Source organism: Chiloscyllium punctatum, chromosome 14 (assembly GCF_047496795.1).
Source record: "Chiloscyllium punctatum isolate Juve2018m chromosome 14, sChiPun1.3, whole genome shotgun sequence".
NCBI classification, from domain to species: domain Eukaryota; kingdom Metazoa; phylum Chordata; class Chondrichthyes; order Orectolobiformes; family Hemiscylliidae; genus Chiloscyllium; species Chiloscyllium punctatum.
The window spans coordinates 76,152,690-76,296,868 of NC_092752.1; positions in this window are offsets into that span (position 1 = coordinate 76,152,690).

Genomic DNA, 144,179 nt, shown 5'->3' on the forward strand with positions numbered 1-144,179 from the left:
ATATTCATTTAGGGTCGCTCCCATCTCCTGTGGTTCCACATATGAATGGCCTCACTGATCTTTGAGTGGCCCTATTGTCTCTCCATTTGTTGTTTTTGTCCTTGTATGCTATAGAAAACTCTTTGCATTCTCCTTAACCTTATCTGCCAAAGCTATCTCATTACCCCATGTTGCTTTCCAGCTTATCCAGATTCTCGGATTCTGTCAAACTCTCCAGCATCAGTAACATCTTCGTCAATCTTTGCTCCAATTACAATTTCAGATAATGCTTCCTAAATCAGGCTGATCAGAATTCTATGTAATACTCCAAAGCTGTTCTGACTATCCCCAATTAATCCTTGCTTTGCAAATGCATGTAACTCCTGTTCGGCAGAATCACTTCCAACAACCTAATCACCACTGATATCAAGCTAATTGGTGTTTCTTTCCCTGGCTTTCCCCTGCAGACTTTCCTAAAGTGGCACAACATTAGCCACACTCCAGGCTTCCAGCTCATCACCGGTGGCTGTCAGTGATAGACAAAGTTCTTTATAGGACCCCACAATTTCTTCCTGAGCTTCTCACAATATCCAGGGATATACTTGATTATTTCCCAGGGATTTGTCTACCTTTTATGCATTTTAAAACCTCCAGTACCTCCTGTTCTGTAATGTGGACTCTTTTGAAGACATCATTGTTTATTTCCCTGACTTTGCCAGTCTGTCTCCACAGTACATTGAAACGTGAAATTTTCATTTCGGATCTCAGCCATCTCTTCTGGTTCCACACTTGATTGGCCCCATTGATCAAAAAGGAACCATATTCCATCCGTATTTAATCTTCTGTTGTTAATATACTTATATTTTCCTCAGTTTGATCTGCGAGAGCTTTCTGTGGTTCTCTTTGGGCCCTCCTGATTTCCCACTTAAGTGTATTACTCCACCGCAATGTTCTTCAATGGATTCCCTTAATCCAGCTCGTTATATGTGACACGTGCTCCATTTCTCTTGATCAGAGCCTCAATATCTCCACTCATTCAGTGTTTCTCACTTGTATCAGCATTATCCTTCACACTAACAGGAATATGCTGGCCTGAACTCTCTCATTTTATCTCAATTTTGAAAGCTTCCCATCTGCCTGACTTCCTTTAATAGCAAATAGCCTCCACAATCAATTGTTAAATGCTCTTGACTAGTACCTTCTGGACTCAGGCAAGGCCAGTTTTGATCATTAACTTGTGAACCAGGCATGTTCTTTTCCATTGCTATTTTCAAACTAATATGATTGTTGTGACTTGCCAAAGTGTTTCCCCACGAACACCACAGTCCCTTTCCCTACCATGTTTCCCAAGCGAAGGTCAGGTTATACCCCTTCCTGCAGTCAGACCATTGACATTCTGACAGGGACAGTTTTGTTGAACATGCCTAACAAATCCCTCCCATCCAAGCTCTGAACACTCTGGCAGCCCTAGTCTAAGTTTGGAAAGTTAAAATCCCCGACCATTACAACCCTATCATTCTTGCAGATATCTGAGATCTCCTGACATATTTGCTGCTCAATTTTCCCACTGACTATTGAGGGCCTGTAGTGCAGTCATATCAAAGCGAGGACCAATTCTTAATTTCTCATTTCCACCATTACAGCATCACTGGGCGATCCCCAGGAATATCCTCTCTAAGTGCTGCAGTGATGCTTCACTGATCAAAAACTCCACTCCCCCTCTGCTCTCAACTCATGTTCTTTCCATCCTGCAGAATCTGTACCCTGGAACATAGAGCTGTCAGTCCTGTCCCTCCCTCAGCTGTCTGTCTGTAATATCTATGGTGTCTCAGTCCCATGTACCCGTCCATGCACCAAGTTCATCTGCCTTTCCTGTTCGGCCTGTTATGTTGAAGTAAAGTTGTTTAATTAATCAGTTTTCTCTCATTGCCTGCTGTGCTCTTGCCTGCCATGTCTATTTAAATGTCTCTTTTGGAATTCTGTCCCTGCCTCAACCTTCAGATTGTAGCCTGAAACCATCCCCTTCACTGTGGGCAACATACTCACCTTTCATGTCATCTGCAAACCTGATAATGATACCTTCTGCTTTCACATCCAAGGTATTCATGTACATACAAACAGCAATGGCTCCTGCACAGATCCCTGTGGTATACCCACTGATGAAAGAATTTCAAACACAAAACCAACACTCCACCAATTGTGGATCCAATTTACCAACTTGCCTTGGATCCCATCGGTCTGTTGGACCAGCCTTCCAGGTGGGAACTTGTCAAAGGCCATAGTGAACTCCAAGGAATCCACATCATCTGCACAGCCCTCATCAATATTTTTATTCGTGATTTCAAAGAAAACTCAGCTGAATTTATCAGACAGGATCTTCCTTTACCAAATCCGTGCTGACAATCCCTAATTGTTTCCTGCCTTTCCAATTATTGATTCATTCTGTCCCTCAGAATTGTTTCCAATAATATCCCTCCCCCTGCTTCAGACTATCTGCTCTGTAATTACCTGGCCTATCCCTCCTGCCCTTCTTGAACAAAGGAACCACATTAGCGATCCTCCAGTCATTCAGCACTTCACCTGTGGCCAGCAAAGTGTTAAATATATCCGCCAGGACCCCAGCGATCTCCTCCCTTACCTCCCATAGCCGCCTGGGATACATTTCATTGGGCTCTGGGGATTTCTCCACCTTTATGCCTGAGAAAACATTTAATACCTTCTTCTTATTGATCTTAAACATATTCTCGAACCTCACCATATCAACAGAAATCCCCGCCTACAATGCCTTCTCCTGTGTGAACACAGACGGGAAGTATTCATTTAAGGACATCACCTACTTCCGTTGGCTCCATGCACAGAATGTCCCGTTGGTTTCCAGCAGGATGCAGTCTTTATCTGGGAATCCTCTGTCTATAGTCACAAAATATCCTGTAGCTTTTCCTTAATACTGTCTACCAAGGATATTTCATGGCCATTGCTTGCCCCTTATTTTTTAAGGACCCCTTGAACTCTATACTTGTGAATGGCTTCACCTGATTTTATTGCACTGTATGTTCTTTATCAAACTCACGATATCACTTGATCAGTATTCACTGGACTTGCTGCCATTTTATTCCCATTTTATTAGCACACTGGCCATGGATTTTCACTGTTACACTTTAACATATTCCACTTTCCACATAAAGCCGTAACTGCAAACAGTTCAAGCCAGTCTCTGTTTTCCACATTCTGTCTCATTATCGGAGACTCAGTTGTAAGGGGGACAGACAGGAGACTGTGTGGCTGCAGAAGAGACCCCAGGGCGGTGTGCTGCCTCCTGGGTACCAAGGTCAAGGATGTCTCTGAGCGGTCACTGAACATTCTGAAGGGGGAGGGTGAACAGCCAGAGGTCATTGTGCACATCGGTCCACATGACAGAGGTAGACAAAGTGATGGGGTCCTGTGCAATGCGTATCTGGTGTTAGGTAAGAAGTTGAAAAGCAGGACCTCAAGGGTAGCGATATCCAGATTACTCCCAGTGCCACGTGCCAGTGAGAATAGACATAGAAAGATAGGACGGATGGATGTGTGGCTGAGGAACAGATGTTGGGGGCAGGGTTTTCAGTTCTTGGATCATTGGGATCTCTTCTGGGGTAGAGGTGATCTGTCAAAGGGGGGGCGTTGGTTGGACTTGAACCAGAGGGAAATCAGTATCCCTTGATTGGGGGTGGGGGGAAGGTTGGCTGACTGGCAACACACAAGACCTTACTGGTAAGGCAGATGAGCTCAGAGCATGTATTGGCTCTGTGGACTGGGATATTCCAGCGTAACAGAAACATGGCTGACAGATATACGACATAGATACGATGCTGGGCAAGGAACAGCTACATTCAAGGCTTCAATCCCACCATCTTGTGAGGGTCCTGCTTTTCCCTCTGCTGTACGGTCCTCACTGAGACAGCACAGGAGGACCCAGGCATTAATCCTAGTCCATGCTGCATTCGTGATCTCTGTAATATCCTCCAGTCCCGATAATCCTTCCTCTGTTTGGAATCACCTCTAGTCCATACACTGCTCTCTGTCTCTGTCAGGTTCTCTAACCCCTAACACCCTAATCCCTAACCTTCTCCAGTAGATACTAAATTCCTTCATCCCTGTAAACCCTGACAGTCCTGCCTATCCCTGTAAGCTCCTCCTACTAATACCACCCTCCATGTCAATACATTTGCCTTTAACCTCTCCATCCGTCCCTATCTGGGTAAACTTCGCCAGCTCCTCCAACCCTTCCTTACCTGTGAAAAATTACTCAGTCCATTGAGCTGTCCAGAACTGTGTAATCCCTTCCAGACCAGAAATACCTCCCTGTCTTTATAACTCTGTCAGGGTCCTACCTGAGAATCTCACTATATGTGAAATCCCCCAAGGAATCCTGACCTTAGGAACCTCCTCCACCTGTTAATATCCTCCATGGCTGTGGATACGATCCAGTTCTACCGTCCCTATCATGAAATTTAGTCTCTACAATCTTAATGATGCCAATAAGCTCTTCCTCTCTCAACCAGACTCAGTCTCTCTAAACTCTAGTAGTCCGTACTCCCCTTGCTGTGCATGTAATCTCCTTCAGACATTACAAATCTTTATGCCTTTAATGTTCTGCCCTTATCACTACACTAGTTATTTCTGTTTCCTTCGTGAGCTGCTGTAATTGCCACTGTGACTCTCACCATGTTCCATCCCTACATCCTTCCGTTTCTCTGAAAAGTCCTCCTTATTCTTAAAACCCTCCGTCTCTATGTCACCTGTTCAAGTCTCCACAACCCTCCCTATCTCTGGAGAAACTATATAGTTAAAGCTGCTGCAATAACCTCAAATCCTCCTGATCTTTCGAACTCCCTTTAGTTGTGAAACTCTCCCCATCTCTCTAACATACTATCCTACAGGGTTGAAAGCCCTCCCTATCTTTGCTCCTCCAATCCCTAGAACTGTCCCAGTCTTTGTAACTTTGTCCTGCACCTTGAAACCTCTTGGTTGCTGAACCCTCTTCAGGCACTGCACTTTGTCTATATCTGTTACTTTCCCCTGCTCTTAGAAATCCACCCTGTCTGTATCTGCAATTCTCCCTATCTCTAACCACCAACTGCTTCCACAAGTATCCCTACATTTTTTACACTTCCGGTTCCTTCAGCACCTTCTGTAGTTGCAAACTCACCATTTTCCAAGGCTACTCCACTTCGAACAATGGCTGTCATAATCTGAAGCCCACACTCTCTCTAACCTGGAACTCTCTCTATAATCCGTTAACATCTGCAGCCACCACTGCAGTCTGTACCTTTCTTCGCTCCTCCAGACCTAGTAAGCTTCCCATTATTGCATTAACTAAAACCTGTGTATCTTAGTACTGTCCTAAAAGTTTTCATGTCACTGCAAACTGCTTCAGCCCCGCGACTATCTCCATAAACATCTACAGCACTTAAAGCCCTCCCTTTCTGTGTAACCTCTTCCAGTCCTGACAACACCCCAAACTATGCAGCCCCTTTAATCTTCACTTGTTGGGTAATCCCTTGGAATCCCTGACAATTTCCCTATCTTAGCACAAACCCCAATCTTTGTGACTCTACAGTTCCCATGAGACTCACTTTCAATGTCAGCTCACCCAATCCATGCATCTGTAACCTCCTTATCCTTCTCTAATTCTTTGATCTTTCTCTATTTAAACCTCCCCTTCCCCCCCACCCCTCAACCCTCCTGACCACAGGAACCTCTTTCAGTTTCTGCAATCTTCCCCATTTGTGTAACTGTCTCCAACCCAGTAACCTTGCATTCTCCATTGCCTTCCTATCTGTGTAGCCTTCAGAACCTGGAAGCTGCCTTATAACTGTAAATGTCTTCCGTCACTACAACATTCTATATCTCTGATAGTATATACAATACACTTCTCCCTGAAACACCCACTGTCTCTGCCTTTCCGACTGCCTGCCTTTCCCTACATCCATCCCTATCTCTCCAGAATCTAATCCAGCTCCCTCTATCTCTGTAAATTCCTCCAATCCCCAAACCCCTTTGTCCCACTGACCTTCTTGACCAGTTGTAACTTAACTCTGTTTAACTCTAACAGCCTCGAGTCCCTGTAAGCCTCTCTATCTCTGTAACCTCTACCCATCTGTTCAACCCCCTCCCACTACTGAGGAATGACTCCCTGTATTCGCCATAAGGCAGAAGGAATGACAGGGAACAGATATGATGGAACTGTCATTCCGGAGATGTAGCTGCAGAATGACCTTCAGAGGGAAGTGAATATTGAAGTGTTGTGGGGTTGAGTCTTACAGTCAATGAGATGTACAGCATGGAAACAGATCCTTCAGTCCAACCCATCCATGCCGACCAGATATCCCCATCCAATCTAGTCCCAAGAGGCAGACTAGGCAAAACATCAACAAGTTGTGAAGAAAGGGTGAGGTTAATGCATTAATGAGACAGTTACGTGGATCTGAAGATCAAAAGTTGGAGTCAAGTTGAGTGGAGCTGAGAATAAGCAAGCTGCAGCAATCATTAGCAGGAATTCTTTTATATGCACCAACCAGTGATGGTTATGTCAATGTGATTACAGTCAGGACACTGAATGTCCTTGTAGCAAAGGCAGTACAGTGACTGTGTGTGACAGTGGTGTCTATCCCAATTGGTAACTAATGAGTATCAGGGCTGCAATGGATAGATTCCTGAATTGTATACGAGATGGTTTTCTATAACATAATATCAAGGAATCATCAACAAAATTGTCTTGTGTAGATCAAATGCTGTGTAATAATGAATATCCAATAATGCCATTATAAAGGAGTTTTGTGAGCAGAGAAACCATAATGTTATGCAAGACATACTGAGTTTGAGTTCAGACCACGAGATGTGGGAACAGAATTAGGCCATTTGGCCCATTGCGTATGCTCTGCCCTTCAGTCAGATCATGGTTGATCTGATGATCTTCTACTCTATTTACCTGCCTTTTCTACAAAACTCTTGTTTCTCTGTTTAATTAAAATCTGACCATCTCTGCTGTAAATATTCTTAAGGATGCAGCCTCAGCAGCCCCCTGCAGTCACGAATTCCCACAGAGTCACTATCCTTTGAGTGAAGACTTTCCTCCTCATCTCCAAATTAAATGGGTGAGCCCTTGCTGGGATTTTCTGCCCTTCTGGTTACAGATTCTCACACAATTGAAATGAAAGGTAGTGACAAATATAATTATTGCAGGTGAAATGAATATTGGTGGAGTTAGGATTAATAAGGTGATCCAAGGTTGCAGGGGGTTACAGATCAGTTGGAAAGACGTGCAGAGAAATGACAAATTGCGTTTAATCTGGACAAGTGTGAGATGATGTCAAAGTCAAGATGAAAGTTAGCATCCTGAGGGACATTGATATACAGAAGGATCTTGGTGCAAGTCAGTAACTCCCTGACAATGGCAACAGAAGTGTTTTAGATGGGAAAGAAAGCAAAGGGAACACTGGCCTTCATCGGTCACAACGTTGGGTATAGTGGTTTGCATCTGATGTTGTAATTGCACAAAACTTCTGTTTGGCCACATTTGGAGTACTGTGTGCAGTTCTCATCTCCACACAATAGGAAGGATGTGGAGGCTTTGGAGAGAGTACAAAAGGGGTTTATCAGCTTGTTACCTGTGCTATATCTTTAAGGGTGTGTTAGGTGTTAAGAGGAAATTAAACAAAGTTGGATTGCTTTGTGAGAGTACCAGAGGCTGACAGGTGACCAGGTACAGGAATATAACGTTAGGACAAGGACAGATAATGTGGATAGTCAGAATCTCTTTTCCAATGTGTAAGTTTCAAATACTAGAGTGCAGAGGTTTAAGGTGAGAAAGAGAAAGTTTAAATGAGGTGCATGAGGCAAGTTTTTTTTCTTTACAGAGAGTGGAAGTTTTTGAGGAGAAAGTGAGGACTTAGATGCTGGAGATCAGAGCTGAAAATGTGTTGCTGGAAAGATGCAGCAGGTCAGGCAGTATCCAAGGAACAGGAGAATCGACGTTTCGGGAATGAGCCCTTCTTCAGGAATGAAGAAAGTGTGTCCAGCAGGCTAAGGTAAAATGTAGGGAGGAGGGACTTGGGGGAGGGGCGTTGGAAATGCGACAGGTGGAGGGAGGTCAAGGTGAGCATGATAGGCCGGAGTGGGGGTGGGGCGGAGAGGTCAGGAAGGAGATTGCGGGTTAGGAAGGCGGTGCTGAGTTTGAGGGATTTGACTGAGACAAGGTGGAGGGAGGGGAAATGAGGAAACTGGAGAAATTTGAGTTCATCCCTTGTGGTTGGAAGGTTCCTAGGCCGAGGTGATGGGAGGTGGGGTCATGGTCAAGGGGGCAGTAGAAGGAGGTGTCTGCAAGCTGGCATTTAGCCTCAGCGGTGTAAAGGTCGGTGCGCCAAACTACTACTGCGCCTCCCTTGTCTGCCGGTTTGATACTGAGTTTGGAGTTGGAAGAGAGTGGAAGTTACCAAGCGCGGTCATAGAAACAGAAATGTGAGTAAAGTTTTGAAGTGACATTTAGACAGAAACATGACTGGGCAGAGAATAGAGGGACATGGACCATGTACATACAGATGGGATGAGTTGAGAATGATATCAAAGTGGGCCGAAGGGCCTATTGCTGCACTGTTCTATTTTCTCACTTCCCAGCATTTAACCAGTCAAAGCACTTCAGAATCTTGCATGTTTCATTCAGTTCAGTTTCTCTCTAATTTTTCGCAACTTCAATGGGTTCATTCTCAATCTACTCCACCTCTTATTATATAATCTCTCCATTTCCAACATCAGCCGAGTGAACCTTCTCTGGCCTGCCTCTGATACAAGAATATCTTCCCTTCAGGCACACACACGGTTCATAATATTCTAGGTGTAGTCTGGCTTGTACCTTACATCGTTTTAGTAAGACCTCCCGATATTTAGACTCCGGTCCCTTTGTAATAAATGGCAGCATTTGATTTGCCTTCTCTATTACTTGATGACCCTGTAAGCTACATTTTTTTCAGATTGATAAACAAGAACTCCCACAACCCTTTATGTTTCCAGTCTAAAAACAAATACTGTTCGCCTGACAGTAAGTCAGGAGCATTGAGAAATGAGTAAGAAACGACATATCAATAAAAAATAACTGGACCCTTAGAAGCACATTTTATCCAAGAGAATTTGTTTTTGAACCTGTTGGATTTATTTGTTGTGTGAATATAAATGGCAGAATAGATAAGGATGTTGGTCGAAGTGTTGGTACGGACAACATGGTGTACTTGATTTTCAGAAGCCTTTGTGCAAGTTTCAATAAGGGCTAAAGAGTAACTTGGTAGAGAATAGGGCCCCTTAATTATCAATAAGGTCGCCTATGTGTGGCACCAGAGGAGATGGGTGAGATATTAAACAAAAAAAAGTCTTGTCAGTATTTACTCTGGAGAAAGACATGGAAGCTCGGGAACGTTGGGAAATAAATTGTGATATCTTGGAAAGGATCCTCAACAGAGAAGAGAAAGTGCTGCAATATTAAAACAAGTAAAGGTAGATCTATTCTTAGTAGCTCATTAGGTCGATCTGAGAATATTGTGGGAAGCTAGGGAAGAGATTGCAGTGTCCCTAACAGAAATATTTTAATTTATATTATCAACAGACGCAGTGATGTGCCAAAAGACTGGAGGTCGGCTAATGCTGTTCCATCACTAAAGGATTGCAGGAAATTACAGCCCCGTGAGCCCAATGATGGGGAAGTTGTTCGAGGAGATTCTGAAAGAAAGGAGCTCCTTATATTTACAAAGACAAGGGCTGATTAGAGATAATCAGCATGGCTTTGTGAGTGGGAAACCGTGTTTCACAAACCGGATTGACTCTTTGAGGAGGAGACCAAGAGATAGATGAAGGCAGAGCAGTGAACATTGTCCACATGGACTTTAGCGAAGCATTTAACAAGGTTCAAAGGGATGTAGAACATCTAGTCAAGAGGAAGAAGGAAGCTTACTTAAGGTTGAGGACGCTAGGATCGTTAGACCTCTATAGGGTTATATGAGGGCAGCACGATGACTCAGTGGTTAGCATGGTTGCCTTATAGCACCAGGAACCTGAATTCGATTCCAGTCCTGGGCGACTGTCTGTGTGGAGTTTTCACGTTCTCCCCATGTCTGCTTAGGGTTCCTCCAAGTGCTCCAGTTTCCAACCAACGATGTGCAGATTAGGTGAATCAGCCATGGTAAATTACCCATAGTGTTCAGGGATGTGCAGGATTGACACATTAGTTAGGTTAAATGGAGAGTAATAGGGTGGGGGAATGGTTTTGGGCAGGATGTTCTTCAGAGGGTCCGTATGGAGTTTTTGGGCCAAATGGCCTGTTTCCACAATCTGGGGACTCACTGAAGGTAGCCAGGAAGGAACTGAAGAATGGACTTAGGACAGCCAGAATGGGACATGAAAAATCTTTTTTGGGAAGGATTAAGGAAAACCGTAAGGCATTTTCCTCTTATGTGAGGAACAAGAGGATGGTCAGCGTGAGGGTAGGGCCGGTCAGGCATAGTGGAGGGTACATGTGCCTGTCGTCACAGGAGGTAGGGGAGGACCTTAATGAATACTTTGTTTCAGTATTCACTTCTAAGAGGGACTTTGTCATTTGTGAGGACAGCGTGTAAAGGACTGATATATGTGAATAGGTTGATGTTGAGAAGGAGGATGTGCTAAGGATTGTGTAAAACATACAGATAGATAAGTCTATTGGACCAGACCAGATATGCCCAAAGTTACTGCAAGAGAAGGGATTTCCTATGGCGATGACCTTTGGACCCACACTAGGAGAAAGGGCTTGAAGAAGAGCTTATGCCCGAAACGTCGATTCTCCAGCTCCTTGGATGCTGGCTGGCCTGCTGTGTTTTTCCAGCACCACACTTTTCAACTTTGCACCCACACTGTCCACCAGAGTCATACCAGATGATTGGAGGGCGGCACATGTTGCTCCCTTGTTCAAGAAAGGGAATATGGCTAATCCTGGGAATTACAGACCTCCACTTTCTTATGTCTGTGGTATGCAACTTATTGGAGTGGACTCTGAGAGAACGGCTTTATGACTCCGTAGAAAACCATAGTTTGATTAGAGACAGTCAGCATGGCTATGTTAGGGACAGGTCATGCGTCACAAATCTTATTGAATCCTTCGAGAATGTGACAAAACGCATTTATGGCTCATTCAGAAAGTACAGAGGCATGGGATACAGGAAACCTGTCTGTCTGGATATGGAATTCCTGCCTCATAGAAGACAGAGGGTGATGATAGATGGGAAGCATTCAGCATTGAGCTCGCTGACCAGTGGTGTTCTGCAGGGATCAGTTGCAGGAACTCTGCTCTTTGTGATTCTTTTTTATAAACTACTTGAATGTGGTTGTGGAAGAATGGGTTAGTAATTTTGCCAATGACATGAAGGTTGGTGGAGTGGTGGATAGTGTGGAGGGCTGTTGTAGGTTACTGCAGGATATTGACAGAATGCGGAGCTGGGCTGAGAAATGGCAGATGGAGTTTTATCTGGAAAAGTGTGAAATGATTCATTTTGGAAAGTGAAACTTGAATGCAGAATACAGGGTTAAAGGCAGAATACTTGGTAGTGTTGTGGAACAGAGAGATCTTAGGTTCCACATCCATCTATCCCTCAAAGTTGCCATCCAAGATGATAGGGTTGTTGAGAAGGAATATGTTGTGTTGCCTTTCAATTGCTGGGGGATTGGGTTTTCAAGCTGTGAGGTTATGCTGCAGCTCTATAGAGCCATGGTTAGACCCCACTTCGAATATTGTGTTCAGTTCTGATCCCCTCATTACAGGAAGGCAGTGGAGGCTTTATGGAGGGTAAATTGGAGGTTTACCAGAATGCTGCCTGTACTGGAGAGCATGTCTTACGAAGAAAGGTTCAGGGAGGATAGCATTTTGTCATTGAAGTGAAGAAGGGTGAGGGGCGACTTGGTAGAGTGAATAGTGAGAGACTTCTTTATACCATGGCATAAATGGCTATTGTCAGTGGGCATAAATAATTTTAAGGTGATTTTGGATTGGTAAAGAGAAATTTCAGAGAAAGGTTCTTTAAACAAAGAGGGTTGCGTGGTTGGAATGCAGTGCCAGCGGTGGTAGGAGAGTCAGATACATGAGGGACATTTAATAGACTCTTGTATAGGCACACGGATGGCAGGAAAATGAAGGGTATGTAGGTTAGTTTGATTTTACAGACGGATAAAAGGTTAGCATGGCATCATGGCCGAAGGGTTTTGTACTGTTCTGTTCTGTGTTCTACGTTCCGTGTGGTAAACTGGATAAGAAGCCTAGACCATTGTAAAAGGATACAGCATTCAGGAGGAACGAGGAAACTGGATACAAAATTGGGCTTGATGGCAAGAGACAGAGGGCGATGGGAGACATGTTGTTTTTCTGACTGGAGGGATGTGACCAGCGGTGTAGTGGGTCCCCCTGTTGTTTGTCATTTGGATAAATGGTTTGGATGGGAATATTGATTTCCCGGTAAGTAATTGTTTTGGGTGTCACTGAAATTGATGGGAAAGTGGACAGTGAAGAAGGTTATCTATGATACAACAGGATGGACAGTACTGCTGGGATAGTGGGCTGAAGAATAGCAGATGGAGTTTAATTAGATAAAGGTGAGGTGTTCCTTTTTGGTGAAACAAACCAGGGCGGGACTTATACAGTTATTGTTTGGGCCCTGGGTAGCGTTATCAGTCAGAGACCCAGGGATGCAGGTACACAGTTCCTTGAGATTGGCAATGCAGGTAGACAGGCTGGTGAAGCAGGCGTTTGGGATGGTTACCTTCATAGGGCAAAGCATTGAGAGTAAGAGTTGGGACGTCATGTTGTGGCTGTAAAAGACATTGGTGGGGCCACCATAAAAGCATTGTTGATCAGTAGGAAGAACTCATCTGGTTCACTTAGCTTCTTTTAGGGAAGGACATCAGACATTCCAACCTGGTCTGGCTGACATGTGACTCCAGACCCACAGCAATATGGCTGACTCTGAGCTACCCTCTGGGTAATTATCAGTGGGGCAAAGAATGCTGGTCCAATCACCCTCATCCCATGAATGAATAAATAAAAATATATACGTTCCTCCCTACCTTTGCAAACCCCTCCAGCTGCAGTTGGCTTTGTCACACTGTTCAGGCCCGGACCACTCTCTCACCACCTCCAGCATCTTCACCTCTCCCTGTTCCTATTGTGTCATTAAACCCTGACAATGATTCCCCTTTCCATTGCCGTCCTCCCTGCTAGCAGACCCTTGGCAATCCCTTTAAAACTTACTGCTTAAACTCTCTCTCATTTCAGGATTTTAAGTACATTGTGGTAATCGTCTAAGCCTCATAATCTGATATGATCCATTTTGTCCTGAGTGAGTGATGGGTGGGAATTTCTTGCTGAGGATTTTCTATTCAATGGAACGTCCTTTTGTTGAGTGTTTTCCACTGTTCCTTCAAATGTTTTCCACTGTTCATTGACAGACACATGTTTCAGTCTGTTTAGCCTGTTTATCTTGGTCAGTTCTCCTCTCAAACTCATGTAATTGGCTGTTTTTGTTTCCAGATGTAGCTTGTCCTTTCTGTGATTCACTTTAAAACTTTGTATTTCTTTAAACTGCACTTTCCACAATTTCCCAGAGGATCTCCCCCGGTGACATTACTCACTAAGTTTCATGACACAACAGTCGCACTGAGATAGTGACATTCCTAGCCAGTTGCATAATGTGTTATTCAAAGGAACACTGAAACAAAATTCCACAATCTCTTCTTCGAATATCACTCTTGCCAGTATGATTGCCAAGATTATATGAATATTCAAGTTTCACTAAATTATCACAATGCCTTTAGTAACAATTCCAATGAGTTCCTCTTCAATGCAAATGATGAGCAATGAAATGTTGTTAAGTCGCCAAAAACTGTTCTGCCGCTTGTGTCCTTGGCAAGTAGTAGCCAGAATTTACATTCAGACTGACTCTACTTCATGATCTGATGCAAAATGCTTCCTCTGTAATACCTTTGTTATCCATTATTGTTAGCGTTACCCATTTTGCCTGAGTTTCTGCAAGTTTGTGAGCCATTGTATATTTATGTTCCAACTGTTGTTCGTCCTGTAACCATGTCTCCCTGGTGTCTGAATCTCTTTTATCTCTTTGTCACAAATCAGTCTCCCTTGCTGCAGAGACTTCGTCCATTCATAAAAAAGACAATTTACTCTTTCCCACAATTTCCTGTCACAAATCGATTCACTGATATACAGTTTTAGTTAAAATTTGTCCCTTCCTGTTCCTTTCTGCATGTCTTCGGCCACATCCCCGTGCTGTTCACATCCGTCACTTTTCTATTTGGATTTGGAAAGCTCCTTTCACTTGAACCCTCCAGGTTTACCTGTCCACAAACCTACCGACATGATTGGCCAGGACACTGGTCCCAGCTCAGTTCCAGTGGGACCCCATCCTAATGCATTATTTATTAAATCAGGTATGGGATGTGGGTGTCCCTGGCTGACCAGCCTTTCTTGCCCAGCCCTAGCTGCCCTTGAGCTGAGTAGCTTGCTCGGCCATTTCAGAGGGTAATTGGGAGGCAAACACTTTGCTGTGGCCATGTTGTGCAGACCACGTGAGGATGGGAAGATGTCCTTCTCTGAATGATAAGTGTTTAGATTTATTGTACATCAGTAATGGTATTTATAGATGGTCAATTACTATTTTAAAAATAATTTTATTCAAACTCCACCATTTCAGATGATGTGGTTCAAACCTGCCTCTCCTGAACATTAGCTGCGGTTTGGGATACATGCTCTAGCAACAATATCAACAGGCCATTACTTTGTCTGCTCACAGGCTATTTATCCCTGAACACCGATACCAGTGTATCATGGAGCTAGACCTGTTTTCCTTCATGATTGTTTGTTCCTGATACCTTCCTGCGCTCTGGTGATATCGCTCAGTCTCTCTCCATGTGGTATCCCTCACTGTGTGGGTCTAATTGCGGCCTCTGTCAGTGTCTCTCACTCTTACAACTACTCCAGATTCTGAGCCAGCAGAATTCTGCACAGGCCAGGGGTGGAGACTGGGATTTTCCAGATCTCCATGGGACACAGTACTATTCTCCATGTGTAACCCTCACTGCATCAGTCTAATTTCCCATTCTGTCTATTTCTCTGTCTCCTGTAGGTACTCAGGAAGTTCCCGACTCAATAGATTTCCCAGCTACTGGGTGTCCCATTCATCAGCACGTTGAAAGTGGTTGGTCAGGCAGAGAGACAAAGGGCAGGAAGATCTGGAGCCTTCAGTAAACCCTGCACTGAGGTAAGATCACTCACCGTGCAGAGAGCAGGGAGAGGGCTCCAAACATCAGCTAACCGTGCTGGAGGGGGAGCAGTGTACAGATACACCCCAGGATCAATCGCCACGTCTACTGTAAGTTTTGTTGTTCTGAGACAGTATCAGGAGTGTCACAGTTATCAATCCATGCCTGTGATGTCTTAGTGAGCACCAGGACAACAGAGGGGAAAGCAGGCTTCCCATGAGTGGGTGGGAAAGCTGCCTGGGATCTTTCTGTTCTGTGTTCCTCCTCCAACACTGTACATATTCCTTGTCTCGTGGACCAGTGTCTTCAATAATTTGTAACTCCTACAACAGTGCCTGTCCCTGTAACGTCCACCTTCCCTATTGTCCCTCCCCATATTTGAAATGTACTGCATTTATTATCCTTCCATCCAACTAGTCCATGCTGACTACTGTTCATGAACAAGTCGCATTTGCATGTGTTTGCTCCATTTCCCTTCAAACCTTCTCTTCTCCATATATCTGCCCAAATGTCTTTTCCATGTTGTAACTTTACTTTTCTCTACCCCTTCCCCAGACGCTTATTCCACACATGCACCATTCTCTATGTGGAAATGTTCTCCTCTGGTCACTTTTAAGTATTTCTTCTCTCATCTCATATTTCTGCCCTCTAGTAATGGATTCCCCTACCCTGGGATAGAAACCTTTACTATTCACATTAAATATACCCCTCGTGGTTTTATAAACCTTTATAAGGTCACCCCTCAACCACTTCCGCCAAGGGAAATACGAAGGGTAATGATACAAATATCTCTGCCATGGTCCCCGCTGCGACTTTGCCACAATGTTGTGGCATACACTTGTTCAGGACCTCGGGCGTTGTCTACCTTTGTGTTCTAAGATCTCCAGCACCACCTCTTCGGTAATGGAGACTCTTTTTAAGACGTCATTGTTTCTCTCCCTTTGTTTCCTGTTCTTTGTCCACAGTATGTACTGACGTGAAATATTCATTTCAGGTCACACTCATCTCCTGTGTTTCCAGGCACGGATGGCCTTCTTGATCTTTGAGGGGCTATATTGTCTCTCAAGTTGTTTTTTGTACTTGTGTGCTGTAGAATCTCTTTGGATTCTCCTTAACTTTATCTTCCAAAGCTATCTCATCGCCCTGTTTTGCTTTCCAGCTTCTCCAGCCTCTTTGTTTCTCCACGTGTGAAGCTACATCCAAGGAACAATGTAACTGCACCCCTTGGTCTCTCGCCGTTAGACAACACTGAACAGAGCACTGCCATTAACTGTGTTAGTCCTCCCTGGTTTGTCTTAACAAAATCCAACACCTGATATCAACTCCACATTTCATTTCTTGACCCATGGCTCAGTTGGTTAAGATCACCTTTGATAACTATATTCATTGCCCACTATAACACCTATTTTACTATCCACAAACATGCTAACACTAATTCATATATTCATATATTCTCGTTTATGTCAACAGTGCACATGTGTGGACCCTGCACCGATCCTTATGGCACACCGCTGGTCAGAGGCCCCCAGTCTGCACAACAACCCTCTCCCACCACCCTCTGTCTCCTACTGTCAAGCCCATTTTGTGTTTGTTTGTCTTGCTCTCCCTGATCCCATGTGATCTAACCTTACTAACCAGTGCATCAGGCTAAACCCTGTCTAAGGCCTTGCTAAAGTCAGGATAGACAACGTCTACTGCTCTGTCTTCATCCATCTCCTTGGTCACCTCTTCAACAAACTCTATCAAGTTTGAGAGACACCCCTTTGTACGCACAAAACTATGCTGACTATCCCTAATCAATCATTGCCTTTCCAAATGCATGTGACTCTTGTCCCGCACCACTGACATCAAGCTAATTGGTGTTTATGTCCCTGGCTTTCCCTCGCAGCCTTTCCGAAATGCTGGCAAACATTAGCCACCCTCCAGGCTCCCAGCTCACCACCCGTGGCTGTCAGCGATAGAAATATCTTTGCAAGTTTCTTTCCTAACTTACTCCAATGTCCTGGGGTGTACTTGATGAGTTCCCAGGAGTTGTCTAATTTTAATGCGTTTTTAAACCTTCAGCACCTCCTGTTCTCCAATGTGGACTCTTTTGAATACATCACTGTTTATTTCCCTGCTTCCCCAGTGTATTTTCCACAGTAAGTTCTGACTTTAATTTTTTGTTTCGGATCTCGCCCATTTCCTGTTGGTTCACGCACAGATGGCTTCATTGGTCTTTCAGGGGTCACATTTTGTCTCGAGTTAATCTTCTGTTGTTAATATACTTGTAGAATCTCTTTGGATTTTCCTGAACCTTCTCTGCCAAAGTTCTGTCAGTTCCCCTTTCGGCCCTCATGGTTTCCCTCTGAAGAATATTACTACACCCATAATGTTCATCAAGGGATTGACTTAATTCAGCTGGCTATATAGGACATGTGCCCCCTTTTGTCTGGACCAGAACCTCAATATCCCAAGTTATCCAGTGTTTCCCATTGTACTTCATACAAACAGGAATATTCTGCCCCTGAAATCTTAATTTATCTCGCTTTTGAAAGAATTCCACTTGCCCGAAGTCTCTTTAGATTCAAATAGCCTCCACGAATCAACTTTTGAACAGTCTTGCCTAATACCTTCTGGACTGGGACAAGGCCAGTTTTGATCTTTAACTTGTGGACCAGGCCTGTCCTTTTCCATCACTATTTCTAAACTAATAGAATTATGGTGACTTTGCCAAAGTGCTCCCCTACAAACACTTCAGCCCCTTTCTCGAACGGAGGTCAGGGTTCATGCCTTTCTCCAGTCGGACCAGTTACAGACTGACTGAGACAGTTTTCTTGAACACACTGAACAAGTTTCTTCTATCCAAGCTGTCAACATTCTGGCAATACCAGTCAGTTTAGAAAGTTAAAATCCCCGACCATTACAGCCCTACCATTATTACAGATATCTGAGATCCCCAACATATTTGCTGCTCACTTTCTCACTGACTGTAGTACCGTCATATCAAACTGGTCATCCAGTGTCATTTCTCAGTTCCACGAACACAGCTTCGCTGGACGATCCCCAGTAATATCCTCTCTCAGTGCTGCAGTGATGTTTTCACTGATCAAAACACACCAATTCCCCTCCTCTCTTGCCTCCCCTTCTATCATTCCTGTAGCATCTGTCCCTGGAACATTGAGTTGGCTGTCCTGCCCCTCCTTCAGCTGTATTTCCGTAATTCCTGTGATATCCCTGCCCCATGCTCCCATCCATGCAGAGCGTTCATATGTATAACCTGTTAGATCTTTACATCAAAGTAAATGCAGCTTAATTGATGTGTTTTCCCTCATTGCCTGCTGTGCTCATGCCTGCCTTGTCAATTGAAATGACTCTCTTGAAAATCTGTCCCAGCCTCAACCTTCAGACTGCAGCCTGAGACCATCCCCTCACTGTGAACAACACCCTCACCGTTCATGTCATCTACAAACCTACTAATGATACCTTCTGCTTTTACATCCAAGTGACTAATGCCCATAATGAACAGCAATGGTTCCTGCACAGATCCCTGTGGTACACCCACTGGGCAAAGGCTTTCAATCAGAAAACCAACCCTCCAACAATTTTGGATCCAATTTGCCAACTTGCCTTGGATCCCATGGGCTCTTCCCTTCTGGACCAGCCTTCCATGAGTGACCTTGTAAAAGGCCTTCATGAATTCCATGTAAACCACAACATCTGCACTGCCCTCATCAATCTCTTCAATCGTAATTTCAAAGAAATGTCAGCTGATTTCATCAGACATTAACTTTCTCTTCCAAATCCGTGCTGACTATCATTAATCAATACCTGCCTTCCCAGTTATTGATTCATCCTGTCCCTCAGAATTGTTCCCAATTTCCCTCCCCCTGCTGTCAGACTCCCTGTTCTGTAATTACCTGGCTTATCCCTGTTGCCCTTCTTGAACAAAGGAACCACATTCGCCATCCTCCAGTCATGCTACAATTCACCTGTGGCCAGCAAAGTATTAAATATATCCACTAGGGCCCCAGCAATCTCCTCCCTTACCTCCCATAGCAGCCTGGGATACATTGCATTGGGCAATGGGGAGTTTTCCATCTTTTATGTCTGTGAAAACATTTAATTTCACCTCCGTATTGATCTTAATATGTTCTCGAACATTATCCTCCCAAGTGATATCTTTGGATACAATATCTTTCTCCTGTGTGAATACAGATGGGAAGTATTCATTGAAGACCTCACCTACTTCCTCTGGCTCCATGCACAGATTATCCCATTGGTTTTTAACAGGCCTCACTCTTTCCTCAGTTACCCTCTTATTCTAACTATACTGATAAAGTACCTTGTGACTTTTCATTAATAGTATCTGACAAGCATATTTCATGGCCATTGTGTGTCCCTCATTTCTATGGATCCCCTTGCACTCTCTATCCCTGTGAATGGCTTCACCTGAGTTTATTGCACTGTATTTTCTTTATCAAACTCACGAAAGCACTTGATCAGTATTTGATGGACTTGCTGGCTTTACTATTCCCACGTCAGGAACTCACTGGCCCTGAATTCTCACTATATCACTTTAACATACTCCCACTTTCCAAATACAGACCCAACTGCAGATAGTCCTCCCAGTATATGTTTGCCAGATCCTCTCTAATGATCGTGATACTGATCGGAGACTCATTTTCGAGGAGGACAGACTGGAGATCCTTTGGCTGCAGAAGAGATCTCAGGATGGTGTGCTGCCTCCCAGTGCCAGGGTCAAGGATGTCTCTGAGCGGTTACTGAACATTCTGAAGGGGGAGGGTGAACAGCCAGAGGTCATTGTCCACATCGGTCCACATGACATAGGTAGACAAAGCGATGGGGTCCTGTGAAATGAGTATCGGGCGTTAGGTAGGAAGTTAAAAAGTAGGACCTCCCAGTGCCAGTCATAATGGACACAGAATAGGCCAGTGGATGTGTGTCTGACCAGCTGATGGAGGGTGCAGGGTTTTCAGTTCTTTGATTTTTGGGATCGTTCCTGGGGTAGAGGTGACCTGTACAAGGGGCTGGGTTAGACTTGAACCAGAGGGGCACCAGTATCACTGGGGGGATAATTGCTAGCGTTACCCTGGAAGGCCTAAACTAGTTTGGCAGGAGGTTGGAACTCTGAATAAGAAAGGGACCATCAAAACGTTAGGGGAAAATATTTCGGCCATCAAGAGCAAGTTTACTCTGCAGGATATCCAGGGGCACAGTCAAGGGAGGGAAAAGACTTTTGGTTTAAAGTTCATTTATTTCAACACACGAGGCCTGACTGGGAAGGCAGACAAGCTCAGAGCATGGATTGGCTGTGGGGACTGGGATATTATAACCATAACATAAACATGGCTGAGAGAAGGGCAGGATTGGCAGCTCACTGTTCCAGGATACAGAAGCTACAGGAGTGACAGAAGGACAAGTAAGTGAGGAGCGGGAGTTGTCCTTTTGATTAGGGAGGATGTAACAACAGTGCTTAGACAGGATATGCTGAAGAGGTCATAAAATGAGACCACATGTTTAGAAGTTAGAAGCATTTCCGAACTCACACCCAGACTACTGCGACCACTCGGACTCATAACAGCACACAAACCAACAACCACTCTCAGACAACAATTCACCAGAATGAAGGACCCTTTACCCAATATGAGCAAAACCAATGTAGTGTACAAAATCCCATGCAAGGACTGCACAAAACACTACATAGGACAAACAGGAAGACAGCTAACGATCCGCATCTATGAACACCAACTAGCCACGAAACGACATGACCAGCTATCCTTAGTAGCCACACACGCAGATAACTAGCAACATGAATTCGACTGGGACAACACTACCATTATAGGGCAAGCCAAACAGAGAACAGCCAGGGAATTCCTAGAGGCATGGCACGCAAACACATCGACGTGGAGCCAATATACCGGCCAATACAGCGGACCACTGGAACTGACAACCGGAAGCGGCAGAGACAGGCCACTATAAATGCCGGAGGAAACAGCACAGAAGCGCTTCACAGGAGGTTCCCAAGCACTGAGCATGTCACCTAGACAGGGGACGAAACGTTTGCAAGACAAATTCCCAGCTCGGCGAACAGAACCACAATAACGAGCACCCGAGCTACAAATCTTCTTCCAAACTTTGAACTGTCTTATTCATCCTGTGAGGCAAGCTTCAAGAAATCTATACCTGAACCCAGAGGTCCCTCTGCTCTAAAACATCAACCAAGGTCCTAACATTAATTGTAAAAGCTCTACCCTTTACTGTTTTACCAAATGCATTACCTCGAATTTATTCATATTGAATTCCATCTACAGTTTTTCAGCCCATTCACCCATATCATCTAGATCCTTTTGTCATCTCAAAAAATCTCCTTCACTGTCCATGATTCCAACCTCCAGCCTTCCAGCCAATCACACATGGTTGTCAATGGTACAAATACCTTTGCTCGGGGCTCCACAGTTTCTTCCCTAGCATTCCACAATGTCCTATGATACACTTAATCAGGTCCTAGGGCATTCCGTACCTTTGTGTTTTAAAACCTACAGCACTACCTCTTCTATAACATCCAGTCTTTTCACGTCATAGAGATGTACAGCATAGAAACAGATCCTTTGGTCTCCAATTCGTCCAGGCTGACCAGAAGATCTAAGTAAATCTATTCCCATTTCCAGCATTTGGCCTATATACTGCTACACCCTTTTAGTCATATACCCATCCATCTACCTTTTAAACGTTGTAATTGTATCAGTCTCCATTACTTTCGCTCTCAGCTCATTCCATACACGCATCACCATGTGCATGAAAAAGCTGTCCCTTCGGGCCATTTTTAAACCTTGCCCCTCTAACCTTAAACCTATGCCCTCTAGATTTGGACTCCCCAAACCCTGGGGAAAGACCTTGAATGTTTACAATATCCATGCCCATCATGTTGAGATAAATCTCTGTAAGGTCAGCCCTCAGTCTCCGACTCTCCAGTGACAGTAACCCCAGCCTATTCAGCAACAACCCGGGCAATATCTTGTTAATCTTTTCTGAGCCCTTTCAAGTCTCACAACATCATTCCTATAGTAGGAAAGCTGGAATTGCAGAGTTCTCCAGTTGTGGTCTAACGTATTACTCTTTTTCCCTGAGTCCACAGTAAGTTCTGGAGAGAGAAATTTGTTTAGGGTCTTAGCCATGTCCTGCAGTTCCACATATCGATGGCCTCATTGATCTTTAGTGGGCCCTATTTTGTCCTGACTTACTCGTTTACTCTTAATATATTTTTACAATCACTTTTGGATTCCCCTTAATCTTCTCTGACGAGTCTATTTCATGTATCCTTTCTGCATTCCTGATATCTACCCAAAGTATATTCCTACAGCCCCTATGCTCCTCAGGGATTCCCTTGATCCACGTAGCTATACCTGACATGTGCCCCCTTTTCTTGACCGGAGCTTGAACAGTCAACTTGTATTTCTAAATGCTGACTGCATTGACCTGCACACAAACAGGAATATGCTGGCACTGAACACTCAATTTATCTCATTTCTAAAATATTCTCACTTGCCAGACTTCCCTTTCTCTGCAAAGAGACTCTCCAATCACCTTTTGAAAGTTCCTGGCTAATACTATTAAGATTGATGTGGCCCATTTTATAATTTGAACTTCTGGACCAGGCTTGTCCTTTTCCATCGCTATTTTCAAACTAATAGAATTGTAGTCACTTTGGCAAAATGATTTCCCACTAACACCTCAGTTCCTTTCCCTAACTTGTTTCCCAAGGGGAGGTTAGATTTTGCATCTTTCTCGAGTTGGGCCACTTACATACTGTTTGGGCGTTTTCTGGAACACAATTACCAAATTACTCCCTCCCTAACGTCGAATAGTGGCAGTGCCAATCTAGGATTAGACAGTTTAAACCCCCCTACATTACAGCCTTATTATTATTGAAATTTGAGATCTCTCGACATATTTGTCCCTCAGTCTGCCACTGGCTATCCAGGGTCAGTACACTCGTAACAAAGTGATGATTCGTATTCTTATTTCAGATTTCCACCAAAACAGTGGGCGATCCCACATGTATATCCTCTCTAAGTATTGCTGTGATGTTTCATGTAAGCAAAACCCACACCCACGCGTCTTTCCTTCTCTTGCCTCCCCTTCGATACCTCCTCTGCTCTCTGTACCTTGAAACATTGAGCCGACAATCCTGTCCCTCTCTCAATGGTATTTCTGTAATAACTATAATCTCCCAGCCTCATATTCCCATCCATCCCCTGAGTTCATCTTTTTTTAGTTTAACAATCAGTTTTTTTTTTACCTATTCCCTGCTATGTTCTTGCCTGTCTTGTCTGTTGAAATTTCTCACTTGGACTTGTGTACCAACCTCAACTTCTATCTGGCTTTATGACAGTTTAAGGTCCAACACCCTGCTAGATTAGTTTATATCCTCTCAAGCCGCTCCAGCAATTTGCCCCACCATGATGTCGGTCCCCATCCTACTCACAGGTCCATTTCCCACCCTGTGCTGACACCTTCAGGGATCGTTGGACTTATCCACCAAGTTCCCTGTGCATCTCAGTACTCTACAAGGACCTACCATTCATTATGTCTGTCCTTCGCTTATCATTCCTCCCACAGGGTATTACCTCATTTCGATCACTCCTAAATCCTCCTCAGATTATCAGCTGATCGATATCGGACTGTAGATTGAGACCATCCCCCTCACTGTGACCAACACCCTCACCTTTCATGTCATCTGCAAACCGATTAATAAATCCTTCTGCTTTCACATCCGAGTTGCTAATGCACAGTATAACAAGCAGTGGATCCTGCACAGATCCCTGTGGTAAACCCACTGGTGAAAGAATTTCAAACACGAAGAAGTCTATCCACCAATTGTGTATCCAATTTGCCAACTTGCCTTGGGAACCCAATGGCTCTTTACTTTTGGACCAGCCTACCATCTGGGATATTCTCAAATGCCTTATTCAACTCCATGTAAACTACGTCATCTGCACTGCCCTCCTTAATAGACACCTTTTCAAAAAGTCCACTGAATTTCTCAGACAGTATCTTCCTGTACCAAATCCCTGATGATTGAGCCGAGATGATCCTTACTTTGCAAGTGTTGATTTAAACTCAGAATTGTTCCAATAATTTTCACCACCCCCTGCTGTCAGACTATCTGCTCTGTAATTACCTGGCCTATCCCTGCTGCCCTTCTTGAATAAAGGAACCACATTAGCGATCCTACAGTCATTCAGCATTTCACCTGTGTCCAGCAAAGTATTATATATATCCACCACGGCCCCAGCAATCTCCTCCCTCACCTCCCATAGCAGCCTGGGATACATTTCATTGAGCACTTGGGATTTCTCCACCTTTATGCCTGTGAAAATATTCAATACCTCCTTATTGATCTTAACATCTTCGAGGACTTCACAATTCCAATTGAAATCCCTGGCTACAATGTCTTTCCCCTGTGTAAATGCAGATGGGAAGTATTCATTGAAGACCTCACCTACTTCATCTAGTTCCATGCATAGTTTGTCCCTTTGGTTTCTAACAGGTCTCACTCTTTCCTCAGTTAACCTCTTATTCGAAATATACTGATAAAGTACCTTGTGACTTTTCCTTAATAGTATTTGACAAGGATATTTTATGTCCATTGTTTGTCCCTCATTTCTAAGGACTCCCTTGCACTCCCTATACTTGTGAATGGCTTCATCTGTTTTTTTTTGCACTGCATTTTCTTTATCAAACTCAAGATATCATTTGATTAGTATTCGCTGGACTTTCTGCCTTTACTATTCCTTCAACACACTGGCCCTGAATTCTCACTATATCACTTTAACATACTCCCACTTTCCAAATTTAGACCCAACTGCAAATAGTCCTCTCAGCCTATGTTTGCCAGATCCTTTCTAATGATAGTGATACTGATAGGAGACTCAGCTGTGAGGGGGACAGACTGGAGTTTCTTTGGCTGCAGAAGAGATCCCAGGATGGTGTGCTGCCTTCCGGGTGCTAGGGTCAAGGATTTCTCTAAGCAGTTATTGAACATTCTGAAGGGGAAGGTGAGTAGCCAGAGATCATTGTGCACATCGGTCCACATGATAGTGGAAGACAATGGGATGGGGCCCTGTGAAATGAATGTCAGGAGTTAGGTAAGAAGTTTAAAAGAAGGACCTCAACGGAAGTGATCTTCAGATTATTCCCAGCCAGGGAACCAGAAGATGGGCACAGCCATTCTGGAGAGTTATGCAGGTATTAAGAGTATTGCTGTGGCAAATAGAGGTTTCAGTAATTTTGAGGGAAGATACTAATAAAGGAGGTTACAGAGGTAAGGAGGATTGTCGGGACTTGAAGAGTCCCAGTTTATGAGTGTTGGAGGGACTGGAACAAGTTACCAAGATAGGGAGGTTTTAAGATTGAAGGATTCCGCAGAAAGCCTTTACATGGAGAAAGACAGGATTCTTGACAGTGTGGAGGAACAGAAGAATGTTGGGGTCCACATCTATTGATCCCTCAAAGCTGCTACTCAAGTTGATAACCTTGTTCAGAAGGCATGTGGTTTGTTGGCTTTCATCAGCAGGGGGATTGAGTTTAAGAGCTACGAGGTTATGCTGCAGCTTTATCGAGCCCTGGTTGGGCAAAAGTTGGTATGTTGCGTTCAATTCTGATTGCCTCATTATCAGAAAGATGTGGAAGCTTTAGAGAGAGTGCAGAGGAGATTTATCAGGATGCTGCCTGGACTGGAGGGCAGGCCTTATGAAGAAAGTCTGAGGGAGTTAGGGCTTTTCTCATTGGAATGAAAAAGGATGAGATGTGACTTGATCGAGGTGAACAAGATGATTTGAGACTTAGATAGACACGATAACCAGATACCTTTCCCATTGCAAAAATGGAAACAATGAGGTGGCATAAATTGATGGTGATTGGAGGAAGGTTTATAGGCGATGTCAGAGGTGGGTTCTTTACACATCGTGTAGCGGGTGCGTGGAATGCACTGCCAACAGTAGTAACAGAGTCCAATACATTAGGGACATTTAAGCAATTCTTAGATAGGCAAATTGGTGATAGTAAAATGTAGGGTCTGTAGGATAAAAGGTCAGCAGAACATTAAGGCCGAAGGGCCTGGGCTGTGCTGCACTGTTCCACGTTCTAAATAGGGAGGGTTACAATGGCACAAAGAGGTTTCCGAAAGCTGGAGAGATGGGATCTGAATGAAGAGGCACAAATAGGAAGGTGTGCTCACATTGCAGTTGTTGCAGTTGTATAAGACTCTGGTGCGGCCTTATCTGGAGTATTGTGTACAGTTTTGGTCACCATACTATAGGAAGGATGTGGAGGCACTGGAACGGGTGCAGAGGAGGTTTACCAGGATGTTGCCTGGCATGGTAGGAAGATTGTATGAGGAAAGGCTGAGGTACTTGGGGCTGTTCTCATTGGAGAAAAGAAGGTTTGGGGAGATTTGATAGAGGTGTACAAGATGATTAGGGGTTTAGATAGGATTGACAGTGAGAACCTTTTTCCCCGTATGGAGTCAGCTGTTACTAGGGGACACAGCTTTAAATTAAGGGGAGGTTGGTAGATTCTTTACTCAGCGGGTTGTGGGTTCATGGAATGCCCTGCCAGTATCAGTGGTGGACTCTCCTTCTATATGGTCATTCAAGCGGGCATTGGATAAGCATATGGAGGTTATTGGGCTAGTGTAGGTTAGGTAGGCTTCAGTCGGCGCAACATGGAGGGCCGAAAGGCCTGTACTACGCTGTATTTTTCTATGTTCTATATTCTCTGTCAGGAGGTAACAAAGACAGCAATGGTCTGATCTGGAGCAGACGTCCCAGACTGGGAGGAGTGTGGGGACTGGAGGTAGTTTCACAGGGAGGGAGGTCCATAGAGCCACAGGGTGTTACAGAAATGTGGAGAGCTGTAGGGTCTACAGGAGTTCATGGAGATGGGGAGATTTGGAGGGATGAAGCAGTTTACAGGCACAAGGATGTAGGTAGACAGGCCTACAAGGAGCAAAGCCACTTTAGATTTAGTACTGGGTAACGAGCCTGGTCAGGTGTTTGATTTGGAAGTAGATGAGCACAATGGAGATAGTGATCACAATTCTGTCAGGTTTACTTTTGTGATGGAAAGGATAGGTGTCCTCCACCGAGAATGAGTTACAGCTTGGGGAAGGGAAATTACAATGGAATTAGGAAAGATTTCGGAAGCATAGAATGGGGAAGGAAACTGCAGGGGATGAGCACATTAAAAAGTTGGAGCTTATTCAAGGAAAAGCTCCTGTGTGTCCTATATAAGTTGTACCTGTCAGGCAGGGAGGAAGATATAGAACACGTGAGCCGTGGTTTACTAAGAAAGTGGAATACCTGGTCAAGACGAAGAAGAAGGCTTATATTAGGACAAAATGTGAAAACTCAGGACTCTTGAGGGTTCCAAGGAAGTCAAGAAAGACCTAAAAAGAGAGCTCAGATGAGCCAGGAGGAGACATGAGAATTTGTTGGTGGATAGGATCAGGGTTAACCCTAAGGCTTTCCACAGGCATGTCAGGAATAAAAGAATGACGAGAGTTAAATTAGGGTCAATCAAGGATAATAGTGGATAGTTGTGTGTGGAATCAGAGGAGATAGGGGAAGCACTAAATAAATATTTTTCGACATTGTTCACTATAGAAAATTAAAAAGTTGGCGAGGAAGATACAGAAATACTTGCAGCTAGACTCGAAGAGATTGAGGTTCACAAGGAAGAGGTATTAGAAATACTTCAGAGTGTGAAAATAGACAAGTTCCCTGGGCCAGATGGGATCAATCCTAGGATCCTCTGGGAAGCAAGGGAAGAGATTGCCGAGCCTTTGGCATTGATCTCCAAATCATCATTATCTACAGGAATAGTGCTTGAGGACTGAAGGATAGCAAATGTGGTTCCCTTGTTCAAAAAAGGTAGTAGAGACAACCCTGGTAATTACAGACCACTGAGTCTCAATTCAGTTGTTGATAAAGTGTTGGCAGAGGTTATAAGAGATAGGATTTATAACCATCTAGAGAAGAATAATCTGATCAGGGACAGTCAGCACGGTTTTGTGAAGGGTAGGTCGTGCCTAACGAATCTTATTGACTTTTTTGACAAAGTGACCAAACAGGTAGGTGAGAGTGAACCGGTTGATGTGGTGGAACTGGATTTCAGCAAGGCATTCGATCAGGTTCCCACCGTAGTCTATTATACAAAATGTGGAAGCGTGGGATTGTGGGACTCATAGTCGTTATTGGTTAGCTGAAAGAAAACAGAGGGTTGTAGTTGATGGGGCATGTTCATCTTGGTGTCCAGTTACTAGCGGCGTAGCGCAAGGGTCGGTGTTGGGTCGACTGCTGTTCATCATTTTTATAAATGACCTGGATGAGAGCTTAGAAGGGAGGGTTAGTAAATTTGCGGACGACAATAAGGTCGGTGAAGTTGTGGATAGTGACGAAGGATGTAGTATGTTGCAGAGAGACATAGATAGGATGCAGAGTTGGGCTAAGAGGTGGCAAATGGAGTTTAATGTGGAGAAGTGTGAGGTGATACACTTTGGACGGAGTAATCAGAATGCAAAGTTCTGGGCTAATGGTAAGATTCTCGGGAGTGCAGCTGAGCAGAATGATCTCGCTGTCCATGTACACAGATCCCTGTAAGTTGCCACCCAGATTGACAGGGTTGTTAAGAAGGTATACAGTGTTTTGGCCTTTATTAATAGAGGGATTAAGTTCCGGAACCAGGAGGTTATGCTACAGCTGTACAGCTCTGGTACAGCCACACTTGGAGTATTTTGTACAGTTCTGGTCACCGCATTATAAGAAGGATGTGGAAGCTTTGGAAAGTGTGCAGAGGAGATTTAATAGGATGTTGCCTGGTATGGAAGGAATGTCTTACGAGGAAAATCTGAGGGCCTTGACGCTTTTCTCATTAGCCAGAAGAAGGTTGAGAGGTGACTCAATAGAGACATACAAGATAATCAGAGGGTTAGATCGGGTGGACAGGAAGAGCCTTCTTCCAAGTATGGGAACGGCAAACACAAGGGGACTTTAAAGTGAGGGGAGATAGGTATAAGACAGATGTCAGAGGTAGTTTCTTTACTCAGAGTAGTAAGGGTATGGAATGCTTTGCCTGCAAAGATTGTAGTTTCGCCAAGTTTATGTGCATTTAAGTCGTCATTGGACAGGCATATGGACATACATGGAATAGTGCAGGTGAGATGGGCTTCAGATTAGTATGACAGTGCCGAAGGGCCTGTACTGCGCTATAATGTTCTATGTTCTATGTAGGGAAATACATGGTGTCAACTTGCAAAATGTCCATATTACAGAGGACGAGATGCTGGATGTCTTGAAACGCAGAGGAGTGAATAAATCCACAGGAACTTATCAAGTCTGAGAATCATAGAGATGTACAGCATGGAAAAAGATCATTTAGTCCAACCCGTCTATGCCGACCAGATATCTCAATTGAATCTAGTCTCACCTGCCAGCACCTGGCCCATATTCATCCAAACCCTTCCTATCCATATGTGCATTCAAATGCCTCTTAAATGTTGCACTTGTACCAGCCTCCACTACATCCTCTGGCAGTTCATTACATACATGTACCACACTCTGTGTGAAAAAGTTGCCCCTTAAGTCTCTTTTATATCTTTCCCCTCTTACCCTAAACCTATGCTCTCTAGTTCTTGATTCCCCCACCCGAGGGAAAAGACTTTGTCTATCCTGTCCATGCCCCTCACAATTTTCTAAACCTATATAAGGCCACCCCTCAGTCTCCGACACTCCAGGGAAAACAGCTCCAGCCTGTTCAGTCTCTCCCTATCGCTCAAGTTCTCCAACCCTGGCAACATCCTTGTAAATCTTTTCTGAACTCTTTCAAGTTTCGCAACATCTTTCTGATAGGAAGGAGACCAGAATTAAATGCAATATTCCAACAGTTCCCTAACCAATATCCAGTTCAGCCGCAACATGCCCTCCCATCTCCTGCACTCAGTACTCTGACCAATAAAGGAAAGCATACCAAACGCATACTTCACGATCCTATCTACCTGTGGCTCCACTTTCAAGGAGCTATGAACCTGCATTCCAAGGTCTCCTGGTTTAGCAACACTCCCTAAGGCCTTACCAGGACCTGATCAGGTGTACCCTAGGCCTCTGTCAGAAGCTAGAGAAGTGATTGCTGTGCCCCATGCTGAAATATTTGTATCATCGATAGTCACAGGTGAGGTGCCAGAAGACTGGAGGTTGGCTAACGTGGTGCCACTGTTTAAGCAAGATGGTAAGGAAAAACCAAGGAACTATCGACCAGTTCGCCTGATGTCAGTGGTGGGCACGTTGAAGGAGGGAATCATGAGGGACAGAATTTGCATCCATTTGAAAAGGGAATTTCTAATTTGGGATAGTCAGCATTGCTTTGTGCGTGGGAAATCATGTCCCAAGAAATTGATTCCGGTGTTTGAAGAAGTAATAAAAATGGTATGATTAGGGCAGAGCTGTTGATGTGAGTGATACAACTTCAATAATGTGTTTGAAACGTTTCCACATGGGAGTTTGGTGAGCAAGGTTAAATTTCATGGGATGCAGGGAAAACCATCCATTTGGATACAGAACTGGCTCAAATGTAGAAGACCGAGGGTGGTGGTGGAGGGTTGTTTTTCAGACTGGAGGCCTGTGACGAGTGGAGTGCCACAAGGATCGGTGGTGGATCCACTATTTTTGTTATTTATATAAATGTTTTGGATGTGAACATAGGAGGTGTAGTTAGTAAGTTTGCAGATGACATCAAAATTGGAGGTGTTGTGGAATGAGAAGAATGTTACCTCAGATTACAATGGGATCTGGATCAGATGGGCCAATGATCTGAGGTGTGGCAGATGGAGCTTCATTTAGATAACTGTGAGGTGCGGCATTTTGGGAAAGCAAATCTTAGCAGGACTTACGTGCTCAATGGCATTTTCCTGGTGAGTGTTGCTCAACAAAGAAACTTTGGAATGCAGGTTCAGAGCTCCTTGTAAGTGGAGTCACAGGGAGATAGGATAATGAAGAGGGTGTTTGGTATGGTTGCGTTTACTGATCAGAGCATTAAGTAGAGGAGTTGGGAGGTCATGTTCTGGCTGTACAGGACATTGGATGAGCCACTTGTGGAATATTGCATGCAGTTCCTGTCTCCTCCTGATCAGAATGATGTTGTGTAAATTGAAAGGTTTCAGAAAAGATTTACAGGGATGTTGCCAGGATTGGAGGATTTAAGCTACAGGGAAAGGTTAAAATGTTTGGGGATATTTGAGGCTGAGGGGAGACCATATAGAGGTTTATAAGAGAGGTATGGATAAGTTTAACAGACACGGTCTTTTTCCTGAGATAGTGGAGTCCAGAACCGGGCAACCTAGGTTCATGGTGAGAAGGGAAAGATATGAAAGAACCTAGGGGACAACTGTTACAGGCAGAGGGTGATGTTGTATGGAATGAACTGCTAGAGGAAGTGCTGGAGGTTGGTGCAATTACTGCATTTAGAATGCATCTGGATGGGTATGCAAAGAGGAAGAATTGAGAGAGATTTGGGCCAAGTGCTGGCAAATAAGACGAGATTATGTTAGGATATGTGGGTGGCATGGATGAGTTGGACCGAAGGCCCTGTTTCTGTGCTGTACATCTCTATGACTGTAAATGTTTTCCACTGTCCATTTCCAGCCATTCACTTCACTGTTTCCCCTGTTTACCTTGGTCAGTTCTCCTCTCAAACACATGTCAATGGTTTTGGTTGTGGTTGTAGGGTGTGCTTTATGGTCACTTTAAAAATCCATCATCTCGCTGAATTCCACTATACTACAATTTCCCAGAGGATATCTCAGTGTAATAATACTCCTTCACTCAGCGTCATCACCCAACGGTCGATCTGAGATAGTCATGTCCCTGGCCATTTGCACAATATGTTATTCAAAGAAACACTGACAAAAACATTCCAAAGATTGAAATTTCCCAAAATTATCACGGTGCCTTTGCATTACACAGGAATTCATTCGAACTTGTAACAGTGTTGAGCAATGAAATGCTGCTAGGCATCCTAAAAAACATTCTCCTGCTTGTGTTTTTGACACGTGTTGCCCAGAATTTGCATTCAGGCCGATTTAGCTGCATAATCTGAGACCACATACTTTCTCTGTAATCCCTTTGTTACCCATTATTGTCAGGGTTACCCATCCTGCACACTCATTCTGCCTGAGACCCTCAAGGATGTGTGGAATTGAATATTTAGGTTCCACCTTTTGTTTCTCCAAATATTTGGTGACCAAATCTTATTTAACTCTGTGTCACAAGTCCATCTACCTTACTGAAGATACTTTGTCCATTCCAAAGAAAGAACATTGTTCTTGACTTTTTCCCAGAATTTCCTGTCACAGCCTCATTCACTGATGTACAATTTTAGTTAAACTCTGCCCTATCCTGTTCCTTTCTGGTTGGCTTCAGCTACATTCCATGCTGTTGCGATGCTTCACCCATTTCTATTTGGATTTGGAAAGTTCCTTCCACCTGAACCCTATCCCTGCATCCTTCATGTCAGTTTAAAGCCCTGTCCATAAACCTACCGACATGACAGGCCAGGACACTGCTCCCAGCAGTGTTGTTTTTTTTTTAATTCACTCGGGGGAATATTGCTGTCTCTGGCTGGCCAGCGTGTATTTCCCACCCCGAGCTGCCCTTGAGCTGAGTGGCTTGCTGGATCATTTCAGGGGGCAGTTCAGAGTCAACCTCCTTGCTCTGCGTCTGGAGTCACATGCAGGCCAGACCTGCTGGCGATAACAGATTTCCTTCCTTAAAGGATATTGAGCAGTTAGATGGTTATAGCTAACACCGGTATTAAATTCTGGATGAACAATCTAGTGAGAATAACACAAGGCCATCACCTCTCCCACTCGTAACTCAACCGTCACTGAGTACTGATCCTACTGCCACCATGAATCAAAAACCTTTCATCATGCCCATTGCTTGATCCTGAAATCATTCCTGCACACTGGTGATATTGCTCAGTATCTCCCCATTTGGTATCCCTCACTCTGTGGGTCTAATTGCTGCCTCTGTCAATGTCTCTCACTCTTGCAGCTACTCCAGATCCTGAGCCAACAGAATTTTCCACTCCAGAGAGACGCAGCAGCACAGGCCAGGGTGGAGACTGGGATTTTCCAGATCACTGTGGCACTCAGTACTATTCTCCCTGTGTAACCCTCATTGCATCAGTCTAATTACCCATTCTCTCTATTTCTCTGTCTCATCTAGGTAATCACGAGGTAAGATCATTCACAGGGAACTGAGCAGAGAGCATTTAAATAGCTCGAAACATCAGCCCTCAAGACATGACGTAGATACAGTTCTGAAGGGTGAACACAGAGCATGAAGCTCCCAAGCTCAATCCCCACCCTTTGTGAGAGGATTACTTTCAGCTCTGCTGTACTGAGCCTGTCTGAGACAGCATCTGGAGTGTCACAGTTATCAATCCAGGCCTATGCTGTCATAGTGAGCATCAGGACAATGGAGGGGAAAGCAGGCCGACCACGAGAAGGTGCTATTGAAGCCTGGGATCTTTTTGTTCTCCTTTCCACTCCAACATTCTCTATTGTCGCACCATAGAGTCATATGGCAAGGAAACAGACCCTTCAGTAAAACTCATCTGAGCTAGTGCCTTGAATGCTTCTAACTCTGAGAACAGTTCCTATCTCTGTAACCTTACCACCCCCCCCCCCCCCCCCCCCCCCACCTACAGTCCCTCTGCAAATTTAAAACCTACTTCAATGCTGACTATCTCCCGGTGACTGTAAAATGCTCCAGCCCACCCTGTCCCACCCAACACTACCATCAATCACTGGAATTTTCTCAGACCGTGGAATACTCCCCAACTGTCCAATCTCTTCGAGCCTCTCCAACCCTCCAAATCTGATTTCTCCTGCAGTCCGATAACCACGCCTATCTTTGTAACTTCCGTTAGCCGCTGGAACACTCCCTATCTCTGGAACATCATTTCCTACAGCATCCCTCCGTTTGTGTTCTCCAATCACTATGGCGGCGCCTGCTTCTGTGACATTAGCCTACACACTGAATCCACTTCAAACACTGAAACCTTCACTGTCTCTGTTACCTCCTCATGCACCTACAGACCTCCCTGTACGTATGAACTTCTGACATTCATCAGTCCACCCTGTCTCTACAATCTACACAAGCATCCAGAGCCCTCCTTACATCTGTCACCTGCTCCAGCAGCTATACCACTCCCTATCTGTCAGGCCATCTGTGTAACTGCTCCAGTAGTTATTTCATTCCCCATCTCTCAGAGCTACTCTGTAGCTGCTCCTGCAGCTGTATCACTCACCATCTGTCAACCCTTCTCAGTATCTGCTTCAGCTGCTGTATTACTCCCCATCTGTCAAGCCTATTCTGTATCTTCTCCAGCAGCTATGTCACTCCCCCTCTGTCAGGTTTACGATGTAACTGCTCCAACAGCTCTATCAGTCCCTATGTGCCAAGGCTACTCTGTAACTGCTCCAACAGCTCTATCACTCCTCGTCTCCCCAACTTTGTAACTGCACCAGTGATATTACTCCCCCTCTAGCAAGCCCACTCTGTAACTGCTCCAGCAGCTATATCACTGCCTATCTGTCAGACCTGGTCTGTAACTGCTCTGGCAGCTATAACACTCCCCATCTATCAGGCCTACCGTGTAACTGCTCCAGTATTTATAACACTCCCCAACTGTCAGGCGTAGTCCATTCCTCACAGACTGTGGAGGCCATTGTCTCAATAACCTGCTCGAGGCCTTGAAAGTCTCTCTGTACTCAGGGTACTTCTCCAGCTACAGCAACGATCAACATCTCTGTTTGCTCCTCCTCTCCCTCCTGAACCTCAAACACTCTCTCTTTGTCTGACTTGGCAACTCTCCCTTTGCGTACCGTTTGTCTGTCCCAAACATCTCCCTGTATCTGTAACTCTTTGTGATATACAACATCCTGTCCTCCAGTATCTCCATCCATCTACTCAGCTCCATCACGTTCTCCAGTTCTTACGCCTCCGTCTGTGTAAATATCACCCTCCCCTACAACCCTCCCTACCACAGGAACCTCCTTCAGTTTGTGCAATGCTCTCTATCTGTGTAAGTGTCACGAGGCCTTATTGCTGTTCCTGTGTCTGTAAGCTCTGCCACACTCTCCAGCCTTCCCATTGATGTAACCTCCAGAACCTCAGCATCTGATATCATCCACTGCAGCCTTCCATATCTCTGTTAGTGCCTCAATTCTATACAAATCACTTAGTCTCTTTAAATAGCACCATTCCATAAAATACTCCCTGTCTACGTAAACTGCCCCAATCCTACACTGAGAAGCCTCATTGTCCTTTTGATAATCTATAGTCCCTTCAGATCTCCCTGTATCTTCCCTGACTCTATTGCCTACATCTCATCTCATGTTATAACTGCTATGTTACTCCCCATCTCTGTGAGCTTCTTCAATCCCTGCAATTCTCGTTCTCTTTCTTCAGACCTTCCAACCTCCCTGATCGATATAAGGTTATTGATCCCTTGCAGCATATTTAATACCTGATGCAGTTTCCAAGCCATCAACGCATCCTACCCCCGTAACCTCCTCAAATACTACAGCTTTGTAACTCTCTTTGTAATATCTTCCAACATCTACAACCCTCTCGATTTCTGTAACCTCCTCCATAACAGCATTCCACATCTCTGTGTAATGGATGTAAATGCTGTAAACCTGTTTTCATAGCCCTCACTAACTCTCTGAACTCCTGCAGCCTGATAATCCTTAGTATCTGTGGCTCCTCCAATCCTTACAATTTTCCTTGGCTTTGAACTGATCCAGCCCCTTCGAACCTTCCTAACTCTGTAAACGCCTGCACAACCAATGAACATCCTTATCAGTGTATTGCCGAGGCCCTCCAACCCTCCCTACAGCTCCAAATGTCACCCCCCATCTTTGTAACTCCTTCAGGACTGTACCTCTCTGTGACATTTTTCATCCCGACAACCTGTCTGTTCTCTAACCACCAACAGTGACCTAAAACCACCCCAAATCTGTGATATCTTCCAGTCTCTACAACCCTGCTTTTCTCTGTACGCTTCCCGAGTGCCTACCTTCGCCTTTATCTCCGGTTACAGATCCTTGCTCAGGGAAGCAATGTCTCAGTACAGATCCTGTAAGAAGACCAAAGAATCTTCGACGTATCAGTAAATTTGCCTCATTTTCTCAATTCACATGAGTTCAATTTCAACCTTCTCCACCTTTTCTCATCAGCATTCCTCCATTTTTAAGGGACAGTCTGTTGAACCTTCTCTGCCTCCAATGCAAGAACATTTCCCTCTAGATAGGGAACCAAACCTGTTCACAGTATTTTCATTCTGAGCTGACTGGAACCCTCTATAGTTATTACAAGCCTTCGCTATTGTTATTCTCCATTCACTTTGGAGTCAGTCCGAGCATTCCATTTGCCCTTTCTATGACCTGCTGACCCTGTATACCACCGTCCTGAGATTTATACACGAGAATTCCCAAATTACTTTGTGATGTAGCTTTCTGCAGTCTATCTAAAACCAAGAAGCCATGGTAATAATCAGGAAAGTGTTGGAATGTATGGTAAACGAAATGGCAGAAATGATAACTGCACAATTCGAATAAGATGAATAAGCACGTCCCGTAAGCCCATCCCGATGGTACAGAGGCAGTGCGGTGGCTCAGTGGTGAGCACTGCTGCCTCACAGCAATAGACATCAGGCTTCGATTCCAGCCTCGGGCGATTGGCAGTGTGGAGATCTCCCTGCGTCTGTTTGATTTCCCTCCAGATATTCCTGTTTACTCCCACAGTCCAAAGATGTGCTGGTTAGTCGAGGTGGCCATGGGACATTGTCCACACTGTTGGGTTTCTGTGATTAGGTATAGGAGTACGTCACTTGGACCATCGAGTCTATTCCACTATTCGATGATGGTGGAATTGTTTCTCTTACCTCGTCCCTGTAATCCTTCATCCCCTTACTCATTAAGAACCTAACTATCAGGTGAAAGTGAGGGCTGCAGATGCTGGAGATTAGAGTTGAGAGTATGGTGCTGGAAAAGGACAGCATGTCAAGCAGCATCTGAGGAGCAGGAGAATCAACGTTTCGGGCAAAAGCCCTTCATCAGTCCTTTCCTGATGAAGGGCGTTTGCCAGAAATGTTGACTTTCCTACTCCTCGGATTCTGCCTGACCTGCTGTTCTTTTCCAGCACGAAACTCCTGACATGAACTTATCTATCTCTGAGTTAATACACTGAATTACTTCTGATCCATAGCCCCCCGTCCGTACGCAGTGAGCTCCCCAGATTATCGCCCTCTGGCTGAATAAATTGCTCCACATCTCCATTCTGAAGGGGTGTCCCTTCACTCTGAAGCTCTCTCTTTGGGCCCGAGTCTCTCGGAATCATGGGAAACATCTTCCCCACATCGACTCTATCCAGGTCCCTCAGTATTCTGTACGTTTGAATCAGATTCTGCCACCGCTGCCTAAACTTCATCGAGTGTAGACCCAGAATCTCCAACTTCTCCTCATGTGACAAGCATTTCATTCTTGGGATGTTTCAGAGAAATCTGTTTCCCGTACCCCCTCACATCCTTTGTCCAGACTGTTAAAGTGTAGCGTGTACATTGTGGTCCCAACGCTGCCCCATGTGGAACTCCACTTGTCGCTGGCTGACTCCTTTATATCCGCTCTCTGTGTTCTGACAGTGCCAGCATGTTGTTCTGAAAGCGAGATGTCATTTCATAATCACTGCTGGCTTTGTTTTCCTGTCAGGCTGTAGACAACAGAGTCGATAAAAGGGAGGAATGGTTTATTGGGATTTTCAGAAACCTTTTAACAAGGTCCCACTGAAGAGGTGGATAAGCAAAATTGGCACATGTGGGATTGGAGGGAATGTAATGGCATGGATTGAGAATTCTTTAACAGACAGAAAAGTAAGTGGAAGAAAATGGATTAGTGCTTGACATCCAACTAATCTCAAATGGATTTGATGTTTTTGATAGTCAGACAAAATCTAATGTTCCACATTTGTTGGTGACACAAAATTAGCTGGGAATGTGGGTTGTATGGAGGAAGCAAAGAGAACATGAACAGTCAGTGAATTGCCCTTTTTTAAAATTCAGTGATGGGATGTGGTCATCACTCGCTCAGATATCATTACCTTCCCAACTGTAATTCCCTGGAGAAGGTGGTGGTGGTGAGCTGCCTTCCTGACCCATTGCAGTCCTTTGGGTGTAGGGACAGACACAGTGCTGGGAGGATGGAGCGTGGCTTGGAGGGCACCTTGGAAATGCTGGTGTTCCCGTGCACCTGGAATTGCTGTCCTTCCAGGGATTAGTGGTTCCGGGTTTGTGAAGGGCTGCTGAAAGAGCCTTCCTGAGTGACCTCAGTGCTGCTTGTTGATTTTTCTACAAATTCCTTCCTTCCTTCATTCATTCTCGGACATGTGAATTGTTGGCTGAGTCAGCATTTTTTAAAAATTGATTTGGAGTTTTCCCTGAGAAGGTGGTAGTGAGCTGCCTTCCTGAGTGACTGCACCAGCCGTTGGAACTGTTGTTATCTGTGTACCCTCCAGCAGGCGCTCCGACTCTCCTCATCTCTGTAACATATCCCACATGTGCCACTGTAACTGCGTACAGACAATGCAGCTCTCCTTTTATGTGTGACATACTCCTCGACGTACAACTCTTATAGTTCCTCACAATATCTCACCTCCTCCATTCCCGTCTGTGCTGTTGATCTTGCAAATTGTTTTTATTCCTGTTTAACCTTCTGATCACCATTCAACTCTTCCTTTTTAAATTTGTAACCTCTCAGTATCTATATCCCTCCATATCACTGTTACAAATTGCAGCACAGGATCCCCTCCAAAAATCTCTATGAATTACAGTGGCTGGATGTGTTTAATTCACACTTTTCACCCTCCTTATCCATCTCACCTCGTCCAGTTCCTACAATGCCACCATTTCAGAATGTTCCCATTCTCTGCACCTCCTCATGGCCTGAGGTTCCTGGAAGAACACCCGTCACCCCAATGCTCTATATTCCACCCCCCCTTCCCCCAGTTATTGCAAGTCTTCTAACTCTGTAACATCCAACAGTGTCCAATACCTTCGCACACTTCCTGGCTGTCACTTTGCATTCATTGAAGTCTTTCTCTGTCTGTTAGCAGCTCACAAAAAGCCCTTTAGACTCGACAAAGCTACGTCACCAACAAACCACCATCTCTCTATTTCCTTTGCCTTATTCAGTGCCTGCAACTCTCGCTGTGTCTTCCAGTAACCTGCTTTAGGTACTGCAGATCTGCCTATCTCTCCAGATAGCCTGTTCCATTCCCTACAGCTCGCTCAATCACTGTAACACCTTCTGCCCCCTCTAATCCTCCTCTTTTTCACTATCTACCAGGCGCAGCGGCGATCCTGTGAGGGAGCAGTGCGGAATGGGTTATTATAAATCTCAGCTCAGGCTTGAGGAGTACAATTACCTGGGAGTCACAAAGAGAGAGAACCTGAGAGCGAGCAGCACAGAGCGGGAGAAATGCTGATGTTCCCGTGCTTTTGGAGTTGCTGTCCTTCCAGGGAATAGTGGGTTGGTAAAATGGAAAACGTTTTCTGTTACATTGGGAAGTCATAGCCACTGGTGGTGTTCGAGACGAACACTGGGTCATGCAGCTCACTTAATGACTGGAGATTCTGAGAGACATCTATGATGCTGAGAGTTAGGTGGATAACACATACAGGGAGGGGATCACACTGCTGTCATAACGGCCTATAAGAAGGAAGGGAATGGATGATCATTCAAGAGAGACAGTCAGGGAATACAGGATTACCCTGGGGGGTGGGGGGGGGTGGGGGGGGGTGGGGGGGGGGGTGGGGGTGGGGTCCCTCCCAATTCATTTTCCCAGTTTGGAAGCTGATGAAGGTGCTGTCTGCTCAGGGGAGGGCAGCCAGCGCCATGTCTGTGGCATCACAAGCAGCCTGACTGTACAGGAGGGGAGGGAGAAGGAAGGAGGGGCAATAGTCACAGAGGAGTCAGGAAACTGAAGAAGGTGTCAGTGTTTCTGTGACTATCAAGGTAATTCTAGGATTGTGGTATCAAGAATGTCACTGTGTCCATCAAGTCTGCTCCACCATTCACATTTGACTGATCAGTTTTTCAAGCCCGTTTTCCTTCTTTCCCCCTTCGATCTCATGGCAATCAAAAACTTTTCTACCTTTGTTATAAATCTACTCAATGACCTTGCATCCATAGCTTTCTGTGGCAATGAATTCCACAGAATCCCCACTCTCTGGGTGAAGACGTTTCCCCTTATTTCCGATCTAAAAGGTTTTCCCTTTACTCGAAGGCTGTGCCCTTGGTTACTTGTCTCTCCTGTCAATGGAAACATCTTCCCTAAGTCCACTCTGTCCAATCCATTCAGTATTCTGTAAGTTTCAATCACAACTCCCATTGTCCTTCTAAACTCTATCATGTATAGTCCCAGAGCCCGCAAACATTCTTCATCTGTTACGCCTTTCATTCCTGGGATTTTTCTTGTGAACTTCCTCTTTACCTGCTCCAGATCCAATGCATTCTTCCTGATGTATGGAGCCCAAGGTATAACGTATTGAAAAATGATATAAAGGAAAGCAAACGATAAAGTGGAGTAGATGTATTGGTTCAGGATAGTGTTAGTTAATGAGTCTGAGATTAAGTTGATGCCTCCAAGTTCAGAATGAATTTGGCCGAAGCTTTAGTACAAAAAGTATAAAGTTACGCTGTGAGGGACCGTCTGTGGGCTACCAACTAGTGAAAAGTATACAGAGATGGCAATGTGATAGTGTTGAGAAACTTGCATTATCCAGATACAGACTGGGATACTGACCGTGTCTGGGCAGTGACGGATTGCATGGAGGACAGCTTACTGCAGGCGAATATGCCCACCCCAAGGGACCATGGAAAAGTGGTGGGGAAAGTGGATCCAGTATGAGGTGGGAACATTTTCTGGCATTGAACTGAGTTTGAGAAAAATCAATCGACTGGGAGCTGCCTTCACTGGGGCAAGAAGGAATCTGGGAAAGTATGGCCGGAACACCAAGTTGGTCAGAAAAAGAAAAATTGAGCAATGGGCTCCATTCAATGGCTTGGGTCAGTTCCTCACACAGGAAAGGCAGGGTAAACAAACCCAACGCTCCCTCGATGACAATGGAGCAAAAGGTTAAGGTGAAGAAGAACAATTGAATCGCTGCCAGATAGAGAACAGAATTGTGAACCAGGAGAAATACTGAAGGTTTAGGGCAGAGATGATACAGCGGAGGAATTTATGAGAAAATAGAAAGCCAACATGAAGTTGTCACACCTTTCTGAGTCAAAAAAGCTTCTAGAACACAGATCAATACAGCAAAGAACAGGCCCTTCGGCCCACGATGTTGTGCCGAACTTCTATCCTAGATTAAGCACCCATCCATGTACCTATCCAAATGCCGCTTAAAGGACGCCAATGATTCTAACTCTACCACTCCCACGGGCAGGGCATTCCATGCCCCCACCACTCTTTGGGTAAAGAACCCACCCCTGACATCTCCCCTATACCTTCCACCCTTCACCTTAAATTTATGTCCCCTTGTAACACTCTGTTGTATCCGGGGAAAAAGTTTCTGACTGTCTACTCTATCTATTCCTCTGATCATCTTATAAACCTCTCATCCTTCGCCGTTCCAACGAGAAAAGGCCGAAAACTCTCAACCTATCCTCGTACGACCTATTCTCCATTCCAGGCAACATCCTGGTAAATCTTCTCTGCACCCTCTCCAAAGCTTCCACATCTTTCCTAAAGTGAGGCGACCAGAACTGCACACAGTACTCCAACTGTGGCCTAACCAAAGTCCTGTACAGCTGCAACATCACTTCACGACTCTTGAATTCAACCCCACTGCTAATGAACGATAATACTCCATAGGCCTTCTTACAAACTCTATCCACCTGAGTGGCAAATTTCAAAGATCTATGTACATAGACCCCAAGATTCCTCTGTTCCTCCACCTGACTAAGAACCCTTTCATTAACCCTGTATTCCGCATTCTTATTTGTTCTTCCAAAATGGACAACCTCACACTTGGCAGGATTGAACTCCATCTGCCACTCCTCAGCCCAGCTCTGCATCATATCTAAGTCCCTTTGCAAACGAGAAATGCCCTCCTCACTGTCCACAACTCCACCTATCTTCGTATCATCTGCAAATTTACTGACCCACCCTTCGACTCCCTCATCCAAGTCATTAATAAAAATTACAAACAGCAGAGGACCCAGAACTGATCCCTGCAGAACTCCACTTGTAACTGGGCTCCAGGCTGAATATTTACCATCTACCATCACTCTCTGACTTCGACCGGTTGGCCAGTTTTCTATCCAATTGGCCAAATTTCCCTCTATCCCATGCCTGCTGACTTTCCGCATAAGCCTACCTTATCAAATGCCTTACTAAATTCCATGTACACTACATCCACTGCTCTACCCTCATCCAAATGCTTGGTCACCTCCTCGAAGAATTGAATAAGAGTTGTAAGGCAAGACCTACCCTTCACAAATCCGTGCTGGCTGTCCCTGAACAAGCAGTGTCTTTCCAGATACTCATAAATCCTATCCCTCGGTACCCTTTCCATTACTTTGCCTACCACAGAAGTAAGACTAACTGGCCTGTAATTCCCGGGGTTATCCCTATTCCCTTTTTTGAACAGGGGCACAACATTCGCTACTCTCCAGTCCCCTGGTACCACCCCCGTTGACAGTGAAGACGAGAAGATCATTGCCAACGGTACTGCAATTTCCTCTCTTGCTTCCCACATAATCCAAGGATATATCCCGTCAGGCCCGGGGACGTGTCTATCCTCAAGTTGTTCAAAATATCCAACACATCTTCCTTCCTAACAAGTATCTCTTCTAGCTTACCAGTCCGTTTCACACTCGCCTCTTCAACAATACGGTCCCTCTTGTTCGTAAATACTGAAGAGAAGTACTTGTTCAAGACCTCTCCTATCTCTTCCGCCTCAATACATAGTCTCCCACTACTGTCCTTGATCGGACCTACCCTCGTTCTCGTCTAAGGGAGTGTGCGAAAAGGTGGAGTAAGGCTGATTCAACACTTGAGAGAGGATTTATACTGAGAAGAAGGGGAATAGCTGAGAGTGAGATGAATACTTCATCTCTGTCTTTACCAAAGTGGCCGAACCCTCCCAGGTCATGCTGACAGAGGGGGAAACTCTGTCACTCGAAAGGTACAACATTGATGAGGAATATCTTTGTGGCACAGGCAACAAATGTGTTTCACTGTTTTTCCCTCGATATTTGTGACATTAAATCATTCATTCATTCATTCTTGCGTGGAATAAAAGGGACTGTATCAATTTGGTCACAAAATTGACTGGAAATCGAGAGGAATGGTAGGAAATCGAGAGTAATGGTCACTAGATTTTTAATTCAGGCTGGACATAGATTTTCAGTGAAGTTCCGCAGGATTCAATTTTGGTGACCTCATTCATTTTGATATGTATGAACGATGTACATCTGGTGTGCAGGGACCCATTCAAAGTTTACAGTTGACACAGCAATTAAAGAAATTGTAAACTGTGAGGAAAACATTGTAGGACTCTAAACTTACATTGCCAATTTCTTAGAAACAGTAGAGAGGTGATTGATGAAGTTTGGCACATTGAAACATGAGACAATGCAAATTTCTAGCAAGAACATTAAAATACAATATAAAATAGGCAGGAATATAGGAACACAGGATGTGTAAAGATCATTGAAGTTTGTAGGACATTAAACATAGGAAAAACATACTGTGTTCCTGTCTTTATAAATACTGAGAGTTCAAGAGTAAAGCGGTAATGTTGAACTTGCATCAAACACATTCGGCTTCAACTGTGTTCACATGATCAGATGGATATGAACACATTGGAAAGGATGAAGAACTGATCTAAAATAATATTTCCAGGAGTGAGTAAGACCTGTTATGATGTCAGACTGTTGCAACTGTTCTCACTGAAGTGAAGGTGGCTAAGAGGAGATTGGATGCAGTTTTTCAAACTCATAGGCAGACTGAATAAATTAGATTGGATAAAACTGTGCCCACTCACAAAACGAGAGGACACAGATTTCAGTTTATGTACAATAGGAGAACTATGATAGAAGTAAGAACCTTTTCACTTGGTGAGTAGCTAGGATGTGTTGTAAATGGATGTTCAATGGAAATTTTCAAGAGGGGATTGGATGATTATTGCAACTAAACGAAATGTGTAATTGTTGTGTTTCTCTTCGCCGAGCTGGGAATTTGTGTTGTAGACGTTTCGTCCCCTGTCTAGGTGACATCCTCAGTGCTTGGGAGCCTTCACAGAAGTGAAGCGCTTCTGTGATGTTTCCTCCGGCATTTATACAGGTTTGTCTCTGCCGTTTCTGGTTGTCAGTTCCAGCTGTCCGCTGCAGAGACCAGTATATTTGGTCCAGGTCGATGTGCTTATTGATTGAATCTGTGGATGAGTGCCACGCCTCTAGGAATTCCCTGGCTGTTCTCTGTTTGGCTTGTCCTATAATAGTAGTATTGTCCCCGTCAAACTCATGTTTCTTGTCATCTGCGTGTGTGGCAGAACACTGAATGGACAATTCACCGCAAAGGTATACAGGGAAGCCACATACACAGACCAAGTCCTGAACTACGAAAGCAGCCACCCCAACACACACAAACGAAGTTGCATCAAGATACTGTTCAAAAGGGCCAGAATACACTGCAGCACACCAGAACTGCAAAAAGAGGAAGAAGAACACCTCTACAATGTATTCGCCAAAAACGGATACCCCTGCAATTTCATCAACAGATGCCTAAGGGAAAGACAATGGAATGAGCACATGCCACAACCCAAAGGACTAGCCACGTTACCATACATCAAGAACATTTCTGAACTGACAGCCACACTACTACGACCACTAGGACTCATAATAGCACACAAACCAACAGCCACTCTCAGTCAACAACTCACCAGAACGAAGGACCCGATACCCAGCATGAGCAAAACCAACGTAGTGTACAAAATCCCATGCAAGGACTGCACAAAACACTACATCGGACAAACAGGAAGACAGCTAACGATCCGCATCCATGAACACAAACTAGCCACGAAACGACATGACCAGCTTAGTAGCCACACACTCAGATGACAAGCAACATGATTTTGACTGGGACATCACTACTATTCTAGGACAAACCAAACAGAGAACAGCCAGGGAATTCCTAGAGGCATGGCTCTTATCCTCAGATTCGATCAACAACTACATCAACCTGGACCCAATATACCGGCCACTGCAGCAGACAGCTGGAACTGACAACCAGAAGCAGCAGATACAAACCTGTATAAATGCCGGAGGAAACATCACAGAAGCGCCTCACAGGCGGCTCCCAAGCACTGAGGATGTCACCTTGACAGGGGACGAAACGTCTGCAACACAAATTCCCAGCTCGGTGAACAGAACTCCAACAACGAGCACCGAAACTACAAATCTTCTCACAAACTTTGAGAAATGTGTAATGGTATGGGAGAAACCGCGAGATCACTACTCTGTAATGAACTCAGATGAAAAGCTGGTGTAAACATCATGGGTCAAATGACACCCTCTTGCCTTACGATGTCTGTGTGGATTAGTGCAATTCTCAAGAGTTCTCCAACTCTAATTATACTGAGTCTTCATAACCTTATTGATCCTGCGTGATCCATTTTTACCTCTGAAACATCTATCAGTCAAAGCACCCCTCCTTATCTCTGTAACTTATACAGGCCATTTTATAAATCTCCGTTCTCTGCAATCTCCTCTAAATGCTCCCTCTCGATGTAATAATTCTCAAGGCCTGACAGCTTTGTCTGTAATTACTCCAATACATAGAAAACTCCCAATCTTTACAATTTCCTCCAGCTCACACAATCATCACCCAATCATCAGGGTCACTAACTCCCTCCCGCCCTGATAAATTTCATGATCTCCATAACCTCCTCCAGCCATTACACTGTTCATTATTCAGTGCACCTTTCTCCATCCCTTACAAATCTGCCCATCTCTTAAACTTCCTCAAGTCCCTCCAATGTTCCCTGTTGTCTGACGTGCTCCAATGTGTAATCTGTTGTGTAAAATCCTCTAGGCCCTACAGCACTCCCTATTCTGTAACCACGTACACAGCTCCCTATCTCTGCAGTCTCCACATTCTAAATCCCACCCTATCTCTGGAAACACCTTGAGCTCTCCTTATTTCTGTAATCTCCACTAGATCAAAAGAACACTTTGTGTATCTGGAATCTTCATTAGCCCCTTCAAATCTCACTGTCTCTGAAATTCCTCCCGCTACTGCAATGCTCTCTATGAAATCTTCCAAGAAAAGTCACATTCTTTTCAGGAGAACCTCGTCTTATTAATCTCCTGCAGTGTCAAATAAGGTTTTCTTTTGTCTTCTGCCAGCTCTCTATCTAAAACTCTTCACCTATATCGTCCTTACTAGCTCTAATCTCATTCACAACCTTGATCGGCCTGTATGTCTGTGACCTTCTCCAGGAGGAGGAATGGCTTTTCGGGAGTAGGGGTAGATTTTGTGTTTGGAGGATGCCATAAATGTATGACTGTTTGTAGAAAGTAGAGGATCTACAGAGATAGGAAGGGTGGCAGAACATGAGAGATGTCACAGAGACTGCTATTTGTAGGCACAGAGAAAATAATCTGTTGTTTGCCTGTTTGGCTATAATTTGAAGAGGAAAAATGCTATTAAACTGCAAATGTATGGGCCTATTATTGAGTTTGGAATCTGCCTGCTCTAACTGTGGGACTCCATACTGAAATAGGTGTGAGCAGCTGACCCCGAAAAGGCTGGGCAGAATCTGTAATCTTCCAAATCGTATTTGGGAGATCAGTTCCAGGTTAGGTGAGAGCAGCTGACAATATTCAGGTAAGGCAGGAAGCATGGGATTTTGCTGATCTGATTGTGGGACTCATTTCCAGAATGGATGCGAGTAGCTATAAATACCTAATTAACTGGGCTGGTTCAGTCCTGAATGTACTTACCTATTCTGTATACATATCTGCATGTGACTCCGAACTGACATCGTTACAACAGAAAAGACTGCATAGAAACAGCAATTCCCAGGTAGGAATACTTGACCAGTGTCAACTCAGCATAGCCTCAGATAAGATTAAGTTCTCACTTCCTGAAATGTTACAATTGAAAATTATTTTGAGAACAATACTTGTTTCATCTGGTGTGAATTCAGTCTGCATCATTGACCCGAATCTCGATGGTAGGACAGATAAGTTCACCTGTCACAATGTGGGCTCTATCTGTAGGCTCTGTGTACCTTAACCACTTCTCACAACACAACCTAGCCCTCCCACCATCTCCGACATCTGGTAGATTCTTTTTTTCTGACACAGGCAGACACAGGTATCATTTTCATCAGGTTTCGTGGAGAGTTTTTCTTTGTAAGTTTACAGTAGACAATATTTTGATCTGGCTGGTCCAGCTCACTTTTCACTTCAACCAAAACCTAAAACTATCTTTGTCCTTGTAATGTCCTTCAGTCCCTAGAACAATCCATATCTCTGTAATATCCCGCTGTCTTCGCACGCCTTCCTATCAATGTAAACTTTTCCCAAATTTACATTCATCATGGTTTCTGGCACTTGCTGTCATCGCCAAATTCCTTCCTGCTTTTTCAACAAGGCCAATGAAGCAGTAGGAAAAATAGAATGAAACAAGACAGATATGACTGCAGTGTGACCAAGACTGAGAACCGAATAATCATTTATACAAGAAGGAGAAAAAGACCTCCACAGGGAAGTAGCATTGTATATAAATGCAAGGATCAGTATTTTTGTGATGCTAATCAATTTACATACTACTCCTCTCTGTCCTTTCCCTGATCCGTTTACACTGATTCTCTCTATATTGTCTAAATATTAGAAATTCCTTCAACACAGAGGAGATTACTCGCGAAATGGTCTGCACTTACTAAAAAGTTGCCAGCAAGCTTCATTCTTTCAAAAAAAATCATTGTTATGATTCCACAAAAACTGTAGGACTTCAGGTTCAGATCTAGGCACATTTTTAAACTTTTCCAGAGTTTCTGCTTCTACTCCACTTCCATGCATGACTCCCAGATCCCTTCCTTACTCTGGGTGAAATAACAACTTGCCTCACTATTTCTTCAATACTTCATCCAATTACATTAAATATTTGCTGCTGGTAACTGAGCTGTCCAATAAGAACAAGACAGTCTCTCCCTCTCTATCCAGTCCCTTGACAACATGTGCAGGTTAATCAAATCTCCTCTCAGCATTCTCCACTTCAACCTTTCTTCATAACTGCATTTTCACTTTCCCACGATGCCAAACCTCTTCTGTACCACTTCCAAGAGTGAAACATGCTGCAAATGTCAATTCTCCTGGCACTCTGATGCTACCAGACCTGCTGTACTTTTCCCACACCACACTACCTGACTCTAATTTCCAGCATCTGCAATCCTCACATTCTTCTGTACACTCGCCATTCTATTTCCATCCTTCCATGTGATATAGTGACCATAATTACAAGCAGCACACTGTGACTGAACGATTTACTTGTACAGTTCTACCTAGTGAGGAACGGAAAATGATGGACAATGAGAAAACATGGCTGGTGATTTTACTTCCCACCTTCTTTTAATTGTATGGGACAGTGTGTTCGTCACCCTCAAGGATGTGAATCTCTTTTATAGGTCCTCTATAAGTTTATAACTTACAATATTTTGCACTACAAAATTTGCACAAGATAAGGGCCTGAATCTTTTGTTTTGGCCAATCTCAGTTCTGTCAGTTTCATGGAGGGTTTGTCTCCACATGTCTCAGTGAATGTTCTCATGATAACATCCTCAATCTGCCTCATTAACTACCTTCCCTGCCTCTATGTCCCTTCTTTCAACTGATCCGAGCCCAATGATTATTTTACGGTTTGTTATAGGCATAAAAACTGCCCACTGTCTCGATATCCCAGAATGCACCAGATTCCCTGTTACAGATGCAATTTTTTAAAAAGTCATCACACTCTTTGATTGTCACTCCAATGCTGCCCTGGACATGGTGGGGGTGTGGGTGAGGTTTGGGGGAAGGTAGTAAAATTAGGATCCCACGTTGTGGCCAAGACCCCGAGGATCAGGTGGATGGCATGATGCAGCAAAGGGACATTATCTTTCTCCAGGATTAGCAGGGGAGGCCACAACACCAGACCCTGCAAGCTTGGTCCGAGGGTGACCCCGAGGTCAGTGATGTGCCAGCCTTCAGAGTGAATGCCCAGCAGTGTAGGAAGCAGGTCAGTGGCCTTGCCCACTCGACCAGGGAAAGTACCACCATCTGCACTTTGTGACCTCACCCTCACTCTCTCTCTGTTACTGCACCCACCTCCCACCAATTCTCATGTTCTCCCACCTCCCACCAAGGCTCATGTTCTCCCACTCTCACTGAATGCAGCACCTTCTCTCAGTCTCTCCACCCTCACCTCTGCCACTCTGCCTTACTCTGCCTTGTGTCTGTGCTGCGTATTCATTCACTCAGTACACCTCGCCAACTTTCCCCAAGCTGCACCAGCATTAACAGCTGCACCAACCCTTTCCATCTCCCTTAATCCCTCTTGCTAATTTTCACATCCCAGAAGGAACCATCCCACAATAGGAGAGAAAGAGACAAGAGGCACAGGAGTTTCCCCAACATTCAGCTCCTCACCCCCTCAACAGGGGAAGGATCCTGACCCTAACAACCATGAGAGGCTGACTGACTGTGCCCAAGCTCCCGGGCTGGGATCTGAGACTCCCCCGACTCACTATGCTGGGCACCGTGACTGACCGTGGACAATGATATCAGGCTTCTTGGTTTTGTGTCTGTGCTAAATACCAAGACAATACAGCAGGTGGTGAGCCTGGTCGCTCTGGCTGAGAGCAGGGTAAGGCAAGGCAATAATTCAGTGAGTATTCAAGTCAGCTCAAAGTGAGTGTGTACAAACATGGAGTGAATAGCCCAGAGGAACAGTCCATGAGCTGGGTGTATGTCCCTGAGCACAGTGTCCTTGCAGCAGCATTGAGTGTGCAGCCCAGAGGGACAGTCCATGAGCTGGGTGTGTCCCCCTGAGCACAGTGTCCTTGCAGTAGCATTGCAATGAGAGTTGTCCGTGCAGCCTGAGCTGCAGCATTGAAGTAAAAAAGCATACTGTCAGTGGGTCAGAGATGTGCTGGGATGGCATGGTGAGGCTGGCATGTGACAGATGCCAGCATTGGTGGGTATGGATTACATGCAGCTTCTATCAGTGCAGTGTCCCCCGAGATGTTAGTGTCCAAGCCGTAGGAGCGAGGGGCGAGATGGAGTCACCAGTTACCAGCTCTAACGTTCGTATCAATTCTACATATTGAGTTTCCCTGCAGTGGGAGGGAGGATATGAAGCTGCAAGTTGATGAGGAGAGTTCAGCAATAATGTGGCTGTTGATCATCAGCAATCATTCAGTCAGCATCTCGCCACTGCTGCATTCAAATCTTGACTTAAAGAACAGTCCAGCATAGGTACAGGCCCTTCAGCCCAGCAAGCCCACACTGACACATGATACCCTTCAAAACTTGAAACGAAAGTTTTTGCTTCTACACATTCTATGTTATTCTATTCGTTGCTGTCTCTTCTCTGTGACAAGATGCCTCTGAAACCTTGCTATATTGGCTTCTTCTCCTCTATCGGTGTATTCCAGGCACTTTCACCTTCTGTCTGGAACAGCAAAAATTAACTTGCTTATCATATCTCCTGAACTTTCTCCCTTTTACATAAAATCTACGGTCCTGAGTAATTGATATTTCTACTCTGGGAAAAAGCCTCTAACTGTCCTTCTATCTATGCCTCTGATAATTTTGTAAACATCTATCAGGTAGCCCCATGGCCAATGATGCCCAGGTGCACACAAACCATGTGTGTTCAATTTCTCCTTCTGGCTAATACCCTCAAAACCAGGCAACATGCTGGGAAATCTTTCCATACCCTCTCCAACACTTCCACATCGTTCTGCTGGTGTGGCAACCTGTACTGTACACAATATTCCAAATGTGCCCGAACTACGTTTCTCTACAGCTGCAATATGACCTGCTAATTTTCATATTGTATGCTCTTATACATGTCTGCAAGTTTACCATCAGTTTTCTTGATCACCCTATCCACCCATGTTAACACTTTTAGGGGAATGTGGAGCTGTACACCCTTTGGATGTTGATGCAATTAGTAGTTTTTTCCATCTCCTGTATACTTCTCTCCTGCATTAGACCTTTTAAAACGCATCACGTCACAATTGTCAAGATAAAGTTACATCTGTGTTTTCTCTCTCCAAGTCTAGGGGACCTGTATCCTGCTGTATTCTCTGGCAATTATCCTCACAATCTGCAACTCCGCCAATCTATTTACACATCTCCAGTCACAAAAAACACTGTTCCACCACTACTCTGTCTTCTATACCAAGCAGTTCCCTATCCATCTTACTAACTGACCGCTGATCCCATTTCACCTCACCATCTGTTTGAGCCTGCCATAAGTAACCACATCAAAGGCCTTGCTAAGGTGGAAGCGGCTAACATCCAGCCCTATGCACTTATCAATGAATTGTGTCACTTTTTCAAAATATTAGATACTGATGGAGCTCGACTCATTCAGACAAGTGATTATTGCATCATATTCCTGATTGGGATCTTGGAGAGTAAATTGGATTCCATACAGTGTGGAAATAGGCCCTTCAGCCCAAACAGTCCACACCAACCCTCCAAACTGTAACCCACAACAGACCCATTTCCCTCTGACTAAATCAACTAACACAATGTGCAATTTTCCATGGCCAATCCACCTGACCGGCACATCTTTGAAGTGTGGGAGGAAGCCCACGCAGACACTGGGGAATGCGCAAACTTCACACAGACAGTCACCCCGCAACCTTGGTGTTGTGAGGTAGCAGTGCAAACCACTGAACCAACGTGCTGCTCTTGATGGTTACCGTAGAGTGAGAGCTATGCTGGGCCGTTACGATTACTGTACAGTGGGAGGTATGTCCGTCCGTGATGGTTACTGTACAGTGGGAGGTACGTCAGGCCGTGATGGTTACTGTACAGCAGGAGGTATGTTGGGCCGTGATGGTTACTGTACAGTGGGAGGGATGTCAGGCCGTGATGGTTACTGTACAGTGGGAGGTACGTCAGGCCGTGATGGTTACTGTACAGCAGGAGGTATGTTGGGCCGTGATGGTTACTGTACAGTGGGAGGGATGTCAGGCCGTGATGGTTACTGTACAGCAGGAGGTATGTTGCGCCGTGATGGTTTCTGTACAGCAGGAGATATGTCAGGCTGTGATGTTTACTGTACAGCGGGAGGTATGTCGGGCCGTGATGGTTACTGTACAGTGTGAGGTATGTCGGGCCGTGATGGTTACTGTACAATGCGAGGGATGTCGGGCTGTGACGTTTACTGTACAGTGAGAGTTATGTTGGGGTGTGATGTTTACTGTCCGGTGGGAGGTATGTCAGGCAGTGACGGTTACTGTACAGTGAGAGGTAATTTGGGGTGTGATGGTTACTGTACAGTGGGAGGTATGTCGGGCCGTGACGGTTATTGTACAGTGGGAGGTATGTCGGGGTGTGATGGTTACTGTACAATGGGAGGTATGTCGGGCCGTGACGGTTATTGTACAGTGGGAGGTATGTCGGGGTGTGATGGTTACTGTACAGTGGGAGGTGTGTCGGGGTATGATGGTTACTGTACAGTGGGAGGTATGTCGGGGTGTGATGGTTACTGTACAGTGGGAGGTATGTCGGGGTGTGATGGTTACTGTACAGTGGGAGGTGTGTCGGGCCGTGACGGTTATTGTACAGTGGGGGTTATGTTGGGCTGTGATGGTTACTGTGCAGTGGGGGTTATGTTGGGCTGTGATGGTTATTGTACAGTGGGAGGTATGTCGGGTCGTGATGGTTATTGTACAGTGGGGGGTATGTCGGGCTGTGATGGTTACTGTGCAGTGGGGGTTATGTTGGGCTGTGATGGTTACTGTACAGTGGGAGGTATGTCGAGTCGTGATGGTTACTGTACAGTGGGAGGTATGTCGTGCCCTTGATGGTTACTGTACAGTTGTAGGTATGTCTGGCCGTGATGGTTACTGTACAGTGGGACTTTTGTCGGGCTGTTATGGTTATTGTACAGTAGGGGGTTATGTTGGGCTGTGAGTTTGCAGACTGTATGAGTTGTACACAGTATGATTCTGCCCCTGACTGTGGCCCACTGCACCTCATGGATGTGTCATCATTAGTTTCTCAATGTGTTTAAAGCCCAGGGGGCTACATATCATGGTGAGGGGAGTCTGTAAAATGTGATGTTAGCCCCTGTTCCCCATAAGGACTGTGCAGTGACCATTCTTACTGATATAATAAATGGAGAGGTGTATCTGCAGCAGGCAGATCAGTGATGATGTGGTCAATTATATGTTTCCCTTTTATTGATTCCCCCATAACCTGCCGCAGAGCAGTCCAGCAGCCACAGGATCCAGCATCAATGCTGAGCACGATACTGACTATATACCACGGAGCTGACCCCGTCTGCCTGGCTTGTCCTGTCAGTGTGACATACCCTAACAGAGAGTGTGGTGACGTTGCCAGGTATTAGTCCTGTTCACAGGCTCCTGCTTTACAGATAATATCTGACTTTTGCTTGATTAGCCTGTGGGATATATACAACAGGTCACTTTTACATTTTGTATAATGAAGAGGTAATATCACTTTCTTTCTTACATATTTTAAAATAAACCAAACATCATTTTTTTAGTTGAAAACCATTGAAGTGAACAATAATTGAATTACCAGAGCGCACAGCTAACTATTACACAATTCAGTGACTGTAGTAAACAGCTGATTGATGTTCAGATGAATGAACACACCATCTTGCAGGCAGCAAAGCTGTTGAAAGTGACTTTGCGGAAAAGCCTGAATTCAGACACAGTGTTACTGGCCCTCACCATGACCTCCAAAACACTGACCATCTCCAGAATCTGTCCAGTGAGTTTCCAAACTGGCGCTGGGCAGTTACTGACATAATCCCTCACAATAGACTAGTTAGAGACATTCCTGAACAACGGAGAGATGTGAGTGGGGAAAACTGGTCAATGGACAAGCACATGGTGCTGATTCAGACGCAGTTCAACATTTGTAACAATTACCTGTAAACAGCCATGTCCTGCAAGTATATCTCTTCTGGTGTGGCACCTAAACTCTGTAATTCTGCACCTTGGACCCAATCCTGAATGAAGGTGTTATGAAGGTGATGGGCTCCTGCAGCACATGGCATCTTACATTGAATCCCTCATAAACCATATCCAGTGTATGTTAGTCCCACAATGTCAGTATCCAAACAGAATTGTGCAGCTCCATTGATGGCCAGCATCATCCCAGCCCAATGATCTTGTGTGTGAATTGAGTTGGAAATCTCTGTGTAAATGTTTGCAGCATTGTTCTAACCATTAACAGCAAAGGCTCTTTACTGAAGTTTCGATAACCTTTCATAAAACCAACTTTTAGATTGTCCAAGAAGCACAAAATCCACCCATTTACTCCATTCACTTTTATAACGACATTATAATGAAAACAGTGCACAACTCACAGTAAGGAGCATTGAAATGATAAATCTCATTCCCACACCCAAGACCAAATTATTATAAAGTACAAGGATTTTGAAAATATACAATTATTTTCTCTTGTATTAATATTTTGAACTAATAGTCGACTCTCTTGCTCCTCAGATGCTACCTGAACGGCTGTGCTTTCTTTCAGAACCACACTTTTTGACTCTGATCTCCAGCATCTGCAGTCCTCACTTCCCCCTGCTAATGTTCACTCATAATCATTTTTGTGGCAACAATATCACTGTGTGATTAAACATGTTAGTCAGATATGACTATATTTTCAGTTGCCTCTGTCTGTCTCAGAGCTCAGTCATGTGTGATGTGATTTTCAGTGTCTGTTTGATATGTAGGCCATGCCTCTGAGAGACTGTCCGAATGTTTCAAACAGCATATTCCTTCAGCTGTTTACAACAAATAGGTTACTGCCTAGACCCAACCAGCCAGAGCTCACAAAACCTAAGGTACAGTGTCCAGAATTGGGCAGGTCTGGACAAAACTTTTCATGCTAATTTATTCATGGAATGTGATAAGGCCATTATTTTTTGCCTGTCCCTTGTTGCCCTTGAGAAGGTGGGCGTGAGCTGTCACATTGACCCGCTGCATCCCATGTGCTATAGGTAGTCTTACAATACCATTAGGGAGGAAGTTGAAACAGTGACACTGAAAGAACGGCAATACGCTTCTCAATCAGCTCGGTAAATGGCTTGGATTGGAACGCGAACATGGTAGTCCCATGTATCTGCTTCCCTTGTCCTTCTTGATGGTCGGGGGTTCAGAGGTACGTTGTCAGGAGCCTTGGCACATTTCTGCAGAACACCGTGTAGATGGCAGACATTACTGCTTCTGAGTGTCAGTGGATGAGGGGTAAAGCTGCACTCACACAGGCAAATGGAGGTATTTAATTACACACACATTCAACATGAGTCTTTTTGATGGGAGACAGGCTTTCCGAAATTTTGAGGTGAGTCATTAGTGGAGGATTTCTTGCCCCTGACATATTCTTGTAGCCAATGAATTAATATGTGTCAAAATGTGGCGCTGGATAAGCACAACAGGTCAGGCAGCACCTGAGTTACAGGAGAGTCGACGTTTTAGCATAAGCCCTTCACAGGACTGGGTCATGAAATTATATGGTCTGTCCAGTTCTGGTTAACGGTAATCCCCGGGATATTGCTAGGTGGGTGTTCAGTGATGGTGGTGGCATTGAACATTAAATGATATGGTCCACTTTTCTATTGTCAGAGGTAATCGTTGTCTGGCATGTGTGTAATGGGAATGGAACTTGTCACTGTTAAGCACACACCTGCATAGTTCCAGGACCTGTTGCATTTGGACAAGAACTGCTCCAGTATCTGAGTAAATCACGAATGGTGTTGAACATTGTCCAATCATTGGCAAACATCCCAAGTTGTGACTTAACTTGAGTAGGGGGTGGTCATTTATGAAGCAGCTGGAAATTATTGGGCCTAGGGCAGAGAGAACTCTTACAGTTCACTGATGCTGTCACTCTCTCTGAGCTAGGAAGCTTGCTTCTAGTTCCACATGCTCCAAGGTATCTAACAACATATCTGAACAGAATAATGTTGCAGTATCTTCCCCAAGGAGCTGAGCGAGGACTTGGTTAGTTCAGTCAGTTGGACAGCTAGTTTGTAATGTAGATTAATGCCAACAGTGTGCGTTCAGTTCCAGCACTGAATGAGGTGCCTGGAAACGTCTGTCTTACTCAACCTCTCCCTTGCTTGAGACATGATGACTGTTCAGTTAAACTGCTGCTAGTCGCACCTATCTAACAAGAGAACAACCCAATCATCCTGTTGGTGTATGGTGCCCTGCCTTTCCATTTCTGGTGTACAGGTTTACTCAGAAACCCCTCCCCTGGAGACCTGCGGCGGAGCTGAGATGGCTGCTCCCCACCAACCCCAGCCACCTTCCTTTGTACCAGGTATAACTTCAGCCAATGCAGGCGATTCCTATTTGCTCCAGTTTTGCTGTTAATCCAGGATATGACACTTGGTCAAATGAAGTTATGATGATGTTAAGTGCAGTCACTGTCACCTCAACTCGAGAATTCAGCTGTATGTTCTCTTGTTGTACATCGTTAAACCAAGGCTTCAATATGCCCAATGAATGAGAGCCCAAACTGAGCTTCAGCGAGCAGGTTGGTGTTGAGGCAGTGCTGCTTGATCCCACTGTAGATGACATCGTCCATCACTTTATTAATGTTGGGAATTAGAGCAATTAGGGCAGTCATTGATTGTCTGATGTTTTGTCTGTGTGTGTACAGGACACACCCAGATAGTTTCCCACATTGTCAGGTAAGTCCCAGTGAAGTATCCCAGCAGGAAAAACTTGGATGGAATGTTCTCAAGGCCCACAGCCTTTGCATTCCCCATCCCTCCATCCGTTTGGAGTTACCACACACAGTGAATAGATTTAGCTGATGACTGCCATCTGGAGAAGACTAAAATAGACCATCCCATCAACACTTTGGTCTGAACATTGTTGTGAATGTTTCAGCCTTATCTTTTCTATTGTTGTACTGGGCCCTTTCATCGTTGAGGAGGGTGATATTTGTGGATCCTACTCCTCCAGTGAGTTGTTTGATTGACCACACAATTCACGTTGATTGCATGCATCAGGATTGCAGAGATTAGGTATGATTTGTTAGTTAGATCTGTCTGTCACTGGCTGTTTTGGCTATTTGGTAAGTATGTGGTCCTGTGTCTCTGTAACATCTCCAGCCTTGCTTTTCTATCACTGTAACATCGCAGGCCTTGTTTTCTTCTCTCTGTAACATCTCCCGCCTTGCTTTCCTCTTTCTCTGTAACATCTACAGCCTTGCTTTCCTATCACTGTAACATCTCCAGCCTCGCTTTCCTCTCTCAGTCACATCTCCCGCCTTGCTTTCCTCTGTCCTTGTAACATCTCCAGCCATGCTTTCCTATCTCTGTAACATCTGCAGCCTTGCTTTCCGATCTCTATAACATCCCCAGCCTTGCTTTCCTATCTCTATAACATCTCCAACATTGTTTTCCTATCTCTCTGTAACATCTCTGTCCTTGCTATCCCCTGTCTCTGTAACATCGCCGGCCTTGCTTTCCTTTCTCAGTAACATTTCTAGCCTTGCTTTCCTATCTCTCTGTAATATCTCCAGCCTTACTTTCCTCTCTCCCTGTAACATCTCCAGCTTTGCTTTCCTATCTCTCTGTAACACCTCCTGCCTTGTTTTCCTATCTCTGTAACATCTCCAGCCTGGTTTCCTTCACACCTCAGTGAATTGGTTATTACACACTTCAGTGAATTGGTTATATATTTGCTCCTGCATTTTCATCTTTCCGGGGCTCTATAAAATATCCCTAGCAGTGTGCCTGTCATCGTTTGGAACCTCACCTCGACCCATAATGCCTCATTTGGAGATACGTCCAAGGTATCATCCCTCCTTACTGCGGTAACTGTTCTTTAATTAATAATGCAACACCGCTTCCTCTTTAACACCCTCTCTAGTCGTGCCTGTAGTTCCAGTACAACAGCATACTGATTGTTTGCCCTGACCTCCCTCAAACACGTCTCTGTGATGGCAAAAATATTCCACCTCCACGTGTCGACTCATGCCATTGTCACAACAGTCTGTCTGATAATACTCCCAGCATTAATGTAAGCTGGAATATAACACCTGGAATACTCTGTGCCCCGGAGTTCCTCAATCATTCACTATTTGTTATCAGGCTGCCCAAACCATGAACCAAACTTGTAACTCTGGGACTGAATCAATATTTGTTGAATTGTAATTTCTTTTTTTAAAAGAAATGTATTCAGCAAGTGCAACTTTCCAGAATTGAGCAGTCAGCTCCACATACAATGAGATTCTGATGGTTAATTCTGCCCCCCCCCCCCCCCCCCCCCCCCCCGCCCTCAGTGTGCAGAGGGGACAGCCCTCAGTAATGGAGAAAGTGAGGACTGCAGTTGATTGAGATCAGAGTGAAAAAGTGTGGTGCTGGAAAAGTACAGCAGGTCAGACGGCATCCGAGGAGCAGGAGAGTCGATAGTTCGGGCATGAGATCTTTATCAGGAAAGCATTGGTGCATTCCTTTTTTTTTGATTCCGTGATTTGCAGGATGTTGGGAACCATACTTGTTCAGCAAGGCAGCACTGTATGTAGCATTGAAAAGGAAAGCAGTCAATCAATTGGTTGGATATGGTGTAGACAGGTTGAGGGTAAATACAGACTGATTGAAGTACAAACATAAGGATGGATAAATCCCCTGGGCCAGATGGGTTTATACATAAGGTTACTACAGGAGGTGATGGAAGAGATTGGTGTAACTTTGGTAATAATACATTCATCTTCACTATTCACTGGAGTTGTGCCAGATGTTTGGTGGGTGGCAAATGTTATCCCCTTGTTCAGGGAAGGGAATAGGGATAACCCTGGGAATGATAGAACAGTCAGTCTTCGACCAGTGGAGGGCAAAGTATTGGAGACGATTCTGAGAGACAGGATTTACAATTACTGAAAAAAAACCATAGTATAATCAGACGTAGTCAGCATGGCTTTTTGAAGAGCAGGTCATGCCTCACAAACCTTATTGAACTTTTTGAAGATGTGAAAAAACATGTTGATGAAGATCGACCAGTAGATGTGGTGAACAAGGTGTTTGATAAGGTTCCCCGTTGTGGGCTCATTCAGAAGGTAAGGAGGCATGGGACGCAGGGAAACTTGGCTCTCGGATATGGGCGTGGCTGGCCCATAGAAGACAGAGCGTGGTAGCAGATGGAAAGTATTCAGCCTGGAGCTCAGTGAGCAGTGGCTTTCCACAGGAATCTGTTCTGGGGCCTGTTCTCTTTGTCATTTTCATAAACGACTTTGATGAGTAAGTGGAATGGTGAGTTAGAAAGTTTGCTGATGACATGAAGGTTGATGGAGTTCTGGATAGTGTGGTGGGTTGTTGTAGTTTGCAACAGGACATTGATAGGATATAGAGCTGAAAATGTATTGCTGGAAAAGCGCAGCAGGTCAGGCAGCATCCAAGGAACAGGAGAATCGACGTTTCGGGAATAAGCCATTCTTCAGGAATGGAAGAAGGGCTTATGCCAGAAATGACGATTCTCCTGTTCCTTGAATGCTGCCTGACCTGCTGCGCTTATCAAGCAATACATTTTCAGCTCTGATCTCCAGCATCTGCAGCCCTCACTTTCTCCTCGAGGATACAGAGCTGGGCTGATAAGTGGCAGATAGAGTTTAACCGTTAAAAGTGCGAATTGATTTAATTTCGAAAGGTTGCATTTGCATACAGGATACAGGGTTAAAGGCAGAATTCTTGGCAGTGTGGAGCAACAGGGGGATCTTGGGGTCCATGTCCATAATTTCTTTAGTGTTGCCACCGACGTTGATAAGGTTTTTAAGGAGTTGTATGGTGTGTAGGCTTTCATTATGGGGGATTATTTTTAAGTGCGGCGAGGTTAATGCTTAGGTCAATAAAGCTGCGGTTCAACTGCACTAGGAGTATTGTATTCAGTTCTGGTTGCCTCCGTATAGGAAACATGTGGAAGCCTCAGACAGTGTGTAGAGGAGATTTGCCAGGATGCTGCCAGGACTGGAGGACACGTCTTAGTGAGAAAGGTTGAGGGAGCTGGGGCTTTTCTCCCTGCAGCGAAGAAGGATGAGACGTGACTTGATGGAGCTGTACAAGATGTTGAGAGACATAGATAGATTGGATAGCCAAAGTCTTTTCCCATGGCAGAAGTGGTTATCAATAAGGGGCGTAATGTTAAGGTTATTGGAGAAAGATTTCGGGGACTGTCAGAGATAGGTTCTTTACACAGAATGTGGTGGGGACGGAATGCACCACCAGTGGTGGGAGTAGAGTCAGATACTTTAGAGATATTTAAGAAGACTCTTGGATATGCACATGGAAGTTAGTACATTGAATGTTATGTAGGTTAGTCTGATCTTAGAGTAGGATAAAAGGCTGCCAAAACATTGAGAGCTGAAGCGCCTGCACTGTGCTGTTCTATGTTCCAAGTTTCACTCAGTTTGTGAATTCTCGTCAGTTGGTGAATGTGGGAGGGAGTGAGGTGGGTGAGGGAGTGAGGTGTGTGAGGTCAGGAATCTGGGGTGGGGCGTTAGACCAAGACTTCCAGTTTTGATGTGCTTTGTTACATTCACCTGAATGTCAGCACAATATGTGAGGTTTCCAAGACCAGACAAAATCAACCAAGTTCAGTTATTAAAACGATTCTAGGCTTACTATTTGCTCCTGGTTTCTTCAGATTCATTCTGTTGGATGACCTATAATTAGTATCTGAGCATCCACAGGCATGTACAATTATATTTTTATCCTGGTTAATGTGAAGGTAGAACATAGAACATAGAACATAGAACATAGAACAATACAGCACAGAACAGGCCCTTCGGCCCACGATGTTGTGCCAAACTTCTATCCTAGATTAAGCACCCATCCATGTACCTATCCAAATGCCGCTTAAAGGTCGCCAATGAATCTGACTCTACCACTCCCACGGGCAGCGCATTCCATGCCCCCACCACTCTCTGGGTAAAGAACCCACCCCTGTTATCTCCCCTATATCTTCCACCCTTCACCTTAAATTTATGTCCCCTTGTAACACTCTGTTGTACCCGGGGAAAAAGTTTCTGACTGTCTACTCTATCTATTCCTCTGATCATCTTATAAACCTCTATCAAGTCAACCCTCATCCTTCGCCGTTCCAACGAGAAAAGGCCGAGAACTCTCAACCTATCCTCGTACGACCTACTCTCCATTCCAGTCAACATCCTGGTAAATTTTCTCTGCACCCTCTCCAAAGCTTCCACATCTTTCCTAAAGTGAGGCGACCAGAACTGCACACAGTACTCCAAATGTGGCCTAACCAAAGTCCTGTACAGCTGCAACATCACTTCACGACTCTTGAATTCAATCCCTCTGCTAATGAACGATAATACTCCATAGGCCTTCTTGCAAACTCTATCCACCTGAGTGGCAACCTTCAAAGATCTATGTACATAGACCCCAAGATCCCTCTGTTCCTCCACCTGACCAAGAACCCTACCATTAACCCTGTATTCCGCATTCTTATTTGTTCTTCCAAAATGGACAACCTCACACTTGGCAGGGTTGAACTCCATCTGCCACTCCTCAGCCCAGCTCTGCATCATATCTAAGTCCCTCTGCAGCCGACAACAGCCCTCCTCACTGTCCACAACTCCACCTATCTTTGTATCATCTGCAAATTTACTGACCCACCCTTCGACTCCCTCATCTAAGTCATTCATAAAAATTACAAACAGCAGAGGACCCAGAACTGATCCCTGCGGAACTCCACTTGTAACTGGACTCCATGCTGAATATATACCATCTACCACCACTCTCTGACTTCGACCGGTTAGCCAGTTTTCTATCCAATTGGCCAAATTTCCCTCTATCCCATGCCTGCTGACTTTCCGCATAAGCCTACCTTATCAAATGCCTTACTAAATTCCATGTACACTACATCCACTGCTCTACCCTCATCCAAATGCTTGGTCACCTCCTCGAAGAATTGAATAAGAGTTGTAAGGCAAGACCTACCCTTCACAAATCCGTGCTGGCTGTCCCTGAACAAGCAGTGTCTTTCCAGATACTCATAAATCCTATCCCTCGGTACCCTTTCCATTACTTTGCCTACCACAGAAGTAAGACTAACTGGCCTGTAATTCCCGGGGTTATCCCTATTCCCTTTTTTGAACAGGGGCACAACATTCGCTACTCTCCAGTCCCCTGGTACCACCCCCGTTGCCAGTGAAGACGAGAAGATCATTGCCAACGGTACTGCAATTTCCTCTCTTGCTTCCCACATAATCCTAGGATATATCCCGTCAGGCCCGGGGGACTTGTCTATCCTCAAGTTGTTCAAAATGTCCAACACATCTTCCTTCCTAACAGGTATCTCTTCTAGCTTATCAGTCCGTTTCACACTCTCCTCTTCAACAATACGGTCCCTCTCGTTTGTAAATACTGAAGAGAAGTACTTGTTCAAGACCTCTCCTATCTCTTCCGACTCAATACACAATCTCCCACCACTGTCCTTGATCGGACCTCCCCTCGTTCTCGTCATTCTCAGGTTTCTCACATACGCATAGAATGCCTTGGGGTTATCCTTGATCCTATCCGTCAAGGATTTTTCATGCCCTCTCTTAGCTCTCCTAATCCCTTTCTTCAGGTCCCTTCTGGCTAATCTGTATCCCTCCACTGCTCTGTCTGAACCTTGTTTCCTCAACTTTATGTAAGCCTCCTTCTTCCTCTTTACTAGACATTCAACCTCCCTCGTCAACCAAGGCTCCCTCACACGACCATTTCTTTCCTGCCTGATCGGTACATACATATCAAGGACACGTCGTATCTGCTCCTTGAAAAAGTTCCACATTTCCACCACATCCTTCCCTGACAGCCTATGCTCCCAACGTATGCTCCTCAAATCCTGTCTTACAGCATCGTAATTTCCCTTCCCCCAATTGTAAAAACTTCCTTGTTGTGCACACCTATCTCTCTCCATAACCAAGGTGAAAGTCACAGAATTGTGGTCACCATCACCAAAATGTTCACCCACTAACAAGCCCACTACTTGTCCCGGTTCGTTACCGAGTACCAAATCCAATATGGCCTCCCCTCTGGTTGGACAATCTACATACTGCGTTAGAAAAGCTTCCTGGACACACTGCACAAACACCGCCCCATCCAATCTACTTGATCTAAAGAGCTTCCAATCAATATTTGGGAAGTTGAAGTCGCCCATGACTACGACCCTGTGGCTTCTGCACCTTTCCAAAATCTGTTTCCCAATCTGTTTCTCCACATCTCTGCTGCTATTGGGGGGCCTATAATAAACACCCAACAAGGTGACTGCACTTTTCCTATTTCTGAATTCAGCCCATACTACCTCCAGAGGCAGATCCACCTCAAACTTCCTTTCTGCAGCCGTTATACCATTTCTAATTAGCAATGCCACCCCCCCCCTCCTTTTTTACCACCCTCCCTAATCTTACTGAAACATCTGTAACCAGGAACCTCCAACAGCCATTCCTGTCCCTCATCTATCCATGTTTCCGTGATTGCCACAACATCGTAGTCCCAGGTACCGATCCATGCCTTAAGTTCACCCACCTTATTTCTGATACTCCTTGCATTGAAGTATACGCACTTGAGCCCATCTCTGTGTCCGCAAGTAGTCCCTGTCAGTGCTACCTTCCCCACAGCCTCCCTACAGTCTTGGACATCCTGACACACAGCTAGCTTACTTGCTGGACTACAAGTCCGGATCCCATCCCCCTGCCAAATTAGTTTAAACCCCCCCGAAGAGTGCTAGCAAACCTAACCCCCAGGATATTGGTGCCCTTCTGGTTCAGGTGCAACCCGTCCTGTTTATACAGGTCCCACCTTCCCCAGAATGCAGTCCAATTGTCCAAATATCTGAAGCCCTCCCTCCTACACCATCCTTGCAGCCACGTGTTCAACTGCACTCTCTCCCTATTCTTTGCCTCTCTGTCACGTGGCACCGGCAACAACCCAGAGATGACGACTCTGTCTGTCCTAGCTTTTAGCTTCCAGCCTAACTCATTGAGCTCTTGAATGACCTCCCCACCCCTCTTCCTACCTATGTCGTTGGTGCCAATGTGTACCACGACTTCTGTCTGCACACCCTCCCCCTTAAGGATTCTGAAGACACGGTCCGAGATGTCTCGGACCCTAGCACCCGGGAGGCAACAAACCATCCGAGAGTCTCGCTAATGTCCACAGAACCGCTTGTCCGTCCCTCTAACTAGAGAGTCCCCTATAACTAGTGCTCTCCTCTTCTCCCCCTTTCCCTTCTGAATCTCAGAGCCACAGACCCCTTCACTGCAGCTTACACCTGCAAGGCTGTCCCCCCCCAACAGTTTCCAAAGCTGTATACCTATTTTTTAGGGGAACGACCACAGGGGAACCCTGCACTGCCTGCTTCTTCCCCTTCCCACCTCTAACTGTTACCCAGTTACCTCTGTTCTCCGGCGTAACTATGTCCCTGTAGCTTCTATCGATCACCCTCTCAGCCTCTTGAATAATCCTCAGTTCATCCAGCTCCAGTTCCAGTTCCCTAACTCGTTCAGTGAGGATCGGGATCTGACTGCATTTCCTGCACACGAAGTCGGCAGGAGTATCGGTGGTCACCCCTACCTCAAACATCCTGCAGGAGGAACATTCCACCGCCTGCGCTGCCATGACTGTACACTGTCTCCAAAAACAAGAACACTGAGTCAATAACCTGTGGTCTTTAAAGTTAGGTTAGAGGAGGAGGGTGGGAGGGAGGCCCTACGAAAGTAGGACCTGGGGACTAGAACACACCCACTCAAATACTAATCACTTACCTTCCCGCCCAGCTATGCGCTCCAACCTCACTTCCGCTGCCCGGTACAGGTAAGTAATTTTGAAACAAACTGTCTTACCTTAGCTGTAGTCTCCCGGGTTCGTTTTTCCTCGGCCGATGCTTCCACTCAAATTTAAAACTCATTAGGACAAACATATGAATGGGAAACGCTTAGAGGCATATGGACAAAATGTAATCAGTTGGGATTGGTTTAGTTTGGAAATCCTAGTCAGCATGGACAAGTTGGACCAAAGGGTCTGTTTGTGCGCTATACGACTGTATCAATCTAGAAAGCGAGGAATAGGGGAGAATAGACAAGATGTAGTCAATTGGCAAAAAATACAAAAACAAGCAGCACGAGCTTCTCCGAGCATATAAAAAAAGTTCAAGATGAGTGTGTGACCTTAGGTGAAATTATATAGGAAAGTATACTGAGGATAATTGGAGGGTGTGACGGAAGAATTGGCTACAGGGAGCAGACAGACAACTTACACCCATATTTTATATCTTTCCTCACAGGGGAAGGTACAGTAAGTATATGAATGATGTAAACAAAATGGTCATAGGAGGCAAGTTCTTGAAACATCTCCAACAAAAGAAACAACGATTTTTCTAACAAATTAAGAGTAGACTAAGAGTAGACAGGCCAGCAGTAATTCATATCTGGTTTTAAAAGAAATGGTCACAGTCTTGGGATCATGGCGCCCTCTCTATCAGATGTTAGTTCTGCTGTTTGTTAATGTAAGCAGTAAGTGTGGTAGCTTAAATGGGTTATCCTCAGGTTTAGGTACACATGGTTCTGAGCGTGGCATGTTCACCCACACTCATCACTGAACCGGAGATCGGTTTTATGGTAATGGTAGACTGAAAGATTATATTGTGGTTGAATACAATTCTACTACTGCTGCTGCTACTACAGCTGCTATGATGTGCAGCATCACATGAATGCCCAGTTTGAGCCGCAATATCTGCAATACAATTCTGCTGCCTGTGCTCAATTCGCACGGGGACCTGGTCACCCTTCTCCCCTGTACACAGTGCCTTATCCCAGTTTCTGATGTGGGAACACTTCCTTTTTGAAAAATTCTCATCCTGTTAGGGTATCTTTATGATGCCATGCCTCCAATTTGTCGCATTCCTCAAAAGCATTTAACGTTTTCACCTGAATCTCTTCCCCTCCGGTAATGCCATCTTCTCTTTAAAGTGAATGTTTCTCTCTGTTTCTCTCCATGACCATGATTAAGAGCTCTGTAGTGTCGGTGATGACAGCCTTATGTAGTTTCAGAACAAATGAATTTGTATACCTTGCGTGATCATTCACTTCCCGGTGTATGGCGCTCCATGTTGGACAGGGCGTGTGAGCAGCTTTGACACACATGTTTGAAACTTGTTCAAAAACAGGAATTGGTGAAGCCACTGACAAGTCTGACAGCATCTGTGGTGTGAAAGCAGAGTTAATCTTTCGGGTTCTGTGACTGTTCCTCAAAGCACCCAGGAAGTCCAACATTTTTTGTTTTTGTTTCAGATTTCCTGTATCCAATAATCTTTGCTATATTGAAAAAGTGTTTTGTAACTTTTCATTTTTGAAGGAACTCAGGGGTCTGGCAACATCTGCAGAGAAAGAGAAACAATGTTAGTCATTCAAGTCCACTATAAATCTTCTTCAGAAGTGCAAATGATTGGAAAGTGAGTGTTTTAGAATCTTGGCAGAGGTGGTAAAGAGTGTTTGGAGGCCCAGTGTAAATGACAAATGGGCTTTAAATTGTGGTGAAAGAGACAGAGTTATGTAATGGGTGTAAATTAATGTGTAAATATTAGAAATTGATTTCTTCTGTTGAATGCAACATAAACAAGACACGAACTTAGGGAGCACAGGAGGGAGCATGTACAGAAAATGGAGAACAGCCATTGTGGGTGCAGGCTGTGAAGGTATGTAATGGAATATTAACTCCTATAGACTGTAATGCACCAAAGTGTAAAGTGAGGTGTTACTCGAGCTTGGGTTGTGCTTCATTGGCCATGCTGAATTGCCGATTGTGTTCATGGGATAGGTTCGCATACTCTTTGGGTTGTGTTCATGGGATAGGTTTGCATACTCTTTGAGTTGTGTTCATGGGATAGGTTCGCATATTCTTTGGAGGGTCAGTATAAACCTGTTGGGCTGAAGGGCCTGTTTTCACACTGTAGGGATTCTAAGAAAATTTATTTTTTAGAATCCCTACAGTGTGAAAACAGGCCCTTCAGCCCAACAGGTTTAAACTGACCATCCAAAGAATATGCGAATCTATCCATTCTCTACCCTAATACTATACATAGACCCTTGACTATTGCACCTAACATCAACATCCCTGAACACAATCGGCAATTCAGCATGGCCAGTTCACCTAACCTGCACAAATTTGAACTGTGACAGGAAACTAGAACACCCAGAGGAAATCGAACCCAGTTCCCTGATGTGGTGAGGCACCAGTGCAAACCACTGAGACACTGTGCCATCCAGGACCGAAATATTATAAGATCACAAGTCTATACGAGCAGAAATGAAGCCATTCGGACCATAAAGTCTGCTCCGCCATTCGATCACGAATGATAGATTTTCAACCCCATTTTCCTGCTTCCTCTCAGAAATCTTTGATCCCCTTGTCAATCAAACCTTATCTGAGTCTGTTTTAAATATACTAAACGGAACATAGAACATAGAACAGTACAGTACAGAACAGGCCCTTTGGGCCACGATGTTGTCCCGAGCCTTAATCCTAATGTAAAATGTAGTAACTTAACCTACACACCCCTCAACTCACTGCTATCCATGTGCATGTCCAACAGTCGTTTAAACGTCCCCAATGACTTTGCTTCCACCACCACAGGTGGCAACGCATTCCATGCATTCACAAATCTATGCATAAAGAACCTACCTCTGACGTCTCCCTTTGATCTTCCTCCTAAAGTCTTCAAACTCTGACTTCTCGTACTAGTCAATCCTGCCCTGGAGCAAAGTCTCCCGGTATTGACTTTATCTATTCCTCTCATTATTTTGTACACCTCGATCAGCTTTCCTCTCTCCTCCTTGTCTCCCGAAAGAAAGATCCAAGCTTGTTCAATCTTTCTTCATAAAGCAAGCCCTCCAAGCCAGGCAGCATCCTGGTAAACCTTCTTTGCACTCTCTCCAAAGCCTCTGTATCTTTCCTATAGTAGGGCGTCCACAACTGGACACAATATTCCAAGAGTGGTCTCACCAGGAATTGTAGAGCAGCAGCAAAACCTCACGGTTCTTAAACTTGAACCCCCTATTAATGAAAGCCAAAACACCATATGCTTTCTTGACACCCTATCCACTTGGGTGGCAACTTTGAGGGATCTATGCACTTGTGCACCCACATAACTCTGTTCCTCCACACTGCCAAGAATCCTGTATTTATTGCTATATTCAGGATTCGAATTTGACCTTCCAAAATGCATCACTTTACATTTATCCAGGTTGAACACCATCTGCCATTTCTCAGCCCAGCTCTGCATCCTGTCTATGTCGTGCTGCAGCCTACAGTAGCCCTCTATACTATCGACGTCACCTCCAACCTTTGTGTCATCAGCAAAGTTACTAACCCACACTATAACCTCCTCATCCAAGTCATTTATAAAAACTACAAAGAGCAGAGTCCCAAGAACACAGCCCTGTGGGATCCCTCTCAACACTGTCCTCCAAGCAGAATACTTTCCATCTACAACCACTGTCTGCCTTCCGCCAACCAGCCAATTCTGAATTCAGATAGCCAAATCTCTCTGTATCCCATACTTCCTGACTTTATGAATGAGCCTTCCATGGGGAACCCTATCAAATACCTTGCTGAAGTCCACATGCACCACATCCACTGCTCAACTGTCGTTGACCTGTCTTGACACCTCCTCAAAGAAATCAATAAGATTTGTGAGGCATGACCTGCCCCTCATGAATCCATGCTGACTGCCTTTAATCACACAATGCTTTGCCAAATAGTCATAAATCCTATCCCACAGAATTTTTTCCAAACTTTGCTGACCGCAGACGTAAGACTGACTGGTCTCTAATTGCCAGGGATTTCCCTATTAACCTTCTTGAAATAAGGAACAACATTCGCCTCCTTCCAATCCTCTGGTCCGACTCCTGTGAAGAGTGAGGAGGCAAATATCCTCACCATCAGCTTAGCAACCTCCTTTCTTGCTTCCCGGAGCAGTCTCGGATAAATCTGGTCTGGCCCTAGGGACGTATCCATCTTAATGTTTTCCAAAATTGCTCGCACATCATCTTCATCAATCTTGATTCGGTCAAGACTGATCTGGCCCAGCTCCTCTAAGTTTCATTTACAACAAGTTCCCTTTCCTTGGTGAAAAGCGAATCAAAAAACTCACGTGGGGCTTCCCCTATCTGCTCAGACTCCACGCATAAGTTCGCTATGCTAATCCTGGTTGGCCCTATCTTCTCCCTGATCATTCTCTTATTCATCACGTATGAGTAAAATGCCTTTGGATTCTCCCTAATCCTTCTTGCCAAGCCTTTTTCGTGCCCCATCATGGCTCGCCTCAGTCCTTTTCTGATCTCCTTTCTAGTAAGCCTGTAATCCTCTAAAGCTGTGCTAGATCCTTGCTTCCTCCATCTTACGTAAGCTGCCTGCTTCCTTTTGACGAGACGTTCCTCTGTTCTCGTCATCCAAGGTTCCTTAATCTTACTCCTTCTTACCTGTCTCAGAGGGACAAATTTGTGTATCACTCACAACAACTGCTCCTTAAACAGTCTCCACATGTCTGCTGTGCCCTTTCTGTGGAACAATTGCTCCCAGTCTATCCTTCCTAATTCATGTCTGATAGCATCCAAATTTCCTTTTCCAAAATTAAATATCTTCCCTCGGAAACTGCTCCTTTCATTCTCACAGACTATGCTACATGTGAGGCAGTTGTGATCACTTTCACCAAAGTGCCCTCCCACCGTGAGTTCTGACACCTGTCCTGGCTCATTGCCGAACACCAAATCCAAAATAGCCTCTCCCCTCGTCGGTCTGTCTACATACTGAGCAAGGAAACCGTCTTGAGCACACCTGACAAAAACGGCTTCATCCACACCATCTGCACCTTAGGAGGTTCCAGTCGATATTGGAAAAGTTGAAATCACTCATAACAATAATCCTGCTACTTTTGCATTTTTCCAGAATCTGCCCGCCTATGAGATCTTCAATCTCTCTACTGCTCTTAGGTGGTTTGTAGAAAACCTCAAATGCGGTGACTGTTCCCTTGCTAATCCTAACTTCCACCCATACTGACTGAGTAGACAAATCTTCCTCAACAACCTTCATTGCTGTAGCTGTGACGCACTCTTTAATTAGCAACTCTATACCCCCTCCTCATTTTCCACCCACCCTATTCTTTGTTAGATTACTTGCAGTGTGGAAACAGGCCCTTTGGCCCAACAAGTCCACACCAATCCTCCATAGAGCAATCCACCCAAAACCATTTCCCAACATTTATCCCTTCAATGAACACTACGGGCAATTTAGCATGGCCAGTTCACCTAATCTGCACATTTTTGGATCATGGGAGGAAACCCACGGGGGAAATTAGCAATCTCCGTGCAGTTAGCTCACTGACGTGGGAATTGAACCCGGGTCTCTGGCATTGTGAGGCAGCAGTGCTAACCATTGTGCCACCGTGCTGCCCCGAAACATTTTTAAGCGTTCTAAGCCCTGGAACATCAAGCAACCATCCCTGCCCCTGTGAAACCTAAGTCTCTGTTATGGCCACTACATCGTAGCCCCAAGTACTGATCCATGCTCTAAGTTCATCACTCTTATTTCGGACATTCCTTGCATTAAAGCAGACGCACTTTAACTGATCCCATTGTTTCATCGCGTGAGAAACCTTCCTGATAGATTCAATATATCCTGTCACTGTCCCGTCTGCAACGAACCCCCTCTGAGACATGAGGTCTTATTCCTACACCCCTGCTAAACTCGTTTAAACCGGCCAGAATCACACGAGCAAACCTCCCAAACAGGCCATTTGTGCCCCTCCAGTTCAGGTGCAACCCGTCCTTCATGTACAGGTCCCACCTTACCCAAAAGATATCCTGCACCAGCCACGCAGCCACGTGTAAAGGTGCATTCTCCGACTGTTCCTTATCTCACTAGCTCGTGGCACGTAGCAAACCTGAGATCACTACTCGTCCTACTCTTCAGCTTCCAAACTGACTCTTTATAGTCACGTTTCAGATCCTCAGTCCCTTTCCTGGCTATATCGTTGGTGCCAAATGATCTGGTTTCCACAGCCTTCTGTGGTAAGGAATTCCACAATGTCACCACTCTCTAGTTAAAGACGTTTCATCTTATCTCCGTTCTGATGGGTTTTCCCTTTGCTCTAAGCTTGTGTCCTCCTGTGCAAACGTCCTCACAATTCTGTCTTATCCAGGTAATTCAGTATTCTGTAAGTTTCAATTTGGATCCCCCCTCATCCTTCAAATCTCCATCGAGTATAAACCCAGGGTCCTCCAACGTTCCTCGTGTTAAGCTTTTCATTTGTGGTGAACCTTCTCTTGACACACACCAAGGTTAATACATCCTTCCTGAGGTATGAGGCACAAAATACTGGAAATGTGGTCTGACCAGAGCCTTAGAAAGCCTCAGAATCCACACCATTATATCCTACTCGTCTCGAGATGAATGACAACATTGTATCTGTCTTCTTAACTACTGACTCAACCTGCAAGTTTATGTAAGGCGAATCCTGCGCTTGGAATCCCAAGTCACTTTGTTACTCAGATTTCTGAATTTTTTCCCATTTGGTAAATAGTCCATGCCTGCATTCTTCATACCAAAGTGCATGACCTCACACTGCCCCACATTGTATTCCATCTGCTACTCCTTTTCCCACTCTCTTAAACTGTCGAATTCTTTCTGCAGGCTCCTTGCCTCCTCAATACTATATGCCCATCCACCTATCTTTGCATCATCTGCAAACGCAGTCAGAATACCTTCTGTCCCACCACTCAGATCATTAACCTATAAGGTGAAATGTTGTGGTTCCAACCTTTGCTCTTGTGGAACACTGGTAGTCACCGGCTGCTATCCTGACAGGGACAATGTTATCCTCAGTATGCCTCCTGCCAGACAGCCAACCTTTTATCCATGCTAGTACCTGGCCTCTGACACCATGGGTCCTTATCTTACTCTGCAGCCTCCTGTGCGGTACCATATCAGAGGCCTTCTGGAAGTTCAGATAGGTAACTGTCTCTGGTTCAACGCGTAGTTACCTCCTCAAAGAATTCTCATTATCGTGACAGAAATGTAGGTTATTGAAATGGGGAGCAATCAGAAGGAAATGGTCATTCCTACAGACAAAGTGGAGATGTTCCTCAAAGCAGTTTCTGTTTGGCTCACTAATGTAAAGGAGACTGCACTGTGAGCAGCAATGACAGGAGACTGGATTGAAAGAGTACAACTGAAATGCTAATTCACCTTAAAGGTGTGTTTTGGGTCTTGGACAGTGAGGAGGGAAGAGGTGAATGGGCAAATGTTGCAGCTTCTGCATTTACATGGCAATGTGCCATGGGATTGTGAGGAAATGTTCGGGGTGATGGAGCGTGCCACAGAAGGAATACTCTCTGTGAAATACTGAAAGTGGATGGGAGTGGAAAATATGTTTGATAGTGCTGTCCTGCTGGAGGTGGTGGAAGTGGCGGAGGATGATTCTGTGAATGCAGCTTCTAGTGCAGTAGGAAGTGAGGGCAAGGGGAGATCTATCATTGTTCTGGGAAGGAGGGGATGGAGTGAGGGCAGAAGTGAGGGAGACGTCACAGTCACAGCTGAAGGCTCAGTCCATCAGAGTGAGGGCATTTCTAGTTTGAGAGGAAAGGATGTCATGTTGGAAGCTTCTCACTGGAATGTGACATCATTGAACAGAAATCACAGAGCCAGAAAAACTGACAGAATGGAGTCTCTCTCCATGTGTTCAGCCACATATGTAGGTTCCCCCTGAATGACTGAAAAGAGTCAGGCATTTCAAATGCAGATTTATGTAATATATCTGGCCAAATTCGGAGTGTGGAAATAGACACAGGTGAAGGTCAGCAGATGTGTTGGGGGGTGGGGGAACATTTAAGCAGGTACTGCTTATTAACGCTCAGCTACTATTGACTCTGGTCAAAAAGAAGATGATATGAAGATGTGAAGATGAACCACCATGATATACAAAGGCTGTGAAGGATACTAATCAATCACAAACTAAAGAATTCAAATTGGTGAGATCTAGCGTTGGCCACATTTAGGAAGTTTGCTTTTGGAAGCAGAAGCAGATTGTACAAAACAAAATACAAAGAAAAATATTCCAAAACTGGTAAGAAATATGAAAAAAAACTAACCACAAGAGTTTTCCCATATCGAATAAAAAACGTTCATGATGTGCGTGTGACCCTGAGAAGAAAGGCAGTAAAGAATATGTGGGACACCTGGAGGATGTGACTGGGGAAGTGGTTTCAGGGAACAGGCAGAGAATTTAAAACAGTATTTTACATCGTTCCTCACAGGGGAAGGCACAAAGTGTTTCAATATTATAAACAAAATTGTAGTCAGATGAAAGTTTTGCATTGTCTCTAACAAAACGAACAAGGCTTTTCTCAAATAGAAACGACCAAGGGTAAACAGGTCATCAGTAATTCATAGCTTGTTTTTATAGAAGTGGATACAGAGTGACTAGTGGCACTGTGTGAAATATTCCATAACTCTCGGGATTTCAGGAGTGTTGCAGTGAAACTGGCGAAACTCCAAAGTAGCGCCTGTCTTCAAGAAGAGAGTGAGTCTTCAAGTGTTTAGGTGCTGCCTTTGCCTGAATAGTGGAGCATATTTGAGAGGCTTAATGGCCTCATGATGCACTTTCTTCCTGAGTGATTTTAAAAAAAAGTAAAACTCTGCTCCTTCCTCTGATGCGTTACAAAGTGGGGGATGATTATTTTTCTCAAGTTGAATTATTTTTAAAATTATCTGGAACATTGTACAAACGATATCATCCAGACAATTCTAGAAACTGTACTCATAACAACATTTTATAAACATGTGGGGGTATTGCGTAGGTGAGAGAGAGAGGTGCTGTATTGCAGTGGTGAGAGTGATGGAGCCTTATTCTGGGGAAGGCTCTAACAGATATACAGTGAGTGTGAGCGTGTAGAGAGAATACGGTGACCCTTATCCTGGCAGAACGGGGAAGGTGCTTTTCCGGTATTGCTGGACTTTTCTTCGGACCGTAGATACTGCACTGAGCTGGGTGGTGTGCTCAGACCATGCTCGGTGAGTCTGGTGGTGTGGCTCCTCCTGGGAAGAGAATTGTCCCCCTCTGTACTAGACCATTCACCAGGACTTCCGTGCCCCTGTAGACAAGCTGTGTGTAATTTCCCTAATCTTCCATGCTCGGGGTAAACTATGCAGGGCAGCTCCAAACTGAGAAAGCTCAACTGTGTGGCCATTCGCCTTTTAATGATGGCAGCAGTACCAGGGATCACTGCATATCCAGGGGCATCCGAGAGATGATGCGTACCTCCATCCATGATGTGTGGGAGAATCGGGCTGGCATTGAATGAGAGGGACACCATGGAGTGAGGTGGATAGTTAATGAGGTGAGTTCGATAAGATAACACCAGGAAACTAGCTCACCCTCGTGCGGACATTCCTTCTGTCACACTCAATGAAAATGGCACTAAGACAAATTATTGTCAGATTCAGCCCAATCAGTCGAAGACTCTTATGACCCTACTCCCAATTACAAAGCTGCAGGACAAATGCTTATCCAAAACACTCCATCATCTTAACTTACACCAATATCCTGCTCACCCACCATTCCTGTAAACAGTGGCCTATATTGCAAGCTGCTATCGAAATGTTTTCCTTTCACAATTTTTAAACCTCCCATCAGATCATTCGCTGAAATTCTCTCTCAATCTCCCCCTGTCTTTTAACCAAGCTCCTCCCATTTGTTGGTATTTAAACTGATTCCCCCACCATCTCTCTCTGGCAGTGAGTTTCACACCCACAGCACCCCTGTGTCATGCCACAATGGAGATATGGACCTGGAAATGGAGAGGTGCTGCACATCCTGTCACTTCCAGCATGAGCTGCAAGTTTCCCCTCGCTGGGCAGTGATCTAACACAGTGTTACTCAGCAATGCTGTGATTGGTGTACACTGCTGTGTATGCTGGGAAGGTAACTGCTCCAGATTAATAGATACATTCACTGCTATTCACTGCACAGTTTTCCATACTGCACAGATATCCAGTCCGTGTGTATAGAACAATGCCTTTGTATGTTCTGCACAGCACCCTGTGCTGAACAGATCATCTAGTACAAGTTTATAGATCAGTGCACTGTTAGACAGATAAGTCGTGAACTGGTGAGCTCTAAATAATGTTCGATCCTCGACGGATTGCTGAGCAGTACACTAGCCTGGTCTACGCAGTGCTTCATGCTGAGCAGGTATCTCATCTGGGCTTATACATGTCCCGGCTGGATCTGAGAGATGGATTGAGTATCTGATATAATTCCAGTCATGACTATCACTCCTCCAGCTCGGCCCATTCCGCTGGTATATATGAGGTGCTGTGTTTGAGATAGTATTTACTTGATCAAAATATTCGTCATTAAGCAAAACACAATTTATTCGAAAACTGTTGATAAAAGACAACAACAAAAGGAAGAGGAACTTGCAATAACATAATTCTGTTGGAACACTTAGCAGAATAATAGTTTATTTAACTACTATACAGTAACTGCTCCAATATGTCATCATCCAATAGCACACAAATGTCAAAAAACAAATGCAGGAAACTGACAAGCAGTTCTCCAATCCAGGAGGAAAGAACATCAAAAGACATTTCCAAGAGAAATCACAGAGTCAATGTGTAGCACTCGGGAGAGATTTCCTGCCTTCCAACCCTGCTGAGACCCCAGCAATAACTGGCAAAAGGTAAAACTAAGAATCCTGGTTCTGTGAGAGTTTGACCATCACTCCACAGGACCAGGCCGCTGCTGCAAGAACACAAGGAATAGACTGTATCTACATCGTCTATGGCTCTGTAGGTGTTTCTCAAAAATGCCTAAACCCACCTAAGCCGTTAAATGCTGGAAAGAGAAAAGTCAAAGTTAAACATAAATAAATAAAATGAAAAGCTGCAGCGGGCCTGGTGATCAGACACAGACGGCCTCAGGAGCCCAGCAATTCCTACACTGCCAAAACACGGCAGACTTATCGAGCATGTGAAGAGAAAGAATTATCTCTCTCCCTCACCTCTATGTTTACAACTGGAGATGTGCCATGAGCCCAATAATCAGTGATATTTAAATCCCACCCACACCAAGTATTATTGTGATATATCAGAGTTGCCGTGAAATGGGTTAACTGGAGCTGTTTGTTCAGTGACTGTGATTAATATCAGTCTTCCTGGACCTAACTGGGTCACTGGAGGATTTCCCTCTTCCATAATGAGGGACTTACTTCACCTTGTTATGCCATAGTATTCGGGGTAGAGTCAACCTCAACAAGATTGGGATCAGCAGCTACAGAGAAAGAGAGAGAGAGATCAGAATCTGAGAACATTAGAATGTTCCAACAATGGATCAAAATCTGAGAACATTAGGCTGGAATGTTCCAACAATGAACAGGAGTGTATCCTGGGGTCTTTACTATCTTTCTCAGGATTGGCCGGGGTTACATTTGCGGATACGATCCGTACTGTACATTATTCAAGCTGGGTACTATCCCATCCTCGCTATTATTGGTGTTCCTGGTAAGTCTATCTCTGTCAATTATATAAATGATGCTGAATGTTATTGCTATTCTGGTTGATTATATTTAACAAATACATAAACTTTCCGTCACAAGCGCCACTTCCTTCTCATGCATTTCCAAACTACTTACTCATAAACATCTGAGAAGGAATAAGACTGTTCGGATCCTTGACTCTCCTTTTTACCGTGAACTGTTTTATGTCTCCATATTCTCTCTGACATCAAACCTGCTGATACCCCCTTCATAATATCCCCAATTTCCAGCTCTGCCTGAGTTATGTTGCTGACTTCGCTATCATCTACCCCTTCGTTAACAAAAGATTTTATGGCTCCAGTTCTCTTCTGACCTCTCTTCCAGTTCCAAATAGTTTGACCACAAACATGTTCTTGTCTCTACAGTTACTTCACAACAGGGACTATTAAATAGAGTAATAATGTCACTGACGGTGTAATTCAGTGACACAGGATATGAATCCAGAAGCATTGTCTGAAATCCGACCACAGTCAATGACTAAATTTAAATTCCAATGGCAAAAATTGGAATGAAACCTAATTTCACTCATGGTAACCATAACACATCAGGATTTCTTTTCTTATTTTATTGATAACCTTTGGTAAAGAAACCTAACATGTTTGCCCTGTCTGAACTCAGTGTCACCTCAGACCCACAACAATATGGTTGCCTCCATATTGCCTTGACAAATGGCTGCGTGGTCAAGGGCAGTTGTGATGAACAACAAATGTTGCCCTTACCAGTGATGCTGGCATCCCGCGAAACAGCAGCATTAAAGGCGAAATAACCAAGGAAATGTGGATGCTAGCGATCTGAAATAAAATTCTCCACCGTCTGAAAGAATGTTGGAGAATCTAAGCAGGTATGGCAGTCTGTCGGAAGAAACACAAATAGCGTTTCGAGTTCAGTGAACCTATCAAAACTGAATGCAATTGAGAAATAATATTATTATATCAGGGATGGTTGGAAGGGTGAGTGGGAGGTTTGTGTTGAGTGGATGATGTCCAGCAAGAGAGAGAGAAAGAGAGAGAGAAAGAGTGCGTGTGTGTGTGTGAGAGAGAGAGAAAGGTAAAGCAAGAAAAAAGGATTGCTGACGATGGACTAGAAGGAAAACAGAATGGGAAGTTATTCTAACGTTTCACCTTTTCACATATTCCTGAATATCGTCTTTATTATGGTATGCCCTTGCTTACCGTGAGTTATGTTCCCTCTATCTCGCGTCTCTGAGTGTGGTGATCAACTCCATCAGCAATACGTATAGTTGCTGAGATATAGAGAAACATAATGTTACATTGTCAACTACTTCTTTGGAGAGAGGAATTTGTTACTGTACGACTGTGTTGAGATGTAAGAGCTTTCTCAGCCAGGAAGCGAAACTGATGAGACCGAGGCATTTTCAACACTGACTGAATGCATTGACTTGCTGCTGTCATCTAGAAAGTCAGTGGAGGGTCTGTGGATGGTGTTCTCAGGATTGTGATGTCAGCTACTGGGTTCATTCAGGGAGCCCCGAGGGTCTGTGGACCCCACTCTGAATACTGCATTTGCAGTGTGTCTGGGTCCATGGTAAACAAATGGAGCTACGACTACAAACAAGGGAAGCTGTGTAAACTGGGAGGAGCAGGGCACTGTACTATACTCTCTGGGATTTCCAGGAACATTTGTCTAAGCTGCACCCATTCAGGTGTAAAGTGTAATACCAGCTTGTCTCAAAATTGAGGTTGTAACTGAGCTGTATCCCCTCCTTCATTGTAACCTGTAGTCTCATACCAGGGACAGGACTGTGCTGGCACTCATGATGAATTAAACTGGATTGATACTGGAACTTTGCAGGCAGCAGTGGGTCATATATCCACCATCTCTGAAGTGCAGTCCTCCAATATATTCACGAGCTGACTGAAGCCATCTACCTGCTGAGAGGAATACATTGTTTCCATTTCCACAGAGGAAGGTACAGAAACTAATTTCCAGAAGTATTGGGGAAAAGAGTGACTGGTAAAAATGGGAAACTACAGGAAATCAGAATTAATGAAGAGTATGTTATTGAAAATCTAATTGAATTGAAGTTTCATAAGTTGCTGCATCTGATGAGCTCCATCCCAGAGTGATTGAGATCAGAACAGAGCTAATGAAAGAATTACTGATTATTCTTCAAAGCTAGTTAGATTCTGGAAAGGATCCTGCAGACTGGAAAGCAGCTATTGTAAACTTCATTGTTTAAAACAGGGTGGAGAGGGAAAACAGAAAACTAAATAGCTTGATGTCAGCTGAGGGAAAACAACTATTGGAACCTTTTATAAGGAATGTGACAACTGGACACTTGGAGAATAATTATATAATTTGGTACATTCGGCCTAGATTCAGGAAAGGGAAATGATCTTTGATAAACCTGTTGATGGAGATTGTCCGTTGTGACATCGACAGTTGAGAACCAATGGGAGTGGAGTATTTGTATTTTTAGAGACGTTTGACATGTTTGAATACAGGTGAGTGGGGAATGTTAGACTCCATGGGTAGGTAGGGGTGGAATATATACCACATGGATTAAACATTGGGTAATGGGGATACGAGAAGAATATTGTTTTTCTCTGGACTGAAGGATTGATGGGTGGCAGCAGGATCAGTGTTTGGGCAATAGCTGTTCACAAGGTATAAAAATGATTCAGGTATGAACAACAAATATCATCATGTACATTTATATTTATTAAACAGTAGAGAGGTTGGCGAGTGCTTTTGTTGAAAAGGACCTGGATGTCCTTGGTCATAAGATACTGACAGAATTCATACAGGGCAGGAAGTAAATGATATGTGCCTCTTCATGCAAAATGATTGAAATATCAAAGTTAGAATATCTTTCCCAATGATCGTGTTTTGTTGAGAAAGTATTTGGTGCTTTGTGTAAAGGTTTGGTCTGCTTTATAAACAATGATCACTTTGTCACTGAGAGAGTGTACTGGAGCTGGACCAGACTAAACACTGGCATGATGTTACCATGAGGAGAGAGCGCAGTAACTGTGTTTAAGCTGTAGTGCTGTGAGAGAATAAGAAGTTGAGGCTTGATGGGTTTTGGACAGAAACTCATTATGTCCCAAATAGCTGAATGGGGTGACAATGTCAAACTTTTCATTGGATGTTTGATTCATGACAGTTTATGTGCATCTGCAGAGCTCCCATGTCGATTGACAGAGAGGTACAGACTCTGAATGAACTCTGAACATTTTAATGCACAGTTACTGTGTGACACTGCATTGAATGTCACTTTGTACACAATCCTATCAGCAGCCAAAATACCTTCATTCTGAAACAGTTAGTTATTCCCTAACGGTTTCCCACCTCCACGGAGACCATGGGTCTGCCTTCTTGGAGGTGGAAGATAACTTGGAGAATGGCTAAAAATGTTGGCTTCATTCCGACTGCCAGAAACCCATGTTAAAGTAACACATATGTACCATGAGTAATTAAGCCATGGGGATCAATTTGGAGCAGTCTGTCTGTGCAGCCCCTGCTCCATTTGTTTGTGATGTTGGAGCATCTCTGACACTTTCCTGTTCCTGAGTTAGTGGCTTGTCAAGCTGAATAACCTCTTTCTGTTCCTTTGTAAGTGACTCCGTGTGTGAAATGGTTCTGTCTGTTCCCATGTATATGACATGTGGGAGAGAGTAGACTCCCTGACTTCCTGTGCAACAGGCAGGTGGGGCTGAATGGTCTATCCTACTTCTTGCGCAGTATTTTTGATGGAATGAATGGCTTCCCCATATTCTTGTGAAACCAGATTGAGGTGCTGAATAAACTCCTCGTTTTACTGTGGAAATGTACCGTGCTGTGACATAAATGTTACCCAGACTTTAACAGTACGATCTTGAATGTTGTCCAGGTCTTGCAGCACATGGTCACAAACTGTTTCAAGAGATGAAGAGGGACAACTTGTCCAGAAAACTTTGTAAACTTCAGTGAATGCCCTCTCTTCTGCTGGCACGGTGGCTCAGTAGCTTACACTGCTGATTCACAGCGCCAGGATCCCAGTTTCGATTCCAGCCATGGGCAACTGTCTGTGTGGAGTTTCCACGTTCCCCACTTGTCTGCATAAGTCTCCTCCGGGTACTCCGGTTTCCTCCCATAGTCCGAAGATGTTCAGGCCAGGTGAATTGGCCATGCTAAATTGTCCATTATGTTCGGTGCATTAGTCAGACGGAAATGTGTCTGGGTGGGTTACTCTTCAGAGGGTCGTTGTGGACTGGTTGGGCCGCAGTGCCTGTATCCACACTGTTGGGAATCCAATCTGCTCAGTTTGGACTCAGTGGGCTGAATAGCCTTCTTCCACACTGTCGGGATTATGTGATGACAAACTTGAGATGCCTGGGCTGAGGAAGCCACGCTGAGATCTCCTGCAGATGTGTCCCACGGCTGAGATGATTGATGCCCACCAATGATTATCATCTTCCCTTGTGCAATGAATGACTCTAAAAAGTGGAGAGGTCATAATTAATTCTAATTAAGTGCGACTTACCAGGAGGAGATTTACCAGGATGTTGCCTGAAATGGAGGGCAGGTCTTATGAGGAAACCATGAGGAGCGAGGGCTTTTCTCACTGGAGGTGTACAAGATGATGAGAGTCATAGAGAGAGTGAATAGCCAGAAGCATTTTTACAGGGCAGAAATATCTATGACTAGGTGGCATAATTTTAAGACAATTGGAGGAAGGTTTAGGGGAGATATCAGTGGTAGATTCTTTACACAGAGAGTGGTGGGTGAGTCGAATGCACTGCCAGCAGCGATAGTCGAGTCAAATACGTGAGGGAAACTTAAGAAACTCTTGGATAGGCACATGGAACAAAGTGAATGGAAGCATGTACATTAGTCTGATCTTAGGGTAGGATAAATGGCACAACGTCGAGTGATGAAGGTCCGAACTGTATGCATTCATGTAGAACTCTGAGCTCAAAACTGCATGAATTCATGTAAAACACCGTTATCTCACTTTTTAGATTAGAATCAATGTAAACATCATGGCATAGGGAGAGAACACAGGGAGGCAACACTTTCACCATATTGTCTAGGCATCACCATTGTTAACAGTTAACCTGAGAATGCAACTTTAAAAAAAAGGTTTTGTCATTTACATATGAAGAAGAGACACTATCATGGTATTCTAACAGATGAAAGGCTTAACAATCAAATTTTCAATGTATAATTTCAGTTCCATCACACTGCAAATTTGTGCTATACATTCTGTGTTAGGATTGAGCCCTCCACTTTCACCTGATGAAGGGGCGACGCTGAGGAAGCTAGTGTGCTTCCAAAGAAACCTGTTGGACTATTACCTGGTGTTGTGTGATTTTTAACTGTGTACACTCCATTCCAACACCTGCATCTTCAAATCAGTACTGTTCTTTGTTCTGTGTTCTATGGAAGTGCTCAAGAAGACTTGGACATTGAGAAAGATTTGAGACTTGGAGCAGGTCAGATTGATCTTAGGTGAAGGGCAAGACAGGCTTAGGATGTGAACGACCTGCCTCTGTTTCTGATGTTCTCCCATTCTGTTATTGGAAAGTTAGTTGGCGTTATTTTCCTGGAAGGTCCTTTATGGAATGTTGCGATCAGCGAGACCAGCGGATTTTGTGAGCCATCGCTGGGTGAGATTTGGGGGCTGTATTCACAGTGAATCTGCGTCTACAACATGATTAACAAATGAAGCACAAGTTTCCTGCTAGCAGGTTTGAGGGGTTGAATGGAATGCAGAAATATGGGATTGAGGAGCAGGAGTGGGTCATTAGAGAATTTGAGCCTTCTCCACCAGGCATTAAGATTGTGGCTGATCAGATTGTGGTCTCAGCCTCATTTCCCTGCCTGTGTCCCATTATCCATGAAACACTTCTCTGTCAAAATTTTAGCTAACTCAGCTGTGAATACTTGTAATCAGGGAGGCACCACAAATTTTGGGGAAGAGAATTCCCATTCGAATGGCCCTTTATGAATTTTCCCTCATCCTGTTGTGAGAATAAGAGAGTCATACTGCGTTGAAACAGATCCTTTTGTCCAAATTGTCCAGGCCAATCAGGCATCTTAATCAGATCTCGTCCAACTTGTCAGCATTTGACCCACATCCCTCTTAACCATTTCTATTTATGTACCTATCCAGATACATTTTAAACGTGTAATTGTACCCACTTTCACCACTTCCTCTGACAGTACACCCACCAGCATCTGTATGAAAAGGTTTCCCCTCAGGTCCCTTCTAAGTCTTTGCCCTGTCACCTTCACACTAAGCCGTCTAGTTCTGGATGCACCTACACTGGGAAAAAGATCTTGCCCATTCAGACCATCCATACCCCTCAGGACTTGTTAAAACTCTGTCATGTCACCATTCAGTCTCTGATAGGCCAGGGGAAAAAGCCCCAACCTGTTCATCATCTCCCTGTAGCTCAAACCCTCAGGTTCCAGAAAATCCTTGTAGATCTTTTCTGCACCCTTTCAAGCTTAACAACATCCATCCTTTAGCAGACTCAACTGACATGTACGCATTATGCTTAAAGTGGCCTCACCTACGTCCTGTACAAGCGCAACACCCTACCTCTACTCCTATACTCAATGCTCTGGCCGATTAAGGCAAGCATGCCAACTACGTTCTTCACCACTCTACCGACCTAAACTCTACTTACAAGGAACTATGAATCTTCACCCGTAGTTCTATTTGTTCAGCAACATTCGCCAGGGCACTACGCTGCTTTAACTTACCAAAATGCAAAACCTCACAAATATCTAAATTAAACTCCATCTGCCAGTTCATGACTCATTGATGGTCAAGGATCCTGTTATATTCTGAGATCATCTTCTTTACTGTCCACTGCACCACTTTGGTGATGTTATCTGTAAACTTACTGACCATGCCTCTGATAACCACATCAAAGTTGTTTATATCCGTGATGAAAAGCAGTGAGCTCAGCACTGATTCTTTCAGCACACCGCTGGCCATAGGTCTTCAGTCTGGAAAACAATCCATTACCTTCAATACAATTTTGTATCCAATTGATTAGTTTTTCCTAGATTACATATAACCTAATTTTAGTAATCTGTCTACGATGGGGAACCTTATTATATGCCTTGCTGAAGTTTGTGTAAAAATTGTACACCACAGTGTCTTCTTCAATCTTCTTTGTCACCTCTTCATAATACTCAATCACATTAATTAGACATGATTTCCATCACACAAATCCATATTGACTATTCCTAATCAGTCCTTGTCTTTCTAAATAGATGTAAATCCTATCCCTCAGACTCTCCTCCAACGAACTCCTCGACACTAACGTTGGTTGATACTGATATAAAAAATAAATATTCCTATGTTGGTGATATGGCCAATGATATAGTTCTCAGAGGTCAGTTCTCAGGGTCATTGCTAGGAACAAATCAGGCAGATTTCTTTAATCTGCTAAAACAACACGTTTATGACCAAAACAAAGTTGCTCAAACTATGATGGAAAGAGGAATGACGAGAGGATATTGCAAATATGTACATTGATATTTTTCTTTGAAAAATACTGAGAAATACATGCAGACATACACTCTCTCTCTCTCTCTCTCTCTCTCTCTCTCTCACACACACACACACACACACACACACACACACACAAACAAACACATACACAGGCACACACACATACACACACACAGATGTACACGCACGGATACACACACGTATTGTTGATAACAAACTGAAATGCAAAATATCTGCAAAGTTAACTTGAAAGAACATTGTCCAAATATGATTCAAACTCATGACCAAAGGAAAAATGACAGTTTGACTCAAATGCTGTTCTATTTGCAGAGTCATCAAGTCCGACAGCAGGGAGAGAGGCAGAGAGGCCCTTTGGTCCAAACTCGTCCATGCTGACCCAAATATCCAACCACACTACCTCATTTCCCAGCACTTGGCCCATAGCATTCTCGTCCTTTCCTGTCCATGTACCTGCCCAAATGCCGTTTAAATATCATTAATATAAATGCTTCAACCACTTCCGTTGGCAGCTCATTCCCTTTGTGTACCACTCTCTGTGCAAAACAGTTTCCATCAGTTTCCCTTATATTCATTCCCCTCTCACCTTAAACTGATGCCCTCTCCTCCTCAATTCCCCAACTCTAGGAAACAAAGGCTGGATCCATTCACCCTAACTGTGTAAACTTCTATAAGATCCCTCTCAGTCTCCTATTCTCGAAAGAAAAAAGTCCTCGCTTGTCCAACCTCTCCCTATAATTCATACTGTTGAGTCCTGGGAACATTTTTATAAATTCCGTCTGCACACATTCCAAACTAAAAACATCCTTCTGATCGCAATGTGACTAAAACTGAACACAACACTACAAGTGCAGCCTCACCAACATCCTGTATAACTGCAACATAACTTCCCAACTGCTCTCCTCCATGTCCTGACCGATGGTTGCTCGTGTGGCAAAACCCTTCTTCACTACCATGTCTAACTATGACCCCACTTTCAGAGAACGGTGAACCTAAACTCCATGGTCCCTCTGCTCAACTACACTCCTTAAGGTCCTACCAATCACCATGAAACTCCTGCCTTGATCTAGCATTGCCAAAATATTCCTCGGCCGACTTCTCCAGTTTGAACAAGGTCCTGATGCAATTTCTAATATATGTCCTCACTGTCCACGATACCACCTATTTTAGTGTCATCTTCAAGTTTCCTAATCATGCCTTGTACATTCACAAGGATATCATTGATACAGATAACAAACAGCAATGGGCCCAGCAGCGACCCCTGAGGCACTTCATGTGTCACAGGCCTCCAGTCCGAGAGCATCCTTCCACTATTACCCTCTGCTTACTACCATGAAGCCAACTGTGTGTCCAATTCGCCAGCTCCCTCTGGATTCCATGCGATTCGAACCTTCCAGACCATCCTATCAATGGTAACCTGGTCAAAGGCCTCCGTGAAAACCATACAGACTATGTCGGCTGCCCTGCCCTCATCAACATTCCTGGTCACTTCATCAATGAACTCAAACAAATTTGAGCGGCATGATCTCCCACTCACAAAGCCATGCAATATTTCCAGTCTAAAAATATCGATTAAAATTAATTATTAATAATAACAAACTAAATAATAAATAATAATAAGATGACATTTTCAGTGGAAAATAAATTATCCATGGTATGTGATACTGGAATGTGCATCATGGGTGAAGGGCAGAATAAATTTTGTCCCTGTGTCATTGAACTGTGTTGAAAAAAGCAAGGGTGGCACGGTGGTTCAGTGGCTAGTACTGCTGCCTCATAGTGCCATGGATCCGGGTTTGGTTCCAGCTTCGGGGTGACTATCTGTGTGGAGTTTGCACATTCTCACTGTGTTTGTGCCGGTTTCCTCTACGTGCTCCACTTTCCTTCTACAATCCAAAGATATATAGGTCAGGTGAATTTGCCATGCTAAGTTACCCATAGTGTTATGTGCATTCGTCAGGGGTAAATATAGAGTAGGAGAATGGGACTGGGTGTGTTAGTTTGGAGGATCGGTGTGGTCTTGTTGGGCCAAATGGCCTGTTTCCAAACTGTAGGGAATCTGTCAAAAAGACTATTTCTAATCAACCCTTATTTTTCCAAATGCATGTATATCTCATCCCTCAGAGTCTTCTCAAGTAACCGACGTACCACAGATTTAGACTTCCTCGTCTATTGATTCCACATTTTTCTTTGCTTCCCTTCTTGAATAATGGCACCACATTTGCTACTCTCCAATATTCTGGAACCTAAACTGTAGCTAACGCTGATGCAAAAATATCAACCAGGGTCCCTGTAGTTTCCTCTGTAGCCTCTTGCAGTGTTCTTGGTGCATCTGTTTAGGATGAGGAGATTGATCCACCTTCATACATTCTAATGTATCCAACACGTCTTCTCCTGTGATATTGACTCACCCCAAGATAACCTTACGACATTTGTTAACCTCCCAAGTCTTCATGTATTTCTCCACGGTAAAGGCAGAGGAGAAATATCCATTGAGAATCTCACAAATCTCCGACGGTTCTAGACGTGCATGTTCACTTTGAATCTTGAGGGGTCATATTCTCATTTAGTTATTCCTTTTACTTTAATATACTTAATGAACCTCTTTGCATTCACCCTAATCTTCTCAGCCAAAGCTACCTTGTGCCCCCTTTTTGCCCTCCTGATTTCCTTCTTCAGTAAAATCCTGTATCCCCTGTATACGTCCAGGTATTCCCTCGATCCCCAGCTGCATGGACCTGAGCCACGCCTCCTTTTTGCTGGTCAAAGCCCGAATATCTCCTCACATCCGACGTTCCCTCTTCCTACCAACCTTGCCTGTTACCCTCACAGGAACATATAGACCTTAAACTGTATACATTTTACTTTTAAAGGCCTCCCACTTGCAGGAGGTCACTTCGCCTGCAAACAAACTCCTCCAACCAACTCCTACAAGCTCCTGTCTAATTCCATCAAACTTCGCCTTGCCCCAAGTTTGAACTTGTACATGTGGAGCAGTTTTGTCCTTCTCCGTAACTATTTAAAAATTAATGCATCTGTGGTCACGGGTCCCAGAGTGCTCCCCCACTGTCACCTCAGTCACCTGTCCTGCCCTAGATCTTAGAGTAGGTCAAGTTTCGTCCCTTCCCGAGTTGCACCCTCTACTTCATGCGTGAGGAAACTATTCTGAACACACTTAATAAATTCACCCCATCTCAGTCCTTAATTCTCTGTCATTCCCAGTCTATGTTAGGAAAATTAAAATCTCCTACTAATGCAATCCTATTGGCCCTGCAAGTCTCCCCAGTATGTCTGCATATTTTTTTTCCCCTAATTCCTCGTTTACTATTTGGGGGCCTATAGTACAATCCAAAGCCTATCACCATTCCCTTCTTATTTATTAGCTCCCCAGACAAATCCTCACAGGATGATACATCAGTTATTTTATCTCTGTTTACTGCTGTGTTAATCACCTTAATCAAAAATGAAACTCCCCGTCCCCTCTTTCCACCATCTCTGTCCCGTATCAAACACCTGTACCCTGGTACATTTACCTGTCAGAGCTGTCCCTCCTTTTGTCATGTTTCAGTAATGGCTATAATATCCCAGTCCCATGCACCGATCCATGCCCTGAGTTCATCGGCCTTACCTGTCAGCCATCTTGCATTGTAACAGTTGCAATTTAATCCAACAGGCATTCCTTGCTCCCCGTCATTGTCTAGCCTGACCTGTCTCTTTATTTTACTGTTTCTGATTACTGTATCTCCTTCCAACCTCGCACTTCCCTTCCTGCTGTTGAGGATCCCACCCCTCCCCAACCCCAGCCAATCTAGTTGAAACCCTCCCTTGCAGCAGTTGCAAACCTGCCTGCCAGGACATTGGTCCCCTTCCAGTTCAGGTACAACCCGTCCTTCCTGGACACGTCACCTTGCCCCACAAAAGATCCCAGTAATCCAAAAATCTCTGCCCTCTGTACCAATTCTTTAGCCACCCCTTTATCTGCCATATCCTCCTGTTCTTACCCTCACGAGCACGGAGAACTGGAAGTAAAGTGGATATTACCACTGACTTTTCTCCTTTTCCCTAGCTCTCTATAATTACTCTGCAGGATGTCATCACGATTTCTACCTGTGTCACTCTGTCCTTTGTACCAATGTGCACAATGACTTCTGGCTGCTTCCCCCCACCCCCACCCCCGGTGAGAACATTCTGCAGCAGCTCTGAGACATCCTGGACCCTGGCATGTGGGACGCTACACTCCATTCTGGATTCCCATTTGCTGCCACAGAATCTCCTGTCTGTTCCCCTCACAATCGAGTCAGATAATTACTTCTGTAGTTATTCTACTTGCACAGACTTCTGACAATGTGAATTCTTCATGAAACAGTTGAATTTGGCTGAATTGTTTTGCTTCAGGCAATGGGGAGATTCCAATGAATCCTCATCAGGAATCCTCCATTAGTGGGAAAGACGACTGGGCTTTTTTTTCACTCCCAAACATTGCTGTGATGAGCGATAGAGAAACAGAAAGGGAGCAATAGAATGTTTCTCCACAGATAGGCTACATTTTCCATCTGTAAGTTAAATCAGTAACGTTATCAGTCCCACACTGGACTCTGTGAGCTCTTCTTGAACATTGTCTGAACTATATGACTCCATTACATTCTCGACTCCAGGTCAGTGCGTTATTGCCGAATCAATTCATTCACAATAAATGGTCATACTTGTTTTGAAGATGTATTAATATGTGCTTGCATAATGTAAAAATAAGCGTTTCATGTCTTCACAATATCTGTGTTAAAATGAATATTCTAAAACATATACAGTAATTGCTGGAAAAGTTCAACCTGTCTGTCAGCATGTAAGAAGAGAATTCAGAATTCAATTTTTCTGTCCAATGACTTTTCCTTTGGAACTGACTTATTCTTAAAGTATTTCCCCAGTTTTATCCTTCCACACAAGAAGAAATATCCATCCGGTATTCACCAACTACACTCTTCTCAAGATCTTATATGGTCAATAAAACAACCCTCATTCTCAGGCCGAACTGTTAATTCTTCATGACGTAATGCTTCGGCCCAAGAATGCATAAAGAGAATCATCTTTCAAAAGCAATTTTGTTTTATTTTCAGTTTTGGCAGTTATAACTACACATAATACAACAGATGTAATCTCAGCAATGCCCTGTACTGATGCAGAAAACATCGCTAAGATCATACCCAAACACCCCTTGCACGGAACAGGATCACGACATTTACCTTCCAAATCATTTGCTATATCTTCAGGTTAATTTGATGTGATTCATGTACTAAGACACACAAATCCCTCTGTACCATTGAGTTCTGCATTCTCCTTGCATTTAAATACATTTCTGCTGTTTCTTCTTACCCAAAACAGAAAATTTCCATCACATATATATTGCACAGTTTTTTTTTTCTGCGGAACCTTTGCTCACAGCCATCCTCTGTCTGTATGCCATTGCTTGTTGCTTTGCCCTCCCCAGTCATTGTCCCATAACAGACGATCTGCCCTTCCCTGTCTGTATCCCATTACAGACGTACTGCCTTCAGCCGTCTGTATCGCATTGCAGAGGTTCTGCACTTCCCTGTCTGTGTCCCATTATAGATGTACTGCCCTCGGTCTGCCATCCTCTGTCTGTATCCCATTGCAGACAGTCTTCCCTCCCCCTGTCTGTATCCCATTGCAGATGCTCTGCTGCCCCCTGTCTGCATCCCACTGCAGACGCTCTTCCCTTCCTCATCTGTGTCCGATTGCAGACGCGCAGCCCTCCCCTGTCTGTATCCCATTGCAGACGCTCTGCCGCCCCCTGTCTGCATCCCACTGCAGACGCGCAGCCCTCCCCTGTCTGTATCCCATTGCAGACGCTCTGCCGCCCCCTGTCTGCATCCCACTGCAGACGCGCAGCCCTTCCTCGTCTGTGTCCCACTGCAAACTCTCTGCCCTCCCCCTGTCTGTATCCCATTTCAGATTATCTGCCCTCCCCCTGTCTGTATCGCATTGCAGATGCTCTGCCATCCTCCATCTGTATCTCACTGCAGACAGTCTTCCATTCACTGTCTGTATCCCATTGCAGACACCCTGCCCTCCCTTGTCTGTATCCCATTGCAGATGCTCTGCCATCCTCCATCTGTATCTCACTGCAGACAGACTTCCGTCCACTGTCTGTATCCCATTGCAGATGCTCTGCCTTCCCCTGTCTGCATCCCATTGCAGACGCTCTGCCCTCCTCCTGTCTGTATCCCATTGCAGACACTCTGTCTCCATTTGACATCTTATTGAATGACTATCCTGGTGCATGATCAAACTAAGCTCCATCTCCTTCATCCGGTTCATTAGAATAGATTGTAATTTGTTGATGACCTCACATAGATCATATTTATTCCTTTTCAGGCTTAGATAAAAGCATTAATCAAAGCAATAAAACTAAAAATAATGTTTATTCCCTTCAGTAAAAATGTTAAAAAGACACCTTGAGTAAGTATAACACTGACTCAGAGTTTTCTTTCAGAGCTAAAATGATCATTGGTCTTGCATTTATTCACATTGAAAACGTTCATGAAGCTATTGAACATTTGTCTGATGCGCTTCCAGATGAATTGCAACCGCTGCTGGACTGGTTCGAGGATAACTATGGAGGTAGAAGATTACGTAGAGGAAATGATTACGCTTTTTCCAGTTGGAATGTGGAATTTATATGAAAGAACTTTAAACAATGAGGACAAAACAGACACAATAATGCAGAAGCTGCCCACAGGAGATGACAATGCGAACTTGATGTGGAACAGCTAGTTATTTGGAAATATATTGACAGTTTACGAAAAGTTCAGAGAGGAAGGGACATTTACGATGAGCATCTGATAGCAGGGCACGATATTCCTTTGAAATTAAAGAAGCAGATGCTAGAATACAAACACTGGTAAGAAGATTTATTGAGAGAAATGATGTCGAGTATTTACGAGGATTGTCCATAATTTTGAATGAACGTCATGTTTTAGATTTTTTGTAATGAACTTATATCATCTTTTTTTTCTTTTTAACACTTTTACTGAAGAGAATAAACATTATTTTTACTTTTAGTCTTTCATTAATGCTTTTAACTAAGCCTGAAAAGTGAGAGAGATGAGATTGGAACTCCCAGCAAGTTTAAATTGAGAATTGCTCTTTCCTGAACATTGCTGCTTATTTGGATGGTGGGACGTCGATGTTTCAGAATCTCCGCACGAGGTGTCCTGGTCCTCTCTGGCTCTTTCCAGGATCCTCACCACATGTCGAGGTAGAGAGTGAGGGAACGAATATCGGGCACTCTAAAACCCGGCTTGGCCTTTTATTTCCTATTCCAGGATGTTTCTCCTGGAATGGGAGAAGAGGAGGGACGGAGTGAGGGTGGGAGTGGGTGTCCCTGATGTTAATGCTGGTATAGGGGAAGGGTGAAGTGTGAGATGTCCGGAGGCAGTCTGATCACAGTGTTGTATCCATGCAGTGGTATTAATGTGCGGGGCTATTACGTCAGTGACAGAAAAAAGTGGGGGAAGGAAGGTGCTGAATTCAACAGTGAGTGTCGTCGTGCTTGAGCTTTATTTGGAGATAGAGTGTGAGCCTTGTTCAGGGGTAGGGGTTATAACAGATATACAGTGAGTGCGAGGGAGCAGAAGAATATGGTGACACTTATCCTGGCAAAGTGGAGGGGAAAGATATTGATGCTTGTCCTGTATTGCTGACTAATTCTTCAGATCATCTCAGCGTTGAGGTGAGTCTCCCTGAATGTCTTGTCCAAGTCTATCGGTAATAACGCCACAGACCCTTTCCATCACTTCCCACAGAATCAGTTTGGGTGGATCTTACAAATAGCAAGGTGAAGCAAACATCATTGTGTAATATATCAAAACCAAATCTGTCACGTAAATACTTTACAACATATGCTCTGGAAATTAGGTATGCAAGTATATGCAAGGGGGAGCAATGACACAGTGATATTATCGCTGGGGTCTTAACCGAAAGACCCAGGTAATATTCTGGGGACATGAATTCAATTCCTGCCATGGTGGAATTTGAATTCAATATGTATCTGGAATCAAGGGTTTATGATGACCAGGAATCCATTGTCGATTGTTGGAAAAACTCATCTGATTCACTGATATCCTTGAGGGAAAGATACTGCTGTCCTTACCTGGTGTGGCCTGCAAGTGACTCCAGACTCAAGACAACACTACTGACTGTTAACTGCCCTCTGGTATGGGCAATAAATGCTGGTTATCCAGGGACGCCCACCCCCTCATCCTGTGAATGAGTAACAAATAATGGTGTGTGATGCAATAATAATAGATGGTCTCAAATTGCACTGAAACTGTGAAGAATAACTTCCGTAAGTGTATATCAGGTAGGTTGAACAGTATGTTGTGAACCAAACTCGAGAGCACATTAGTTCAGATTTGGTGTTGTGTTGTTAGGAGGACTCATTAATAACCTTGCTCTGAAGCAGCTTTGGAGGAATAGTGACATCAATATGTTGCATTTTTACACAGCATCTGAATACAATATCGAATGTTGAACATTCTGGTCACGCATCATGGAAGCCCGGAGGCTGGAGGGTCAAGTTCACTCCAATGGATTGGGGAAGTATGATATAACATTCAATGGGAGAAGCAATGATTGTGAGAGTCATAGAGTCCGACAGCTCAGAGAAAGGCCCTTCAGCCCAAACTGGTCCATTTCGAACAAAATGTTCCTTCACATTAACCCCATTTCCCTGCCCTTGCCCCATATCCATCTTATTCTTTCCTATCCGTGTATTTGTCCAAATACATTTAAAATTTTGTGAATGTACTTCCCTCAAACACTTCTGCTGGCAGCTCATTCAATATGTATACCATCCTGTGTGTAAAAGAAATTGCCCCTCAGCTTCCCTTTTACTGTTTCCTCATGGATCTTAAATTTCGCCCACTAGTCCATAGGTTGCTCAATCCTGTGGAAAAAAAGACTGAGTGCATTCACTCTATCTATCCTTCCCATGATCCTATACACTTCTATCAGATACCCCTCAGTCTCATACACTCTAAAGTAAAATCTCCTAGCTTGCCGAACCTCTCACTATATCTCAGACCATTGAGTCCGGACAACATCCTTGTAAATTTCTTCTGCACTATTTCCAGTTTAATAACATTCTTCCGATATCAAAGTGAACAACACTGAACATAACACGACCAGTATTGCCTCGCCAGCATCCTGTATAACTGCAACACAAGATTAGATTAGATTACTTACAGTGTGGAAACAGGCCCTTCGGCCCAACATGTCCACACCGCCCCGCCAAAGCGCAACCCACCCATACCTCTACATCTACATCTATCCCTTACCTAACACTACGGGCAATTTAGCATGGCCTATTCACCTGACCTGCACATCTTTGGAGTGTGGGGGGAAACTGGAGCACCCGGAGGAAACCCACGCATACACGGGGAGAATGTGCAAACTCCACACAGAGAGTCGCCTGAGGCGGGAATTGAACCCGGGTCTATGGCGCTGTGACGCAGCAGTGCTAACCACTGTGCCACCGTGCCGCCCACTAACTCCCTAATTTCGATACTCATTACTCTGACTGATGAAGGCCAGTGTGCAAATGCTTTTTTCACTGCCCGATCTCCCTGTGACTCCACGTTCAGAGAACCTTGAACCTGAATCCAAAAGTCCCTTTGTCTCAATACACTCCTTAAGACCCTGCCATTCACCATGAAACTCCAACCTTGATTTGACTTTCTAAAATGCAAGAACTGGCACTTATCTGCAAATATATATACAATACACATGCATAAAACAAACAGCAATAGTCCCAGAACTGACTCCTGAGACATTCCACTCGTCACAGGCCTTCAGTCTGTATAAGTATGCTTCCACTATTCCTCTATATTTCCTACCATCAAGCAAATTTTGGATCTGATTTGCCAGCTCCCCCTCAATTCCATATGATCTAAACTTCCAGAGCAGCCTACCACGTGGTACCTTACTGAAGGCCTTACTGAAATCCATATACACTACGTATACCACCATGCCCTTGTCAAAGTTACTGGTCATTTCACCAAAGCAAACTCACAAATTTTTAAACCATGATCCCCCATGCACAAAGACGTGCTGACTGCTCATATTCACACCCTGCCTTTCCAAATGCATGTATATCATCTCTCTCTCAGAATCTTCTCAAGAAACCTACCTACTAGAGATGTCAGGTTGACTGGTCTATAGGGCCCAGGTTTTTCTTTGCAGCTCTTCTTGAATAAAGGCACGGCATTCGCTACCCTCCAGTCCTCCAGGACCTCACCCGGTGGCTACCGATGATACAAAAGTACCAACCAGGGGCCCCACTATTATTTCTCTGTCCACGTGCAGTGCTCCTGAATAGATCTGGTCAGGACCAGGAGATTTATAGCAATACTGCATAGTCTGAAAGATATGTCTACTTATTTCAGGTGAAAACACCAAAGAGTGAGTAAGTGACTTAATGATGACTAACATAACAAATTAAAGAATATATTAATCACAGGAAGTGACTTCAGAAGAATTCCAGACATTGTGGAATCATAAGAATTCTCAGAAAATTGCAATCCAGAAAAGGAGGGCCATGAAACTGATGAGGAAATCAAAAAGCGAACATGCATGCAAACAAACAGGAACACAAAGACTGCAAAAATCTATGATCTATATTTCAAAAGAAAAAACAAATGTCAAATGTGGAAATTTGCAATCGGGAGAGACGAGTTTCTGGTGGATCACAGGGAAATGGCAAAGCAAATGCCCAGTTACTTTCCATCTGTCTTAATGGAGTAAGATCCAGAAAATCACCCAGAAATACGAAGTGATCGTATAGGACTTGGGGAGGTAAAGACATAGTCAATTCATATCAGTAACTAGGCAATATTGAACATGCAGCTGGATTGAGCATTGCTAACCTTGACAAACCAGATGTACTTCATACCAAAATCTTCAGAAATAAATCACAAATAGAAGTATTGATTGCATTGTCGATGACTGCGTTCTATTTTACTGTACATTCTGCAGAGTCTGGAAGCTGGTGTACATAATTGTATATGAGTAAATGTGATCCAAGCACTATAGATGAATTATAGGGATCCAAGCATCTACAAAGGGAAGAAGAGATAGTGTGGAGAACTGCTGACAAATTAACTTGATATTTGTCGGGAAACTGTTGGAATATATTATATAGGATGTGATATTGGATACTTAGACATTAACATCAACATTGGAGAGACTCAGTATGCATTTCTGAAAGGGAAATCATACTTCACAAACTTTGAAATTGTTTGAAGTTGATTCTTACAGCATAGATAATGGGGATCCAGTAGAATTGGTATTGATTTTAGATTATCAGACGGCTTTCTTTAAGAACTCACACAATGATTTCGAAAATGCAATGATCTGAAGGGTATTTGGAGGAATATATGTCTGTGTATACTTAAAGTTTGGTTTGCCTTCCTTTAAGGGAGTCAGAATATAGATGTAAAGACACGTTGAAGCAGTGTGTTGGTGAGATTCTTCCTGGAGTATTGTGCACAGTTTTGGTGACCGAATCTGAGAAAGAATATACTGACCACAGAGGAAGTGCATTGGACATTATCCAGACAAATCCCTCAGGTGGCAAGCTTGCGTGATGAGGAAACTCGGCCTATGTTCTCTTGAGGTTCAAAGAACCAGCGGTGGGTCACTGTGAACTTTATAAAACTATCAAAACACACGACAAGTTGGAAATTAACAGGAAATTTATCAGGCTGTCTAATCCACATTCAAGGCAAATAATGGCAGGATAAAGGACAAACCATTTAAGACTGCAAAAAGGATGAAATTCTGCGCATGGAGGGGACTGACTCACACAGGGGCAAGGCAAGGCGAGATTACGGAGAATCTCCAGATAACCAACAAGTGTGTCAAGTGGAGCAGAATAACCAATGAACACGTAGGACTCATTAGTGACTTGCCAAGTTGCATTTAAATCAACTTTAGTAGTAAGAGAAAGAGGGGAGTGGTAGAAGGCTGTTTGTGTGAATTGAGGCTAGTGTCCAATGGTGTACCACGGGCATCAGTGCTGGGTCCCTTATTATTTGTGATTCGGAGGTGCGAGTCTTGGGCTGGGGTGGACAACTCTAAAAATAGTATAACACCAGACCATAGTCTAACAGGTTTATTCGACAGCACTAGCTTTCGAAACGTAGCTTCTTCATCAACGTGCACAACCACGTGATGTAACTGATGTTGAGAGATTTTTAACGTTATTATTTGTGGTATTCATAAATGATGCAGCTTTGGATATGGACGAGGGGTGGGGGGTGTAATAAATATATTTGGATTTGATACAAAGATTGGCCGGGTGGTTGGCAGTGAGGAGGAAGGCCTTATGTTACGGTCGATACTGATGGAATGGTCAGATGGGTGGATCAATGGCAGATGGAATGTAACCCTGATAAATATGAGGTAATGCAACTTTGGAAGAAGGAACCAGACAGGGGAGTACTCAATGAAGGCAACACACTAGAAAGCTCAGACGGTGCTTCTGCACACATTGCTGAATGCGACTGCACAGGTTATACACAATATGGGAAAGGCTAGGGGAATGTAAACATAGCCTTTATTCATCGAGGCATAGATTATAAGAACTATGCGGAACTGTGGTGAAGGCAAGATGGAATATTGTGTGTGGGTCTGGGAACAACATTACAGGAAGGATGTGATTGTAGTGGAGGTGGTGCAGAGCAGATTCACCAGGATGTTCCCTGGGATGGACCATATCAGCTATGGAGAGAGGCTGGATAACCTCAGGTTGTTTAGTTTGGAGGAGAGAAGGCTGAGAGGTCTGTTATTCAGAAGGATAGGATTACGAGGTACATGGACAGGGTGGATAGACAGCAGCTGTTGCTTTGACTGAAAGGGCCACACTTTCAAAGTGAAGGCTTTGCGGTTTAGTGAAGATTTGAGAATTGTTTTACAACCAGAGGGTGTTGGGGTCTGGAATGCACTTCTTGAGAGTGGAGTTGTCATGGTAACCTCAAACCATTAGAAACCACATGGTTGTGCACTTCATATGCTTTAAGATTCACGGCTACGGTCTTGTGTCGGAAAGTGGGCCTAAAGTAGACCACGATGTATTTCTGGTGGTACATAGTCTGTGCTTCTGTGATTGTATGGCTGTGGAAGGTCAATAATTGAGTAGCTTAAGGTAGGAATTGATGGGTTTCTGAAGAATATCTTAACAAAGTTATTAATAGAGAACTTGTAATATTTTCTGGAAATATGTCAATGGCAAAATTAAGAGAAAAAAAGTTTCAGATTTCTTTCTGATGCGAGATAATTGAGGACCGGGAAATGACAGAACTATGGAGCAAATACCTTAGTTATGCCTTCACAGAAGAAAACAAATCTAAAAAGAAAACTTCCTAGCAATACTAGGGAATTTCAGTCTTGTGAGAAAAAGGGAAAAGAATGAAAATAGCAACTAAACAGTTTAGAGAAAGTATTGGACTGAAATTAATGTGCATCGACAAAGTCAACAGAGATTTATGACATGGGAATCATATTTGAGAAAGTGGCTTTTAGTAAAAATCTGTAGGAGCTATCAATGCCCTGCGAGTGGAATCTCAGAAAGATTTTTAATAAAGGCCCAAGCCTATTGTGCAAATTCGAATCCTATGGGACTCGGACAAATATATGGTCATAGATTTAGAATGGGAGAGCTGGCAGGAAACAGTGAGTAGGAATAAAACAATGTTTTATTTTTATATGGAAGGCTTGGAGGATATTGTAAGGATCATGTCTTGGGCTCCAGCTATTCCCAATATCTTTGGGTGAGGGGCACAAATGCAATATTCCCAAGTCTGCTGACAGCACTAAACGATGTCAGCTTGTGAGTGGATGAGGAGGATGTAAAAAATGTTCCAAGGTGATTGAGACAAGTTGAGTGACTGGGCAAATACGTGCCACATGGAGAGTAATGGGGAGATGAGATGTTGTGTACTTTGATGGGAACAATAGAATGGCAGCCTCCCATTTGAAAAATGAGTGTTTGAAAAATGTTGCACTATAAATTAACTTAAGCTGCATAATTGTTTATTTCTGCCTAGCCCTCAGAGTCCATGTAGGGCAGTGAGTTCTGAAGCCAGAAGTCAATACTGGGAATGGCATTGGCACGCTGACAATTGTATATAGGCCCAGCAAGTGGGGAACTGTAACTTTGAAAGGAATCTGGATCTCCCTGTACACCAGTCACTGAAAGCAATATTGCAGGAGTAGAAAGCAGGAAGGAAGATAAATGCTGTATTCACCTTCATTTCAGGGGATTTGAGTACAGGAGTAAATGTATCTCACTGCGGCTGTACAGGGCCTTCCTGAGACCCCATCTCGAACATTGTGCAGTATTGTGTGCAGTTTTGGTCACTTTTCCTAACAGACGACAAACCTGACATTGGGGGAGAGTAGCAAAGGACGACCAGACTGATCTCTGGGATGACAGACTTCTTGTGGGAGCAGAGTTTGGGGCGACTGGACCTGTATTCCATGGGCTTTAGGAAAATGAGTGAAAATCACAGTGAAATATATAACACTCTGACAGGGCGACACAGATTAGAAGCAGATCAGTAAATCGCCTGGCTGGAACGTCTAAAACAAGGGGCCACAATATTAGGTACAGACAGGCCACTTTGCATTGAGATGAGAATAAATGCCTGCACTCAGAGACTGGCGAACCAGGGGTACTCTCTCCCAAATCAGGCTGTGGAAATCAAGGGGCTGAATATAAATAAGGATTTCTGGAAACTAAAGGGATAGGGAGAGAGCAGGAGTATGGTGTGAAGATAGAAGATCATCTATAATTCCAGGTTGTTCTCCAATAACACCATAACTGTGTTCCTGTACAACACTGTGTTGTAGAAAATCGTGCAATATTAATAATGGGGTCTATGGTAAAAAAGAGGGTAAGTGGCGAACTCCCAAAAATATCAGTAAAAACCAAAATTTAAATTTGGTCTAACACACACTCGGACAATCTAAATAAATCTTTAAATTACATGTTGTAATGGAACAGTGCTGTAAATGTAACGCTTTCACACTACAATCACTCACTGGTGCACTGTACCTTTCACCACAATCTTCACCAGAAAGCACGCGGGGGCTGACCGACCATGTGATACCGATACCAAATTCCAGTTTTCCCCAAGATTCTCCCCACAGTTTGAAATAAAGTTCTTTCTAAATATAGACTACAATTCCAAGTTTCCGGCTCAGTTTCAAGGCTTGAAGAGCCAATTGCATTCCTGTTTTAGCTGAACACATTGATTGTACCTTTTGTAGATAGAGGGTTTCTGAGGCAGGGTTTGCTGTTCAGCTGGTGCCAGCCAAGGAATCGCGTCACAGTAAACGCCAGTTCACTTTATAGAAAAAGGTTCATGAATTGCATTGCAGCCGAATTGTATTTAATCAACACGTGTTATTGGTGAACTGCCTGTACATAGAATGGAGGGGCAAAACTGGTGGGCTGAATGGATTACAGCAGTTCTCATTTTATGGTTCACAATGTTTCAACATGTTATGGGATATGTATATTGTATGGGGAAAACTGCGTTGAGGAGATGTTCGACCATTAAATAGAATAGGGAAAGCTCAATGAACTGTATGACGTATTCCTTTCCCGATGCTTCTGTGCAGTGTGTGGGAAAGCTCTGTAAATGTTGTCACAAGTTCTCAGCTGTTAGGAAGGAGGTCTCTGCAGGGTCGACAGGATTGTGTTTCCCATTCCCTTTTCTGATAACGAGGCTGGTGCCGGCTGTTCTCTCCGGTTTATCCTTTAAGATTTCGGAGCAGTTTGATACAATTGAGTGCCTTGCTTGGCCGTTTCAGAGACCATTGAAGAGTTTATAACATGTCTGTGTGTCTGCAGTCACTTTTAGGCCAGACCAGGAAAGCACGCGAGATTCACTTCCTGAAAGTACACTCGGTAAGGAGATCGACATCTATAATCGACATTGAACACAAGATCACTATTACTGACACCAGATAATAGATCTCGATATTTTATTAATTGTTTTTAACTTGCACCAGTTGTCAGGGAATTATCCTGGTCTGGATTAGCAATCCAATGACAATTCCACAACAGCACAATTTCCACATGGGGGCCTATCGGAAACCACATTGAACCGATTATTTCTGTGCTGTTTGACAGCCCTACCAAAAATAACCCCAACCAATTTGACTATCGTGATGGGACTGAGGGCGTGGTAATTGGTCTGATTGTAATTATTCCCTTCTTGGGGGATGGGACATAGTTGAGTAATTACCCACATTGCCAGGGAGTTGTCAGAGTTGGAGCTCGACTGAAACAGCTTCCTCAGGAACACGGCTTGTTGTGTAGCAAAAGTCCTCAGTCCTATTGCAGGAATGGTGTCAGGGCCAAATGCCTTTGTCATATCTACAGTGTCCAGCTGTTGCTTCATGTCACGTGCAGTGAATTGAATTGGTTAAGATGGGCATCTGTGCTTCTGAGGGTATCATATTAAGGGTGAGGTGGGTAATCGACACAACACTTCTGGCTGAGGATGGCGCAGATACTGCATATTTTACACTGATGCACAGGGTTGTTCCATTATTTGGGATGGGGATATTTGTGGAGTCCTCTCCTCCAGTAAGTTGTTTAACGGTCCATCGAATTTTATGCATGGATTTGACAGGACGTCAGAGCTTATATCTGATTTGTTAGTCTTGGGATCATCTCTCTTTCTCTGTATCAGATGTTAGTCCTGCTGTTCGTCGTGTAACCAGTCAAGTGTGGTAGCTTTAATGGATTGTCAACAGGTTTAGATGCATGTGATTCCGACCCGACCACGTTCACCCACACTCGTCACTGACCCATGAATTGGCTTGATGGTAATGGTAGATGGATGGACTATCCTGAAGGATACAGATTGTCATTGAAATCTACAGCATCAGATGATAATCAAGTTTTAGCTGCAATATCTACAGTTCACACCGAGACCCATTCACCCATCAGCCCGGTATTCAGTGACCTACTCTGGTTTCTGATGCGGAAATACTTCCATTTTCATATTCTCATTCTGCTGGAAGTCTTTCCTTGGTGTCACACCTCCAATTTGTTACATAAACAATATCCATTTAAGGTACTAACCTGAAACGTTTCCTTTCAGTAATGGCATCTTCTGTATTTGAACTGAATGTGTTTCCTTCTGTTTTTCTCCCTGACCATGAATTAGAGCACTGCAGTGTCAGTGATGCCAGCCTTATGCAGTTTCAGAGTTAAGGAACTTGTCACCATGCGTTACTGTTCAGTTCCCAGTGTACAACGCTCCATGTTGGACAGGATGTTTGGGCATCTTTGACAATATGTCGTTGGAAATTGTTCAATAACAGAAATGCCTGAAGAAATTGCGAAAGATGTTCAAGAATTTTCTGGAGTGAATGCAGAGTTAAACTTGCAGATCCAGTGAACCTTCTATAAAGGCTTTTTATTTTTATTTCCAGTATCCATCATTCTTTATTTAATTGAAAAATTGTTCTGCGCCTATTCATTTCTGGAGAAACTCAACAGGTCTGTCAACATCTGCAGAGAAAGAGAAACAGAGTTAACGTTTCCAGTCCAGTGTGACAATTCTTCAAAACTGAATACAATTGCAAAATGGTCTTTTAGTCCCTTGCCAGATGTAGAGGATGGGTGGCAGGGAAAAGTGGGTGTGGCAAAAGAAAAACAGGCTTTTAGCACTGGTGAACGGAAAGATTCTGAATAACGGGTCGAATTTAAGGTGTGAATGGAGGAAAGGGGTTCTCTCTATTGAATGCAAGATAAAAAAGACACAACCACACAAAGTCATACGGAGGCCAGGAGGGAGAATGTTGACTGTGTGGTATATACATCTGGCCACAGATATGTTTTCACTGTCGTGATCATTACCCCCTTTAGATAAAGGAATTCAGGTGCTTGACTTCTTATTGGCACTAGTAAGCGTTTCATGCTGCCTTAATGTTGTAATATGGAGAAAAACAAATCACAGTTTGACATTTGTGCCGATTGTTGGTTACCTGTCATTTTTAATATTGATTAATTTTGCAGTGCTCATCTTTAAACGCTTGTTTTTGAAGATTATATCAGATGGAGTGTAGGATGTTGAGGAATGACATTATAGAAACTAATAAAATCATGAGAGGTATGGATAGGTGAATCGCCAAGGTATTTTCCAAATGGTAGGGGAGTCCAAACATCGAGGGAATAGGTTTAAAGTGAAAGAGGGTAGATTTAAAAGGGACTAAAGGGCAGCTTTTTTACACGGAGGGCGGTGTGAGTATGGAATGAGCTTCCAGAGGAAGAGTGGGAGTTGCAAGGACAGCTACAACATTTAAAACTCATTTGGACAAACATATGAATGGGAAACATTTAGAGGCCCATGGACCTAATGAAAACAGATGGGACGAGTATAGTTTGGAAAACCTGGCCAGCATGGACAGTTAGAAAAGCTTCACGCAGAGTCAGGGTGGTTTGGTAAAAGGAAATGATATTTTGCCCTGTAAAATCATGCAAAGTAATTCTGGAGATGCCCGAAAATGTAACAAGTGGACTTGATAAAGGGGATCTGGTGGACACCAGGCTTTCCAGAGATTTTCCACAAGGTATTACAAAACAAAAGTTCTTACACAAAACAGAAGCTCCAGGACGTCGGATACTTTATTAACATGGGATGATGATTGTTTAACACAGAAATCGAAGAGTCAGGATTAATGGATCTTTATGGTAAAGGTTTATCTGCTGGAGGACCACAAATATCAGTCTGATGGCATCAGTTATTTACAATCTATACTGACAGCCTGAAGGAGGGAGCTGATTGCAACATACATCCGAGTTTGAGGATGACACGGAGAATCAAAAGGCAGGCTGTTATTTGATGGGGAGGACTTCCAGAAAAGGAACAGTACAAAGGGATTGGAGTCTTCCTGGGTATGAAACATAAAGTCAGCATGATGATGCAGCAAGTAACCCGGTTGGTACATTCGGCGGTTTCCTGGGAAGGAAGGGTTGTGTTATTGAGAATCTCTAAGATGGTGAGGCGATTATTCATTGGGGTTTAAATGAATGAAGAGTGATACTGCTGAAACATACAAGACACAGAAGGGGTTGGAGTAGGTAGATGTTGAGAAGTTGTTTCCATTCTTGAGCAAAGTGTTGAACTCGATGATATAGATACCGAATATGGAACATCGATTTCAATCTGAGATGTAGAGTAATTTCTTCTCTCCGAAGGTAGTGAATGTCTGGATCTCCCTAATTCAGAGAGGTGTGGAGGGATACAAGGAGTCGGCAAGAGAGTGGAGTTGATTCCTGGAGGAGATCAGCCATGTTCTTATTAAATGACAGGGTTAGCTTGAGGGGCCGATTGATCTACTCCTGTTCCTATTTATTAATTTCACATGTTATGCTTTTGGAAAGTAACGGGTTATTTTGCTAGAAATCGTGTTGTACAATGTTGCATTCAGGGAGAGCAGAGGATTTGTTGTTTTAACCCTGGGTGGGGTATGTGGCTATATTCCCAGCGTATCTGGGTCTGCAACATGACCCACATCTGAATCAGACGTTACAGAGAGGGGAAACCACGAAACAGGGACTGGGGGGTGGTGGTGGTGGTCATTTCCTGATCCAGTCTGGATTTTCCAAGTACATTTCAAAAACTACACCTAACCATCGGAGTGGCCTCGATCTGCCCCTGTTTAGCATGTTCGAGGGCTGAATGGAACATCAGAACATAGGGCTGAGGGACACAATTGGGCCAATCAGCCCTTTCACACTACTTTACCAGTAAATAAGATCATGGCTCATCTCATTGTGATCCCAGCTGCATGTTTCTTTCCATGCACCATTATCCCTGATTCACCTGTCCATGGAAAATCAGACAAAGTCAGCTTCGATGTAATATAAAGGTCAAGCCACTCCAAATTTCTGGGAAAGAGAATTCCCACTTGACTGAAATCCCACTTTGTGGATTTATCCTAATTCCTGCTCTGACGAAGGTTGGATGGTGTCACTGTTTCCTTTTCTCGTCCCATTCCTCCACTGCTGACACCAAATTTTAAATGTAGCCAGGTTGGTGATATGGCCGATGATAAAGTTCTCAGACTGAGTCAGGTTCAGTGACAGGAACAAGTCAGGCAGATTTCTTTAGTTAGCCACAAGTAACTAATGGACTTAACGGATGAGCATGGTGGATCTGTGGTTAGCACTGATACCTCCCGTTAACAAGTAGCTGCGTTCAGTTCCAACCTCGGGCAACCCTCTATGTTGATTTGGAACATTCTCCCCATGTCTGTGTGGATTTCCTCCCAGTGTTCTAGTTTCCTCCCATTGTCCATCTATATGCAGCTTAGAGCGGATTGTCCATGCTAAATTGCCCATAGTGCCCAGGGATGTGAAGGTTAGATAGGTTAGTGATGGGAAATGCAGGGTTACATGGATAGATTAGGGGGGCAGGTCCGGAGGGGATACTGTTCCGAAGGGTCAATGTGCTCTTGATGGACGGAATGTCCTGCCTCCACACTGTAGAGATTCTATAAAAACAACAAGAAGTTTCGACTATACAAACACCCAGTGGGTATCTATCTGATCACTGTCCTCTTGGTTTTGTATGTTTCAATAAGATCACCTCTCATTCCAAGAGTAACCTGTTAAAGCTTTCATAATATGAGACATTCATTCCTGGAATACATGAAGTGAAACATCTAACTGCTTCCAATTTAATGATATCCTTTCTCAGGTAAGGAGACAAAAATAATCTCATCCACAGATGAAGTTAATTTTAGTTTTCTCAACAGTGAGAGCATTTGGAACTCTCTTCCCTGCAGAGCATTGGAGGCAGAGATATTGAATATGTTTGAGGCACAGACAGAAGGTTCAAAAAGAATAACGGAATCAAGGAATATCGGGGAATGGCAGGAATGTCCACTGTTGGGAAATGCTGACAGTGGTTAAAAAATTACACTGCTCCAGCACATCCAGGAATATAATGCAAAATGAAATGATAATATCGATAAAATGTTAAGGGGAAATTCAAGATGGTGGTGATCTGGAAGGATTGCTTTGTTGGGCTCTGCATCACAGTACGGGCAAAGGGGTTCCCTAACCCACTCCATCCCAGCCATTTACTTAAAATGCTCAGTTTTTGAAAGTTCTGAGACTTCGAAGTTGTAGTATTTTTAGTTTGTGTAGTTTTTAAGCTCTATGAGACTTTGTTCATTAATGATCAGTAATTCAAGTTCTTCCTCTCTCCAGTTCAAATGTTGCTATAGTGTGTTCTGGGTAATGATGTGCTTTAATGGTCTACCTGGAGCATTAAGGTGAGCCATTGGCCAGAAAAGAGGAAACATTTTCTTTCTAGTCTAAAAAAGAGAGGGTGGATGTTGTCCTATTGCAGGAGATGCACCTTGATGACAAGGAACATTTGACATTCCAGCAGGTCGGGCTTGATCGGGTTTATTTCTCGTCTTTTAATATTACGAGTAGGGGAGAAGCCATAATGGATAAAAAGAATCTTCCATTTAACCTACTAGATTGTATTTGACACTCACGGGAGGTTCATAATACCCAAAGGCTTAAAGTATAGAAAAGAATATAGTATTTTGAATGTTTATTGCCCCCCCCCCAACCCCACTCCCAATGTACCCTCTTAAATTCCTGGTGGATGCATTTTCCAAATTCAGTTATCTTGTATCGTGTCACATTATTGTAGAAGTTTTCAAAAGTCTTATGGACCCCACTGTGGACAGAATGGCCGTAGGTGCCCCAATACCCTCGTTATAATGTAAGCAATTAGTGGATATGTGTGCAGAACGAGAGCTGGTGGATGTCTGGTGGCAGATCCACATCACAAGTAGGGATTTTATTTTCTTCTCTAACCGGCATAAATTCCACATGAGGGTTGATATCTTCCCCATTCCTGCAATAATCATAGATTCGGTGGCATCCTGCACAATTGGGAATATTACCACTTCTGACCATGGAGCAGTATACTTATTGATTAAGATTAAGGGCAATATAATAGATTTGAGACACGAGCGAATGTATCCCTTTATTCTTTAGACTAGTTGGTTAATTGAGTAGTAATATTAGTTTACTTACAGTGTAGAAACAGGCCCTTCGGCTCAAAAAGCCCAAACCAACCCACCCCTGACATTGACCCCTTTACCTAACGTGCACATTTTTGCACTGTGGGAGGAAACCCACGCAGACACAGAGAGAATATATAAACTCCACACAGGCAGTCACCTGACACAGGAATTAAACCCAGGTCTCTGGCGCTGTGAAGCAGCAGTACTAACCATTGTACCACTGTGCTGACCAATGTTCCATTTCCCTATTTCAGTATATTCATTACATCTGTCTTTGATCATTTATTTAACGTGAACTGTGTCCATTTGTTTGACAAAATTAAACAAGACCTTCAAAGATGGGAGGCACTTCCAATATCCTGGCTAGTTCAGATAGCTCTTATTAAAATGAATGTTCTTCCTCATTTCCTCGACCCCGTGCGAATGCTTTCTTTGATGTTTCCCACACAGATATTTCGGAAACATAATGGCGAGTTTAGCTCTTTTATTTGGTACCATAAGCGATTCTTTATCAAGCTAACAAAATTGAAACTGCCCCACAGATTGTGGGGGGTAAATCTCCCTGATTAAAAGCAATCAATTCAGCTCTTTTATCATCCTATGTTAGTGCCTGGACCGCTGAGGACTCGGCATCAATACGGCTAGACATTGAGCCCTCTCAGACAAAGTGAACCCTTATTAGGCTGTTATTCTTAGATAAAATGACAACATTTATGTAGCATTGTTAAAAAGCATTGGATATTATCTCAGTTATTTCATCTTCAAATACTAGAGTGATATGCGCCTTAATCAGAACGATTGGTATTTAAATTGTTTTCATTTACATCTCTTCCTCGCAGTGACTTTCACATTCACAGCACCCCTTGTCAAGGCACAGTGGAGATATGGAGCTGTAAATGGATGGGAGCTGCACATCCTATCAGTTCCAACATTGGCTGCAAGTTTCCCCACACTGGGCTGCGATCTAACACAGTGTTACCGAACAATGCAACAGCCTTGTTTATCTATGAATGAACCAGTGCGGACGGCACAGCTACCCATGCTGGACATTTAGCCCAGGATTATAGATCCAGCATTGGGCTGCATGTAGTTTCACTCTAGATATAGCTGGGTTGCATTCAGCAGTACACTAGCCGGATCTACACAGTGCTCCATCCTGAATATGTGAGTTATGTGAGTTAGATTGCGACTGTGAGAGAACTAAACATCTGGCTATGTCTTTATTTTGTGTTTTAATTCTTTTGATTGGACTCTTCAAATCCTGACTCATCCGGTAAGACCCATCCCTCTGGATAGGTCATGGTGACTGTTGTTACAGCATCTGAGTCTGCAACATGACCAACAAATGGAGCAGAGGCTGCAGAGAGGACAGTCTCCGGAAAATGGGATGAGGGAATCACCATCAGATCAGCCGTGGTCTTAGTGAATGATGGGGCAGGATTGAATGGACCACTGATGCAACTTATTCATATATTTCTGTTTGTTCCAATCAAACTCCCCTTCTCTCCCAGTGTCCCATACTGGTGGGAAGTGAGTCACCTCCTCCTGTTCCTGCGTAACAGGATCCTCGGGCCTCAGTAGCCTCCAGATTTACCTGTGTCCCAGTTTTGAGCAGTTAAGTGACTGCCTCCTGTTCCTGTGTCCCAGTCTCGAATAGTTGAGTCTCCTGTTCCTGTGTCCCAGTTTCAAGCAGTTGAATGACTCCCTCCTGATCCCAAGTTTGTGAAAATACATGTCCTTTTCCTGCTCCTGAGTAACAGGGTCCAATAGCTCTGTGCTCACCTGCTGCTCCTGTGGAATGGAGGTGAGGGACTGAATGGCCTCTTCACATTCTTTACAGCTTTTTCTTGACTAAAGGTCTTTCTCCTGTTTCTGTTCAACACCATCAAAATCTGAATGATGTATTTTTGTATTTGACTCTCAGTAATTGAGCAAACAAGCCGACTGGCAGAATTCAGATGCTGAATCGCCTCCTCCTGTTCCCGTGTTATACACTGAAGAGTCAATAGACACTCAGAGATGTACAGCAAGGAAAAAGATCGTTCTGTCTGGTCATCCATACCGCCAAATATCCTAAATTAATCTCGTCCCCCTTGCCAGCACTTGGCCCATCTCCCTCTAAACACTTCCCATGCATGTATCCATCCAAATGCCTTTTAAATGGTGTGACTGTACCTGCCTCCACCACCTCTTTTGTCTGTTCAATCCATACACACAGCAGTCTCTGTGTGAAAATGTTGTCCCTCATTTCCCTTTTTAAATCATTCTCCTCTCACCTTAAACCTTTGTCTTCTAATTTTGGACTCGTCTATCCTGGGAAAAGACATTGATTGTTTACCTTATCTACGCCTCTCATGATTTTATAAACCCCTTTAAGGTTCCCCCCTCAGCCTCAACACTTGAAAATAGTCCCAGCCTATTCAAACTCTCCCTGTAACTCTGACCCTCCAACACCTGCAACATTCTTTTAAATCTCTTCTGTACCCTTTCAAGTTTGACAACATCTTTCCGACAGCAGGCAGACCAGAATTAAAGGCAATATTACAAAAGTGGCCAAATCAATGTCCTGGACAGATTTAACATGCCATGCAAATGCTTCGATTCAAAGCACGCACCAATAAAGGGAAGATCACCAAATGCCTTCATACTGCGCTGTCTACCTGTGACGGCACTTTCAAGGAACGGAGAACCTGCACCACTCGTCTAACTTTGCTGCCTCACCGGGCAGCGACCTGGGTTTAATTCCATCCTTGAATGACTCGCTGTGTGGAGTTTGTACATTCTCCACGTGTCTGCGTGAGTTTCCTCCGGGTGCTATGTTTTACTCCGACAGCATAAGGATATACAGGTAAGGGTAGATTGGCCATGCTAAATTGCGCACCGTACCCAGGGTTGTGGAGGGGAGGTGGATTAGCCATGAGAAATGCAGACTCAGAGGGATAGGGTAGGGGTTTGTCCAGTGTGATACTGTTTAGAGGTTCGGTGTGGCCTCCATGGGCCGATAAGCATGTTTCCTAACTGTAGGGATTCAATACTTTCTATGGAGATCTATCATGTCTTGCCTTGATTTGTCTTGCCAAAATGCAACACCTCACATGAAACTAAAATATACTCTATCTGCCACTCCTCGTTTCACCTAAACAAGGTCCCATTATTGTCTGAGAGATCATTCTTCACGGTCGACGAAATTTGTAATTCTCTACAACTTTACTGATCATACTTCATATACTCAAATGTAAATGATTTGTATCAGTGACAAAAGGCAGTGGACCACTATTGATCTTTGCGGCACGCCACTGGTCACAGGACTCCAAGTTTAATGAACAAATGTCCACTCTCATGGCCTGTCTCCAATATTCAAGAACATTTTGGTTGTAAATGATAAGCTCTCCCTGGATCCCAGGCAGTCTAACCTTGCTAACCAGTCTACCATGTAGACCATTTTGGTTTTCTTACTGAATTCCAAAAAAAAACATTCACTCTCCTGCCTTCATCAATCATCTTCATCACTTCGTCAAAAGATTACACCGAGTCAGTGAGACGTGATCTCCAATGTACAAAGCCCTCTTCAGTCCTCGTCTTTTCAAATGTATACACATCCTTTCCCACAAAATTCCCCTCCAACAATTTAGTCACCATTGAAGTCAGGCTCACTGATCTATAGTTACCTGTTTTTTCCCCCTTACTTTCTTAAATAATCACACTATGTTAGCTGCCCTCCAGTCTTTTGACACTTCACCTGTGGAAATCAGTGATACAAATACATCATCAAAATGCTTACCAATCTCCTTTCTGGCTTCCGACAAACATTTGGGATATAACTGATCAGGTCCCAAGGATTTGTTCACCATTATGTGTTTTAAAATGTCAAACACCTCCTTGTAATATAGACACTTTTCAATCTATCACTGTATATTTATTCATTCTCTCGCTCTTGTAACCTCCTCCTCATTAAATACTGAGGAGAAATTTTTGTTTCGTGTGATTCTACACAAAGATATTCTTACTTATATTTAACGGGCCCTGTTCTCTCAAAGTTAATCTTTTGCCATTAAAGGATTTGTATAATTTCTTCAACACCTCGTTAACCGTATTTCTAAAGCCATCTCCTGTCCACATTTTTCTGGCCCGAATTCCCCGTTGACTATACACTTATTGCCCTTATACACCTCTCGGGATTCACTTAATCTCAGCTCTGTTTACCTGACATATGCCTCCTTCCTTACCTTGACCATAACATCAATATATCTAGCCATCCAGCACTCCCTGCACCCACCAGCCTTACCCCTCTCACTAATAGGAACACGTTGGCTCTGGAATCTACGAAACCAAGTGTTGATGGCCTTGCACTTTCCAACCATCCATTTACCTGTGAATAGGGTATTCCAATCAGCCTTTCACAGGGCTCGCCTAACACTTTCAAAATTGGCCTTGTTCAAAGTTAGAACTTTAACGTTTACATCAGGTCTTTCCTATTCCAAAACTATTTTAAAACTAATATTTAAAACTAATATTTAACAGAAACACTTCCTGCCCCTCTGTAACAGGCTCGAGAGGCTGAATGGTCTCCTCCTGTCCCTCTGTAATAGACTGGAAAGGCTGAATAGCCACCTCCTGTCCTTGTGTAACAGACCCGAGATATTAAATGCCACAGCAACCCGTGGATTACGAGCAGCCATTAATCTGTATCTGATGAAGGTCCATCCCTTCTCAGTTACAGAAACACAAACAATACAATGTACTCCAGGTGCCCTCTCAGTAACACCTCATACAGCAGCAGCGACATATCTCTTCGTTTTGAATGATTCTGTTGGCAAAATGTGCCAATATTTTATATTTCCACCTTTTCAAGTAGAAACAGACTAATATGGGCTGGATGACCTTCTCGTATCCCTTTGTAAGAGGCCCATAGGGACAGAATTGCTTCGACCTGTTGCTCAGCAGCAATCTGAATGCTCTGTCGCAAGGTTATGAAAGGATTTGATAACAGGGCACTTAAAACCAGGAGGAACCTCACACTGGTCAACCAGTATTATACTTTGGGTTAAGGCATCTAGAAACTTGTCCACCTGACTATTTTGTATGCAGCCAATCCGTTATTTTATAATTGCCTCCTTTCATAAACAGAGTGGAACACATATAGAACACTGCAGTGCCTTTTAATCCTCTCATATACAAGTTTTTAAAAAAGATTCAACAGATTTAAAGATTTTTGGTCCAACCCTCAGCAACCCTCATCCATTCCATCCAAACCCAGTAAATGTTCCCTTTTATAGTGATATGAAAAATGAGGTATGGAACTGGTTAACTGAGCCTGTTTGTTTAGTCATGATTTGGAGATGCCGGTGTTGGCTTGGGGTGTACAAAGTTAAAAATCGCACAACACCAGGTTATAGTCCAACAGGTTTAATTGGAAGCACACTAGCTTTCAGAACGTTGCTCCTTCATCAGGTGATAGTGGAGGACACACTTCTAAGGCACAGAATTTATCGCAAAAATTTACAGTGTGATGTAACTGAAAGTATCCATTGAAAAATACCTTGATTGTTTGTTGAGTCTTTCATCTGTTCGAATAACATGATAGTTTCATTTCTTTCATGTGTAAATTAAAAAACCTTTTTCTTTTAAAGTTGCATTCTCAGGTTAGCAGTAACAACGAGTGTTAGTTAGACAATATTTTGAAGGTGTTAGCCCCTGTGTTCTCTGTCTATACCATAATGTTTAGATTGATTCTAATCTGAAAAGTGATATAACAGAGTTTTACATGAATTCATGCAGTTTTTGAGCTCAGAGTTCTACATGAATGCATGCAGTTTTTGAGCAAAGTACAATGTAACTCTGCAAGTACAAATTCGCCCCACAAAATATATGTGTGCATGTGGGTCTTTGTCTGTTTGTATGTGTGTGTTTCTCTTAGCTGGGGGTTGTGGGTGTGAGATGGAGTGTATATGTGTGTGTAGTGATGTAGAGTGTCTTAAGTCTGTGAGGGGTGCATGTGTAAGTGTGGTAGTGTGTGTGTGTGTGTGTGTCTGGGGTGGGGGGCTTTAGTATCAGTGAGAGAGAGTGTATATGTGTATGCATGAGTGTAAAGTGGTCTAAGTCTCTGAACGGATGCCTGTGAGAGTGTGTGTGTCTGTAAGGGTGTGTGTGTGTCAGTGTACGTGTCTGTGTACATATGTGTCCGTATGTATGTGTGTGTGTATGTGTGTGTGTGTGTGTGTATAGTGCAATGGTGATTACCTGCAATGTGACATGCACTCAAGGCCCCAGTTGAGGCCCTCCCTATGGGAACCAAAATTTGTAATCAGCTTCTGCTCGGCCACTTTTCGCTGCTGCCTGTCCTGAAATCTGCCTTGAAGGATGGTCACCAGAAAGTCCGAGGTTGAATATCCTGGACCACTGAAGTGTTCCCCAACTGGGAGGGAACCCTCCTGTCTGTTGATTGTTTTGCAATGCCCATTCATCCGTTGTCGTAGCCTTTGCTAATTTTCCCAGTGTTTGTTCAGTGACTGTGCTTAATGCCAATCTTCATGGATTCTCACTATCCCAGTGGAGGGTTTCCATCTTTTAATGATAAATGGGCGCCGTTCAATGTGGTATCCCATAACATGAGCAGGAGCATCACCGACAGCACTGACAGGGAACAGCAGACCCAGAGAGAGGGGGAGGAGAGATCAGTATCTGAGAACATTAGACTGGAATGTTCCAAAAATGTGTCAGAATCTGGAAACATTAGACTGGCATGTTCCAACAATAGACAGGAGTTGATACATTTATGTTTGGCGTCTTTCTGCATTTTATTGGTTGTCATTATCATGGCGGATCTATTATGCTCTTCTCATTATTCAATATTTTTATTATCCTTTCCTGGCTATCATTGGTGTTCCTTGTAAGTGTCAACGTCCAGATTTTTTTGTTCTAAAAACCGATTATGACTGTATTACTGTTCTTTTATATCGTCTACACTTCTTGCCACTATTATTTCACTGTTGAAACTCTCATTCCAGATATTTACTCTACAGACCACTACTAACTACATCAATGCATGTGTTCAATGACTGTCTCCCTCTCTGAGTTGGCAGTGTTACTCTCTATGTTGACCTACTCAGTTCCAGTGCAGACCTACAATTTACTGTATCATTGCTTTTGTTATTTAAATATTCAGAGCAGGGAGGTCACCGTCTACTGTTCTGGTTACAAACTCCACTTCCTGCCACTGTTTCCATCCCATCCCTGGCCAATATCTGCAGTTGAAGCAGACATGTCACAACTGTGGGAGATCCATTTGACCATGAGCTGATTCATGAAACCATACCCTGACCATTTCTAACTTGAAATGCTCACCACCCCAGAATATATCTCACTGGTTTAGTCCAGCTGCTGTTTGAACCTTGAGCTATGAAGTACAGTCTTAACACATCCAATAATCTGCTGCTGACGCTCCCGGCTTCAAACCTGCCAAAGCAAATCTGATTCCACCTCACACCAAACTCCCATCCATCTGTCATTCATGTGCACGCGGATGTATATTGCTATTGTGTCTGACAATGACTTTATTTTAACATTCTCAAGCACTTTATCTTATCTGTCCATGAAACTTCTCTCGTTCTCTCTCTGTTGATTAATAAAATGCCTGCTAGTTGTTCTTATTTAAAATAGTTTCCTCCATGTGCGTTCCTTCTCAAACAATGAGTTTCGCATTCAACCACGCCAATCCCGCACACACACTCTCTCTCTCAGCCTCTGATGAACACACACACAGCAAACTTTCTTATTGTAGATATTGCAGTAATTTGATGCGAGTATAGTTACCATATGATAGTAAAGTTTGCAATACTCTCCATGCTGGGCAGATAGTGTAGTTTACTGAGCAACACACTAGCATGGTGTGCACAGCTCTCCATGCTGGGCTGTCATCTTGTCCCAGTTTATGTTGTTTGTGGTGTTCTGTGAAGCAGATTCAGAATTTGATGTAACAAACCATTCCAGCTGATCTGACAATGCCTTTATTCAATGTTCTCATTTTTTAAGGTTTACTCTCGAAGATCCTCACTTCTCCAGTTAGTCCCACTGCCCTGTCTTTTTCCCCATATTTCCACAACATCTTTTCAGTTAATTAACTGCCTCTTTCTGTCTTTAATGTGAATCCTTCTGTCCCTCTGTTTCTTTCCCTGGCCTTTGTTTATGGCTCTCTAGTGTATCGAGTGCTAACATTGTGAAGCTCAGAAACAGGGAAATGGTGTGTGTCAGGCTGTTTTTCACGTCCTGGTATGTCCCATGTGATGGTCCACGGTCAGGGGTGTTTCAGACGTTATTGAGACACATCCTTGTAACTTGGTCTGTACCTGTATTTGTCCCTCTCAGGTGATCTTCCGATCGAGGAAGTCCCTCAAGTAAAGGGCCAGGGATCTAAAGTGTGTGACAATGTTGTCACTTTTTAAAAAAGATTATTTTCTCCTTTCTTTAAATAAGAGATCTTAAAGGCCAAACTGCCGAATGAAAACGGCTCAAGTAAATGACTTATGACACTTTTAGGGTTGATAATAAATAGCAGTAACAACGGCCTATTAACTTATCCCCAGCTGCTATACTCTCTGAAACCTGACATGATGCTGTTTCCTCCTGAATTGGAGAACTGTATGCAAGAATGTATGTCTGAATGTTCCATGTTTCCAAGAGATGTGTTTATGGGATGTTGCTATATTGGAACAGTTCATTTGTAGAAGGTACTGTATCCATTATTCGGCTATGGTTTCCAATAGTTAAATAATTCTAAATTCCCCTTCATTTTGTATGGATTTTGATTAGAGTCTTTAAGTATGTTGTGTTTTGCTTAATGGTGAGTGGTTTGACTAGTAGCATCACATCTGGAACTCAAACTTCACATCTACCTTTAAAATAAGGAAAGATTGGCATCCAAGCTACCTTCTTTAAATAGTTTGAGTCAGTCTGGTTGGTCGGTAGCAAATTGGGGTCTCTTGTCTGGTTCTAAATCGATAATACCAAACTGATTTAGAATTACAATCCCTACAGTGTGCAAACAAGCCACGCGACTCAACAAATCCACACTGACCCTCCGAGAAGTAACCTACCCAGACCCATTCATCTACCCTATTATTAAAAATTTACCCCGACTAAGGCACCTAACCCACACATCCCTGAAAACTTTGAACAACTAACCATGACCAAATCACCTGACATGCACATCTTTGGATTGTGGGAGGAAACCAGAGCATCCAGAATAAGCTCATGCAGACACTGGAAAATATGCACCGAGAGAGTATTGCGTTCAAAGTTCACGTATGGTAGTTGTTCGTGTCTTTCATTCCGGATGTTGAATTCGGTTGGTTTAAACAGTGTTTTGTGTATAAAGATTCTTTCAATCACTAAGAGTTCTCTGGGTGTGGAAGAAATGAAGTTGGGGGTTTTACAAAAGGTAATGAAGGCAAAGCTGTAGGAATTGGCAGACAAGCTGGAGTTGGGGTTGCGTTTGTCTGTGTAAAAATGAGATATAATTACAGCTAGAGCTTGGTAATTACATTTGGTAGAAACGCCATCAGAGTTTTCGGAAATGGCTAGAATTCAATTTCAAATGAGGTGCCTTGAACATGAGAAGGAATTGAAACTGTTTGAATTATGATGAAAAGTAGAAATAAAAGAAAAGGAAATGAAGAAGAAAGAAAGAAAAAGAGAGAAGAAAAGCAGAGAGTTTCAACTTCAAAAGTTATTAATTAGAGAGGAAAGTTGACATATAAGGTCGAGATGAAGGTAGTTGGTAGACTGGATGAGGAGGATAGTGAGGATGAGCAACCCCATAGTAGCCAAAGGCCTGATGGAAATGTGTTTAAATAAACCCAGGCATTATCTAAATTTGATGAGAATAATGGAGGAGCCTTTTTAATTTCATTTGAGAAAGTGGCGAAACAAATGCAGTGCCTAGTGACCATGTGGATTTACTTGATCCAAACAAAGCTGATAGGTATTTGCATCCCTATCGGAGGAGGTGAAGAAAGCCATCTGAAGTGAATATGAGCTTGTACCAGAAGCCGACAGTGTTTCAGGAATCTAAAATAGTGTCCCTGGTTAAACGCACATTGAGTTTGAAAGAATCTAACAAAGTAATTTTGAAAAGTGGGGAAGGGCATTAAAAACAGAACAAAGCTATAGCACTGTTAGAGAGATTCTTGTTTTGGAGAAGTTCAACAATTCACTTCCTGCAGTCGTGAGAACTCGTGTGGAATAGCAGAGAGTTAAAATGGCAAGATTCGAAGCTGAAATGGCTGATGATAATGATTTGGTTCAGAAATCAAAGGCTGGTTTCTGTGAGAGATTGAGAAGAATGTGCGAGATCTTCTTAAAACATATCCCTGTGAGAGTAAGGTTTATTGGCATAGGCCAGGAGTAGCAGGTAAAGGGGTTACAGCATTAAGAGTTAAAGAAGGATGTAATCCTTTTATGCTGAGACATGAGGAGCTATGCCATTCAGAAGGACTATTGGAGAGATGAGAAGTGCTCCATTATGTAACGTGTGGTCAGAGTGTCCAGTGGAAACATCAACAGATTTATTCTCCAATGGGGAAGGAGGCCTTGAGCCTGGTTTTGGCGTTACAACATTTCAGCATTTCAATTGCCAATAACATACATGAGACAAGTCTTGATCACTGATTGTGATCCCTTAAAGTTATTGAAGAAGTTTAGGGCGTCGAATACCAGTATGATTCGATTGAGCTTATTATTGCTGCTATTCAATTTGAAATTATACCGTTGATAGGTCGAGAAACCTAAGATTTGACATGTTGTGGAGACTTGGATGAAGAAAGACAAAGGCATTCTGTGGCAGGAGTAAAATGACTGAAATCGAAACTAGTTGTGAACATTTGTATGCTCAGAGTCAATGTAAAGTATATGCATTTCAGTCTACTAATAGAGGACGATTAGCAGGCCTAAAATTAATATATTTTTATATATTGATGGATCATTTTATTAAAGGTGAGTTGTGAGTTTACTATCACTGTAAAGAGGTTATGTTCTCTTATGTTGTTTTTGAAGGGAGGTTATAAAGGCAGAGGTGCAGAACTGCTGTCTGAACACAGTTTAAGGAAATAACTGAGGAGGCCTTTAGGTTTTATTAAATGGTGGTAACAATCGAAGGGCAGTTGCCAGCTCTCCCAGACCAGGTTTTCTCGTTTTGCTTTTATCAGCAGCATTCAGAAGCTGTTGGGGATCCTCGAAGGGTTGGAAGTATCAATACATGATCCACAGCTGCTTTTCTCTCTGAGATCTCTGTTCATGTTGTTTCCTCCTGGATCAGAAAATTGCATGTAAGAATCGGTATTTGAATATATCTTTGTGCCAAGCAGTGTATACCAAGAAGGTACAGTATCTATTGTTTGTGTAAGTGTTCCAACATATAAGCTATCCCAATTTGTTCTTTACTTCGATTGGATATTAAACAAAACATTTGAATAGATTATATTTTGCTTAACGTCGAGTGATTTGACCATTCACAACATATCTGGAACGCACACTTCACATCTATGTTTAAAATAAGAATAGGTATGGGTCTAAGCGGCCTTCTTAAAATATTTTGCGGGGATCTGGTCTGGTCCACAACACTTGTAGCAGAGGGGTTTCTGACTGACTCCTGTAATTGAAAAGTTAGTGGAGGGGCTGGAGATGGTTTGCTGGAGGTTTCTGCTGTGAGCTGCCTCAGACATTCAGGGAGACCTGAGGATTTGGTGACCCAACTCTGGAGGGAGCATGGGGACTGTAGTTACAGCATCTGAGCCTGCAACATGTACAACAAATGGAGTAGAGGCTGCAGAGAGGGGAAGTTCTGAAACCACGCAGTGAGTGTGTATGGGGAAAAGGATCTGCTGTATCCACCCCAAGTATTCCATGAACAGCTTCCCAAGCTACACTTAACCCAGTAGCAGAGTGTGAGGGGACCCTGACTGAACAAGGAACTGGTCACAGAGCGGTGTCACCTCCTTCAACACGACCTGCAGCATCACACCAGGGGGAGGATGGTGCTGCCAGTGACTATTAGGGTCGCTGTTTCATTCAGCTTCGATAATCCAGAACTTTCTAGGCAGAACTAGGTGACATATCCATCATTTCCCAGTATTTCAACATTGATGTCACCATTCGGTGATGGAGGGTATAGGTGGTGGATGACGTAAATACATTGTTTCTCCCACAGCAGGGAGCTGCCGGGTGTATTCATTATAGTGGTATTCCCGATAGTGTGCATGGCATGTGCAGAATATCCATGTCAATGGGGAGAGGTAGAGGAACTGAAGGAGCTCTCTCTCTCTCTATTAATGTTACAGTGTACCCATGCACAGTACATCATGTTGGCGAATACCCACTGTCCTGGCAGCAGTCATGGTCTCTTCATTCAGAAGCAGTCAGCCAGTCCCATCGTCATTGGGTCTCCACGTAGAAAGAAATGAATATATCTTGGATAAGGCCGTCCTCTTGATGCACATTTCAAAACACCATCCCCACCACTAATCAACCACATTAAAGTATTCCATGTGTACGGAGAGCAATTGGATCACTTGGAGTGTCTGGGAGCAGGGATGGAGCAAAACCTCCCATGTCTGAACGGGTCTGAGTGCGCCCCCCCCCCCAACCCCCCCGAGACACAGTATCAATAAGTCCTAAAATCCCTCTCCATTTCAGTAACATATTGCTATCCGTTATTCCTGGAAAATTAAATGACAGATTATATCATGTTAAAATCCACCTGCCAAACTATTATCTATTGCCTTTACCTCTCTGAATCTATTTGCAGACTCTCCACCCTCTCTTGATAATTTAATCTCTTGCTTACCACAACGACATCACCAAACTCAGCATCTGTACATCTGTACCATCCTCCTGATCATTAATATAGACTGTAAATAGTTAAGAACCAAGTAGAACAGAGAACATAGAATATACATAGAAAAATACAGGCCCTCGATGTTGCGCCGACCGAAGCCTACCTAACCTACACTAGCCCAATAACCTCCATATGCTTATCCAATGCCCACTTGAATGACCATAAAGAGGGAGAGTCCACCACTGATACTGGCAGGGTATTCCAGGAACTCACAACACGCTGAGTAAAGAATCTACCCCTAACATCTGTCCTATACCAACCTCCCCTTAATTTAAAGCTGTGTCCCCTAGTTACAGCTGACTCCATACGCGGAAAAAGGTTCTCACTGTCAACCCTATCTAAACCCCTAATCATCTTGTACACCTCTATCAAATCTCCCCTAAACCTTCTTTTCTCCAATGAAAACAGCCCCAAGTGCCTCAGCCTTTCCTCATACGATCTTCCTACCATGCTAGGCAACATCCTGGTAAACCTCCTCTGCACCCGTTCCAGTGCCTCCACATCCTTCCTATAGTATGGCGACCAAAACTGTACACAATACTCCAGATAAGGCCGCGCCAGAGTCTTGTACAACTGCAACATGACCTCAGGACTCCGGAACTCAATTCCTCTACCAATAAAGCCCAGTACGCCATATGCCTTCTTCACAGCACTATTTACCTGGGTGGCAACTTTCAAAGATCTGTGTACATGGACACCAAGATCCCTCTGCTCATCCACACTACCAAGTAGCCTCCCATTCGTCCAGTAATCTTTCTTCTTGTTACTCCTACCAAAGTGAATGACTTCACACTTAGCTACATTGAACTCCATTTGCCACCTTTCTGCCCAGCTCTGCAACTTATTTATATCCCGCTGTAACCTGCCACATCCTTCTTCGCTGTCCACTACTCCACCGACTTTCGTATCATCCACAAACTTGCTCACCGAGCCATCAAGCCCCTCCTCCAGGTCATTTATAAAAATGACAAACAGCAAAGGTCCCAAAACAGATCCTTGTGGAACACCGCTAGTAACTGCACTCCAACATGAACCTTTACCATCAACTAATACCCTCTGTCTCCTTCCAGCCTGCCAATTTCTAATCCAAACCTCGAATGCACCGTCAATGCCATACCTCCGTAATTTTTGCAGTAGCCTACCATGGGGTACCTTATCGAACACCTTGCTAAAATCCCTCGTCCACTTCCTTAGTCACTTTCTCAAAGAACTCAATAAGTTTTGTGAGGCACGACCTGCCCTTCACAAAACCATGCTGACTATCCTTGATCACATTATTCCTATCCAGATGTTCATAAATCCTATCCCTTACAATTCTCACTAAGACTTTGCCCACAACAGAAGTGAGACTCACTGACCTATAGTTATTAGGTCTGTCCCTACTCCCCTTCATGAATAAGGGGACCACATTCGCTATCCTTCAGTCTTCTGGCACTATTCCTGTAGACAACGACGACATAAAAATCAAGGCCAATGGCTTTGCTATCTCCTCCCTAGCTTCCCAGAGGATCCTAGGATACTGGCTACTCTGTGACCCAACTGGTTACCTCCTGTCTAACTGATTGAGACTGATTTATCCTGAGTGCCTGCTTCCTGTATGATACCCTCTCCTTCCCCACTCCTGTGCAACACAGTCGAAAGGTTGAATAAGAACAAGGAGCATCTGTGAGGAATCCAACCCCTCGATGAGGCTGATGTCAACGTGGCCTCTGTTCCACTTTCCTGCCATCTTTCCATTCCAAACTCTAGTCTCTTGTTGTAGATTGCGCCACATGAAAAAATATCCACTCCACAGCTACACTTTCAATTACCTTTAGCATTTTACAGACCTCAATGATATCTCCTTTCATTCTTATAAACTCGAGAGTATAGGCCTAAACTGCTCAATTTCTCTTCATAAGACAAACACTTCAAATATGGAATCAATCTGATGAAGCTCTTCTGAATTGCCTCCAATGGAAATACATCATTCTGCAGGACACCCAAACTGTACTCCAGTTGCAGCCTCACTAATCCCTTGCATAGCTACACCAACACCCCCTACCTTTCTACTCTATCCTTTTATAAATAAACACTGAAATTATGCTTGCATTTCTCATTACTTGCAGTACCCACAGGCAGGTTTTCTGCGATAAGCAAGCAGAAACCCAGATCCCTCTGTACCTAAGCAATTTGAACTTTCTCTCCATTTAGATAATAATTTGTCTTTCTATTATACTGGCCAACTTGAATAGCCCCATATTTATTCACTTTAATTTTCCTTGCCAAATGTTGACCCATTCACCCAACCTATCCATATAGTTTTAAAATCTCTTGCATTATCATTCCGAAGTAATTTCCCACCAATGCTAGTGTCATCTAAAAATGTGGCATCGTATTTTCTATCCCATCAACCGAGTACAGTAATAACATCAATTGCAAATGGTTGAGGCATGAGTACTGAAATCAATGGCACCCCAAAAATTGCATTTGCCAAAAGAAAATGACACATTCATTCCATCTGACTCCATTTTGTTGGTTAACCAATCTTCCATCCGAGCTAATAAATTACTCCTAAACCCATGTTGTCTGATCTTACCATTTACTCTTTGGAGAAGCGACATATCCGATGCCTTCAGGAAGACCAGATATGTTCCATCTCCAGGATTCCCACTATCCACCTTATTAGTGACATCTTCAAATAACTCAAGCAAACAATTCAAACACGACTTAGCCTTCGTAAAACCATGTTGACTCTGATGGATTGTGGTTTAACTTTGCAAATGTCCTGAACAATGGACTCTAACAATTTGCCTTAAATTACAATAGTTTATTGTTACACTTTAGTCCCTAATGTATACCATTATTATAAGTTCTTCCTTTTCGAAAACCTTCACGTTTTCTTTGAATTCCTATTTAATGGGCACACGTTTTTAAGAGATCTGCTCCAATTACTGTGCAAGGGGTATGTGTGGCTGAATGGACTCACCATCCTGCTGGTGTACAAACTCAATGGGCTGACGTCTTTCTGGTGTTCCCATGTTGCCATCTCCAAGGCCAGAATGACCTCCTCCCTGTTGATGCTTTAGAGGATTGGGAGATTATGGAATCTTCCTGTTGCTGAGTAACATTTTGAGGAGCTGATGGGTCTTCTCATATTTCTCCATAACAGGTGGAAACACTGAATGGTCTCCTCATGTATACCGGAGATGGGAGTGTGGGAGTGATTGGTCTTCTCTTGTTCCCAGACAACAGACACGTGTCAAAATTACCTTTTCCTTCCTCATGAAAGAAGTCTCAGATAGTTTTTATCCTTATCCAATTCCCTTGCAATAGGCTCGGTGGGTCCGAATGGCCTCCTGTTATCTCAGTGTAACAAATCTCCTGTCACTGTGTGACCTCTTCCAGTTCCTATGTTACAGACTTGAGGAGGCTGAATGGACTGATCCTGTTGCTGTTTAACAGGATACTGGTGCAGCATGGCCTACTGTTATAGGCTCGAGTGGCTGATTGGCCTCCTTCTGTAAATATATATCAGGCTCCAGGGACTGAATAGCCTCATCCTGCTTTAATGTAACAGGTTCGAAGGCCTGAATATCCTCCTGTTGTTCCTGTGTAACAGGCTAGAGAACGGAATGGATTCCTCCATTATCTGTGTAATTCACTTCACTTGTTGACTCCTTCTGCCATCTATGTTGAAATAAGATAATCCTTTATTTTTGTAAACTCCAATGGCTACTGGGTCAAACTGATCATCCTTTCGTTATAAGCTAGCACCTTCATTGCAGGAATTAGTTGAGGGAACCATCTCTGAGCTGCCTCCAATATAACAACATCTATTCTTCATAGAAGAGGCTAAATCTGTACACACTACTCCAGATCTGATCTCTCTGTACCGCAGCAGCAACACTTCACCAGCCTGCTGTAAAGTTCCCACCCAGGTTAGAGCAGTCTCAGCTCTCTGGGGAAAATACAGAGCATTGTTGGAAGATCATTGTCCTTCTCTACTCCATCAGCATAACGGGAGATCTGGAGAAATTAAAGTTGGAGAAGATCATAAATGATGTGGCAAGATGAGCTCTGTCATTAACATCCCCAGAGCCCACGTCGCTCAGATTCCACAGAATCTAGTAAGGTGGAGCGCAAAAACAGCAAGGAGGAGCAAACATTGATGGGAATTATATATCCAAATGAAAGCTGCAATACAAATGCTGGACATGTTATAAAACAGGAAATGAGATATACACATTTGTGGATACTGCAGTAATAATGTACTGTTTACATTATATCTAAACTGTGTTAATCCAATTGAATGCTAATGCTGGGAAAAATGGATTTCATGACCACTTGTGAGATGGTTTACATTAACATTATATCGAGCATTGAGCTCGAGATCAGGTTATTTAGGAATTGGTGTTGAGTGATCAGAAGAGCTAATTGACAATTTGCTGTAAAGGACCTTTTGGGAACAGTGACCACAATGTATTGGTTTTCTTTTATGCTGTTTGAGTACACAACAGTTTTTGTTTTATTTGAAGTAACCGTGATAAACCAGAGTCATGCAAGCCATGAAGGTGTGAGGAGAAAGTGGGGACTACAGATGCTGGAGATCAGAGTCGAAGAGTGTGGTGCTGGAAAAGCACAGTCAGGCAGCATACTAAGAGTAGATAAATCGATGTTTCGGACATAAGCCCTTCATCAGGAATGAAGCTTCTGGGCCAAGGGGGCTGAGAGATAAATGGGAAGAGGGTGCGGCAGGGGGGAGGTAGCTGGGCCTGTGATAGGTAGATAAAGGTGGGATTGAAAGTGATAAGTGGCGAAGGGAGACAGAATGCCTCATCTACTGCATCCATTAAACCCAATGTGGTCTTCTCTACATTGGCGAGGCAGGAGGTCAACTTGTGGATCATTTCAGAGAATATCTCTAGGACAGCCAATTGAATAAATTCTTCATCTTGTGGCTGAGCACTTTAACTCCCCTTCCCACTCTGCCAAGTACATGAGGATCCTGGGCCTGCTCCATCGCCAAATCCAAGCCACCAGAAGCCTGGAGGAAGAAAGCCTCCTCTTCTGCCTTGGGACCCTCTAACCACAGGGGATAATAGTGGATTTCCCCATTTCCCCATTTCCCCTAATCCCACGTTATCCTACTCCAAACGTCCAAATCAGCACCGCCCTTTTGAACATTCCTATGTGTCCACCTTCCTCCCTATCATCTGTTCCACCCTCCTTCCTCTCTGACTATCACATTCAACCCCACCTTCATCTACTTATTAGATGAAAGGAAGCAGCTTAGAAAAATGCCAAGTGTTGTAGTAAGCCAGTGGATTCAGAGAAATGTAGGACCCAGCAAAGGATGACCAAAAAACTGAGAATAAAATCAAAAAGAGAAAAAGCGTGCAAATGAAAGAAAAACATAAAGACTGCTAAAAAACATCTATCGATGTATGAAAAAAATAAAAACAACGTCAAATGTGGAACAGTTGGTGTGCAGACAAGGTAATTTATTGCAGAAAACAGAGAAATCGCTGGGAAAAGAAACAGTTTCTCTGTGTCTATCTTCATGGAAGAATGTCCAGAAATTCTCCCAGAAATACCAAGTGACCATGGGACTTGTGTAAGTAAAGTCTAAGATCATTCTTATCAGTGTTGGGTTTATCTTTGAAAAGAAAGCTGGATTGAGTATTTATAAATCTGACAGACGAGATGTACTTCATACAAGAATTTCAGAGGAAGTAGCAATAGACATGTTGAGTGCATCGCGGATTGTCACTTTATTTTCCGACACATTCCCGAAAGGCATTTAGCCAATCTGGATAAGGCAAAGATTATAAATATTATCCAACAGTTTAAGAAAGGATGGATTTGGAGAATGTAAACTACAGACCAGTTATCTTGTCATCCGCAGTCAGGTATCTGTTGGACTCGATTATAAAAAGCATGCTTCTAGATATTTAGAAGGTAATAACATAACTGGGGAGTGTGAGAATGTACCGATGGAAGGAAAACCAGAAGTGGCAAACATTATTTGGAGTATTTTGAAGATGATTCTTGTGGACATAGGCAATGAAAAACCATTGGATAACGTGCAGTTGGATATTCGTGAGCATTTTTTAAAGAACTCACACAGCAAGTTCATAAGAAAAATTAAAGCGAGAGGTATTGGGAAGAACATATGCAAATGAGAAAGTAAAAATTAGGTTTACATTCATGTGAATGTAATTGGAAGATAGAGGATGTCGTGCACCAGTTCCATCGAGTGTTGGTGAGACTAAATGTAGAATATTGTGTATCGTTCGGAGTCCCAATCTAAGAAAGAATATACTGACTACAGAGGAACTGCAAAAGGTATTATCCGGATTAATCTGTAAAATGGCAAGACTGTCTGATGGGGAACCTCAGCCTGTAATCTCGAGTTTCAAAACATGAGAGTTGATTGTGGTTAATCTTAGAAACATCGAAAGGACTGAATAACAGAGGGACATGGAGAAGTACAAGCAGGCGAGATAAGGGAGAATCCCACGGTATTCCACACGGACAAGTAGAACAGAATAACCACCAAATCGCTAGTCTCCATTAGAAACCAAGTGGCAATCTGTGTGTCAAGCTGGAGATCATTGATGGATTGTTACATGAGACCTTCACATCTATTTTACTTGGAAGAAGGACGAGGCAGGTACAGAATTCAAGAAGATGGACTTGAAAGCTCTTGAACAGTTTGCTGTAAAACATGAGAAAGGATTTGAGGCTTTGCTCTGTACAAATTTGGACCAATCTCCATGTCTGAATGAGTTGTATCACAGGCGGCTGTTGGGGTCAAAGGAAGAAAGACCCTGACTGAATATTTTAATTAGAATCTGACCAGAGTGGAGGTGCCAGAGAACTGGAGAACTGCTAATATGATTCCACTTCACAGTAAGGGTCGGAGAGATAGACCAAGGAACTATAGGCGAGTGAGTATTAGATCACCGTTAAGGAAACGACAGGATAAAATAGGGAAGGAGAAAATCGAACTCCATAAAGAGTCACAAGGTTTGATCAGGGATAATTATCATGACTTTATCAGAAGGAAGTCACGTCCAATAGATTTGATTGAATTAGTTTGAGGAGATCGATTATATAGTTTTGAAGGAAGGCCTTTGACAAATTTCCACCTGGGAAACTGAAAAATAAAGTAAAATCTCACAATATGATGGATAACTTGACAAGTTACAACGAAAATTATTTTAGTGGCAGGTGACGGAGGGTGGTGGGAGAAGGCTGTTTGTGTGACTGGAGACCAGTGTCCCCTTGTGTACCACAGGGATCAGTGCTGTGTCGCTTATTGTTTGTGTTATTCATAACAAAATATAGATCTGAATGTGGAAGGGGTTTGGTGGAGTGTAGGGGAGGTGTGATAAGTAAGTATATGTTTGACATAAAAGATTGACCGGTTTGTTCACAGTGAGGAGGAATGCCTTAAGTTACAGGAAGATGCAGATGGAATGGTCAGATGGGCAGATCAATGGCAGATGGAACGTAACCCTGATAAATATGAGGTGATGCACTTTGGGAGAAGGAACCAGGCAGGGGACGACTCAATGAATGGCAGCACACTGGGAAGCTCAGATTGTGCTTCTCCACACATCCCTGAATGTGACTGGACAGGTTAATGCTTAAAAATGTGTTGCTGGAAAAGCGCAGCAGATCAGGCAGCATCAAAGGAGCAGGAGAATCGATGTTTCGGGTAGGTTCCTGAAGAAGGCTTATGCCCAAAACGTTGATTCTGCTGCTCCTTTGATGCTGCCTGACCTGCTGCGCTTTTCCAGCAACACACATTTTAAGCTCTGACCTACAGCATCTGCATTCCTCACTTTCTCCTGGACAGGTTAATGGACTAGTTAAGAATTGGACCTTGGGTGTAGCGTTTCCGAATCAGGATGTAGATTATAAGAGCAATACAGGGCTTTGGTTCGGACAAAATGGAATACTATATGTAGCTCCGGGAACCACATTCCAGGAAGGATGTGATTCTACTGGAGAGGGTGCAGAGGTGATTCACCAGGATGTTCCCTGGGATGGAGCGTATCAGCTATGGAGAGAGGCTGGATAAGCTCAGGTTGTTTAGATTGGAGCAGAGAAAGCTGAGGGGTCAGTGATTCAGAAGGATAAGATTATAAACGACACAGACAGGGTGGAGGGTCAAGAACAAAGGAGCAGACTTTTAAAGTGAAGAGTTTGAGATTCAGAGATGATTTAAACATTTATTCACCTCGAGGTGTGGGGTTCTGGGATTACTTCCTGAGAGGGGAATGATCACCTCACAATTGTTAAAAAGCACTTGGACGAGCAATTGGAAGTGTCATAACATTCCAGGCTATGGGCCTGGTGGAGGAAAGTGGGACTAGTATAGATTGTGCTGTATTTCTTTTGGCACAGAGCCTATGCCCCCTGTGAGTGTATGGTGTGGAAGGTCAATTATTGAGCAGTTTAAGGCAGGAATTGATGAGTTTCTGAAGAGTTATATTCAAAAGGGTTATAAGAGTGAACTGTATTTGCTTGTTAAATTACGTCAATGTTAGAAATATGAGAAAACAAGTGCGGTTTCCTTACTGTTTGAAACCAGAGAATGGAAAATGGGGATCAGGGAAATAGCAGATCTGTGAAGCCACTACTTCCATTCTGTCTTCACAAAACTTTCTAACAATACAAGGAAAACTGAGTCTGGTGTGGGAAAATGATAGAGTACATGGAACATAGAACATAGTTAGTAAATGGTTTAGCAGAAATTATTGTGACTCAAAGTAATGGTCATAGACAACACTAACATAGATTTATGAAATGGGAATTATGTTTGAGATACAAACTGGGAGACAAATGAAAGAGAAGCAATGATGTAAAACATTATGATTTTTAGAAAAATGTTGGTAAAGCTCTAATCTCAATTTGCAACATCAAATCTGAGTGGATTGGAGCGAATATATGGATATGTTTCTAGAATGGGATAGCTGGTAGGAAACAGTGAATAGAAACAAACAGACTCGTCAAGTAACGGCCTGACATTTTCTGAAAGGTATGATTTTGTGAGTATGACTATGTCCCAGACTCCCCATTACCTTCCCTGGATACCTACTGTCTCATCAGCAGGACAGACACAGCAGAAGTGGCGGTATAGTGGGATACAGTTGGAAGGGAATTGCTCTTAGATTCCTCAACTGTGACTCTTTATCCCATGAACTCTCATGGCATTAGTTTGCACATGGAAAAGGAAACTTCCTGCTGATTACCATGTACCAGCCTCTCTCAACTGATGAATCAATACTCCTCCATGCTGATCAATACTTGGAAGAAGCACTGAGGGTAGCACGTACGCAAGATGTATTCTGGGTGGGGGATTTCAGTGTTCACCACCAACAGTATCTCAGCTACAGCAATACTGATCGTGCTGGCCGGGTGCTAAAGGATATAACTGGTGGCAGGTGGTGAAGGAACCAACAAGTGGAAAATACATACTTGACCACAGCCTTACTAATCTGCCAGTTACAGAAGTATCCGTTCATGACAGTATCGGTAAGAGTGACCACCGCATAGTCATTGTGGAGACAAAGTCACACCTGCATATTGAGAATAACCTCCACCATTTTGGGTGGTACTATCACGGTGCTTAATAGGGCAGACTTCGAACAGATCTAGCACCTCAAATCTGGATGTTCATAAGGTGTTGTGGGTCATGAATAACAGCGGAATTGTACACCCACTCAACCTTATGGCCTGGCATATCCCCCTCGTAACAATTAACATCAATCCAGAGAATCAACATTGGTTCAGTGGAGTGTGCAGGATGGCAGGAGCAGCACCAGGCATACCTGACAATGAGGTGTCAGCCTGGTGAAGCCACCAAAAAGGATAACTTGTGCGCCAAACAGCATAAGCAGTAAGTGATAGACAGAGCCAAGTGATCCCACAAGCAACGGATCAGATCTAAGCTCTGCAGTCCTTCCACATCTTGTCGAGAAACGTTGGGGACAATTAAACAATTCACCAGAGGAAGAGATTCTACAAATAACCCCTTCCTCCATGATGGAAGAGCCCAGCACTTCAGTGTATAAGATAAGGCTGATTCATTCGCAACAATCTTCAGTCAGAAGTGCTGAGTGGATGATCCATTTCAGTCCCCTCCAGTGGTCCTCAGCAATTCAGTTACCAGTCATCAGTCAATTTGGTTCAGTCCACACGATATCCAGAAACGATTGGAGATACTGGATACTCCATAGGGTCCATAATCTGACAACATTCTGGCAATAGTACTGAAAATTTGTTCTCCATAACGTGCCACTCCCCTAGCCAAACTGTTTCAATACAGTTAAAACAATGGCATTTCCTCATTATGTGGAAAATTACCCCAAGTATCTCCTGTATATAAAAAGGAGAACAAATCCAATCTGGCCAAATACCACCCCATCAGTCTTCTCTCGATCATCAGTAAAGTGGTGGAATGTCTCAGTGCTTTTAAGCAGCACGTGCTCAGCAATACCCTGGTCAATGACGCCCAGTTTGGGCTCCACCAGGGCCACTCAGCTCCTGACCTCATTACCGTGGTTCAAACATGGACAAAAGAGCTGAATTCCAGAGGTAGGGTGAGAGTTAGAGCCCTTTAAGTCAAGGCTGCATTCGACCCTGTGTGGTATCAAGGGGCCTTAGCAACACTGGAATCAATGGGCATCAGAGGGAAACTCCCTGCTGGTTAGAATCATACCTGATACGTAGGAAGATAGTCATGGTTGATAAAGGGCAGTCAACTCAGCTCCAAATCTGTAGGAGTCCTCGAGCAGTGACGGAAAACTTCTTCAGGGCTACTTCATCAATGATCTTCCCTCCATTTTAAGGTCAGCAGTGGGGATGTTCGCCAATGATTGTACAATGTTCTGCAACATTTGTGGCTCCTCAGATACTGAAGCAGTCCATGTTCAAACGCGACAAGATCTGGAGAGTATCCAGGCTGACAAGTGGCAAGTAATATTCAGGCCACACGAATGCCAGACAGTGACCATCACCAATAAAATACAATCTCACCTGCCCCTTGGCATTCAATGGTGTTACTATCACTGAATCCCCAGTATCAAATTCCTGGTGGGTAATCATTGCTCAGAAACTCACTGGTCTCGCCACATGAACACAGTAACTATAAGAGCAGGTCAGAAAGTAGGAATACTGCGGCGAGTAAATCACATCCTGACTTCCAAACGTCTGTCCATCATCTACAATGCATAAGTCAGAAGTGTGATGGAAGACTCCCAATTTGCCTGGAGGAGTGCAGCCCCAACAACACTCAAGAAGCTTTACACCATCCAGGACAAAGCAGCCAGTTTGACTGTCCCTTCATCCACAATGCTCCACCATCAACGCTCAGCAGCAGCAGATGTGTTTTACTATATACATGCTACAATGAAATGATTCACCAAAGATCCTCAGATGCCATCTTCCCAACTCACAACCATGTCTATCTAGAAGGACAAGGGCTACAGATGTATGGGAATACCATCATCTTCAGGTTCCCTCCAAGCCATTCACCATCCTGACTTGGAAATATATCACCGCTCCTTCACAGTCACTGGGTCAGAATCCTGGGATTCCCTCCCTAATGGCATTGGAGGTCAAACACAGCAGGTGGACTGCAGCGTTCAACAAGGCAGCTCACCACCACCTTCTCAAGGGCAACTAGGGACAGGAAATAAATGCTGGCCCAGCCAGTGACACCCAGATTCACGAAATAAATAAATAGAAATTAACAGAGGAATTTTGCTGAGGTGTCACAAGGACCGGTGCTTGGGGCCCAGCTGTTCACAATGCCCTTTAAATATTTGGTTACTGGAATCAGATACAATATATCCCAACCTGCTGACAGCACTAACGGTTATGGGATTGTGAGTGGGTGAGGAGGTTATAAAAAAGCACCGAGAAGACTAAGACAAGTGGAGTGAATGGGTAAATACGTGGCAGCTGGAGAACAATGTGGATCGAGGTGACGGTGTGCTCTTTGGTGGAAACGATAAATTGCCAGCCTACCATTTGGAAAGGATTGGTTGAAACATGTTGATCTACAAAGGGACGTATGCTCATTTTTGTTGTTTCCTTCTGCATAAACCTCTGAAGTCCCTGCAGCGCAGAGTTCTGAAACCAGAAGTCAATACTGGGCATGGCATTGGCACGCTGACCAATGTATACAGACCCTTCAAGTGGGGAGCTGTAACACTGAAAAGGATCTGCATCTCCTTGAACACCAGTCGCTGAAAGGAATATTGAAGAAACAGAAAGCAGTGAGGAAGATAAATGGTGTGTGGACCTTCATTTCCGGGGGATGTGAGTCCAGGAGAAAAGGTGTCTTACTGCAGCTGTACAGGGCCTTGGTGAGATATAATCTTGAATATTGTGCAGTATTGTGTGCAGTTTTGGTCTCCTTACCTAATAAAGACAAACCTGACATTGAGGGAGAGCAGTGAAGGATGAGCAGACTGATCTCTGGGATGACGGGCTTGTGGTGGGAGCAGAGTTTGGGGTGACTGGGCCAGTATTTCATGGGGTTTAGGAAAATGAGTGGAGATCTCAGTGAAATATACAAAACTCTGACAGGGTGAGACAGATTGGAAGCAGGGATGATAAATCCCCTGGCTGGGACTTGTAAAACAAGGGGCCACAGTATTAGGTACAGGCAGTCACTCTGCATTGAGATGATAATAAATGTCTGCTCTCGCTGACTGGGGAACCTGGGGAATTCGCTCGCACCTGGAAACCGAGACACTGCTTATAAATAAGGATTTAGAGACAGTAAAGGGATGGTGGGAGAGCAGGAGTACGGTGGGGAAATGAAGGGCCAACCATCATTATATTGAATTGTTTAGCAAACTCGATGGACCAAAGGTACTACAGCACCGCCTATTTTATAACTTCCCAAGGTTACCTACATTAACGGATATGTATATCATGTGGGGTAAGTGCATTGAGGAGATTTTTTCTATGAACTAGAATGAGGGGGCTAAATGTGTTTTCCATTCCCGCTGTTTCTGTGCAGTCTGTGGGAAAGCTCTGTCAATGTTGTCACAAGCTCTCAGATGTTAGGAAGGAGGTTTCTGCAGAGTCGACAGGACTGTGTTCCCATTCCCTTTTCCGACACTGATGCTGAAGCCGGGTGTTCTGTCCGGTTTCATCCTTTCAGACCTCGGAGTAGTTTGATACAAATGAGTACCCTGGATTGACCATTTCAGAGACCATTGAAATGTTTATCACATGTCAGGGTCTTTGGAGTCAGATTTAGGCCAGCCCAGGAAATCACGGGAGATTCACTTCCTAAAAGTACATTGGAGATGGAAATTCTGTTTACAATCGATATTGGCTTCAAGGTCACTGTTACTGATCCCAGATTTTAGATCTCGATATTTTATTAATTGTCTTTAACTTCCACCCGCTGGCAGATCATTAGCCTGGTCTGGATTAGTAATCCAGTGACATTTCCACAACAGCACCATCTCCACATCGGGACCAATCGGAAACCAGACCGAGCAGGTTATTTCTGTGCTACTTGACAGCTCTGTCAAAAAGAACTCCCACCAATCTTACCGTCATGAAGGGACTGAGGAGGTGGTAATTGGTCAGATTATAATTATTCCCGTTTTAGGGGACTGGAAACAGCTGAGTAATTTTCCACATTGCCAGGGAGATGTCAGAGTTGGATCTGGAATGCAACAGCTTACCCAGGGACACGGCTTGTTGTGCAGCACAAGTCTTCAGTCCTATTGCAGTAATGGGGTCAGGACCCACTGCCTTTGACGTATCTTCTGTGTTCAGCTGTTTCTTCATGTCACGTGCAGCGAATCAAATTGGTTGAAGACTGGTATCTGTGATTTTGTGGACATCCTGGCGAGGGTGAGGTGTATTATCGACTCAACACTTCTGGCAGAAGATGATGTAGATAAAACATCCTTCTCTTTTACACTGATGTGCAGGTCTGTTCCATTATTTAGGATGGGAATGTTTGTGGAACCCTCTCCTCCAGTCATTCATTTAATCGCCCATCATCATTTATGATTGAATGTGGCAGGACTGCAGTGCTTCGTTCAGATCCGTTGGTGAAGTCTGGTAGCTTCAATGAGTTAGCATCAGGTCAAAGTTCATGTGATTCTGACTCTGACATGTTCACCCACACTCGTCACTGAGCCATAGATGGTGTTGATGGCAATGACAGACTGAGGTGTTTCCCTGGCAAAAAGTTACAGGTTGTGGTTTAATGCAGGTCTGCCTCTCCTGCTGTTGTGGTCTACAGCACGACATGAATACGCAGTTTCGAGCTGCAATATCTGTAATGCAATTCTGCTGTCTGTTCCCCAATTCTCACTGAGACCCATTCACCCATCAGCCCTGCACTCAGTGACCTAACCTGGTTTCTGATGTGTAAATACTTCCATTTTCATACTCTCATTCTGCTGAGGGTCTCTCTCCCCGGGTATTGCTTCCAATCTGACCCATTCCGCAAAAGCATTTAACTGATCTTAATGCAAATGTTTAATTCACCTGAATCTTTTTCCTTGAGAAATACCATCTTCTGTGTTTAAAGTCAATGTGTTTCCTCTGTTTCCTTCCCTGATCATGATTAAGAGCTCTGTAGTGTCAGTGATGCCAGCGTTATGTAGTTTCAGAGCCAATGAAGTCTCTGGATTCCCAATCATCTTCACCATATTGTACGTTTCCTCTTTTGGTTTGATGCATTATCACTTATGGCTGCCTTGTTCTCCCATGAGCATGTTTCAAGATCTTGGGGTTGCATTTCTGGTATTATCTTCCGAATTATCCCCAGACCCTCCTCCCATTGCTGCTCCATGGTCTTTCCTGCTCAGCTCCCCTTCCAATTAACTCTGGATAGCAACGCCCGCATGTCTTTGTAGTTCCATTTCTCAATTAGAACCACATTACATCTTGAAGAGAGCGGTAAATATAAACTGAAAGAACGAGTTTTGGGAGAAGGGACACGAAGAATAATTGGTGGATTTCTCAACTAGATACAAAGGGAGAACGAGAGAGAGGATATAGATCTGGAGATGTGGAAAAAGAGAAAACTACATTATCGAAAGAAGTAGATGAACATCCCCCAATGTTTTGGCAATGCCTGTGTGCTGTGGTTCTTTGTACAGTGCATGTACAACAGAGTAATATGTTGAAATGCTGAGTCTGATGCCAGAATATTTATCTCCAATAATATGACAGACACTAGTTTTGGAAAGAACCCAGCAGGCCAATATATTGAAGTCCCGGTAGAAAGGGAATTAACTGAAATAAGTTGGGACACCAGAATCAAGAATTTGGAGCACAGATCCTGGTGAGAATGAGAGATTCGAGGTGGGAATCCCAGAAAACTAGGGAACGTTGAGAGGATCAAAACATGTTTTAATGTTTTATCAATTTTATACATCATATGCATCATTTTTCGTGAACTGTGTCTCTGTTGTTCATTTACAATGTGTTGTGCACATATGAAAAATGCGACTTATTTGGACACACACATTGATTAAACAGTGTATATAAAATCATTTTTCCACCATTGAAACTATCCTGTTATCGTGTTACGAGGATACATGAACGCCAACTGGCCACCAAAAGACATGACCCACTATCACTATGTTCCATACATACAGACAAAGAAGGGCACCACTTTGACTGGGACAAAGCACACACACATACTAAGACACGCAAGGACCTTCTTAGAGGAATGGTATTCTAACCAGAAGTCCATCATAAACTGCATCAATTTAGAGCCTGTCTACATTCTCTTGTTAAAATAACCGGAAATGACATCACCCAATTTAAGAAACCAAGACCTATAAATAGAGAGGCGGGACATACCACCAGCACTTCAGCAGATTCTCTCACTGATGATGTCATCTAGTCATGGTGACGAAACTTCTGAAAACATACATTCAAGCTCAGTGAGCTAACTTGTACACATATAAATTGTTTTTTTTTTGTTTATTAGTGGAATTTAGGAGTTCTCTGTCGCTCATGTTTTGACAGATTATGATGTGAGGTGAGCTTTTCCAGGTGTGTGATTTTAATTAACAGAGGGATTCGACATTGATGTCATAACAGTTTGGGGCCTTGCCGTGTGGCACTTGGACCGACTTGAACAGATTTGGGGGACAACAGGTCCCAGCAAATTCCAACTCATTGCTATTTGTGACTTTGATCTTCAAATAAAACCAGTGGGAAAATTTGTTTAATTTTGTTACTTGTGGTTTGGTAAATGAGAAGTGAGGGAAATGTTTTTTTAACATTACTAAAGAGGTTCCCAAATTTTCCAAGGAAGTTTAGAAAGACAGAAGGAGGACATGTTTTAGAATTAGCAAAGATTTTGGAATTGGGTTTAACCAGGGACAAAAGGGAAGCTGAAATTGTACTGGAGTTGGGTAAGCACTTTGATGTATCAGAGAAATGGGCAACTGCAGTAGAGTTATAAAAACTTAAATTGCAAATGTGGCAACTGGAGTTAGAAGATAAATGAAGGGACGGAAACAGAGAGAGATGAAAGAGAAAGAGAGGAAAAAGAAAGAGAGAGGGGATTTGAAATTCAGAAGTTGGGAATTAGACAGGAAAGTTAAATTAACAGGATGGAGATGAAAGGAGAACGTAGGGATGTATAAAATTAGGTTAGTAACTTGCCATATTTTGGTGAGATAAATGTTAAAAACTTTTTTGTTTCATTTGAAAGAATGGCTAGTCAGATGACGTGTCCAGTGAACTTGTGGGTAATGCTAGTTCAGACTAAGCTGGTGGGCACAGCTGGTGAGGTATGTGCAGCGCTATCAGATGAGGGATCAAGAGATTATCAAGATGTCAAATTGGCTATTTTGATTGGTTATGAATTGGTACTAGAAGCATATAGACAGAAATTCAGAAAAATTGAGACGGAACCATGTCAGACTTATATTGAGTTTGAAAGAATTAACCACAGTCATTTTGACAGGTGGGTGCTGGCCTTAAAAATGGATAAGACCTGTCAGGCTTGAAGGGAGATTAATCTGCTGGAGAAGTTAAAAGACTTACTTCCAGAGATAGAAAGAATTCATGTGAATGAATAGAAAGTTCAAGAAGTGAGAAGCGCGGCAGAAATGGCAGGTAAATATGCATTGTGGCATGTGATGAAATTTAGCTTCTGGCAGGAATTTCATCCTGTGAGGGATAGAAATTGGGAGAAGGGATGATCACACATTACAAAGCGAAAAGTAGCTCACAATAGTTTACCACAGGTGCCGAAAGAAGCCCAAGGGGGTTGAAAGGTGGTGAAAGGCCTCAAGTGCTCTCACAATAGGGAGTGGAACACATAAAATTACAGTGTTGGTGGTTTAAGAAGGGCACAGGGAAAAAGTTATTTTCACTGCAGTAAGTTGGGTCACACCGTGCTGGTCGGTAAAGGAAGACACTTTGGGGAAAGATGTAGTAGAAGAGGCTAAGCCCAGTGGCATTAGTGAAACGGGTATAGGAGACCCCAAGTGGAGCCGAGGAGCTGCAGGAAATTGCACAGCCTAGGCAAGGGCTGGGTATGGAGGCAGTGCCTGATCTCTGTAAAGAATTCACCTCTATGGATAAAGTTTACTCAGAAAGAACAGGGGGAGAAGGACAAGAAGTTATAATTTTGTGAGATACGGGATCTGCTCAGTCTGTAATAGTTGAGAAGTGAGGCGCCAGAAAAGCACAACAGATCAGGCAGCATCCGAACAGCAGGACAATCGAATATCAGGCAGAAACCCATCGTCAGGAACATGGCGGGGGGACAAGGGGGCTGAAAGATAAATACGAGGGTAATAGCTGAGCTGGTGGGAGGGTCACTGGGAAGGCAATAAGAAGATATAGGTGGGAGTGATTATAATATGTCGGAGGGTAGGGTGGAGTCGATAGGTGGAAAGGAAGATGGCTAGTTAGGGCAGTCCAAGAGGGCAGTGCTAGGTTGTACGGTTGGATCTGGGAGAGGTTGGTGGAGAGGAGATTTGGAATTTGGTGAAGTCAACGTTGATGCCATAGAGTTTGAGGGTTCCAGCTGTCCTACCACCGTTAGGAGTCCTATCACCCTCCTGTCGAACCTATCACCATCATACCCCACTTGCATCGACCTATCGCCTTCCAAGCTCCCTTCCACCCCAGCTCCACCCCCACCCTCCCATTTATTTCTCAACCTCCTTCCCCCTCCCTTACCTCCCACTTTCCTGATGAAGGATTAATGCCTGAAACGTCAACGCTCCTGCCCCTCGGATGCTGCCGACGTGCTGTGCTTTTCCAGCCCCACACTTCCCAACTCTAATCTCCAGCATCTGCAGCCCTCACTTTCTCTCACCCTCTAATAGGAAGAGATGAAAGATTTTTTCACACTTTCTGGAATGTTAATAAAGAGCGTGTTAATTTGTGGAATGGGGAAAGAAATTAAGCATTCCCTTGTGTAACATCAGGATGGAATGCCAAATCAAGATTAGGGAAGTAACAGTGAGAGTTATTAACAGAGTGTCAGTTCCAGGAATACAGTTTGTTCTTGGGAACGATTTCGCAGGAGGCGAGGTGGGATAGGCACGCCTTGTGGTGGAGAAGCCAAAGGAAGACGAGGGAATTGGGGAGTTAAAAGAAAATTACCCAGGAATTTTTCCAGACTGTGTAGAAACAAGATCCCACTATCATAAGTTACAGCAGGAAGGAAAAACGAACGAAAAAGCCAAATGAGTTGATGCTCAGTGAACTGAACCTCTGTTTGATGTAACGGTGCAGGATAAACCTGAACAGGCAGAGGATCAGGCAGAGGGGTTTAGTCCAGAAAGGCTAATGGACTTACAACAGATATATACACACACATTCACACACACACACACATGCACACACACAGAAAAGGAATCAGAATATATTGTTGAACGTTATTAACTTAAAGATGGAATCATAAAATTAAAATGGAGACCCCGATAGGTAACTGCAGAAGGGAAATGGGCCGAAGTGCACCAGATTGTGTTAGCAGTAACGTACAGCGTTACGGGTATCTCATAAACTAATTGCAGGCGGTCACTTAGGTGTACAGAAGACAGGCTAAGGTACAGAGGCATTTCCACTGGCCTGGAATGCACAAGGACGCTGTTAATTTTTGTTTTACGTGACATACATCCCAAATGGTAGGTAAGTAACAGGCAGTAATAAAACCAGCACCTTTCTTGCCAATTCCTGCATTCGAAGAACCTTGCACATGGGTTATGATTGATTGTGTGGCTCCCCTTTCTGAAGTAAAAGTGGAAACTAATACTTGCTGACCATAATGGATGTGTCTACCAGATTTCCAGAGGCAATTCCATTCTTGGAGTGTCAAGGCAAAAAGGGTGGTGGAGGAGTTGGTAGCTTTCTTTACTCGCTGTGGGCTACCCAGAGAGATTCAGTCAGACCAAGGGTCTCATTTTACCGCTCATCTGTTTAAGGAAGTCATGGATGGCTTAGGCAGACAGCACTTCAAATCAAGGGCGTCCCATCCTGAATCCCAGGGAGTCTTGGAAAGTTAGCATCAGACGCTGAAGACCATGTTCACAGCGTACTGTCAGGGTTGGCCAAATGATTGGGATAAAGGTGCCCCATTAAATTGTTTGCCATTAGAGATGTCCCAAATGAATCTACTCACTTTACTTCCTTTGACTTAATATTCGTACATGAAGTGAGAGGTCCTTTGAAATTAATTAAATATAAATTGACAGGACCGAAGTCGGAAATCTCACACCTGGATTATGTGTATAAGGTGAAGGAGAGAGTAGACGGAGTAGGTGAGTTTGCTAAATCGTATCTGAAGAGCACAGCTTAGAGTGTAGCAGGTGGCAGATAAAAACACTGAAACTTTGAAGATTTCCTGTGTGATGACGTATTAGTATTGCCACCAGTGGTAAGAAATCTCTTCAAAGCCAGGTTTAGTGGCCCCTTTCAAATTAAAAAAAAATGTGGAGTCAGTTAATCTATCGAGTAAAGATACCAGAGATGACAAAAAACTTTATTGAGTATTTCATACGGATGAATAATGCACCAGCCACATTAAAGACTCAGAAACAGAGTTGTGGCCATAGGAACAAATTGTGCAGCTTATCTGTATGATGTAGTGATCTTTAGCAAGTGATTAAAAGCTCACATGTTACAGTTGGCTGAGCATGATGAACGATTACAAGAAGCAAACTTGGTAATAAACTGAAAGAAAACAGAATTCGCGAAGGCAGAGGTGACGTTCTTGGGACATTACATTGGACATGGAAGGTTGACCCCATGGAACACAAAGACGAAGGGTTGTGAGGAATTTCCACAACCATCCTCGAAGAAAAGGGTGCTTCGATTTTTGGAACTGAGTGGATTCTATCGGAAGTTTGTTTCAAACTTCAGCAGCGTATTGGCACCACTGATGGATTTACTAAAGAAGGAAACAGAATTGTGGTGGACAGAACAATGCCAGGAGGCATTTGAGAATTTTAAAGCAGGATTAATCACCACACCAGCTTTAGCTACACCAAATATTCTGAAACCCTTTGAAAATTGTGTTTGATGTTCGGGATATCGGAATCGGAGATGTATTGATACAGAAAGAGGATGATGGAATTGAATGGCTAATTGGCTACTTGTCGAAAAAACTCAATATCTACCAGAAAAAAAAATACAAAATCTCCATTATTGAACAAGAATGATTAAATTTCACACTGGCCTGACAATATTTTAATGTGTATATGACAAACAAATTGTCGGGGATGGTTGTGGACAATGACAAATCTCTCGTATTTTTTGGAATATTTAAAGACCAGAATATGAGACTATTTCATTGGAATCTTACCTTACCGACTTTAAACTCACAAAATGTACATGCTGTGGCTCCTACAATGTGATAGCAGATGGGTTTTCGCGGATTTAAAGGAAAGCAGTGTAGATAAGATTTGACTTATTCCAGTGTTGTATTGGTGTGCAGAATTAATATGAATGATATAACTGAGATTAATACTTCTGTATTTCATATCATTGGGATTAAGAATTAGAGGAAAAGGAATGTAGCCAACTTTTCATTCTGCTGGTTCATTTTATTTTCTGAAGTGGGAAGATGTTATGAAGCCAAAAACATGTATGGGCACTTTAAGACAGATTGTGTTTTGTTGAATAGAAATTAAAGCCACAGATGCCAGCTAAATGTCACACTGTTCCACATGTCACCATTAGCTGAGAAATGGATACCTGAGTTTTGGTTGCTGTTTTGACAGCCATTCAAATCCAACCAAAGAGTTTAAATAATGCTTAGGATACCAGAAACCAACAGAATTTGAATAGTATTGTTTGGACACCTGGACAGCAATCAAATTATGAGAATTATTATATCATGGGGAGTATATAAACCCAGCATTTTGAAAATAGAGGGAGAGCCACTGCCATCCAACAGCAGAGTAACTGCTGTAGAGCAGGAGTGCTAACTGGCCATCTCAAACACTCTCTGTCAAAGACACATGTTCATGTAAACCTACTTGCAATTAACAAAAAAATGACGAAGGGAGATCAGCAGCTGAAAGAGTGAACACAGCGGGGAAGATAGAGACTGTATGGTCTTGAGATTTTAATGTTTCATATGTTGGTTCTTGGAACAGCATATTTTTACAGAGTTGGAGTCAGATAGTAAGTAGGTAAGAAAAGAGGGGCTTGTATTTGTGAATAGTTGTTGTTTAGAGTTCACTATTAAAATTAAGAAACTAACTTGATAATTTTTGTTTAAATAGTGGAATGTAGGAGATCTGTGTCGCTCTTATTTTAACAGATTACAAGGTGACGCGAGCTTTTCTGGATGTTTGGGTTTAATTAACAGAGGGTCCACCTTGTAAATGTCCATCCACGCTAAACCCATTTCCCTGCAGTTGGCCCATTTGCTTCCAGTCCTTTCCTATCCACATATTTATCCAAATGTTTTTGAAATGTTGTTAATGTACCCCCTTCAACCACATCTGCTGGCAACTCATCCACGTACCAGCCCTCTGTTTAAAGAAGTGGCCCCTCAGGTTCCCTTTTATTCCTTCCCCTTTAACCTTAAACGGCTCCCCTCTCATCCTCGATTCTTTACACCTTGGAAAAAGACTGAGAGCATTAACCCTATCCGTACCCCTTGTGATTTTATACAGCTCTATGAGGACTCCCTCAGTCTGTTACACGCGAAAGAAAAGGTCCTAGCTTGTCCAACCACTCCCTATAACTCAGACCATTGGGTCCTGGAAAAGTATTTGTAAATTTCTTCTGCACTCTTTCTAATTTAATAACATCCTCCCCATGACAAGGTGACAAAACTGAACACAATACTCCAAGTGCGGCCTTACCAAAGTCCTGTGTAACCGTAACATAAGGTCCCAACTTCTATACTCAATATCCTGCCTGATGAAGGCCAATGTGCCAAAAGCCTTCTTCACTTCCTTGTCTACCTGTGACTCCACTCTCAGAGAACCGTGCACCTGAACACCAAGGTCCCTCTGCCCACTGCACCCCTTAAGACCCTCCCATTCACCACGACACTCCTACCTTGATCGGAGTTTCCAAAATGCAAGACCTCACGCTTCTTTATTAAATTCGATTTGCCATTTCTCGGCCAATTTCCCACCTGATTAAGGTCCTGCTGCAATTTTTGATAAACATTCTCACTGATCATGCTCCCAATTACTTTAGATTCATCTGCAAACTTACTAATCATACCTTCCACATTCTCAAGCAAATCATAGATAACAAACAGCAATGGACCAAGCCTCCGGTCTGAAAAACATCCTTCCACTCAACCCTCTGCTTCCTACCATCAAGCCAACTGTGTATCCTATTGGCCAGCTCCCCCGCATTCTACGAGATGTAACCTTCCTGAGCAGCCTGCCATGTGGAACCTTATCAAAGGCCTGACTGAAATCCATAGAGACTACATCTATCACTCTGCCCTCATCAAACGTCCTGGTAACTTCATCAAAGGACTCTAAGAAATTTGGGAGGCATGATATCCCACTCATAAGTCTATGCTGACTGCTCTGAATCAAACCCTGTGTAAGTAATGGGTGCAGTCAATGGTATGCTGTCCTTCATTGTAAGATGATTCGAGTCCATAAGTAAAGCCATCTTCCTGCTGTTGTAGAGCCTTGCTGAGAGAGCATTTGGGGCACTTTGTACAGATTTGATCTCCTTTGTAAGGAATGATCTCCTTACCACAGACAGCGGTGATGGTATCATGAGGATAGAGTAAAGAAGCTGAGTGTTTAATCTGTAGAGCTGTGAGAGATGAAGAAATGGTGACGCTGAAACACGAGGAGTGGCAGCGATCACTTATTTCCAAAAGAGACATTGACAGGGAGAGAAATTCCATACTTTACCCAGGATTGATTGGTTTGATTTATTGTCACGTGTACCTCAGTACAGGGAAAAACTTTGTTTATGAGCAGTGGAGGAAAATCATAGTAAGCATGGCCAGACAGATCATCTGGTGGAAATAGACTTGGACAGAGTAAGGCATACAGAATACACTGAACAGGACATGCACTAGACAAGATCAACATGAACAAGATCACCATTATTTGAACTTAGAGAGTCCATTCATCAGTCTAACGTGACTTTCCTAATAGCTTATATGCCTAAATTAACTCTCCCCACGTTATTGTGCAGTCGGCGTGTGAACTCTGTACTGAACGTCAGGTTGAATCGACGTTTTGGGCATAAGACATTCATCAGGAATCACCAAAAATGACCTGATTCTGCCCCCGTGTAAGTGTATTGAGTTGGGAATGGCCTCCTGCTGTTCCTGTGTAAGTGACTCAAGGGAATGATTGGCTTCCACCTCGTCCGACTGGACAGGGCCAAGGGCCTGACTGATTAACCCTGGTTCCTGTTTGACAGCTCATTGTACTGACTCATGTAACAATGCTGCAGCTTTAAGAGGTTAATTTGTCCTGGTTTATTTTGTGAGAGAGATTGAACAATTGTTACCAAGCTTGCCAGTTAAGACCACTTGAGTAACAGCTAGGGAGGCCTTAGGTTAATTTTAATGCAGCCTGAATGGGGATGGCCAGCTCTCACAGATTAGGATCTCTGGGTTTTGGTTTCTCAGTAACATCAGAAACTATTGGAGTCTCCACAGAGTTGGAAACTTCATTTAAAGTCTTCTGGCTGCTACCCTCTCTGAAATTTCTCTTGATACTGTTTTTAATTCTTGGATTGAAGAAATATTTGTGACAATCTGTGTCTGAATATTTCTTTTTGCCAAGGGTTGTGTTTATGGGATTTCCCTATATTGGAACAGTTCATCAGTAATAGTTCCTAGATCAATTATTCTGTTAAGCTGTCCAATAGAATTACGTTATTCTAAA